Source organism: Ictalurus furcatus, chromosome 26 (genome assembly GCF_023375685.1).
Source record: "Ictalurus furcatus strain D&B chromosome 26, Billie_1.0, whole genome shotgun sequence".
Classification (NCBI taxonomy): domain Eukaryota; kingdom Metazoa; phylum Chordata; class Actinopteri; order Siluriformes; family Ictaluridae; genus Ictalurus; species Ictalurus furcatus.
The window spans coordinates 1,748,855-1,874,228 of NC_071280.1; the positions used below are offsets into that span (position 1 = coordinate 1,748,855).

Consider the following 125,374-nt stretch of genomic DNA (forward strand, 5'->3'; position numbering starts at 1 on the left):
GACGTCAAACAGGAATTAAATCAAAGCAGGAAGCAGAAATACACTCGCCTTCAGCTCTATCACAGCCGGCCATGCTCAAACAATGGGAGATCAAAAAGAGCTTGGCTAATTGGCCTCTCCCTCTCTCTCTCTCTCTCTCTCTCTCTCTCTCTCACCGAAAGGTTCAACTGTGTCTCATTTTCATTACCCCTCTGTCCAAACCATGCCTTCAACCAAAAAAACAGTTCATTCTCATAGACATGTGTGTAAAAAAAGAAGCATATTTAAAAATAAATGAATCATGTTTTTAAAAAAAGAATCACATGTGAATTTGAAAACATTGAATCATGCTCAAAAGAATAAACCATTAGAAATTAAATGAATCATAAAAAAGCATCATGTGAAAATAAATGAATCACTTGAAAATAATTGAATCATGTTTTTAAAACGAATCATGTGAAAAGAAACGAATCATTTGAAAATAAATGAATCATGTGAAAAGAAATGAATCATAAAAAAAGCATCATGTGAAAATAAATGAATCATTTGATAATAATTGAATCATATTTTTTTTTAAAAAGAATCGTGAAAATTAATGAAGAGTTCAAAAAAACATGGAAATAAATGAATCATGTGAAAAAGAAGCTCATGTGAAGATAAATGAATCGATTGAAAATAAATGAATCATTTGAAAATAACTGAATCATGTTTTTAAAAAGAATCATGTGAAAATAAATGAGTCATGTGAAAAAGAATCGCATGTGGAAATACATAAATCACAACAAAGCAGCACTTGAAAATGAACAAATCATTTGAAAATAATTGAATCATATTTAAAAGAATCCTCAAAGCTCAAATAGGTTGTCCCAAAATAATAATATCAGTGAGACTGGTGAAATAACCTTGCATTATTCAGAGTCATTTAATAAATACAGTATGCATATGAAGGATCGTGCTAAACCGTCTCCTGATCAATAACACGCTCTCTGAAAAGACTCCAGAAAGATGTTTAACACGGTTATTCACCACGCAGCGTGTTGTTGGAAAGTGCGAGGAAACGTCAAAATCTTTAGCAGGCAAATGTCTCGGAAATGTCACACGTGGATTCTGTTGATCTTTAGAGTCTGATTTTTCACCATGAGTTTTGTGAGTCCTGTCTACAGAAGAAATACAGAAAGGCAGTGCTAATCTATTAGCAAAGTGTTTCCATCAGGTACTCTTATAGAGCAGCTGGTCACTTCATGTGTAAATAGTTATATAGTAACATCTCATTCACTAGTATGAAACTTGTATAGTATCGTTTTCTTTAAGGAGACGTTTATTTCACGTTTATGAAGGAGTCTCCAGTGTCAGGGTTTTGTAACAGGAAAAGTTTTTTTAACTTCAAGATAGAGAGAAAAAAGAGAGGAATCACATGTAAAGAATTTTTTTTTTTTTTACAAAACAATTAACACGTGCAAATAAACGAATCATGTGAAAATAAATGAATCATAAAAAGAATCAGGTGAAAATAAATGAATCGTTTGAAAATGAATTAATCATGTTTTAAAAAATCACATGAAAATAAATGAATCATTTGTTCCAAGTTGCTGCGAAAGGTGACATATACTAAGGTTGGGGGGTGGGGGTCATTACTTTTTCACACAAGGCCGTTTGGTGTTGGATTGACCTTTTTCCATCGATAAATTATCTGAAACTGTGACAAATGTGCAAAACAAAAAATGGAAGAAATCAGGAAGGGGTAAATACTTTTTCACAGCACTGCAGACAGATGTTCTGTGATAATGTATCAGTGCTGCTCAGGTAGACAACGCCATCTATAGGCCACCGTCTGATCTGGCTACCTCACTGAAACTGATATCAACTACATCTTCATATATAACCTACATTGAGGGAGGAAGGAAAGGATGGGTGGGAGGAAGAAAGAGAAGGAGGTAAAAGGAAACAGGGACATAGAGAGAGAGACAGGAAGGGAGAGAGAGACAGACTGCAAAAGGAGACAGAGAAAGAAAGAGAGAAAAGAGAAAGTGTACCTGTAGGCAGTGTACCTGTAGACAGTGTACCTGTAGACAGTGTACCTGTACTGTACCTGTAGACAGTGTACCTGTACTGTACCTGTAGACAGTGTACCTGTACTGTACCTGTAGACAGTGTACCTGTAGACAGTGTACCTGTAGACAGTGTACCTTTACTGTACCTGTAGACAGTGTACCTGTACTGTACCTGTAGACAGTGTACCTGTAGACAGTGTACCTGTACTGTACCTGTAGACAGTGTACCGTACTGTACCTGTAGACAGTGTACCTGTACTGTACCTGTAGACAGTGTACCTGTAGACATTGTTCCTGTACTGTACCTTTAGACAGTGTACCTGTACTGTAGCTTTAGACAGTGTACCTGTAGACAGTGTACCTGCTGACAGTGTACCTGTACTGTAGCTTTAGACAGTGCACCTGTAGACAGTGTACCTGTACTGTACCTGTAGACAGTGTACCTGTAATGTACCTGTAGACAGTGTACCTGTAGACAGTGTACCTGTACTGTACCTGTAGACAGTGTACCTGTAATGTACCTGTAGACGGTGTACCTGTAGACAGTGTACCTGTAGACGGTGTACCTGTACTGTACCTGTAGACAGTGTACCTGTACTGTACCTGTAGACAGTGTACCTGTAGACAGTGTACCTGTACTGTACCTGTAGACGGTGTACCTGTACTGTACCTGTAGACAGTGTACCTGTAGACAGTGTACCTGTACTGTACCTGTAGACGGTGTACCTGTACTGTACCTGTAGACAGTGTACCTGTAGACAGTGTACCTGTACTGTACCTGTAGACGGTGTACCTGTACTGTACCTGTAGACAGTGTACCTGTAGACAGTGTACCTGTACTGTACCTGTAGACGGTGTACCTGTACTGTACCTGTAGACGGTGTACCTGTACTGTACCTGTAGACAGTGTACCTGTAGACAGTGTACCTGTACTGTACCTGTAGACAGTGTACCTGTACTGTACCTGTAGACGGTGTACCTGTACTGTAGCTGTAGACAGTGTACCTGTACTGTACCTGTAGACAGTGTACCTGTACTGTACCTGTAGACGGTGTACCTGTACTGTACCTGTAGACAGTGTACCTGTAGACAGTGTACCTGTACTGTACCTGTAGACAGTGTACCTGTACTGTACCTGTAGACGGTGTACCTGTACTGTACCTGTAGACAGTGTACCTGTAGACAGTGTACCTGTACTGTACCTGTAGACAGTGTACCTGTACTGTAGCTGTAGACAGTGTACCTGTACTGTACCTGTAGACAGTGTACCTGTACTGTAGCTGTAGACAGTGTACCTGTACTGTACCTGTAGACAGTGTACCTGTACTGTAGCTGTAGACAGTGTACCTGTACTGTAGCTGTAGACAGTGTACCTGTACTGTACCTGTAGACAGTGTACCTGTACTGTACCTGTAGACAGTGTACCTGTACTGTAGCTGTAGACAGTGTACCTGTAGACAGTGTACCTGTACTGTACCTGTAGACAGTGTACCTGTAGACAGTGTACCTGTACTGTACCTGTAGACAGTGTACCTGTACTGTAGCTGTAGACAGTGTACCTGTACTGTACCTGTAGACAGTGTACCTGTACTGTACCTGTAGACAGTGTACCTGTACTGTAGCTGTACACTAGGAAAATAATAAGATTTTTATTCTGTTTCCTGACCTTAAATGGCTTCTCTTCTCAGTCGAAGGTCTCAGTGTCAGTGATCTGTAATGAACTCACTCTGTCTCTCTCTCTCCCTCTCTTTCTCCATTTCTCTCTCTCTCCACCTCTCATTACTCCTCCGTCATTGATTTCACGTTATTGGCCTTCTTCATTAAGGATCTGTGTTTCATCATTTTTCATCGAACACAACGTCGTCCAGACGGAAAAATAAATCAATCCTCATTATTGTAGGGGTGGGGGCTTATAAAGGGGGGGGGGGGGGTAAATTATTATTCTGATTCATACACACACACACACACACACACACACACACACACAGTCACACACACACACACTCATGGTGAACAACAATTACACATTTAGTCAGTTAATTGAGCTCATTGTGTTCGCCTGTTGCACATCTCTGTTCATTCTGATTAGTTTGTTTTAGAGCGATTGCTCAGTAACAAACAATACAACACACACACACACACACACACACACACACACACACACACAGACAGAGAAGTTTTGTGTACATGTGATGTGTGAAGTTGTGTGTGTAACCCTCTCCATGTACGTTTCATTCAGATTTTAATTCGTAATAAAAATAAAATGATATGCAGACATGTTCAAAAGAGTTTTCAGCTTTAAACCAGCAGAAAGAAAGAAAGAAAGAAAATGACAGAAGCAAAAAAGGAAGAAAGAAGATTAAGAAAGGGAACGACTGAAACAAAAGAAAGAAAGAAAGGAAGAAAGAAAGGAAGAAAATGACTGAAACAAAAGAAAGAAAGAAAGAAAGAAAGAAAATGATCGAAACAAAAGAAAGAAAGAAAGAAAGAAAGAAAGAAAATGATTGAAACAAAAGAAAGAAAGAAAGAAAGAAAGAAAATGATCGAAACAAAAGAAAGAAAGAAAGAAAGAAAGAAAATGATCAAAACAAAAGAAAGAAAGAAAGAAAGAGAGAAAGAAAGAAAGAAAGAAAGAAAGAAAGAAAATGACTGAAATAAAAGACAGAAAGAAAGAAAGGAAGGAAGGAAGGAAGAAAATGACTGAAATAAAAGAAAGAAAGAAAGAAAGGAAGGAAGGAAGGAAGAAAATGACTGAAATAAAAGAAAGAAAGAAAGAAAGGAAGGAAGGAAGGAAGAAAATGACTGAAATAAAAGAAAGAAAGAAAGAAAGGAAGGAAGGAAGGAAGAAAATGACTGAAATAAAAGAAAGAAAGAAAGAAAGAAAGGAAGAAAATGATCAAAACAAAAGAAAGAAAGAAAGAAAGAAAATGACTGAAATAAAAGACAGAAAGAAAGAAAGAAAGAAAGGAAGAAAATGACTGAAATAAAAGAAAGAAAGAAAGAAAGAAAGAAAAAAGAAAGAAAATGATCAAAACAAATGAAAGAAAGAATGAAAGAAAGGAAGAAAGAAACACAGAAAGGCAGAAAGAAAGAAACACAGAAAGGAAGAAAATGGCTGAAACAGAAGAAAGGAAGAAAGGAAGAATGAAAGAAAGAAAGGAAGAAAGGAAGGAAGAAAGGAAGAAATGAAGAATGAAAGAAAGAAAGGAAGAAAGGAAGGAAGAAAGAATGAAAGAAAGAATGAAAGAAAGAAAGGAAGAAAGGAAGGAAGAAATGAAGAATGAAAGAAAGAAAGGAAGAAAGGAAGGAAGAAAGGAAGGAAGAAAGAATGAAAGAAAGAAAGGAAGAAAGGAAGGAAGAAAGGAAGAAATGAAATGGCTGAAACAAAAGAAAGTTTGTTTCTTTTCTAATGTGTGAAAATAAAGGATGGTAAAAGATCGTTCTTTAATTCTTTGGAGCTTTTTGTAATATTTATTGTTTTATGAATGAATTTAGATGAACACACACACACACACACACACACACACACACACACACACACACACACTCCTATCCCCCGGTTCGTTTCTTTGGGGGAGTTTTTGGTGTTGAGAAGTCAGCGAGTAGAGGTTTACTAAACTCGAATAACTGACTCTTTAGCGCTGCTGCGCTCGGTTTAACGCGGTCTCCTCTGATTAGCGATTAGCGCGTGACGCTACAGTGTTAGCAGGCGTCAGTGTACGAATCGCTCCGCTAGCAGGCTTTAGCGGAGAGCGCTGGCTCTGCGGGGGAGGACCGGCAGCCATTCATTCGTCTCTGTCACATTAAGGTTCAGGAGAGAAAATAGTTGTTAAGCCTGGTGCTGGCTAATTCTAGGCTAATTAGCTGGGACTGTGACGCGGCTATTGGCTCTCAGTGTGCAGCCGCAACGGCTAGGAGACGTGGGGTTATTCACCGGGGTGGGAGTAGTAGCCTTGTTCTCCTAGCTTGTCCCTCCAGGAATTTGACAAATGCATGTGTGTGTGTGTGTGTGTGTGTGTGTGTGTGTGTGGTCTGCTCCACAGGGACGCCGTGTGATGCATGTCTTTAATAACAGGCCATTAACGCTGTGCTGGTGTAACAGGCAGTCTGTTCTTTTCAGGCAATTTGCTGGAAACGAGAGCCAATGGTTCGTGAATCGGAGGTTTGATTTGTTCTCTCTCTCGCTCTCTCTCTCTCTCTCTCTCTTTTCTTCTTTTCAACCCTTGTACGTCGTCGTTTCCATCCCCCTACCGCAATATCTTCTGAGAAATTTTCTTCACTGCCGGCATCGTTGGCTTTCTCGCTCTCTTCCTCTCCTTCTGACCAGCACAGGGACATTCAATTCTCAGCCCTGAGTTCCTTCCAGATCTGTTTATCGTCAAGAAAAGAAAGGAAGAAAAGAAAAGCCAACCGGACAAAACAGTTTTTGGATTCAACAATCAGAGCTTAAACAAAGTACACGTGGGAGCGCAGCAAGCACCGGATCACGCTCCGGCCTCGTGAAGCCGCCGATTTGTCACGCGAGGCCGCGGAGAGCCTTTTGTGGGGGGGGTTTTTCTCCATTGGCTTTCCACACCGTGGCACGGGTCATCGGCGAGGACGTCGGACGCCTGGGTAAATCAGGTTAATGACGCGAGATGGTGCAGACAGAGAGTGCGTATGGGAAACGTCTCAGGAGTTAACGTGGACGAATGATAAACACGGACACGAGCCTAGGGAGAATGAGGGAAGAAAAAAAAACTACGAGAAAACAGTCCAGGCTGTGTGAAATGGACCGATGTTCAATAAACAGTTCAGCACCAGCGCACAGCGGAGGCCCTCGATCACGCCGCAATGACAACATACCCATATTAGTTAAGCAATAATATATACAATCACCCTGAATTTTCCTAGAACTATATTTATATAAATATATATATCTCAGACAATACGATACGTTTATCATATCGTAGCCGAAGCTGCTACGATATCCTGAACGATACCATACGATTTCCTCAGTCCCTCCAGGAATTTGCGATTCCGCGATCGCAGAAAAGAAGTGAACACAAAATCACGTACACGGCGCGATATTCGGAGGAGCTCGCAACGTTACAAAATGCCCGCGGATCTTCCGCGGGTCGTCACGCCCTCTTCGATTCACGTGCGTCGGACGAGTACAGCCGAACGGTCCCGTTTACCAACCGCGAAAGACCGCGCAAAACAATTTCCTGCGATTTCGCCGAATCGAGTAGTTTTTCCGCAGTGAAATCACACGTCTTTGGCCGCAACAATCCCACACACAAAAACAACTGCGTGAAATCCTGTACGGACTGATTAGTAGCCTCTGAACAATGTATAATATAGCACTTTGTCCAGAAACGACTTACGAATGATGATGACGTAGCGAAGGATTATTTGAAAGGTATCAGAGGCGCGTCCGAATCACCTTCGTAGCCGGATGATGATAACGACAACCGTCGCGTTACACCCATACTTACTGATTGATCTGATGAGATCCGGATGAACAGGAGATGCGCCGTTCGGTGTTTAGAAAAACGGCTAAAAACGGCTGATCTGATCAATTTAACCTGCTATCGGGAAAGAAAATCTCCTCCGCCCCCTAGTGGTGGGATGCTATCGTCGCTTAGCGCTCCACGCGCCGAGCAGCTGGTATTTGTCAGCAGGTACCGGCTTCCTGCCGTCCTCAGCAGATGGCCTGTACTTTCTGGCACTGCAGATGCCGCCAGTTCTGTTTAAAATCCCCCCCCCAAAACTCTCTCTCTCTCACACACACACACACACACACACACACACACACACACACACATGTGAGCTCTCCCTCCAGGCCAAATTAGAGCCCATTAACTAAGTTACTCACAGACTAGCAGAAAAGCAAACGTCGAGCGTCTCCAGCTGATCCGAGACCTGCCAGCGTTCCTCTTTTGTCTGAGCGCTCATGTGAGACAACAGACCACCTGCCTGACGTGGATTGTAACGGCGACGGATCCTGTAGTCTTTCCTTTCTGAGGACGTATAAATAGACAGGATAATGTATGCACCTCCGACTGCGTGCCCTCGATATCAACCGGTGTGTGTGTGTGTGTGTGTGTGTGTGTGTGTGTGTGTAGGTTTCCCAGGAGGTGCTGAAAGAAATTGCAATAAGTATGAAAATATCGCTCTGATTTATTGCCGCTTTAATTAACAGCTGTTGACGGGACTTGGGTCCTGGGAGAGATCCTCCATACCACCTCTTTAATTCGTCCGGGAATGAAGATTAATCGCTTTTTTTTTTTTCTTTTCTGTTTTTAAATCCCCACCGCGGTGTTCAGCCACAGACATGACACGATATAATATTATATTAATATTTCTCATGTCATTACGGCTCTAAAATTCCGAAAGCACACCATCTGAGGTCTGTTTACGGTTTCTTGGCAGCGTCTGGCTCTTAAACGAGCCGTTATTAGCGCAGAATTAGCAAACGCGCACATCTTTATCTAGCATCCGTGCTAACGTGCTAACGCTACGACGGCTCGTTAAGGATCTCGTTAAGATAATTATAAAGTGAGAATCACAGGAAATAAAAGCAGCGGGTTGGAAGGTTTTTCATTCGTGTTTTAAGTGATTTATCTGAAACATGCACTCAGGTTATACATTATAGCGTTCAGGTGAGGCTACGAGCGCGCTAGCGTCTTTATTAGCACGTGACGCTGGGGTTTTTTGTTATACTATACTAGTATTCCAGTTCTGTGACAGCTGTGCGTTCACATCACTCACACCGGATCGTGTTTTGTTCAGTCGTCTCGAGCGTTTCGAAGGTTTAAGGGTCAAGAGTTTCAGAAATCTAGCGCTAGCTGGAACACGGCACAGCTTTTACGTCTATTGTTCTGAGGCAGCGCTTGTGTGGGTTTTAAGGATTATACTTCATGTTCGATTTGCTTGAGTAATATCTAATCGCTGCTCCTCTCTGTTACAGTCGAAGGCTTTGTCCTGTACGTATCGACTGGACTAATGGGCTAATCCTAATCAGCTAACGGGATAATTGGATAATAGTTTTTGTCCTAATTACAGACGGCAAACATGACATTAAAGTAAATAAGCGAGGAAATCTAATGAGTGTCAGACTTCAGTTTGTCTCAGGGGGGTCATATATATATACAGATATATATATATATCCGAGAAGCTGAAACCCCGCCTTCTCCAGAGGCACCAACGATCTCTTCGACTTCCTTCCCAAGCTTCGTTTTTCTACGTGTTGTTGTTTTCACGATAGGATAAAGGGGAACTAACTGCAGGTCGGAACCAAATTTGTGAGCGGGGAATTCGAACCCCAAAAAAGCACACTACTAGTCGGACCACGCTACACGCCATACGATTGGTCTGAGGAACCGTTTGAGCCGGAATCGTTCGGATTTAACGCTCTACGGCGTCGTATCTAATTTGCGTAAAGTTGAGAAAATCTCGTTCTACCTCAACAGCGTTGTTCTAGATGAAATAACACTGTTGTGGCGATTTTTGCCGGCAGCTAAGCCGGCAAACCGAAATGTTTTGGAGCGTTTCGACGTTTTCGGGGGTTTTTTTGGCTCGTCCTTCTTGGCGACCCAATGGCGCTACCAAATGAACTCTCCTCGGTTTCCCGTTCAAGCTGGAACATCAGCAGCGTAGCTATGATGAACCTATCGAACAAATGCACAGCACTTCCCAGACTGCTCAGCACATCCTGGAGGAACGGGTAGATTAGAGACGTCACATTTCTGCAGAATTCTGGTTATAGATGCAAATTCAGTACGACGTAGTGTAAAAACGCGGCGAAACTGAACCGTTTGTATCTTTAGAGCCTGTGAACATGTGCTTTTGGGAGAACATCCTTCTAAACTCTTCCACAGGCTCAAACGGTGACTCTTGTTTTTCGCCGCAGAAGACGGCGCTCTTCGATTTGAGGCGAGGAAAGCAGACAGAAGACACGGGAAGACAAAAGGCCTTCTGTCTCGGACGGAGACGAGCCCTCTGTCCTAACGAACTGCCTTAATTGAGATCCGAGTCAACAAAAAGAGGGGAGGTTGATAATGGAGGGAGCAATTTAATTACCCTCCTCTTACAGGCCCTACTTCCAGACACTCAGGAAACAATTAAGTCCCTCTTAGCGTGCCTAATGGCCCCGAGTCCGGCTTACTCGCCCTTATTCTATTAATAACCCATAAACGATGAGGAATCTTCGGCCACCGATGGCATGACATCAAGAACCATTTAGGAAATGGTGCATCGTTTTGTTTTTTTTTGTGTTGTTGTTGTTCAGTGATGGCCAAACAAAGGCCAGAAGAGGTCGGAGCGACTTCCTTGGATGTCTTCGATCGGTTTGCGACATCAGAAAATATATGAAGAATAAAATATACAACATTAACAGGATCTGGTATTGGCGTGACTCATATGGTTGGGAGTCAGCGCTTTTTTTTTTTAATTAATTATTTCATATTAGAGCCAAAGACTCATTTCAGTGTTTGTTGATTTAATAATAATAATAATAATAATAATAATAATAATAATAATAATTTTACAGCTATGAGACACTAAAGTCGTATACTTAACCCTTCATGCTTAAATTGTTTATAAGTACATGCAGGGTTTTTTTATTAGTTAAACATCACATTATATATATAATATATGAATTTTGGTTTTGTCTAAACAGCACAAAAATAAATAAATAAAAAAAACCTTATACCTGAGGAAAAAAAATTACGATACTAATTGAAGTAAATTTGCAGAAAATAACGTCGCCGTTTCGGTATAAAATGTTTATGTCGAAGGACAAATCTCATTTCCGTTAAAGAAATGTTACGGTTCAGTTACGGTTTTGTTTTGTTTTTCCCGTCAAATATCTCCCTGATATATACAGTGGGGTCCATAAGTATTTGGACGGCGAGACCGTTTTTTTTTTTTTTGTAAATTTGCTCTCCTCTGTACATCACCACCATGGATGTGAAATTAAGAAATTAAGATGGGATTAAAGTGTAGATTTATTCATTTAAGGGGTTTAACATCACATTTATCCGTCTATATTGTCCAACAAAAGATCAAAATAAGTAACGATCGCACAACCCATCTCTAATATCCTGCTTTTCTTTGGCGAGGTCCGGCTTTCCGGGGTCTTCCTGTGGAATATTTACGGGACAAACCTTTTCCTGTTTGAATGAAGCCACGTAATTAAGCCCGGTTCCTGATTTTGTCTGATGTGCAAACAGGATTTTCTGCGTAGGCACCTTTCTAACCTCTGCCCTTATCTCTTTCAGCCATGACAAGTCCTTTTATCTCTACTCATCACTCTCTCTCTCTCAGACACACACACACACACACACACATCTGTATGACTAGGGCTCGACGGTGTGATGATATATGACATGTAAGGACTAAACACACTGTGTGGTGCTGTGTGAACAGAGTCACTGTTAGCATCCTGAAGTGGATTCTTTTCCAACAACAGCACGTGCTGAAGTGTTTTATTCCTCTTATACCACTGGAATTTGCCAAGGATTCCAATTTTTAAAATATTTATTTATTTTTGTTCAACAAGAACAAAATGCTAACTTTATTAGCATTTTGCGACCTTTAAACGCTGGCCACACGACTCAGACTCAAGTCACACGCCTTCTGCGACTTTACCGACTCGTGACTTCGCTTGGACTCGAGCCCGTCGAGTCGGATAGACTTGATCCGGTCTCAAAAGCGCGTTCGCTAGCAGTCATGTTATTATTCCTTTTAGGAATGATTTTGTCTTCGTGGCAGGGTTTTATTTCTGCGCCTACGTTCTTCCCAGGTACCTCCTTGTACCTCGACTTGTGACTTGCAAAAATGACTGGGTCCACCCGCTGTCTTTAAATGGAGGAATTACTGAAAGTTGTGATATTTTGCCAATACCTATAGCTTGAGTTTGCTCGTTAAGAAAGTTTTAATGCAAGATGATTAAATATGCTGAAAAATATTGGAAAAGTTATCTAATGCTTTTACCTTGCTGTTTTTTTTTTTGTGATTCCATGATTGAAGTGCAATTTAAACCTTATAACTCCTAAAAAATAAACTTTAATTTGATCATTTATCAACATTGAATGTGAAAAAAAAATAAATCAAAAATAATAAAAAGTGTTAACAACCCCGGTAACAATCTCTCACGTTTACAAGCCGCCATTTTGCTCTTCTTTTTCAGAGTAATGGCGCCCTCTAGTGTTCGCCCTCTTAAACAAGTCTGAACTGAAATTATTCATTATTAACGCGCCTTTATACTTAATTCTTCGTGTCTATCCCTAATGTAGGACTGAAATAACAATATTAAAGATAAAAGGATACAAAAACAGCAAAATGTGTAATAACGTCTGCTTTCAGTATAGAAATATTTAAAAGAATAACAAAAACACAGCGTGAAATGCTGTAATGGAACGCTAGGGGGCGATGTAGTTTTGTAAACTCGTGTGATTACGTCACAGCGACGCCGGTTATACGGCTATATTAAAAAAAAAAATTATTAGGGTATATATTATTCCTAGTTCAGAATGGTTTGTTTTTGTTTAGCATGTTTTAAAACCACGCGTCCCGTAAAAAGAACAAAATAATAAACGTCCTCTTTACGCTAACCTCTTTAAACGTTATCCTTCTATCAAGCGAGCAGGCTACGTCCTTTTATATTTTTCTTTGACTAATTAGTGCGTCAGAATAGTGGGCTGTTGTAGATTTCTGAACGTTTATAACACTACTTAGTGTAGTACTGGGTTGTTTGGAACACAGCGCATGGAAAGAGAGCGGAAACGCCGCTTTAAAAAACGAAAAAAAAAGAAAAGGAAGCTGGATACCCGTATGTAAGCGAAGGATCTGATTTGTCATTAATGTTACTGTTACTGTGGGGTATGTAGTTCGTAAAAATGGACTACAAGTTGAATTATGAGCTCTGTATAGTTGTATTGTATACAAAATGCCGGATTTTAGTGTATAAGGGACATCCTTAGAAGACAAAGGATCATCCAGGAATAGTTGTGAATTATGTGAATTTGAAAATAGCAGAGAATAAATATAAAAAGGTGCACGTCCTACGAGGGATGTTTACTTCCGGTATGTTTCGTTGGCTGGAGCGGACGGGAACGTGAGACGTTATAAAGCTACAAGTACAAGTGCGGAGAGGGTGTAGGTGAGATGTCTCTCTTTATTGCGCAGTTGTAGTTTCACCTGTTATTGAGGACATTTTGTTTTAAAAGGACTGAATTTCCGCGCGTTACAGAAGGTGAGTTGGTCAGTATCACAGCCCGGACCGCGGTCGTGTCCCAAACCGCACACTGCGAACTTATACTAATGCGTTAAAATAAAACAAGGCTTTTTTATATTCTCGATTCTGATTGGTCAGAAGGTCTCGATATGACAGTAGTTCCGGCTGCGAGGCAAATCACAGCTTTATATCAGTGCGCTGCTTCTAATACCTTATTGTTTCTATAGCAACCACTTACACAAGGACTTATTATTAATATTTGACAGAGACAGAGAAAAATAAAAAAAAAAATAGATCCTGGTGAGGAAAGGTCTGTTTATAGATGCTGTAACGTAAGCGAGAAAAGGAACTAACTTGTTTCGTGGAAGTCTCGTGAAAATTGAAACGGATAAAAAGTATGGTCATGTGTATATATTTTTTTATAATTAATGAAGAATCGTAGTAGCGATTGAGAAATTGCTGTGGTGTACGAGGAATAAAACACTCACCTGTAATAAAATAATCACCTCAATTCGTCGCTTCGTCTCAGGGTTTTGTGGGGAAAATGGTGGAACTCCGGAGTTACTGCGAGCCGGGCGTGTCCGTACAGCGAGCGTGGACCGATGGTGGATTCACGCCCTGCTTCTTCTTCACCCTCGTCCCCGCCGTCCTCAGCACGCTCGCCGTGCTCCTCGGCGCCCTCCACTACGTGTGCTACACTCGCTACGGCACCAACATAGAGCCCCGATTCGTGCCGCGTTCCCGCCTTTACAAGCTGCAGCTGGCTCTCTCGGTTCTGCTCGGCCTCCAGGCGCTGGTCTGGATGATATTCCGGGTGGTATGGGACACGGCGGTGCCCGGGTACGTGGTACTCTGTGGCTGTCTCTATGCCCTGGTGTGGGCGTGGGCGACGGCGCTGCTGAGGGTGGAGAGGAAGAGGGTTCTAGTGATGGACAGGACGAGAGGACACAGTGCCGTGCTGCTGTTGTTCTGGACGGCGGCGTTCGTCGCTGAGAACCTGGCGTTCGTGTCGTGGGAGAGCCCGAGGTGGTGGTGGGGGTTCGAGAAGCCCGAACAGCTGGTGAGTACTGGAGAAACATCGTGACGGAGGCTCTAAACATTTTCAGTCGGGTTCTATCCTCAAGGGTTTGCTAGATGTTTAAGGGTTCTAGCTTCCTAAACGGGTTCCTTAAGCTGCTGAGAAAGATCTGAACAGCTTCACTTGGGCTCGTTCCTCAAGGGTTTGCTGGATGTTTAAGGGTTCTAATTCGGATATTCAGGAGGTCCCTCAAGAGCAACAAACCAGAGAACCATCTGGGTTCCAGAGAGAACGTTCTGTTCTGTTCAACCCTGTTGAAAATCCTCTGACCTTTCTCAGCAGCGGAAGGATTCTAGCTTCTTAAATGGGATCTTTTTTTATGAGAGAAGATTCCAAGTAGAATCTATTTAGGAAGCTAGAACCCTTAATGTTCGAGGAACCCCGCCTTTTTTTTTCTTCTCTCTCTCTTATGAGCGTACACGATTTGTAAATAAATTTGACAGGTACATGTTTCGTTTTTTTTGCACAGAGGGTTGAGTAATACATTGATAATAACACGACGAACGCTCTTCGTAACGGTCGACAGTTGACACGTGAGCCGAATTGTATTCTGACTCATGACTCAGCTGAGCAGCGATGACTCAGCACATCTCCTCTTACTTATTCAGAACTCAGTAACCTTCAAAAACAAGGGGAAACGCCCCTTTATTGGCCCCGCCCAAATGTTTGATGGGAGACACGCCCTCTCAGCAAGGCCACGCCCACTGACTCAGCAGTTTGCAGCTTAGTTGTAGTGACATGGTTAGCGTTCATTGAAAGAGCTAAGTAGGATGACGTCGCAAAATTTCAAATGAAACGTGGATTTATTTGTTTTTTTGCACAATGGAGCGCAACATGTCTGTTTTTGTAAATGTAAATGTTTCCTCTTTTTTTTTTTTTTTTTTTAAACCCAAAAAAACACCTATTTCACGAATATAAATTGGGGTTTGGGGAACGTTTACACTAATTCTTTAAGTGAACTTCCTGACGCATCAAATCATGATACCTGTGTTTCGTTCAAGACCTGTGTTTCAGCCCCTCATGCAGTTTATTATTGTGTGTGTGTGTGTGTGTGTGTGTGTGTGTGCGCGCAGGTGGAATTTGCGTTCTGGCTGTTTCGCTATATCTGCTCTGGGACGCTGTTCTTCATCGGCCTCAAAGCTCCAGGACTGCCGCGAAAACCCTACACACTCCTTATTAACGAGGATGTGGAAGGTGGTGGACAGGTGTGTGTGTGTGTGTGTGTGTGTGTGTGTGTGTGTGTGTGTGTGTGTTACGTTTGATTTATTTTGCTGTCTTTGGGACGAGTAGCACTAACGTAGGACTATTCCTTCTTTTCTCCAGCCGTTGCTAGGCGACGCAGCACAGAACCAGTCAGCATGGCGCGACTTTGGAAGGAAGGTGCGTCTCCTGCTGCCGTACATGTGGCCGAGCGGCAACGTCTTCCTCCAGTTCCTCGTCCTGCTGTGTCTCGGGCTTTTGGGAACCGAACGTGTCGTCAACGTCTTCGTGCCCATGTACTACAGAAACATAGGTGATGGGCACACCTCAGTGGTGTGTGTGTGTGTGTGTGTGTGTGTGTGTGTGTGTGTGTGTGTTATTTATTAAATGTTTGTGCTGTTGTTGTCTGGCAGTGAACGAGCTGACAGTAGGAAGTCCCTGGAAGACCTTGGCCACCACAGTGTGCATCTATGTCCTGCTGAAGTTCCTGCAGGGAGGCGGTGCTGGTACGTGTGTGTGTGTGTGTGTGTGTGTGTTACATGCTCGGCTACGCTCCATACCAGCTTCGTTCTCGGATTAGCTCGGCAAAGCATGCTACCTGTACCCTCTGCGTACACTCACCTTCCCATCCTCCATCAGGTTCTTCAGGGTTCATCAGCAACGCACGTACGTTCCTGTGGATCCGCGTGCAGCAGTACACCAGCCGCGTGGTGCAGGTCCGCCTCTTCGCCCACTTACACTCCCTGTCTCTGCGCTGGCACCTGCAGCGGCGCACCGGAGAGGTCCTGCGCAGCATCGACCGCGGAACCTCCTCCATCGACAGCCTGCTCAGGTCCCAAACGCTGCCTCTATATACGTATAGATCTACATCCTGTATATAAAACCTGTCGGAGATTCACCGCGTTGTGGGGTTTTAACGTATGGAATCTTCCTTCTCTCTACAGCTACATCGTGTTCAGCATCTTCCCGACAATCGCCGACATCATCATCGCCATCATCTACTTCATCTCCAACTTCAACGCCTGGTTCGGCCTCATCGTCTTCGTCTGTATGGCGCTTTACCTCAGTGAGTCTCAGAAGTCTCTCCTTAAGCTTATACTTAATACTTCGGAGAAATCGTAAACCCGGGCGAGGTCGGGGTTATTGTTTTTTTTTCTAGATTGAGATTTTGTTACGTTTCGTCTGACAGCGCTTACCATCATCATAACCGAATGGAGGACGAAGTACAGGCGAGAAATGAACACTCAGGACAACAACACCAAGGCCAAAGCGGTGGACTCCCTGCTGAACTTTGAGACGGTACGGTGTGTGTGTGTGTGTGTGAGTGTGTGCGAGTGTATGTTCCTGCACTTTCGTGACCTGTAGATTACATGATGTGTGGATTAATTACACGACATAACGTCCCACAGGTGAAATACTACAACGCAGAGGATTACGAAGTAGGCCGCTTTGAGGAAGCCATCCTCAAATACCAGGTAACGTCAGTGTTGTGGTGGTGGTGTTTTGTTGTGGTGTTGTGTTGTGTTTAAACTAACCCCCGGTTTCTGTGCTCAGTCGTTGGAGTGGCTGACCAACGCGTCTCTGGCTCTGCTGAACCAGACCCAGAATCTGATCATCGGCTCGGGTCTGCTGGCCGGCTCGCTGCTCTGTGCGTACTTCGTCTCCGAGGGGAAGTTTCAGGTCCGTCACCATGTTTCACGCTTATTTCCGTATGAAGCGCGGGATTCTGACTGCATCCCCACAGCCATGCACCACCGTTTATTTACTCTTCTCTAATCGTAATTACTGTTTCACTTTCTGTTTCTCTATCTGTTTACCTTTACCCGTCTGTCTGTCTGACTCTACCTGTCTTTCTCTCTGTCTAAATATACTTGTCTGTCTGTCTGCCTGCCAGTTTAGCTGTCTCTTTCAGTTTATATAATTATACCTGTCTGTCTGTCTAACTACGCTTTTCTATATGTTTAATTTTACTTATTTATTTATTCATTCATTTTTATTTGTTCAACTTTCTGCCTCTGTTTCTCTATCCGTCTGTCTCTCTGTCTGTTTTAGCTGCACCTGTCTCTCCGTCTGTTTTATATAATTATACTTATGTCTCTCTGTCTCTGTCTATCTGTATTTGTCTGTTTGTCTAAAAAATGTATCTCTTCTTCCTGTTTGTCTCTCTATATCTGTCTCTGTGTGTGTGTGTGTGTGTGTGTGTGTGTGTGAGTGTATTTACCTATCAGTATGTTTGTCTGTCTGTGTATCTGCTTATTTCTCTATGTTGAATAATAACTTATTAATACATTTTGATGTAATTTGTTCTGTGTGTGTGTGTGTGTGTGTGTGTGTGTGTGTGTGTGTGCAGGTTGGAGATTATGTTCTGTTCGGCACATATATCATCCAGCTCTACACACCTCTCAACTGGTTCGGCACGTACTACAGGTACACGCACACACACACACACACACACCATGTAGTGTGTTTATCTTGTTCATCATGAGTGTGAAACGGAGAAAAAGAAAGGTCCCTCGTTCTGTTCAGGGTCATCCAGAAGTCATTCATTGACATGGAGAGCATGTTCCAGCTGTTTGAAGAGGAAGAGGAGGTGAGTTGGAAAACCGCTCCGTCTTTCCCCGGATTTGACGACGTTTTCGGGTTTATTTTTTTAAAAACCGCATTTTGTTATAATTTCTCTTGGCTTCAGGTGAAGGACGCGGTGAACGCCGGACCCCTGCTCTACAAACAGGGAAAGATCGAGTTCGAAAACGTTTCCTTCAGCTACGTAGAAGGGTACGACGTTCTCACGGAAACTTTTCCCTTTCTTTCTTTCTTTCTTTCTTTATTTTCACTTTTTCTGCCATTTTAAAAAAAATATCCGTGTATATTTGAAACGATTGTTCGCGTCCAACAGGAAGGAGATTCTGAAGGACGTGTCGTTTACGGTCCTGCCCGGCCAAACCGTAGCGCTCGTGAGTGAATAAAGATTGTTGCTTCTTATTAACAATCATAACTTGTTCTAATGTAGTATAATCGTTTATGTTACGTTAAGAAAGTTGTTTTCGTTAGACGTCTCGTGTTAATTGCGTGTTCTCTTTTTAAACACACACACACACACACACACACACACACACACACAGGTGGGTCAGTCGGGCTCGGGGAAGAGCACCATCATCCGCCTGCTCTTCCGTTTCTACGACGTTCAGCGCGGGTGCATCCGCGTCGACGGCCAGGACGTTACCAAGGTGAGACGCGAGACCAAGTATTGGAGTATGACGTCAGTGTAATGTAAAGATAGAAGTAATAGAAGTGTGTGTGTGGGGGCAGGTGAAGCAGGCCTCGTTGCGTTCCCACATCGGCGTCGTGCCCCAGGACACCGTCCTCTTCAACGACAACATTCGCGAAAACATCCGTTACGGCCGAATCGCCGCCTCCGACCAGGAAGTCGAGGACGCCGCCGTCGCCGCCGACATCCACGACAAAATTCTCTCCTTCTCTGACGGCAAGTGATTCGTCGTCGCCTTTAAAACACGTTTGTAAATAATTCAGTTCTTCAATCTGATTGGTCAGAAAATGGTTTCATTTCCAGCAACAGTAGCGCAGCTACAAATCCGGGTTTATATTCATTCATTTGTTTGTTCTAATATGTAATCGTTTCTATAGTAACAGGCAGCAACACTATCCAGGACTCTAGAAACCTTATTTCTACTTCCTCATTGTGTGTGTGTGTTGTGCCACGTGTTTTTAACTCTTTAAATTCGTACTCAGGCTACGGCACACAAGTGGGCGAGAGGGGTCTGAAGCTGAGCGGAGGAGAGAAGCAGAGGGTGGCCATCGCTCGCACCATTCTCAAAGCGCCCCAGATCATCCTGCTGGACGAGGTGAGCGAGCGTATATGTTTTTTTTATCCCGCGGCGCTGTGTGATTCTCGATTCCGATTGGTCGGGAGGTTTGCTGGTTTACTTTCGATGACCGGCAGCTCTGAAAGGAGTTCCGGCTTCAGGGCAGATCACACGGCGCACTCACGCCGAGACTGTAAAAAGTACTTTAATGGTTCGCAGTGTGACACGATTCGCGTGTTGATACCGGTGTCGATCTCTTTCAGGCCACTTCTGCTCTGGACACGCAGACGGAGCGCAACATTCAGGCCTCGCTGGCCAAAGTGTGTGCCAACAGAACCACCGTTGTGGTGGCCCACAGGTAAGAGAACCTGTTACCTTAGACAGGTGTGTTCAGGATGCGCCGTTATACCCGTTAACGTCCGTCCCTGTCGTAGGTTGTCGACCATCGTCGGAGCCGATCAGATCCTCGTTGTGCGGGACGGACAGATCGCCGAGAGAGGGAGGTGAGGAGTGAAAACGCTGGCTTAAGTCCCTTTAGAGTTACTGTAATTAGTTTCTCATGAGGTGTAATGGTATGTATATGTATAGAGGATAGAGTCGGCGGGGGAGGGGTGTTTATCCTACAACCGTCACAGTAGCGGAAAGAAGACAGTCTGTGTCTTCTACAAGCGTGTTCAGCTGCTGTGTGTTGTTCCATGCGCAACAGAAAGCTATGAAAGTATGTTTTCTCAGAGAAAAAACTGATCCGTTCTGAGAAAGGTCAAAGGCCAGACGGGTCTGAGCTCTCAAATGTCCGCTCTTTGCAACACCGGTGATCAGAAAAACATCTCGACAGGCATAAAACTGTTCTGCCATACAGCGGAACGACCACATCGCATCACCTGATCAAGCTTTTCCACTTCTGAATCTTTTCCCAGCCACGAGGAGCTTTTAGCTAAAGGAGGGCTCTACGCTGACATGTGGCTGAAACAGCAGCAGGCCTCCGACTCGGACTCCGCCTCCGACTCGGAAACCAAAGACAGATGTCCTGAGAAACTCCAACCGCTGCCGTCCTCCGCAGCACACGGGCATCACTGAGAGCTACACACTATATGCAGAGAGGATTCTGGGAGTTTCATATTTTGCTCTAAATCCAGCTGTTTTTTTTTTTTTTTTTTTTTAGTATTATACCTATGATGAAACACTTCTACGTCGTTTAATGTCACGTTAAACGTATCATCATGTCACCCTCTACGAATTGTTGTGGCGTATGCGCGAACCCCACACTCGAACCTCAAACAAACCCATACACAAATGTTCTATTAGAACAGATCTATTGGGGTCTTTTTTTTTAAAAAAAAAAAAAAAAAAAAAGCGTACGAGACGACGTGCACGTCACGCGGGAATTCGCTGGAACAAGAAAACTTCCGATCTGAAAGAGTTTATGCTTGGCGGTTTCGTTTACTCGATAGTAGCGGCGTTTATATTAAAGTAAGAGACTGTCTTCATAATCTTTAACAGAACTTGAAGCAGGGGGAGACATTGGTCCGCTAGAATCGTTATAAGATGAAATATAAACTAAAATTCACATTTTAAGACGTTTGTGTGTGTGTGTGTGTGTGTGTGTGTGTGTGTGTGTTTTATGTAGACAGTTGCGACACTTCTGTGCGAGAACGAAACCACGTTCACGTCATGCGGTATAAAAATACCGCTTTTGATTACTCACTATAATAGTTCAGCAAAATAAATACTAATAAAAAAAAGCACTGACATTATCCGCTTATCCAGGATGGATCATTTCGTTTATTGTGCGATTAAAGCCAGTAAAGAAGACACTAGCAAGCTAGGCGAGTTTAGCTAGGACTATTTTATTGCTTAAACACTGACATACGAAACATTTTGAAGACGTTTTCGTTTTTTTGTTTTGTTTTGTTTTGTTTTGTTTTTTTTTTCCCCCCCGCAGTTGAATCTTTCTGTCCGTGTTTGATTATTTTCTCTCAGGTTACATATTTAATTTTATGCTAGTTCGTTAGTCCTACATGACTTTGATTTAAATGTGTGTATATTAGGAACGTTTAAATAAATATTCCATATATTTATGATGTGCGACCGACTTTATTGTAGAGGAGGAGGGGAAATGGGAATAAAACGAAAGACGGTACATAAAGTCGATGTGTTTAATCTAATTTAAGTTCTTTTTTTTAGATTAGGTAAAGTCGTCGGATTTTTTTTTTCTTTTCAGCTGCTAATTTTGCAGAAATGCCAAGTTTGAAAAGGACGCTTGCGTTCGGAGACGTACGGGGTTTCGTGTTATTTATATTCAATCGGCTTGTGTTATTAAAGATGATGCTCTGTATTAAGCGCTATTTTATGCTATTATGTAATAAAGAAGTGCGTATACGTCGGTGTTAAAGAGACAAAGACACCACGCACGTGCTGTTAAGACAAATGGGTGTGTGTTTAAATGTCAGTTTCTATTTTTAGCTTCTCAGGTCGTCTATATGCTCTGGATTCATGGACGAAGATGCCAAAGAAATGCTGAGAGCACAAGAGAAAGAGTTAGATAGGGTATGTTTAATGTAAAGCAGGTTGTATCTTTGAATCTGTGACCCATTTACATATTTAGAACTTTTTGTTTTGAATGAAAATGGCCTTTTGTATGAGATGCCTTGTTTTGTACGTGATCGTGAGAGCGGGTTGTGTGCATATTGAATTTAATTTAAAAATGGACCATGTGATTTTTTATTTATTTATTTATTTTTTTTTTGATGCGATTCACGTTTAAAAATGAAACGTTCTTTATTTTTCCAAAAAATAAATGTGGCGTTATGAATAAAAATGACCGTAAATCAGTGTAGTATTTATAAAGAAATGACGCAAAACAGAAATCTAGAAAACATCATTTAATATTCAAGATGGCTGGGAAGCATGGTGTTGGCGGTAGCGTCGCGCTACACATTACCCCCTTGGCCTCTTGTTTGCTTCTCTGAATAAGCCTTTCTCTTTACCCTGCCCAAATAGCACATACTACAGTACATCACATGCATTTGATGAATTTAATAATAATATTCAAACTATTCTGCACATTAGATAAATCTTTACCATTTACCCTGCTGGGGAGGGAAAAAAAACCAATAGAAACCATCAGAGAAATTCTAATGTTTTGCACTACAAATACCATTATAAACCATCAGCTAATCAGTAAAACCATTACTGCTATCCACTAGACATATCATGCCACCAATAGAAGGCAATACATATTAACAATAGAGATTCACAGGAACCATTACAGTTTCAATGAAAACCATTACACTTCCCATTCTAACCATTAAAACCATTACAAATTATATGAGGGTTTCTACTGTTGTTGTTTTTCAGCAATGTGATCGTGATATTTATTTCTCTGAGCTGTTCTGAGTTTATCCATTCCTGAACTTTCCCAGATTTCCCAGCATTTACACCGCATTAATACCTGTGAAACGTTTCGTATCATTTTTTTCAATAAACATTTTAAATAGGTTTATTAAAAGGTGTTAGACTTTTGGGCTACACACAGGACCTTTAGTCTTTAATAGAACCGAACTCAAGTCTAATATCATATCCAGCTGCATGGTGAAGCACGGTGGTGGTAGCGCCATTATAAACACGACCCTCGCCTTTATTTTGAATTTAATAAGAGTGTGCAAACTATTATGCTCACTGGATAAAAATGCACCGATACTAATTTACTGATATTTATTCATCTGGGCCATTTGGATTATTAGTTTTTTTAAACACCTTAATTCCTGAACTTTCCCACTTCTCACAGCAGCTACACGGTGTTAAAAACGTGTGAAACGTTTTGTATATGTACACAGACAGCATTTTTAATAGTTTTATTTCAAAATTGGTCAACGTTTGAGGTTCAGATTAGTAAATAAACACTTGTTTTCAGGACCTTTAGCCTTTAACTCTTTCCGCCATTTTGGATTCCGCTGGAATCATGGGTTCCATCCCAAATAACTACACACTCCCTATACGAGCGCATTAAGTAGCGTGCATATGATGTACACTACCTAGTGCACTACAATAATTCGACGACGTGTTTGAGTGCGGTTGCTGTTGCTGAAAGAAAAAGGTGTCTGCGGGCGACGCCTTTATGCGTGTTTACAGGGTTTCTCTCTGCTTAATGTTGCTGAATTAGATTGCGAAAATGGATTTTGGAGATTTATTCGATGAGCGGATGTTTCCTTTCTCCGACTTCCAGGAGTTTACGGTGTGTGTTTGTTTGTGGTGAACATTGACGCATTTTAGCAACGACCCCTTGTGCTAGTTAGCTAGCGACTTCACATTGTGTTTGTGTTAAAGGAGTCACTGTAGTAAGGAGTTAGATTCTGAAATTAAACCACCATGTGTGACATTAAGTAAATGAAAATGTGCTAATAAATGTATATTTCTAATATTACGGACGTTGTTTATCTCGCTAGCTGGCTAAGAAATGGCGCGAGAGATGCTAACTAGCTAGGCCATGTTGACAAGCGGGAACTTCCGTCAGTAATAGAACTTATTTATGTATAAAAACATTTTATTTAAACTAAACTAACTCGTTTAAAAAAAGAAACCTGTCAGATAAATCTACATTAGTCTTTATTAGCTAACTGCATTATCATAATTTTTCTAAATATATATAGATATATTCAATATCTCTTAAGTGTCGCTCAGGAATATAACACACAAGCCGGGCTGTGTCCCAAATAGCGCCACGTTCGCTGTGCACTACAATCTACAAAGTGCACTACAGAGAGCGTAATTATACGTAATTTGGACACTGACCAAAAGCAGTGCATTGTGGGAATTTCATAAGCGCACGAAATATTTTTTTTTAATAATGAATTTGACGTGATTGCAGCTAGAAACAATAATAAAATAGTGCACTACGTAGTGAACATGGAGCAGTTTGGGACACAAGGGGATCAATTACAGATTCAACGCCATTTTAAACGTCTTTTTTTCCCCTTTACCCGTGAAATGAATATGTAAATGAGGCAAAAGGTTATTAATATGTATATACTCACTAATCTTCCTAACAAAAGAAGTCTAAATTAATTTCAGTAATTCGTTAAAAAAATGTTTTGCATGTTTCTTACATATTTTGGAAAGGGTTTATTTAAAAAAACATTCTTTTATTTGTATAACATGTAAATGTTGTACAAAGATTTTTTTTTTTAAATCAAAACTTAAATTATATATATATGTATATGTGTAAAAAGATGTTGTGTCCTTCAGTAGTAATGTTGGATTTCCATTAATGATGGGACGTTGTTTTTACTCGTGTGTAGTTTGTCCCGGGACACCAGAGACTTTCTGAACGCTTGAGGAAGCGTCTTTACTACGGTCTGGATCAAGATGCGTCTCTAGATACACTGTCCTGTCCTGTTACTGGTGAGTGTGTGTGTGTGTGTGTGGGCACTTCTGACATTATATGATCTGCAGGTCAATACATCACACACACAAGAGTTAGTTGAAGCAATCCAAGACCATGTTATTTTTTCACACCTCCTTCATTAGTACAAATGTATATCTAGGCTATGCCCCCTTCATTAGGACTGACAGACAGAAGCCATGCCTTCGTCACTAATATAAATTTACATATAGGCAACACCACCTTCACTAGGACTGACAGACAAACAAGCCACACCTCATTCTCTAGTATAAATTTATGTATAGTTCACACCTCTTTCGTTAGGTCTGATAGACAGAAGCCACACCTCCTTCACTAGTATAAATTTATATTTAGGCCACACCTCTTTCGTTAGGACTTATAGACAGAAGCCACACCTCCTTCACTCATAAATTTATATTTAGGCCACACCTCTTTCGTTAGGACTGATAGACAGAAGCCACACCTCCTTCACTCGTATAAATTTATATTTAGGCCACACCTCTTTCGTTAGGACTGATAGACAGAAGCCACACCTCCTTCACTAGTATAAATTTATATTTAGGACACACCTCTTTCGTTAGGACTGATAGATACAGAAGCCACACCTTCATTCACTAGTATAAATTTATATATAGGCCACACTAGGCCCATTAGGACTGAGGCACGGAAGCCACCCCTACTTAACTAGGATTGATTTTTATATAGGTCACGCCTCCTTCATTAGGACTGACTGATACATTGGCCACACCTCCTTCACTAGGGCAGGCCAAAGACCATGCCGCTTTCAATAGTATTGATGGGCACGAAGGCCAGGTCTTCCTGAGTGCTTTATAGGCCACGCCTCCTCCATTATGACTTCACTAACCCTAAACCCTGGTTTATGATATAAACAGATTTTCTTATATGAAATGTTTCACGCCATATTTATATAACTTCATGCTTTATCATTTAGGCTATTCTTGGTCCACAAGATTTATTTATTGATTTGTTTACCTATTTATTTATTCACGTGTTTGTGGTTGACGCTAGATATCGCCGTCGAACTGTTCCAGAAGTCCGCCCCGAGCCCTATACGGAAACTCCGCAAAAAATATGCATCACATGTAGCCAGGTGAGTGTGTGTGTGTGTGTGTTCACTTCCCTCCGCATCAACCCTCACTCATAGTGGAATTATGAGCGTGAGGAAATATCGGTGTAGTTTATATACGTGTATATATCACACTAACACACAGGTTATCTAGTACATTTAGATTTTGTTGTATGTATAATTTGTATAAACATTACCCCCACACCCTCTCTCTCTCTCTCTCTCTCTCTCTCTCTCTCTCTCTCTGTCTCTCTCTCTGTCTCTCTCTCTCAGAGAAGCGTGCATCTCCCCCTGCGCTATGATGCTGGCCCTGGTTTACATCAAAAGACTCCGACACAGAAACCCTGAGTACCTGCAGCAGATCTCGTCCTCCGACCTCTTCCTGATATCCATGGTGAGCTCTTCACGTTGATTCTCTTCGCTAGCACGTTGGACAAAAGCTGTCGCTTACGTTACTAGTCTTTCATTGTTTTTTTTGTCCCCTCCTTGCAGATGGTTGCCAGTAAATACCTGTACGACGAAGGTGAAGAGGAGGAAGTTTTCAACGATGAATGGGGCGCCGCTGGGAAGCTGGACGTCCAGACGGTCAACACACTGGAGCTGAATTTCCTCAGTGCCATCGTGCGTGAACTCGTGAACACGTCCTTCTCGTCCTGTAGTACACACCAACGTTTTCTGTTTTATCGAGTGACCGGGAATTCTTAAACATACAGTTCACCATTCTTTACGTTTCAGAACTGGTGCCTGTTCACCGAGCCAAGCGAGCTCTTTAATGCGCTCAGCCAACTCGAAACCTGGTTAGTATTTTCCTGATATGTTACGTCATATACCGTTCTCCTACTTGGGCACTATGTCGTGAAAACATCGCCGTGTTCTTTAACCAAAAGGTTAAACTAGGTTAAACGATCAAATCTAGCCAAGGTGCCATTTTGACTTAACCTCGCGTGTGACTGTCGTGTGATCTCCACGGTGCTAAGATGGAGGAACTCCTTTTCCGTACCAACCGTTTTCATTTCGTGTTTGGCTGGCTTTGGTAAAAACATGTATCTCTATATATATCTTTTTATATTTTGAAATGTTATCGTATACACACAATCTTTGCCTCTGTAGATATTTCTTCCCAGTTGCGTACATGTAGATGGATCTGATGCCGATAAACCTCATCTAGGTGTGAATTTTGGTTTGTGCCTTTTTGGTTTCATTAATCCGTTACGTCTTCCTGACAGCATCGCGGAGCGGCAGGGTGCGAAGCGTGGCTGGTACACGTACACTGACCTGTGCGTGCTGCTGGAGCAGGCCAGCTGGAGGAACGTGCTCATCGCCGCCTACCAGCACTTCGCCAAGGTATGACCGCAACGCTCTGTCGACAGAGACGTATTACATACGGAAATAATTCCTCTTACGGTTGGGTGCTTTCATAGAACGTATGTGTGTGATATATAATGTATGTACTCAATAATCTTAGAATGAAACAGGAGCTTTCTAACTGTGTTTTGAGGCATTTAGTGTAAAATGTTGTTAATGTAAACGAGTACGTCTCTCTCTCCCTCTCTCTCTCTCTCTCCAGGTCACATGTATGCTCGGTCTCCTGTACCTAACGAGCATCGCTGGTCTCCTTGCCACGTCCGCGGCTCTTCACCAGCTCAACCTCCTGAATGCCGAGCCCGTAAATCCCGCCCTCTTCCATCCTCACGGCTCGGCTGCGTCCGTCCATCCTCGCTGCTGCGTCCTCGCCAACACCACCCAAAAACCCGAACACGCCCCGGATCTCCACCAGCGGCACCACCACCGCCATCACCACCACCACGGCCCGACTTCTTCTCCCGCCCTCCATCCGAACTCCGCCCTGTCTCTGTGGAGCTCGCTCCTCTCCGCTCTCATTCGTTCAGACGCCCGGACCTCGGAGCTTCCCGCGTGCGGCGCTCAGAACCTCACCTCGTTCGCCTGGTTCTCCTCTCCCGATCTCCTCGCTCAGACGCCTTTCCTCCCACATGCGCACCCGAGTCCGCTAGCCGCGTTTCACAGACACAGCTGTTGCACAGAAGCTGCAGTGCCTTATGGGAAGGCACAGGTTCTCCTCATACCCACTTAGAGAACGCGAGATTCACGTCTTTCAACGTTTGTTTATAATGTCACTACTTTTTTTTTTTTTTTTCTTCGGTGGGATTTTACATATTTAACACCTTCCATAAATATAAAAGCACTTTCATCCAACGGGGCGAGGGTTGAGTTTGAGCAGAGTGTCGGGGGATGGCACTTTTACAGAAACAAATTACAAACTTATAAAGTTATATAAACAGCTATCAGTAACTTCTGAAGTGGTTCAGGTGTTCACCAAGCACTCGGGTTGCCAGGTACACCCAGAATGAATCCCCTTTAAATTTTTGTATATTTTTAAAATCACATGAAACAAAATGGACTCTACGTTTAGTTCACAATTAAAAGCACAGATATAAAATAAAGTTAATGAATATACATGTATTTTTGCATTGGTACAGATGGTAAAGATTCAGATTTGTTTGAGTTGTTAAGGGAAAGAAAGAAAACAAGCAAGTAAGCTCTTGAAACGGAGTTGAATTTGTCAACCGAGTCAATCATCTTGGGTGTAGTTCCTTCAAATTTGTGCTCAGACTTCCTCCAAATGTTCTTCCTCATGTATGATTTTTCAACCGTTGGTTTTGTTTTGATGACACAGCGAGAGGGTTTTTGTTTGGGTAACGGTTTGGTATTAATGCTCTCGAGGACAGGATCGGAACATCCATGTACCCGTGAAAGAGTGTCTGCTCTGGGTGGAAATTCTTGATTCTCGATCGTCAAGAATTGTTTTTAGTTACCGTCGTTATTTTAAAGTCGTTTTTGGAGTTTAACGACAACGCGGGCGTCTTGAGAGCTGTCGTCGTGTGTTCCTGCAGTGTTTGTGGGGTTTTTTTTTTGTGCACTGAAGCCCCCGCGGGACAAGTCAAGAACACGGACGGGCAAGTATTAAATCAAAAGAGAGTTTCGAATAACAAGTCACGGAGAAACGTATAATCATGATGTTTTCAGTAAGGAGATGTTTATTTAAATATTTTAGGGAAGGAGTCTCCAGCGTTCTCTTTACGGGTTCTCTGTAACAAGCTGAGGTTTAAGACGAAGGAAAAAAGAGGCTGTTGACGGAACGACTGTTTATAGCTACTGTAATGTAAGTAACAAACTTATAACGTAATGTAACTACAAATGGATTAAAAGTAGGCTACGATGTGTCGCTCGTCGATTAAATGAATAATCGTAATTAATAATCTCCGGCAAATCGGAATAAAACAGTACAGGATGCTACTGACGTATTCTCGTGTTGCGTTACGAGAAAACGCACCGTCCGTCAGCCTGAGAAACCAATCTCGTCTCGTTTTATTAGAATCGGTTGTAGTTTATTTTTCCCATCCTTCCTAATAAAACACGTACGCAGACAGAGCAACAAAGGTAGTTTATTTCTAGAGCGCTAACATGGTAGCTGTTACGTTAGACTGAGGAACGCTTTGCGAGTTCTGTTCCAGGAAGGTCGTTAAATCTATTTTCGTAAAAAATTATTATAAAATAAAAATCTAGGCATTTATTTTTGTTTGCTATGATTTTGAACTATTATTCGAGAATGCCTGTTCTTGTTTGTTATACAACCTTGAAGAAGAATAAAGGATTTGATTGGATAAAAGTATTGTGTAACGTTTCTGTACTCTTGTGGGTTTTTATTTTATTTATTCTTTTTTTATACGATTCCACTTTGAGATGTTTTAGAAAGCCGGGAATATGCTTCGAATATGGATTTTCGTACTTTATTTCAGGTTTACAGGAGAAAAAAAAAGTTCTGATGAAAATGAGCTCCGCCCCCTAGCAGGAACAGAGCTGTGTAGCTCCACCTCTTTTCCTTAAAAGGCAAATCGCAAGTGAGTTAATAGAAACTGGAAATTTACTTTAACTGCTCCTTGTTATGTACTTGTAGTTGGATAGAATTCTCAGTTCTCACAGATCGGAGCTGGGAAATTTCCGACATTCATGTCGGAAATCTCTGAGCAGGTTTTGGATTTGAAATTTTCCTGTTAAACTTGTTACATAGACGGTCAAGTTATTGTATCTTGGAGTAGTTAACCTTGTTTAAAGCTGCAGTATGTGTATATATATATTTTTTTGTTATTAAAATAAAAGCATACTGCATTCATTGAAGTAAATACTTTAAAACATTGTTCTTGTGCTGCTGTTGATTGACTCCAGACATATTCATTCTTTCTGCAAAAAAACCCCCAAGATTGAGTTCCCCAATAGTTACATACAGCAGCTTTAATCGTATGTTCTTAAGCATTTTTTTCCATCTCGTGACTGAATTTCGAAAAACATTATATTTGAATATTAATCATTTTAATTATGTATTTTGAGTTATAATAACACCCTGTCCAGGGTGTACCCCACCTTGTGCCCAATGCTCCCTGGGATAGACTCCAGGTTCCCCGTGACCCTGAAGGAATGATAAGCGGTACAGAAGATGGATGGATGGATGGAGTTATACTAATAATAATTATTATTATTTTTTCTCTGTAGAGTCTGTTATGTTATATATCATATATGATTGTAGGACAGCTGTAGGAGTCTCCGTTGTCAGAGGTAAAGCTCTAAAACGTTATGTTTTCTGACTTCTCCAGAAAAGAGAAGTTTATACTCTTTGTTGTAAACGTTATGATCAGTGTTAGTTATTAAAATAAGCGCTCCTTAAATAGAATTAAACTCTGGGTTGAGTTAAAAGGTTCTAGGGAGGTGTTCGGTAATTAGTCTCGTCCTCTCGTGAGGTGTGTGCGTGTTTCGATGCATATCCCAGAGGCCAAGTGCTAAATTTGGACTGACCTCGTACGAGCTCTTTGGCATGCTACAGTTCGCCACAGAATTCTGGTCTGTGTCAAATCGACACTTAGTGTAGCTCTGTACGTAGTTATAGTCTATCTATGGGGTTGGGTTGGGGGGTGACCTGATGAACTAGATTTCTCGAGACGCTTTACATAAAGTACATTTCAAACCCAGTTGCGCATATATACGGTAACGCTTTTACATTCTTCCTCCTGTTTTGCGCACACAAGCCGGGCTAAGCTTTCGCTAGCTACGATGTTTCGTGAAACGGCTCAGAAACGCAGCGCCGTTGCAGTCTCGATTCCGATGGGTCAGAAGCTGTTGATTCATTTCCTGTAGCAGCAGTTCGGTCTGTAGTGCTGCTGTGGATCACTTCCGAATTAACGTCATGGGATGATATGCGGTGGTCGCGTGTGTTTATAATAATCCTGTGTGAATCGAAATAAAGTAACGGTGTGAGAGCGGAGATGAGATTTCGACTACATCTCCACAGATGTAGTCCTCTCCACAGACACGGTGCGGTGCAGTTCAGCCATTTGTTAAAAACGTCGCTAAATATATATATATATATATATATATATATATATATATATATATATATATATATATATATATATATAACGTTTTCCGGCATAGCAACTCTACAGTTTCGGGAGAAAGCAGTGTAATGGCATTTTTGAAGGGCGTGAGTCAGAAAGGTGGCCAGTAAGTGTGTATGAGAGATGATGCCACACATTTTAGACACAGTCCCAGCGTACCGATTTGAAACGCACCCAAAAATAGTCATTACAGCATTCTTAAAGGTTCTCTCGCTCACACACACACTCACACACACACACACACACCGTCAGTCCCCTTCACCACTTTCCTATTATAGACCACCACCACACAGATTTAAGCGCCAGCGGGGACGCGCATGCGCAAAGCTGACACCCGCACACAGGCTCGCGCGGCTCCACACGATGGAGTCTGTAACGCAGGTAAGCTAACGGCTAAAATACCCGTTAATGGACGCGTCGAAAAAATATATATAAATATATGTATATATATATAGAGAGAGAGAACGAATCTAAACATATAATGTCTGATTTTTAAGAACTATATATCTGTGTATAAATCTGTTTATCGTTATTGTCTTGACCGAGTTTAACGGTTACTGATGACGCAGGACGGAAGAGAGCTCGAATCTGATTGGCTGTTGAAATCTCTCTCCTGAATACAGTAGTAACTTCTGTAGTATCTTCTGTGATTAGTCCTGATTATTCAGTAGGCTAAGTACGCATTTTAGGACGTATGCTGTCACTTATTATTATTATTATTATTATTATTATTATTTTTATTTATCTGGACAGGAGGTTTGCCCCGACCCTCATGACATTAATAATTCAGGTAGGTCACCTAAATATGGTTTGAGACCGGATATTTCACAGGGCTGTGCTGGTGTGTCTTATAAATGGAGCAGTTATTAGATGTGGATGGGCTTGTTTGGTTTTTGGGCAGGTTTTTGGGGCTTTTTTGGACATTTGGGTATTTAATATTAATCCGGAGACAGTAGTCTATCCACATCACTGGTCACATTTTAGTCACAAGAGCAGGATATTCTGATATTTGTGTTATGAATGATGCTTTCAAATCAGCATTTATCAGTTAAAAAGAGTCAACAATAACATGTTACAGCAGACACTCCATGACTAGCGTTAAATAAGAGGTGACACTCCGTAAGTAACAGATGCCACTCCGTAAGTAACAGATGCCACTCTGTAACTAACAGATGCCACTCCTTAAGTAACAGATGCCACTCAGCAACTAACAGATGCCACTCCATAAGTAACAGATGCCACTCCGTAAGTAACAGATGCCACTCCGTAAGTAACAGACGCCACCCCGTAACTAACAGATGCCACTCAGTAACTAACAGATGCCATTCCATAAGTAACAGATGCCACTCTGTAAGTAACAGACACCACTCCGTAACTAACAGATGCCACTCAGTAACTACAGATGTCATTCCATAAGTAACAGATGCCATTCCATAAGTAACAGATGCCACTCAGTAACTAACAGATGCCACTCTGTAGGTAACAGATGCCACTAAGTAAGTAACAGACGCCACTCCGTAAGTAACAGACGCCACTCCGTAAGTAACAGACGCCACTCCGTAAGTAACAGATGCCACTCCATAATTAAGAGACGCCACTCAGTAAGTAACAGATGCCATTCCATAAGTAACAGACACCACTACGTAAGAAACAGACGCCACTCCGTAACTAACAGATGCCATTCTATAACTAACAGATGCCATTCTATAACTAACAGATGCCACTCAGAAACTAACAGATGCCACTCAGAAACTAACAGATGCCACTCAGTAAGTACCAGATGCCTTTCTGTAACTAGTAGGTGCCACTCAGTAAGAACCAGATGCCACTCCGTAACTGGCAGATGCCACGCCGTAACTGGCAGGTAGCGTTCCGTAACTAGCAGGTGCCTAGCAGATGCCACTCCGTAACTAGTGAGTGGTATTCTATAACTGGCAGGCTGATCTCCATAACTAGCAGACGCTACTCTGTAACTACGCACTTGTGCATTCTTCAGCTCTATCCAGTCCTAAATCTCTTGTGTTTGTTTACATTTCATCTGGTATGCTTCGCAGATGGCATGGCAGCCATTTTAAGAAGAGATTCTAAGCTCCTATCTGGCAGAACAGACGACTCACCCCCCCCTGCTCAGAAATACAAGCTCTTGGGAAAGCTGATAGATTCACAAGATGTTATGAATTATTTATGGACTTATGAAAGTTGAGAGATCGGTCACGCTGAGTCCACAGCTCGCAGGTTTCTATACGCCAACTCAAACGACGAGGACGTGAGCTGACATTTGTGGTCGGCAAGGAAAAGAGCAAACCGGAATGCTCCAGTAGTTCTAAAGGAAACTGCCCTGTTGTTCTGTAGCAGCAGTTTAAGAGAATGCAAACATGTACTTCTACACACGCACATGCTCTCTCCTGTCTCGCTTTCAGCAACCGACGCAGGAGCTGAGGCCTACCTAGACTTTATGAAGAAGCACTGCTGTTATGACGCCATTCCCACCAGCTGTAAGCTCATTATTTTCGACACAGCTCTGCAGGTACCTTTATTTCCTTCCTAAATAATTTAGATTTCCCCCAGTGCTGATGTGATCACACTTTTCTAATAACATAAAGGCTTATATATATATATATATATATATATAATCATTATTTTATTTATTCGTAGGTAAAGAAAGCCTTCTTTGCGTTAGTGGCAAACAGTTTACGAGCAGCGCCGCTATGGGACAGCAAACTGCAGAGATTTGTGGGTAAGCACACTTTCTCATGCGCTCAAATGCAAACTGTACGCCAATCGAATTTTGCACCGTTTATGACATCACTGCGTGTCATACTCCTTGAGTTCAAAAGTTACAGTTGGAAAGTTCCACGTATTCAGAGTTGGGTTACACAGGCAGCCGATAAAATAGCACTCGATGCAGCACATGCTTTCATAATTGCGGTCGTGATCGTATCGTGCGCTGTTTTATTGTGCTTCTCATCCACGATTTTGATTTGTCGGATTAAAAAAAGAACGGCAGAGACGTTACTTAATATCGCGCCATGTTTGAGTCGATGTTGCACAAGATAAAGGTCAGAATCGTGTATAATTATTGCCGTTTTTGGCAAACTCCGCCCCCCCATTTGCGCAAATCCAACGCCACTGTCTGAATTAAGTTCGTAGTTAGGTCTGAATATTGATGTGCACAATTTCAGTTTTAAATCCTCACTGTGCACGGCGTAGCTCAACTCGGAATACGATATGATATTTACATTTTCAACCTTTTATCACTGTTTCCTTTCTTCCACGGCGCACAGGTATGCTGACCATCACAGACTTCATCAACATTCTCCATCGCTACTATAAATCCCCACTGGTCAGTAGTGACACAAGATGTGTTAAAGGAATATTTCGAGCAGTTCTTATTTATAACACTTACACGATGCTTACCTCAGAGCTAAAGTAGCTATCGAGTAACCATCAGACCCCCAGCAAACTTCCTGTCTGAAATGTCTGATGTTCTTCACCTCATCAGAATAATTCTCTTGTCTTTTTCCACCCCGCCCCCACACCCTTAAAGGTTCAAATTTATGAGCTGGAGGATCACAAGATTCAGACATGGAGAGGTGATTCATTTCAAAGTAAATGAGCTGCATTATGTAGATGATATCCGGTTAACCCTAACCCTAGTTCATTTTCATTTATTTTTATTTTTAATAACAATATATATATATATATATTTAATTCCCCCGCAAAATGTAGTTTGGATGAAGTTTTCTAGCTATAATTTTTTTATTTCTGAACAATTTATTTTATTTTGTTTTATATATAAATATATATATATATAATTGTAATGGTATAATTTTAGATTTTTCAACACGTTTGATATATGCTACTGTTTTTTTTTTTTTTTCCCCGACTTGTCTTTTACTTTTTAGACGTTTACCTGCAGTACTATAGTCAGAGCCTCATCAGCATCACACCTGAAGCCAGGTAAGTACAGATCGCACCCCACGAGACTCCAGCAGCACAGATGGCGTATGATTTGAAAGGTTTACGCCTCTGATTCTTGTTTCTTTCGCAGCCTTTTCGACGCTGTTTATTCCTTACTGAAGCACAAAATCCACCGTCTGCCCGTCATCGACCCCGAATCCGGGAACGTCCTGCACATTTTAACCCACAAGCGAATTCTCAAATTCCTGTATATATTTGTTAGTAAGACCGTTTTCATTTATCATCATTATAAACCTAGCCTTTGTATTTTGAGCTTGCATCCTGCTTACTTCCTGGTCTTCCCCAGTTCATAATTGTTATTTCCTGTGTCTAGCCTTATCCTATAATCCCTTCCTGTGTATACGTTTTCGTTTGGTTGACTGTGCTGTTGGAAAGTGTTGTATGTGTTAACGGCTGATTTAAACTTATTTCCATTTTTTTTTAGCTTCCCAGTGCCTTCCTGGCTTCCCAGTAGCCTTTCCCATTGATTTCTTGGGTTCTAATGTTATCCCAGTGGTTTCCTGGTGTCCCAGTACCTTCCAGTCTTTCCAGTGGCTTTCTAATTCCTAAGCGGCCTACAAATTTCCCCATGCCTTCTTGGTTTGCCACTGGTTTCTTGACTTCCATGTAGTGACTATTTGTTGTCTGGGCTTCCCAGTGCCTTCCTGGATTTCCAGTGACATCCTGTTTTCTCAGTGCCGTTCTAATTTTCCAGTAACCTGCAGACAACCCCCCGCCTACTTGTTTTCCCAGAGGCCATCTGTTGTCCAAGTAGTTCCTTGGCATTGAAGTACCTTACAGTTTTCCAGTGGCTTCCTGTTTTCTGTGTAGCTTCTGGTATTCTGAGTGGTTTGCTAGTTTCCCAGAACCTGCACGTTTTTCACTGGTTTCCAGTTTTTCACAGTTTTTTGGCTTCAGAGTAGCTTCCTAATTTCCCATTGCCCATCTGTTTTCCATGTGGTTTCCTAGTACCTGCTACTATTTCCAATGGATTCCTGTTTTCCCAGTGGTCTTCATGTGCCTTTTAGGTTTTCCTAGGCATTCCCTGTGGTTTCTTGGTTTCCCAGTGATTTCTGATTTCCCACTACCTACTCGTTTCTTGGCTGTTCCAATCTTTTTTCTGGTTTCTTGGTGTTTTTTGCTTTCCAGTGTCCGTTCTGTTCCATCTGTCTCTTCTTTTCGTCAAAGTGGCTTCCTGGGTTCCATAAGACTTTCTGGTTTCCCATTGGCTTCCGGGTTTACCAGTGACCTTCAGTCTTCCCATTGTGTTTTAGCTTTCCCAGTTGTTTCTTGGCATCCCTGTACCTGCTCCCTGTCCCGAGGATTCCTATTTTCCCACTGGCCTTTAGTTTTCCCTGAGCATCTGCTTTTCCCAATGGTTTGTTGGTTTCCCGGTGGCCTTTAGTTTTCCCAGTGGTTTGCTGGTTTCCCAGTGCCATCTGCTTTTCCCAGTGGTTTGCTGGTTTCCCAGTGGCCTTTAGTTTTCCCAGTGGTTTGCTGGTTTCCCAGTGCCATCTGCTTTTCCCAGTGGTTTGCTGGTCTACCAGTGATTTCTGTTTTCCCAGTACCCTTTAGCTTTCCCAGCGATTTCCTGTTTTTCCAGTACCTTCCTGTTTACCCATGGCTCCCTAGTTTCTCAGTGACTTCTTGGCTTCCTAGTGTTTTTCCTGGTTTCTCAGTGGTTTCTTTGTTTCCAATACGCCTTCTCCTGTCCCAGTCACTTCCTGGTTTCACAGTTTTCTATGTATCTTCCACGTGTCCCAGTGATTCCTGAGTATAGACTGTTAACCATGCATGTCACTAGCTTGAGTCCTGCTCTATAAGCATGCATTTTTGGAACAGCCCTAATAAAGACAATTTTGAGCTCACGTCCAACTGCCTCTGGCCGGCATTTTGTTACGTGCAGAGAGCCACGATCCCAACGCCACGGTTTCTGCAGAGGAAAATTGAAGAAGCTGGAGTCGGGACATTCAGAGACATCGCCACCATACAGCAGACGGCCACCGTGTACGACGCGTTGTCCATTTTCGCCGAGAGACGAGTATCTGCTCTGCCTGTGGTGGATGAAAATGGTAACTCAAAGACAACAAGCAAAAATAATATACATATTCTCTTATTATTATTATTATTATCATTATATCAATTTTATATATATAATGTTCTGTTTTCTAGGTAAGGTAGTGGCTCTTTACTCAAGATTTGACGTGATAGTGAGTAAAATCTAAACTTTAATCAGCTCCTTTATTCGAAATCTATTTGAAATATTCTCTGTTTGTCAACCAAAATCACGACAGCAATAGTTTGCGCGCCCCTAGATTTTATCGTGATTAATTTATTACAATTACATTTCGTCATTTTTTTTGGCTAACCGTTGGTTTTGATTGCAGAATCTGGCAGCGCAGAAAACCTACAACAACCTGAGCATGAGCATGAAGGAGGCGTTGAGGAGACGCCGCTGTTTCGTCGAGGAAGTCATCAAGTGTTATCCCGACGAAACCTTGGAGGACGCTGTTGACCGAATCGCTGATGCAGAGGTGGGCGGATGTTTTAAACGTTAAAAATGATTTTGTAGGATAGCGGGATTAGTCCGTATTAACACGTTTAGGTTGAAAGTACTACTATTAAATCCTCCATGTTCTTTCGGTACAATTCTCCCTTCAGACTTTGGGAGGCGGAGCCTAGAGGCCAGCACGCGTTTTCCCCCCGTAACATCGGCGTACGTCGCTATGAGGTATCGCTCAGAAACACTCCGAAAAAGTCTATTTCCTCCCGAATAAAATCGTTACACGTTTTAAATCTCCTGTATGAACTGACCAGATGGAAGCCCCGCCCCCTTGCTTAGATTTATTAGCGTAGATTTATTAAAGATGCCATGGAAGATCTGGAGGTGGAAATGTTTTTTTTTTTTTTTTTTTTAAACCTTAATATTTTGTGAGAAAAAGAGGTGAAGACTTTCATCGAAAGATTAAACAGTAGGTAGGAAAAGAAAGTGTTCGGGATAGTCTTAGCCCCGCCCTGTTAAATGTTCTGCTGTGCATCTTCGTGTTCAGGTTCACAGGCTGGTTCTGGTGGACCGAGAAGACCACACGGTTCGAGGCATCATCTCCCTCTCAGATCTCCTCCAGGCCATGATCTTATCTCCGGCGGGAATCGACGCTCTGCTCGCTTAGCCGTAATGTGACGGGTCCAATCTTCAACAGCTGCTAAACTGAAAATTGTGTCTTTTTTTATTTGTATTTTTTGCTGTAAATAAGTTTTTGTACGATTTGTGTCCACACAGCGGAAATTAAACACGGCTTTGCTGAAATCTGAAATGGACATGCTATTTATTATTATGTGTTTGGCGTCATGTATGGGATGATCTCCTTTCCGCTTTGATTAGTAAAATATTTTACTGTGTAAGAGGCGTGTGTGTGTGTGTGTGTGTGTGTGTGGTGGTTCATGTTACAGAATATTATTGATATGCACACATATTCGTTGATGGGAATGCTAAACTCTGCCATCGTTCCGCTTTTATTATTAATCTTAATAAATATACAGGACCGTTCGGGATCAACTCGCTTCTATACTCTGCACTAAAACAAAACATATTCATTCCTCCAAATACTTTCTCTGTCTGCAGTAAGTTTCAACTTGTCCGGCCGTCCGTCCGTCCGTCCGTCTGTATGTTTGTGTGTCTATCTATCAGTCTATCTGTTATTGGGTCTATATGTCTGTCTGTCTGTGTCTTTCTGTGTGTCTGTCTCAGTCTGTCTATTTATCTATCTGTCTATATGTTGTGGGTATTGTATTATTGTTGTTGTATTGTTGCTGTATTCATGTGTATTGTCGCTGTATTGTTGTGTTGTATTGTCGCTGTATTGTTGTATTGTCGCTGTATTGTTGTATTGTGTTGTTGTATTGTCGCTGTATTGTATTGTGTTGTATTGTCGCTGTATTATATTGTTGTATTGTCATTGTATTGTGTTGTTGTTGTATTGTCGCTGTATTGTATTGTGCTGTTGTTGTATTGTTGCTGTATTGTTGTGTTGTATTGTCGCTGTGTTGTATTGTTGCTGTATTGTTGTATTGTGTTGTATTGTTGCTGTATTGTATTGTGTTGTTGTATTGTTGCTGTGTTGTATTGTGTTGTATTGTCATTGTATTGTGTTGTATTGTTGTATTGTCGCTGTATTGTGTTGTGTTGTCATTGGATTGTGTTGTATTGTTGTATTGTCGCTGTATTGTATTGTGTTGTTGTATTGTCGCTGTATTGTTGTATTGTGTTGTTGTATTGTCGCTGTATTGTATTGTGTTGTTGTATTGTCGCTGTATTGTTGTATTGTGTTGTTGTATTGTCGCTGTATTGTATTGTGTTGTATTGTTGTATAGTGTTGTTGTTTTGTCGCTGTATTGTTATTGTGTTGTTTTGGTGCTGTATTGTGTTGTTGTTTTGTCGCTGTATTGTTATTGTGTTGTTGTTTTGGTGCTGTATTGTTATTGTGTTGTTGTTTTGGTGCTGTATTGTGTTGTTGTTTTGTCGCTGTATTGTTATTGTGTTGTTTTGGTGCTGTATTGTGTTGTTGTTTTGTCGCTGTATTATTATTGTGTTGTTGTTTTGGTGCTGTATTGTTACTGTGTTGTTTTGTCGCTGTATTGTTATTGTGTTGTTTTGGTGCTGTATTGTGTTGTTTTGTCGCTGTATTGTTATTGTGTTGTTGTTTTGTCACTGTATTATGTTGTTTTGTCGCTGTATTGTGTTGTTGTTTTGTCACTGTATTGTTATTGTGTTGTTGTTTTGGTGCTGTATTGTTATTGTGTTGTTGTACTTCATATTCATATTTCAGTCACTGAACGTACACCGCAGTGGCCACAGGGAGATTCTGTATGATGTCCAGCAGATGGCGCTGATGACACGCTGATGACACGCTGATGACATCTACTTTTAGCGCAGTAAACAACACACACGTGACATGGAACCACGTGACTCCGGCCCATCCCCTCTGTATCGGATATTTTAGTGCACTGGATAGGGTGTACGGCTGCGTTATTTAACACCGCTGATAGTGCACTGCGTGTAGTGATTAGGGCGTGGTTTGGGACTCGGGACAGTGTGACGGCTGCACGGACGCTATAGAGCCCCGTGATCTGGCAAAGGCGCAGCGCTTCATAACACCGAGCTGAGAGAAAGACCGGAGAAAAAGAGGAAAATGGCGAGCGGGGAGGAGGCCGCGCGTCCGTCTGTCCCGTCCTCCTCCTCCTCGTCCTCGTGCAGTCCGGTAGGGCTCGAGGCGCTGTTCCCGGCCGCGTGCACGGAACGGAGTGACAGCCCCGAGCTCCTGAGGCTCCGGCGGCGGCTGCAGCACTGGCTCGCGCCTCACGAGCGCGCGGTGCTTTACGCGCAGAGACTGCTGGTGTGGGAGAGGCCCGTGCACAGCGCCGTGGCCGCGCTCGCGCTAAACACCGCCTTCTGGTAAGCGCTCTGAACACGGCGTCGAATACCGGTTTTAACCGTGATTTAAATAAACCGGACAAAACCGGGTTTATTTATGTAGTTTTCCCCCTTTACAAAATGTCCGTCACAAAAACGGTAGGAGTTAGCCGAGATGCTAATGAGTCAGTCAGCTTTAGCTTAGCTCCCTGCAAGCTAAATCCCAAATTACCTCATTTATTTTTTTGGGGATGTAGTGCACTTGTGTGTCAGCTGTGTAGTGTAAAGGTGCGCCATTTTGTGCCCTACGTAGTGCGCCTATGTAGAGAGTGTGGGGGCATTTAGGACACGGCCGTAGGGTATAATTTGTTTAGTGTCTTGGTGCTAAAATGCGACGTTAGTGTTTGTTTACAAAAATAAAAAAAGAATTTTTTATAGCAGATTAATTTGGAAATTTAATAAGAAGTTGTTGAATTGGACTGAAAAATAACGAGTAGTTTTATTTGTGTAGGCGTTTATACCATATGGGACTGTTGTGTTACATTGGAGTCATTATGTTAATATATAATAATAATAATAATAATAATAATAATAATAATAATAATTAAAACACGAATAAAATATTTAGAAACGTCTTTTTTTTATTATTAAAAATGTCACCATGGTAATAGGAATACATGACGGTGCAATTTGGTTGTTGACAAATAAAATTTCAGTTTATATTTTTATTTATTTGGCCCAAAGACGAAAACAAGTGCCTCTTTACGTCCACCAAATTTCACGTGGCTGCGAATAATATCTCTGGATGTATTAAATCCTAAACGTGACGTCCCGGGTGAGACGTTTCGATGGAAACGTATCAGAATCTACGTCGTCTCCCATGGAAACCAAAACGAAACCGGCTATAAATCGCAGAAGGATGAACCGTTAGAAGGCGGCAGACACGGTCGCTTTGGATTAAGATGAAGACATGCCCTCTGTATTCCTCCCAAACAGGTTGTTGTCGTCTACTTCTTTGCGTCCTCTGTTTCTCATCGGCGTGTCCCTGCTCGTCTTCACCCTGCTGGACAGATGGAAGGACAAACTGCCTCCGATCGCTGGTACATTTATTTCTAATTACCGTTGCACGTTTTTAAATGGAGTGGGGGGGGGGAACATTTACGTCCTTATCTTATGTGTGTGTTTGTTTGTTTGTTCCCACACAGCGCTCCACGCAGAGACGCCCGGGATAGAACGGTACGAACGCCGAATTATTAATCATCAAAATCACAGATTAGATTACAAGTCAGTGCACCGCACCCTAAAAGTAACCCGTATCACTGCAGCTGCTGTTCCGTTAAAATCTTTTTTAAAATGAATTTCGTAAAGGACAGGACGTTCGATGATCGTAAACTTGTTCCTAAACATTTATTTCTATTGATTTGTGATTGCGCTGGTTTTAATTTGAATTCCAGCCGTCCTGGACTAATTGACAGTCGTGTGAACTTTTGTTTAACAGTAAACGAGAAGCTGCAGAATGCTTCACCCCGCTCCCACAAGCTATCTGCCCTCTTACACATACCTGAGCTCGGATTGGCTAGCGTCCTGTCAGACTCTGGGAATTCACCCAGCGTCGGGATTCGATCTCGCGATCTCTCTCTCGGCGTTTCAAACTTGAGCGGTTTTAGTTGCAGGAGTGTAACTAACCATCATCTCGATCCGCATCTTCTCTCCACACCCCCCTTTCTTCCTATCCTGTATTCAGATTTAAACCGGAAATGGGTGTGGCTTGTTCCAGTTCGGTAAACACGCAGATTGACTAGTAATGTAATGTAAACCGCCGTGACCCTGACCAGGCTGTTACTAAGGATGAGCGCTGGTCTCGTGAACGTGTATTTCTGTCTTGTGACGCGTTCTCGTTCCCTACCCAGAGAGAGCATGAGCGTCCGGCCGAGGCTGCTGAGCGTGGCCGAGCTGAGCCACCACCTGGCCGAGAGCTACCTGACCTGCAGCCTCTACGTCCAGGAGATGCTTCAGTACAAACGCCAGAATCACGGCAAGGTGACGATCAAAGCGTGAAACCGTGCCCGGCTTCTGAGACAATGTCCGTCTTGGTGTTTGTTTGTTTGTTTGTTTATTTATTTGTTTATTTAAAAAAAAGTTTATTTATTTCAGCAGACATTTGTGCCTGTATATGGATGTTTAAACTGGTACCAAGGGCAAGACTTCCTTAGATGGATAGGGAATGTGTGCCGAAATAAATGCAAATAAAAGCTCTGGAGAGACTAAACTCTTGAGAGAGAGCCAAAACTAAACACACCCACCCACTCGTGTGACTTGCACAGTCATGCCACTTGAAAGAAGACCAACAATAACACATGGTTACTTTATTATCGTTTATTGTGCACTATTGCTTTTTTATCTTTGAGATTTCAGGTGGTTTTTCAGGGTGTGTGTGTGTGTGTGTGTGTGTGTGTGTGACGTCTGTCTTTATTTGTCCTCTCAGTTCTGTGTGATGACGTGCTCAGGATGCCTGCTGCTGGCCGTGGTCGGACACTACATACCCGGAATCATGATCTCCTACATCATTCGTGAGCGGACCTGCTTTATTCTATCGATTTATTTAGTTATTTATTTAAATCGATTTTTTTAAACCTTAAAGCGAGTCGTACGTCCATTTTGAAATCGTTCAACAAATCTAGAATAAAGGGGGTGGCGGGGAGTGACTCGATATCTCTCATGTTATACCATGAATACTACCATTTCAGCCTTTTTATTTATTTATTTATTTATTTATTTATGTATTTATTTACATTTTATCCAAATTTCAAGTTCTTATGTTATTGTCGGATAACGAATATGCGAAATGATGAGCCGATAAAATATATATATATATATAGAAATATATTTAGAAATATTGGTGAATATTCCAGATGTTTTTGTAGTGTTGCCATAGCGATCGAGGACGTTACAGCGAAAGCCGTCGGAATAAATTTCCATAATATTTGCATGTTTGAGGTACAAAAAAAAAAAAACCCAGAACAGATCTACATCTGTACTAGTTTACAGATTTAGTTGCCTAATGTGAGTATTAGAAAACACTTTGTAATTCCGACGCAGGACGTTTTCCAGGTGACGTTTTGCGAGCCAATAGAAAACGAGTGGGCGGGATTTCTGTCTTGGTAAAAAAAAAACAAAATGGACGAGCCACGTTTTAGAAATTCGCGCCACACGGGACTTTTGTCTTGCGGTTTTCTTAGTGTTGTTTAGCTCACATCTGGATTTTTTTTTGCCATATGTGTGTGTGTGTAGTGCTGAGCGTCTTGCTCTGGCCTCTGGTTGTGTACCACGAGCTGATCCAGAAGATGTACACGGGATTGGAGCCGATCCTGATGAAGCTGGACTACAGCATGAAGGGAGACACGCAGCACCGCAAACACGACAAGAGAAGTGAGCGCGCTAACTTCTGCACGAGCTCATTTCTCGTTTATACTCGCTGGCAAGATGGCCGCCTCCTGCACGTCCTTAGAAAGGAAACGCGGAGGCAGTACAGCACCACGTGACTCTGTGTCTACAGCGCACACACACACACACACACACACACACACTAAACGTATATAAGTATATAATATAAATGAATATGCAAATCATTCAGGGTGGATTTTTATTTCCTTCTTTATTTCTTGCTTTAAGAAGGAAAGCTATACAGTATGTCCTTCACACTTATTTAATGTGTGTATGTGTGCGTGTGTGTGTGTGCAGAGGTGAAGAAGGAGCAGGAAGAAGGAGATGAGCCGAGGGCCGAGACGGAGAGTGAGAGCGAGGAGGAGCTCTCCTGCTTTGCCCCCACTGTGAGTCACTTATTACTCGTGTGTATGTTATCTGTCCTTCAGTCGCGTAACGAGGTGTTTAAAAGTCTTCCCCCGGGTTCCTCTGGATGCTGATGGGTCGTTCCGTCTGTCCTCAGGTGGACGTGAAGACCACGGCGTTGGCGATGGCCATCACGGACTCCGAGCTCTCCGACGAGGAAGCGTCCATCCTCGAGAGCGGAGGATTCTCGGTGTCCAGAGCCACAACGCCACAACTCACAGACGTCTCAGAAGGTACCTGTGAGTCAGTTTAAGATCCTGTGTGTGTGTGTGTGTGTGTGTGAGATTCATGAAACGAGCTCTGAAGGCAAGCTGGAAGCGAGTACGAGTACAGTAGTGTTATTTACATGTCATCTGCATAAGACACGCCCGTCCCTGACATAGCGTTCTCTGAAAAATACTCCTTCCTGTATGTGGGCGTGGCCAGGTGAGGCAGAGCTGATGAACGAGATTCGGGGCAAAGAATTGAAGATGCATAGCTACCCTGATTGGGATGGTGTTAATGAAAAATTTCACTCATCATGCTTTGTAGTTTAGGCCACGCCCACTTTAGAACTTTTAAATCCCGGTACAGATGGTTCAGTTGAACGGAATTCTCTGTGCGTAACAGATTTGGACCAGCAGAGCGTGCACAGCGAACCTGAGGAAAGCTTCTCCAAGGATCTCCCAGAGTTCCCTTCGGTGGAGGAGTTCCCGTCTGTCGAGCCCGGAGTCTTTCGCTTTCCCCTGGGCGCCCACGACGAGTCTCAAAGCCCGGCCAGTTTGCTCATCCAGCACCTCGCCTCTCCGCTGCACTTCGTCAACTCGCACTTCAACGGACAAGGACGAGGCCGCGGCGGCGCACCGGGCGAGCCGGAGGCGTCTCCTCGCACCCTGGAGGCCCTCAGCGAAGAGATCGTGAGCACCGCCATCTCCGCCGTGGTGCAGAACACCCTCTCGGCCCTGCTGAGCTCCTCGGAGGCGGCCGAGGCTCCCGGCGTCGCGGAGTTCCTCCCTTCCGAGACGCCACCGTGTCCCACGGAGTCGGCTCTCGAGGAGGCCAGCGAGGGCGCGACGCTCGTTCCGCCAGAGGACGAGGACTTCGAGCTTCTGGACCAAAGCGAACTGGAGCACGTTGACGACGGGTTAGGGTTTGATGGACAGGTGAGTCCGACAGACGGCGCGTCTAGCGACCCGGAACCGCAGGAGTCCTAGCTCGTTCCGTATCCACCGAACTGCCCCGTTTTATTTATAGTGTAGATACGTTCCACACACCGAAGGCTCTCTGTAATCAGTCGCCATTGTGTTTATCGCGCTGCGGTGGATTTCAGGAGAGACGGGAAGAACGCTGGGCGCCTTCACGTCCAATACGTGTAAATATACGGATTGACCGCATCGCGCGTGAGGCTTGGCGCTCCGGTGAAGACGGAAGGGGGGAGGGGGGGGATCAATCTTCACATGTATCACTTGCGATCTTGAAGGAAAAAATCGACCCTGAACAAATTCTATCATTCCGATTTATCCTGTTAGTCCGATTTCTCGCAACTGAAAGTGGGCGGCCATTTTGATTTGGCTTCGCCCCACGAACTCTGGGTTGAGGAGACCGTGTCAGGTATACGAGTAGGACTTTCAAGCAGCTAGAGAGAGAGAGAGAGAGAGAGAGAGAGAGAGAGAGAGAGATGGATGCAGCGGCGATTTAGGCTCCAAACAGATCAGCTTCCAGATGTTCAACATCACGTTGCTAGTCACCTTGTAGATCGCTGTAGAACTAGCCGAATTCGAGTCTAGCGTTCACGCCATAGCCTCCGCTACTTGTACGTCGCGATTAACTGGAAATCGCGACACAAGACGCTCTTGCTTACGCAAGGTGGCTGAATTTACACCTTAAACGAAATGGCTAAACACTTCAGGGTGGAGTTTTCCTTCAAGACCCAACTCCAAGGCCAGAATATCTATCCAATATGATCTCCTGCTTACTGAAACGAATCTTTTCTACATTTCTGCATGCGGTTTTAACCCCTCCCCCGCCAAGACTTCCTTTATACTTCAAAGAAATGCATTTCCTTTTTTTGCCACTCCCTAATAATAATAATAATAATAATAATAATAACGATGATGAAATCTACATAAAGAATTTCACTAAGCAGGATTTCTGAGCTGAACCCCTGTAGATTGTTCTGTTCTTCTGTTTCGGGAGGATCCGCAAACCATCGCACCGTCGGTCAACTTCAGTGACCTCAAACATTCATGAAGAAGGGAGTAACCCTTGTGTGAGCACTTCATCCTGCTGGGGAAAAAAAAGAAAGAAATTCAAGAGATAACGATGTTTTATTAGCGTGTAGATTCACAGATCCTTAACCGAGAGACCTAAGGACTCAAAGATTATACTCATAACTTTAAAACCAATAAAAAGAGAGATGTTTTATCGTTTATAGTTCTGTTTATATTAATATGTGTGTATATATCGTGTACGTCTGTGTCTTCTTGGGGTCGGGGTCTTTTTATTTATCCATATCGCTCAGTCATACTGTACAATGTGATGTATGCCTTGCTCAGTTTGCATTATTATTATTATTATTATTACTATTATTAGTATTATTATTAGTATTGATTTCCACAGGATGTTGTGTTCTATTAAAACCAGTTTGGCATCTTGCACCGCTATCATTTCTACTTCCTGAGTCCGTTGAGCGAGAGGAGAACAGAAGGGTTGCGGATGGAGCGCGTGTTTGTTTTAAACGTGGGCGGAGGCGATTTGAACAGGACGCACTTTGGACTTTTATTCAAATTCATATTGTTTTTTTTTACTTTTATTTTTTTAGTGACTGAAGACACACGGAGTCAGATACTTGGGCGTAACACGATGAAATTTCGAGTTTCACACCCTGTGTGTACGACTCATTCATTTTGGCGTTTTAATCGTCCTAGTATTTTAATATTTCCTGTATATGGCATGTTTTTTAAAAAAAAAAAAAAACACTTCCTGTTTATCTTCTCTACATCAATCATCATAATCGATTCCTCTTAAAGCCCCGCCCCGATAAGACGAACACGTAACGCGAACGTTTTTGTAGAGAGAAATGTTCGCGGTCGCTATGGTAACTGTTTTGCTCACACTTTCACTGCTTGATCTATAAAAGTCGCACGATATATATATATATATGTGCACTGCTATGTAAAAAAAAAAAATTACTATTGTAATAAAACTCAGGAGATGAATATGGAGTTTTCCATTTTTAGAAATGTGCCGAATTAAATCATAATGGATGACGAGTAAATCAAATGAAGTTGAATACATACCATGTTATTTATTATTTCATCACAAAAACCTGCGATTTTAAGGAGTGTGTAAACGTTTTTATAGCCGCCGCAGTTAGCATGTAGACTTGAAGTGTTATACGCTGCACCGTGACCCACAGAAATAAGACCAAGCCATAGAGGATGTTGACGTTTACCTCAGACGTGCTGGTAAATTATTCGGAAAACGCACCGTTTGACTGATCTTACAGTACGTACCTTTAGCATTGAGCGCTAACTGAACTAATGGGTTGTATGCCATAGTAAGCCATAGTATGAACCGCCACAGATGTAAACATGGTGATTATATACGTGTTGATGAATTCCTAAGAAAAGATTCACTTGGAATGAGATGACACGGGGAGTACGGTTAGCACCGAGCGCTAACTGACTTTACGAGCGGCCATTTTGGGCCGTTGACGTGGTGAACACCACCTGCATTTAATACATAATGAACACAATTACGCTAAATAAACTGCCATTTAAAATGAAAGAGATTAATAAACAATAAATGACTTTTAGATACATTTATTTAGATTTAAAAATGACAAACAAATCGTTCCATTTTATTGTGATGAATTTGAATAAGAAGTGAGAGATGATTTCGTCCTTATTCTGTCTGCAGTGGACTTCTCCTACACGTAAAAAAAAGTGCACAGGATACACGCAATTAACTGCTAAATCATTCACTCCTCTTCAGTGATTATTATTATTATTATTATTATTATTATTATTATTATTATTTCTGGCTTGTCCTGTGCTCACCGCTGTTATCTCGTTAACAGCAGCCTCCAGTTTCCCCCGCAGCTCTTCGGTGACGACGATGTCCGCGCACACCGACCACTCGCCCTTCTCGAAGGTCACGGGAACGCAAAAAACGAGACCGACAGGAATACCGAAGTGCCCTAAAGATGATCAGAAAGGGTACATGTGTGATGGGGTGGGAAAGTGTATTTTGATTTTTATACTGTATATTTGAAGTAGAAACCCCCCCCCCCCCCCCCCGCTGCCCCTACTATTACTATTATCCAGTCCCATTATGTAAGGAATAAAAACCCCCATTGTTTTGACCTGACTGGATGGACGTACCTGTACTGACCACACCCAGTGAGAAGATCTCCTGAGGAGAGGAATCGTTGATCCATGCGCTCAGAGCTGTAATGATTCCTCGGGTTGCAGAAATAGCTGCAGGCCTGTTCGTCTTGAGAGAAATGGCACTTCGACGTGAGCTGACCGAGCCTTGGAAGTCATTCTCCAGCCATTTTCTGTCAGGAGAGATTATCGGTATGATGACTAACACGTGGGAAAGGAGCGTGAAGGTCGCATGATCGGGTGCGTCCGCTGAAGCCGCGGCGTAGCACACTCGGAGGAACGCGCTATCCGCCCTCTTCTGCACACGTGACCGCACAGACGCTCGCGATTGGCTAGCCTTGCTGTGATTGACGAGGGAAAGAGAGTGTGCCCCTCCTACCCAGAGATCACGGGCAATCACGCGCCACTTGAGTTTTTGAATTATTTAATGAGTTTGTTCATGATCACCACCTTTCGTGTGTGTGTGTTTTCCTTAGACTACCCTTTACACGGACCAATTAGACTTAGGCTTAGGGTAAGATTAATGTCTTAACCAAGTCCCCAAATATCAAGTAAATCAACCAGCTTCCACACTTTTCCCATGGGCGGAGCTAAGGGGTGGCCCGACAAACGACGTGCAACTGAACAACTTGGTAAATGTCGCTGTGATAGGCTCGTTCGAATAATAACAGCACGCGCACTACAAATATGAAAGCTAAGGATCCGTCAACGAGTGTAATATCGTGCAGGAAGAAGCTTAAAAAGTTTACACCGAAGTGTTCCCTGACCACAAAGAGAGAAGCGCAGGGGTGTGCAAACTTTTGTCAACGATGGTCATTATTCAGCAGCATAACATTACTTTTTTTTTTTTTTCCAGTTCGTTAGTGGCTACCGTTAGCTAATGATATTGAACATGTAGCACTAACGTACTTCATAAGTAGCGTAATGTTATGTTCGCTTAAACGTTTAAACAAACGGATCTTGCCCTAGATTGCCACCCCAGGGTAGTCGTTGGGCCAAACCTGGCCACCCCGTTGTGAAAATTTTGCCCACACCCCTGCAGGTCTGTCCGTCGTTTTACTCCTTACCTATCGTAAACGATCTCCAGGATGTTCTGAGAGAATCCTGCAGGTCCCCAGATGGCACCTTTGTATCTGTAAACCTTCGCTCGTTGTAGGTCGACGTGGTAACGACCACTGATGTTTCCCCAGACGATGACGTCGGTGATATCTGAGATCGGAAAGACGTTTTTAATCATCAAAGTGGCTGGGGGAGGGGCTCAGAAGTTGACCCCGCCTACTTAACCATCCTACCAAATGCACCTGTTAACTACATATATAACGTTTTTAACGAATGGAGCTGGAATTGTTCTCACCGTGGCTTTTCACTGACAGCTGCACTGCAAGCTGAGTCCTCGCTTCTCCTTCCAGCTGCGCCGCGATGGCCACGAAGCGCCGTGGATCCACGGAGGGTGCGCGCTCGATCAGCAGGCCGCACTTCAAGTTGACGTGGACGTCTCCTGCCACCAGCACTCGTAGATCTCTGTGCGCGTTGTCCTCGATTAGACGTCCGTAGCGATCTAATCGTTCCACCACTCGGCTCAGACGCTGCTCCGCGTCCTCGTTCGGTCCCCGCTCGTCCAGGAGAACGATCAGATCGGCCGCCCGGAACGCCACCGTCAGGTCCGAGTGGACGGTGACTTCGTGGAGCTGAGGCAGAGCCATGTCTTCGACCTCCATTTTAAGAGCCAACAGGGAGTCTTCACTGGCGTCTGCGTCCAAAAGGTGGAGGCTGACGGTGGGGACGGCGGCGAATACGCCGGACGTGAAGAGCGATGGGATGAGGTGGTTGCAGATCGGGTTTAGAGCACTGCACAGATACGTGCTGTTAGTAGAGCGCTAACACATCCGTTTGAGGTGATTTTCAGCTCGTGGGAGGAACAAGGTAAAAATAACATGATGTGTTACTACATGCTCTCGGTCACACACGTGGGGACGTCCTGTTAAGAGGAAAATAATTAACGACGGCTTGGCGTGATGAAGCACGGTTACTGAAATTGATCAGTTTCCTATAACGGTACATCCTGAAGTGTTTGATTCCTCTTACGCTGCGATTTTAAATAACAACATATATTTTAGGTTTATTATTATGAGTCATTTATAGGTGACATGACGTGACGCGTCCAGTGTACAAGGCCCTGTGTTACTATAGAAAAGAGAACATGGCCGTAAAAAGCAACACGGCGAATTCTCACCCGCTGATCCAGATGTGGAACGACTGGTGGAGTTGGCGTCGTCTCTCTTCATCCCAAAGGCGTAGTTCCGTTGCCCGAAGATTCTCTGCTGCGATGTTCAGCATCAGCTCCGTGCCCATGTCTGACGTGATACCGTAGTAGCCCTGAGAGAGACGTTGATTCATGCACAGAGAATGGTTCAAAGCTTTTAAATCCCTATCCACTGAAATGTACTTGCACATGCAGTGCAAAAGTTTACACACCCTCACTTTAAAAAAAACAAAACAAAAAAACGATCGAAACCAAGCACACGGATTTCACGTGAGTGATGTGATTACGAGCAACTATCTATCCATCATGTATTATCATGTATGGGTTAATAAAGCCACATGAAAGTAAACGAATAACCGAATCAGGTGAGAAAGAACCAAATGAAAAGAATCATGTTTCAGTAGAAATGAATCATGAGGGAATAAACGAATCGTGTCATAAAAAAAATTATTATTTTGATAATCACATTTGCATAGTGTCAAATTATGTGAAAATAAAACAATCTTGAAAAAAATGAATCACTGAAAGTAAACAAATGTGCAAAATCAAGTGAAAAATAAGTGAATCGTGAAAGTAGATGAATCATTTGGGGAAATGATTCGTGTAAAAAAAATTGTACTGTGAAAATAAATTAATTCTGGGGGAAAAAAAAATAAATGAAGAACTGATTGGTGTGAAAATTTAATCACGTTTGAATAAAATGAATCATGGAAAAAAAGAATCATGTGGAAGGAATCACGTGAAAATAGAATCTTTTACAACAAAAAAAAGAATTCTGTGGAAATGATTCATATGAAAAATAATCATGAGAAAATAAACGGATTGGGGTGGGGTGGGGGGGTGAAATAAGTACATTTTGTAAAAGTGATGTTTGGAAATAAGCGAATGATGAAGAAACGTGAAAATAAATGTCAAATCTGTGTGAAACATACCCTGTGATGTGTATAAATCCATACGTAAATTGGTCTCATTATTGTAATTTTCACTGATGGGAAGTTTTCTGTAAAGGAGGAATATTTCTAAAGTTCTTGTTCCAGCTCTTTATTGATAATACCTGCACATATTCGAGAAAATCACTGAATCCCCCAAGCAGCATGCCCTTTCCTCCACGGTCAGTCAGCTCCCTCCACACCATGGGGCTGCTCGTGTGCTTCCAGCCATTGGATGAGCAAGTGTCTTCAAGCCAGCTCTGACAGGTAGAGTTACACATACACACACACTCTCCTTAAATAAAGACACGGAGTGAAACATGGCTGCAGTGTGAGGTTTGGGGTGTGTCTCTACCTCCCAGGCACTGGGCAGCATACAGATTTTGTGAATGCAGAAATCAGGCAGGATGCTTTGCAGCAAATCTGCTAGAAGCTCGGCTTTGGCGTAATAAGGACAATCCGCCTTTCCTGTCCAGAAGAATACAGAATCAGAGCAAAGGCATTTAACAGACATAAAGATTTTATAACAAAATGGCTTCCAAATCTTCTTTAGTTTCATTCAAATTGATTATCATAATTACAATTTTAGAACTCTCATAAAAAAAAAAAGACATCTAATATATTTGACTTTTTAAAGTGGAGGAAAAAACAACAACAAATCACTACAGTTAACAATTTAAACCAGATATCAGTCCAACCTGCTAGAACAAACTTAGCCATGATTCCTAGTACACAACAGTTGCTAAGCGACCGCTGGTGGTACACAGAAAGCGTTCGGCTGGAAACACTTCACGTCGTAGTGTCACGTTATACTGTTAAAACGCGTCGTTTAAATCAAATAAATGAATAAACAAATTAACAAATACAGCCCTCGTTATTTTATATATTCACAACTATACTATAATTTGCTGTTTTATGTTACAACGATTTGATTTCGTTCTTTTTCAGTCGTCTTGCGTGAGGTCGGAAATGATTTCGGGAAGCACAAGAAAATGGCCACTGGTTGCGTTACAAATCCCTGAGTGCTCACTACGTAGGCGCGCTTTGTATGGTAGGACATGTCGTGATGACGTAGTGCACTCGTTTTGCTTTACAGACGCGTTTGGGATTCAACCGGTGTCTCCATGTGTGAAAGCGATGGAGGGCGGATAACACAGTGAAGGGTAAGCTCGGTGTGCTGAAATAAGCATTTAGGACAGGTTTATTGTGTTGTGATGTGTGTTTTAGGAATTAACCAGTTATATTGTGGTACATGTTGTATGTTAGGAGACTCTGGAGTCTTTTAATTAGCCGTCAGAGCTAACCAGCTAACTAGTTGTATGGCTTGTCATTGGGTAAAGCAGTGTTGTTTGGGTAATGAAGGTGATTAACAGGAATTATATAAATGTGACTTATTATTATTATTTTTTTTAAATGACCAAAATGTTAACAAATATTCATTTTATTTGTTTACTTTTTATTCTCAGGTCCTGTTGTACTGTATTTGGATTGGTTTTCATCTTCAGTATGAATGTGTTCCTCATGAGGTCAGGTGAGATGTTCAGGTTTGCTGCCATCTTGGGGAGATTTGCAAGGCTTAACCGGAACAGGACCGCCGTCCAGATTCACAATTCCACAACGCCATGTTTAGTGCGCACTGGGAGGACGTTACAAGTCGCGGCGTTTCACAGCGTTAGATGTTTCTGCCGACAAGAAACCCGCACGTTGAGTTACGACGAGCGGACGGAGAGTCTAACCTTAAGCCTGCGAGGTCCTGACCCGGCAGCCTCGAAGATGGAACAGAGACCCACGTTCTACCAGGAGCTCCAGGAGTGCGGGTCGCCTTCGGACGTGTTGGATCTGGTGGATCGGTGCGGCGTAGAGCACCGGTGCATCAGCAACAGCTTGACCCGGATGTGGCACACGACCAAGAAGATGTCAGAGGAGCAACGGCGCTGGGAGCTCCGGCTCATGGCAGAGCACCCGGCTTTCGAAAAGCTGTGCCACAGTGCCAGGACAAACGCGCCGCGCATGCATTGCCACAGCCTGGCGTTCACTCTGCTGGGTTTGGTCAAGCTCGGAGTCTCTCAGAGCAGCCTCGTGGTGCAGACTCTACTCCGTGTCATCCAGGTTTGTTCATTTACGCTTCTTGCTCTGGGATTTGATCTCACAACCAGCAGCCAAAGCATTAAACCACCGAGACGTTCTCTCCACGTCCCTCTTAGTTGTGGGTGCACTCTCTTGAACAAGACCCTCGAACCCCCTCAAACGCTCAACCATTGGTAACGTTGGTCGTAAAACGACGATCAAAATCTAATCTGGACTCCGAAGCGAGGACGCCGAGCGGCAAACGGACGGCCGTGTTTCGCGTCCGTCCGATATTCTGGGACGTCGCACGAAACGATTTCCTGTTATCGCTCGCATTTTTGGAGTAACCCGAGTTTGTCTGATTTTGATCTCGTGTGTCTCCAGGAACGCCTGAACGAGTTCGAAAACGAGAAGGCGCTCTCGGTCCTGGCTTCCTGCCTCTCGGAGATGGACAGCAGCAAAAACGCCGATGCGCTCAAACAGGGCTTAAAGTATGACTCGTAATCGTTTCTTAGAATGTTTTAAAGCTGCGGTTTGTCGTTTGTAAAGGTGTAATTCCTGGATCGGTAATAATGAGATCTTTCGAAGGCGTTTTAGAGGGGAAAAAAAATGAAAGGTCATTAATGATATTGGTATGCAGTAAGTAGATTTGGCTGATTATCAACTAGTTTTTTCTGGGTCAGAAATTAGCCCCGCCTCCCAGTTAAAAAAAGAAAAGAAAAGCAATTCGTGTGTGGTTTGTTTTGTTTACAGTACAATTTCTGTTCACGTCTCTCTCTCTCTAAATTTTTTTTTTAATGACCCTCTGCTCCTTCAAGGCTTATACTGGAGGATCGGATTCCTACCATCCAGAGCGTGATGCTTCTACACACCACCATGCGCCTGTTTGGGAAAGACGCCTCGCCGGCCATCAAGCAGAAGCTGGAGGTTTGGTCGATTTGTGAATTTCTACGACATTAAGAGCTTGAAAGATGCCGTGGAAATGATATCGTTGTGTAAATCTGCTGTTCCTGCGCCGTACAGAAGCAGGCCCTCTCTATGGCGGATCGGTTCACGCTGCTCAACGTGCAGTACATGCTGGACACGCTAGCCGTCATCCGCCTGAACTCCAAACCGCTGCTGGACGTCTGCAGGAAGAAGCTAGCGGGTAAAGAGAAGACATGAGAAGTCTTTACGTCATTTGTTGTTGTTGTTGATGCTTTCCTAACCCGGTGATTCGTCCCTCTAGAGAACGTGCACAGCATTTCCTTCACCAGGCTGATGGCGATTCTGAAGTCCTGCAGCGATCTCCGCTACAGGAACCTGCATCTCTTTACATCCATGTCCGAATACCTGGCCAGCACACTCCCCATGTGGAGCAACAAACAGGTCAGATGTTCATCCTGCCGTTAGTTTACAGACACTGATTCGTGTTATTGATCATTCTAATGCTAATAATAATAACGATGATGATGATGATGTCGTCATAGGTGCTGCTGATACTGTTGGAGTTTAAGAGACTTGGGTTTCGGCCCGTCGCTCTGATGGACGCGTTTGCTGAGAGAATCGTCCAGAAACCGGACAGCTTCACGCTCCGGGACCTGCAGGGTGTTCTGAAGTCCTACTCCTTCCTCAACCACCATCTGAAGGAAAATCAGCAGGCGTGAGTCTGAAATATTCACTCAGCATCCACCGAATTACGAAAAATCACCCGAGACGTTTTTCTTCTTTCGTTGTAACTGTAAACGTTACAGTCTGCAGCGATTTTCGGGGTCCAAGCACTTGGGCTTTTCTTTTTTTTTTCTTTCCGCACTGTAGCAGGCAAAATGTGTCAAAATGTGATCTTATTGACTTCGAGTGTTGAATGAGTGCTTTAGAATCTGCTAAACTCGCACAAAATAAAATGGAAAACATCCCAGTGGGCATTAGTAATACAGTAACTCACCTGGACCCCTAAATATAGATTTAAATATAGCTTCTGTTTTTATATATATATATATATATATATATATATATATATATATATATATATATATATATATATATATATATATATATTTTATCCTGATGTCATATGATCATGATATGAAATTCAGATTTCTGGAGAGTGTGACGCACGGCTTGCAGTCCTACCTGCCCAAGATGTCCAGCACAGACCTGCTGAAAGCCATCAGCTGCCTTTGTGTGTTCGGACACTTCCCTCAGGCTCCCCTGGAGAAGCTGCTCCGAAAGGAAGTTCTGGATGAGCTGCTAAAGGAAGGTCAGGACTCGAGCGCAATATGCATGATGAGCTTCCTAGATGAAATAATACTCTCAATCTCTCTCGCGCTCGCTCTCTCTTGCGCGCTCGCTCTCTCACTTTTTTATTTCTAATCTGTAGAAAGTCCATTTTCTGCGCAACAGGAACGACTGCTGCGGACGTTGGATCTGTGTTTGCGCCTGGATGATCCCGCTCTCCCTCCCTCCGTCTCCTCCATCCCGCACCTCCACCACTCCCCTCCGCAGCGTCGGCCCATCGACCCCGTGCTTCTCGTCGCTCTGAAGAACCTGCTCGGGGAGGACACAGTGATGGACTCCGTCGTGGAAGAGGGTCACTACTTCATCGGTAAGATGGAGGAACTATCAAGACGGTGGCCATTTTGTTTTGGGCTAATCTAATAGTCTTTTCTTTTCTTGTTTTTTTTCTTTTCCTCCAGACTTTGTGGTCACACTGCCTCCGAACACAGACGAAGAGCAAAGCTCGAGGTAACCTTCACTTGAGAACTGTGACCTACGCTGGATTGCATAAGTATAGACCCCCCCGTCATATATATAGATCATTTTATACTTAAATGCCTCTCTTTAATTGTTGCTCTCGCAGGATTGCGTTGCTCTGTGCCTCCCCAACCTCGTTCTGCTTTGGTACGACTCATCCCGTCGGCGCCATGGCGCTAACCGTCCGCCACCTCAAGCTCCTGGGTTATGAACCGGTCCTGGTGTGTTTATGTTTTATTTTTATTTTACACAATGGGGGGAAAAAAAAAAAGTCATCATTGGTGATCTTCATTTAAAAAATAAATAAATAAATAAACAAACTTGGAAGAAGAGAAGAAGTTTCTTGCATTCGTATCACGTTTTTCTTTTCTTCAGGTGCCGATCCAGGAGCTCGTCTCTCAGAGCGCCGAGGAGAGGACTGACCTGCTGAAGAAGTTCATTTTTCCCGAACAAGAAAAGTTCAAAAGTGTCCAGGACTGTGAAGTGAAATAATTAAACATGTAGCGTCTTCTTTAACACGCGGGTGGTGTTTTTATTTCGTCTCCCTGGAAAAATTCACTTGGTCTCTGCTCTCAAGTCGTTTGTGTTTTCATTTTTTTGTGTCCACCACGTGAGTAATTTTCACGTCAGCCCAAATTCAATCACACGATGCCACGTGTGTTGACTCGAGTTGCCATGTTGAAATGCATGTTTCACGTGCTTGTTTGTTTTTAACACGTGAAGGAAAGAAAAACCCCGACGCTTACGATAACGTGAAGTAAATGTGTTTCTCCGTAACTCGCTTTGAACTGCCCTTCTAAAGGCTCGGTACAGGAGAGACTCGCTGACGGAAGAGATCGTTCTTCAGACCTTTTTGCGTGTTTTTTCTACATGTTGCAAAGAATGAATCATTTTCCGCCATTCGTTTAAACTCTTGACAGTTAAGAGGAAAGAGAATGTGACATTTTAAAATAGATATTTGTATTAATTCTGATGACATTTCTAACATTTATAAGAACATTCTAAAGAATAATGACCTCAATCAGTTAATCAATTATTATTAACAATTATTTTAGCATTTTAATGGAATGTGCTTTATGTTGTGCTAAGTGAATGAAATAATGTTAAATTAAAATAGTAAAAAAAAAACTTGACTAAAATAAAAATAATAACACAAAATAAATAATAATAAAAATAAAAACGAAAATCCGAAAACACAGCACCACTACATATCTATAAAAAAAAGAACAAGAACGCGCGCTCCGATTGGACAAAGCAAGACACGTGACTGCATCACGTGGTACAAACCGGAACTCGCTAGCAACATGAACGTGAGGTAGCTAAATGTGTAGCGAAAATTCATAACAGAGATAAAATATACCTCGCGATATAATGTCGGAGTCAAGCCCTGAGCTTAATGATTATTTGGAGGGTAGAATTTCCTTCGAGGAGTTCGAGAGACGGAGAGAGGAACGAATAAAAGCGAAGCAAAAGGTAACGCTAACCCGTCTCGGTCAGGTCTCCAAATAGCATGTCGTTCCCTAGATTAAGCGCACTACACGGGGGATTAAACTCCGGTTTACACCGGCTATGAAGTGCACTACGTAGTCAGGAACGTGTCGTTTAAGATTCGGCTCTGTGTCAGAAAATGAATACAGAACTATTTTAAATACCTTAAATTTGAATATATTTGTATTTCCCCCCTGATTTATTCATTGAAAATCAAGTCACTAATAAATATTTATTTTTATTATAAATATTTATGTGTATAATCTATATATTTTTTTATCATGATTGATATTTTATTTCTTTATTCAGTGTATTTATTTCTTTGCAGTTTTATCATATATATTTATATAATATATCGAGATCATTGATATTTAATCGCCAAAAAAGCAGATATGTTTACATTAAGCAATGCAAGTCAAAAAGGTACAACAAAAACAAACAAACAGAAAACAAATGACCTTTTCCTCAATAATTCGAGCTCTCCGAGAGATGATCTTTCCTTTTCCCTTTGTATAAATCTTCATTTCAGTCTTAAGAACATTTTTAAAAAGCTCGCACGGAGTAATTCTAATACGAAAATGTAATAAATAAATAAAACCCCACAAAAAAATCCGTGTCACGGTCATACACCGAGTCTGTAGAGTTGTATCATTCTGTTTCTATGCGGCTTAGTAAAAAAATGATAAACATGAGATCTTTTCGTGTTTCAGGTCCAGGAGGACGGAGGAGACGCCTCCGATGAGAACGACGCCGCCGTTCCGAGCACGTCGAAGCAGACACGCAAACAGCCCGCAGGTACAGAGACCACAGCGAGAACTGACGTGCTGACGTTCAGTACAGACACTCTCACCTTCTTCTTACCTGTGTAATCAAATATCATTCATCAGTGTCTTACTGTACAGATCTTTGGGTTAAATCAGAATGGTTTTAAAAACACGTTCAACACGTCATATAGGTCATTACTCTGTAACATTGTTTAGGAATGACTTAGTTTTATATCCACTGTGTTGTGGTTGTTGTCCCCCCCCCCCCCCAACTGTCCCTGTCGCAGAAGAAGGAGTCAGCCCGTGCGTTCAGAAAGCCTTCGCCTCCATGCTCGGGGAGGACGACGAGGACCTGGACGACGAAGACGAGGACGACGGCGACGCGGAGTGGAAAGACATCGGGGAGCATTACACAGGCACCGGCGCTGGGGGAGGCGGCGGCAGCGAGGTCACCCCAGGGGACGTGTTCGCTCTGGAGATGGAGCTGAACCGGGAAAACAAGAAGATGATGAACGTGCGTCCCGCTTGTAAAAATCCCTCGCGTCATCTTTTATTATTGAGCCGAAGCACTAGGAACGTTTCACGTCTAAACCGTTTGCGAATCGACTCTCGCTGCGTCTCACTGCATCCGAAAGTCTCTTTTCTGCCGCCTTCGTCAAAGCAGAAACGTTGTTTGCTTGTGTACTTTGCTTGTGTATCACTCCGCCCCGCCGCGCCGCCCAGTTTCCCATAACAGGTTTGTTTGTTTGTGTATTCATTTTTTTTTTTTTTTTACTATTTAAGGAAAGGCGATCCCGCAGTAAGCTCCCGCGTGCCCTCCGAGGCCTGATGGGCGAGGCTAACATCCGCTACGCTCGCGGCGAGAAGGATGACGCAGTCCTGATGTGCATGGAGATCATCCGCCAAGGTGAGTCGGGTTCATACCACAGCGAATATACTCAAATCGGCTGCTCAGACCTGATTGGTCGGAAGGTGTCACGCTTTCCGGTTTCTCGATTTACTTGAACGACATCCCGTTTTTTTGCGTGTCGTAGCTCCTCTGGCGTATGAGCCGTTCTCTACTCTGGCGATGATCTACGAGGATCAAGGGGACTCGGAGAAGGCGCTGCAGTTCGGCCTGATCGCCGCGCACCTCAACCCGAGCGACTGCGACGAGTGGCTGAAGCTGGCCGACATGTCGCTGGAGCGGGAGAACGTTAAACAGGCCATCATCTGCTACAGCAAAGGTCAGGACTGAGCTGATTTGTGTGCGGTATTGTCACGTGCTTGTACGCAGTCTTAAGCATCCGTGTGTCCTTGCAGCGCTTAAATACGACCAGAGTAACGTGCGCTACCTGTGGGAGCGCTCAAGCCTCTACGAGCAGGTGGGCGAGCACAAGCAGGCCATGGACGGCTACCGGCGCATCCTCACTCTGCTGCCCCCTACTGACGGCGAGCACTTCATGCAGCTGTCGCGCGACATGGCTAAGTACGTCACGCAGTTACGACTGGGGTACAAACTGGTACCTGGAACGGCTTTTAGAAGTAACGTGTGTTTGTGAGATTAGGAGCTACTACGAGAGCAGCGACTTGCCCTCAGCTATCGGCGTGATGGAAGAGGCTCTGTCCAGGCATCCCGAGCTGGTCACGCACGAGTGTGTCAACATGGCGGCCGAGCTCTTCATAGCTAACCATCAGTACGACAAAGCCTTAGAGGTGAGGACTCGCTTAGACGTGTTGGATTTCCTGGCATCAAGACCTTGACTGATTGATTTGTTTATGTATTTATTTGTTTGATATATAAGCGTTTATCGTGTTTAGGTCTTGATCAAGTTTTGCGGCATCGTACTGGAAAGAGAGGCGGACAGGAAGGAAACGGAGACTCGGGAGGAAGTGAAGGAAGAGGACACGAGTGAGACTACGGAAGCAAAAAGTGAGAGACCTGATGATGATCTGACAAATTCTAAAAGCGGTGAGTTTTCTTTAACTGTGCCTGTTTAGCCCCTGAGATTGGACTTTGTTGTGTTTGAACCTGCTCTTCGCTCTCCGTAGGAGACGTTTTGGAGGTGGTGGTGCCCGATGACGTTCCTATAGATATCAGGGTGAAGCTCATGGTGTGTCTGATCCATCAAAATGTCTTCAAACCTTTGAATGTGAGTTCAGACATTTTGAGAAATATTCAGATCTAATGGGATCCAATGGGATTGGGACTGGTTAGGGTACAGTATGATGGGATTCTCTAGGGGGTTGGGGGGTAGGATTAGATGGGATGTGATATGAAGGGATGGAATGGGATGATATGGCATTTGGAGTGGAACATGACAAATTGGACAGAATGGCATAGTGTTGGTTACCGTTGGATGTGATGGGATATTATTGGATACTCTAGGATGTGATATGAACACATCCAGGGGATGGATTGAGATGGATGGTGTTAGGGTGTGTGATAAGATAGTGTGAAAAGGATTGGATGGGAACGGATTGGAAGTTGTAGGGTGAATTATATGGTTTATAATTGGATGGAATGATATTGGATTGGATACAGGAGGATGGGATGGGATTTGATGGAATATGATTGTTGGGATGGGATTATAATGGATGGGATGGGATATGACACAAGGGGAATGGATAGCATGAGCCAGGGATGGGATTGGAAGGAATACGATGGGATATGATGGATAGGAGACTATAGAATGGGATGGGGAAACGGTTGGACGGGATTGGATGGAATATGATAAACGGAATAGTATGTAAAGGGATGGAACATTGGATATTGGATATGATATGGAGGGAAAGAATTATTCAGAATGGAATCGGATAGGGCAGGATAGGTTTTGTTGATTTCCCAGAAGGACCTTCGGTTGCTCCAGAGTAGCAGTGAATATTGTACAACTTACAGACACTAGCTGATGTCTGCATGCGTATTCTCTACGCTTCTAGCTTAATAAATCAGGTGACTGTATATAGAGGGGTGGAGATTGTTTGTTTGTAGGTCGTGACCCTTCGTGCTTGTGCTCTCTGCAGCCAATGGTGACGTCTATGATGGAGCAGAGTCCGGAGGAGTTGGGTGATCTCTATCTGGACGTGGCTGAGGCCTTCATGGACGTGGGCGAGTACGGCTCGGCCTTGCCGCTCCTCGCTGCGCTCGTCTGCTCCGAGAGATACGACCTCGCCGTAGTGTGGCTCCTACATGCAGGTACGCATGTGTATCTGTTCCTTTGACTGGTTTCTTAACTGTTTCCGTTTGGCCACATCTTGCCTGGTTCCCACTCTTGCCCTTTTGCCTCCTCTTTTCTTTAGCCTTACCATTTTTTTTTTTACTTTTTCAATTTGTTTTGGCCTTTGTTTTGTTTCCTCGTGTTTCTTTTTCATTTGTCCTTCATTTACCTTTCTTCCCCTTCCCCTCCCCTTTTTATTTTTGTTCTTATTGTATCTTCTTTTGTTTAGACTGTTTTGTCTTCCGTTCTCCTTCCCGCCTGTTTTTTGGACTGTGTGTGTTTTGTTTAGATTCGGTTTTACCCGCTTTCCTTCTTTCGCTTTCCTTGTTTTTTGGTTTAGCCTTGTTCTCTTTCGTTCACTCTCCTTTTCTTTTATTTCGCCTCATTCCTTCAGACTCCTCGTCACTTGTTCAGCTTCCTTGTCTCTCATGTCACCTCCTTGTATTTTGTTTAAGCCTCCATGTCTTTGGTTCTTTAGCCTCCTCATCTTATCATTTTGCCTCCATATCTTTGGGTTAAACGTCTTGTATTACGTGTTATTTATTAGTCAATTAGTCGAAATGATCAACGGGGCTTGGTGTAATTTCAGTATACGATAAGTGAATGAGTGTAATGCTTTTTTTTCTTTCATCGTGTCTGTTTTCAGAGTGTCTGAAGGCCCTTGGCCATTTAGAGGTGGCTGCTAAGAGCTACAGTAAGGTGGTGGAGATGGCGCCTCTGCATCTGGAGGCACGTCTGGCTCTCTCCACGCTGCAGCAGCAGCTGGGTAGACCCGACTCTGCCCTCAAAGCGCTGGAGCCCATGTACGACCCCGACACGCTGGCTCAAGACTCCTCAGCCGCCCAGCAGGTCCGTGTCCCGCCGTGAATATGTTTTGGGTTGCACTTAATGTATGTTTATCCTGCGTAACTCTTCAGCGTTTCCTACCTGACGTTCAGGGTGTGTAACGTGTGGTTTCAGGAGCTGAAGCTGTTCCTGCACCGCTCCACACTTCTCAGATCGCAAGGCCGAACCGACGACTACATAGACACCCTGCTGACCATGCTGTCCATGCTGCTTAAGGTTTGCCTCTATGCTTTCGTTCTTCGTGTACTTGACAGAAGCTTGTACGTGCTTCGAAAAGCTCCACCATGCCCAAGATTTTTGGGCTTTTAAGACTCGCGGCTCTTCTCCCGTCCTGTAGGTGGCGATGGTAAGAGCTCGGGTGTGCCTGATCGCTGACACGTCTTCCGGGACCAGGCATTTGCGCCTTATCAGAGTGTCCAAGAACATGCTGGATGAAATCGAGGACCAGGAAGCGGCTTACTTGGACGTGACAGGTTAGCCGTGGTTGTACGTGGCGCCCGACTTCCTTTTGCTTCCGATAGTGATATGTCTTGATTGGAATTTCGTGATGAACGATAATGATTGCGAAAGGAGCTTTTGTCAGTCTCGTGAGGGAGCGTAAAGATTTATTTATTTATTTATTTATTTTGTTTCCACGTAGGAAAAACAAGCGTGCTGTCTCGGGAGGACTGGTGGAATCTGCTGCTGAGTTGCCTCGACGTACTGTGCGAGGAGAAACGCTTCACCGAGGCCGAGCTCCTCGTCGACTCGTCGCTCGAGTTCTACTCGTTCTACGACGATCGCGTCAAACGCAAAGAGCTCGAGTACCTGGGCCTTAGCGCCGCCTTCCTGGATCGCAATTTCCGAAAAGCGTACGACTACGTTAGGTGAGCGCTTCACGTCGGATATACAGACGATCCTGTTTTACACCCGGTACGTGTTCCTTTCAAAAAGTACATTTAAAGCAGCTCTGTGTGTGTGTGTGTGTGTGTGTGTGTGTGTGTGTGCGTGCGCGCTTGTATCAGGTTGATGCTGATGTACACCGTGGAGCGAGCTCAGCTGTGGAACATCTTCAGCCAGGTGACGCTGCACTCGCAGGATGGACGCCATCACCGCTTCTGCCTGCGCCTCATGCTGAAGAACCCGGATAACCACGCGCTCTGCCTGCTCAACGGCCACACGTCGCTCGTCTCCGGGACCTTCAAACACGCGCTCGGTAACGGCTCGCGACGACTAAGAGTCACGTGGCGGCCATTTTATTGTCCGTCTGTGTACTGATGATGAGCGGAACGTTCATCTCTGTTCCTGCAACCGTGTACGTTTTCACGCTCCAGGGCCTCCACGGACGCTTTATACGTGTTTAAATGGACTTTGAGCAATTAAACCGTGATCCTGTGGCAGTTTACATGACCAATTCAACAGATTTTTTTTTTTTCCTTCATAAACCTCATTTAAAATGATGTAAAAACAACAGTCATAACAACCCGGACATGAGGTCTGCTCATCTCAGAAAGCCCAGGCTACTAATTTGTCCACTCCTGCTTACGTATCTGTAGTTATTTAGTGTGGTATACACGGTCTAATTCTCGAATTGTTCCTCTGTCTTGTCCGGCGAGCAGGTCAGTACATGCAGGCCTTCAGGAATCAGCCGTGCCACCCTCTGCACAGCCTGTGTGTGGGCCTCACGTTCTTCCACATGGCCTCGCAGAAGTTTGTCACAAAGAGACACCCGTTGGTGCTACAGGTACGTCTTTGAAACGAACGCGTTTTGGTAAGGCTTGTAGAAATCTCTAGAACTGTGAGGAAGAATAATTCAAAAACGGAAGGCACTGCGCAGCAACACTACAACTGTGGCGCTATGATGCATGGTGGCGGAAGCGTCGTGGTTTAGGACCGCTAGACGGCTCACAATTATTCTAGGAACAAATGGATTAAAATTATATTTCAGTTATATTTTCTGTGTGTGTGTGTGCAGGGTTTCTCCTTCCTGTGGCGTTACGTGGAGTTCAGAGGTCACTGTCAGGAGAGTTTGTATAATTTAGGTCGTGCTCTGCATCAGCTCAGTCTGACCCACTTGGCCATCCACTACTATCAGAAAGCCCTCAGCTTACCACCTCTTAAACTGGAGGTCAGTGCAACAGGAGCAGTGACAGCATCTCGTTGGTTTTACTGTCCTCAGGTCTATAGCGCTGTAAAATGAACTTGATTAAAGTAGCGAAAGGAAAACCATAATCTAACGGAGAAGACCGCGATAAATGTCGTGAACGAGAGATAATGGAATAAATAACGATACGAGCATCTGTCCGGTTGTGTTTCAGGGCATTGAGGACGATCAGGTGGACCTGCGCAGAGAAATCGCCTTCAATCTTTCACTTATTTACCAAGCTAGTGGCAACAAGGAAATGGCCCGCTACTACATACACACGTATTGTGTTATCTGAGTGTGTGTGTGTGTGTGTGTGTGTGTGTGTGTGTTTGTGTGAGAGAGAGAGAGAGAACAAAATGTTTGTATAATACTATTTTTTCCCTTAATAAAGCTGTTTATTATTGTTGATACTACAGTACATTAAGGGGTTTGGAAGTAATGTATGGATTTCACCACATGGAGGTGCTAGATTTCAAAACATTAAATTCCCACAGTTCCTAGAACATTAATGGACTCGGTCGGCGTTTTGTTTTGTTTTTTTTACACCATGAGATGAGTTTTATATATATATATATATATATATATATATATATATATATATATATATATATATATATATATATATATATATATAAAATATTTTAACTCCTTGAGCCAGCCCCCCTTCCCACCCATGTGCACATAGCTCCGCCCCAGGAACTTATAATGGTTCAACTAGAATTAGCATTAGCAAGGGACTAGTCACCGGATGGTCATAAGTGCATTTGGCATCCCTTTTCTTTGTTTAGAAAAAATATATATTTAAACATATTTGCTTGATTTGTTATGTAAAGCCGGACGTTCGGACCATTCGAAGCTTCCTACAGACTACGTTTACGTAACTGTCCAGGAGAAACGTCGTGATTCTGTGTCCAGCTTAATTTCCTTCACCGGTAATTACCTGGCTGTGCTGGGTGTTTGCCGATTTCAGACTGAAATAGAGGTGGAGTGAAGGAGTGTTGTTGAGTGTCTATAAAAAGGCTGACAAGAGGCTTACACCAACACGATCATTCCGGACCATTCCAGGTTTCCAACAGGTTTCCTCAGAAGAAAACTGTTCATTTTAAAACAGCTATTGTGCCTTTTAAAGGGGAAAAAAAAAAACCACCATTTTTGTGACATGTAATATTCGTATGCAAATATATGCATGAATACAGGGCTAAAATAAATAAATGAGATGGAGTTCAAGTCTGGGTGTAATAGGTGTGCTTGGGGGGGGGGGGGACGACCAAGCTTGTTCTTCCCTCGTTCTCCACCAGGGTTGCCAGGTTGAGGTTTTCCAAACACCATCATTAAGCTGTTTAAATCGTTTTAATCAGCTGATTAGCAGCCTCGCTCCAACATATAATTTAATTTACATAATAAATTAGTATATTTTGTGACGTAGTAATTTTTTTTGTCGTTAATAATAATCGTGATTGAAGCAGGAATCATTGAGTCGGATTTGGAACCCGGGTCTGTGTGACGAACACACCTCCAAAACAAAAGGAAGAACGGAAACCGGAGCTGAGGAAACAGTCCTGCGCGCTCTCTCTTTCTCTCTCTCTCTTTCTCTCTCTCTCTAATATCACTCGACGCTTTCTTTTCGCACGCGCACATACGGGTTCTTCAGATGGATTGACGGATATATATATATATATTTTTATTTTTATTATTATTTTGTCGGTGTAGATAAACACAACAGATGCGCATGAGAGTGTCTTAAACAATGGACGTTCCGTTATGTATGTAAATTAAATAATAATTTAAAAAAATAATAATAACCGTCGTTTTGTCGCCTCAGCTGACGCCTTTTAACGTGCGCGAGCGCGGAGGCGGATCCCCCCCACCCCCCCCACCCCCCCCACCCCGCGCGCGCACTGAGGGAGGCCAGAAAGAAGAGGCTCGAGCGCCAGACAAATTTAGAGGGAAAACCAAATTATCCTCAACAAAAAACGAATGTTTGCTTGGTAACTGCTATTTGGAGGACCCTTATTTATTCGTTTACACACACACAACGGTAAGTTAACGTTAAGTGTTTATAAAATGTTGTTTGTGTGTTCGCTGGGTATAAAAAAAAAATAATAAAAAAAAATGTGTTGTTTACCTCAGTGGAGATGCCGTCGTTTACATGACAGTAGGTAATGGTGCGCGCGCGTGGTGAGTTTAACGGCTTAAAAAATAAATAATTAAATAGAAATAATTTATAAATATATTTTAATTTTCAAAACCTCACCTAACAAATGAACCTGTTTAGGTTGAATTGGATTGCTGAGAGGATACAATAAGCTACAGGTTTATATATATATATATATATATATATATATATATATATATATATAATGTATGTGTGTGTGTGTGTGTGTGTGTGTGTGTATATGTATGTATATATATATATATATATATATATATATATATATATATATATATATTAGTTGGATAGTTAAATGTATCTGTAGACTATACATTTGATTGTAATAATACCCGGTGCCATAAAGCCTTAATTTCCCCTCCACAGTCCACCTGATGGTTAATGACAAGCAATCAATATGTCTGTTTATAGCTTCAGCTCTACTGTAATCCACGAACAGCCGAAATGTTCAGACAATGAAAAAGTCAGTTTTGTGTTCGCACCTCAGTGCCATACCACCTCACATTCACACGCCTGGTTCTCATCCTGTTCCTGACTCGAGTGTCGGTTGATTATTTGCTTTGGCTGTTTCGCTACCTTCAGATATAATATCAAAATACTTCCAAGAGTACCAAACAAACCGGTATCGTCTTTGCACTCTCGTACTTTTCCTCGAGATATCCTTTTATAGTCTGTGAAAATTTTTTTTAGCTTGCTCCCAGTCGTTACCTGAACACGTTCGGGATGGTCCACCGTTTTCGGACGATCTTGAGAAGAAGAAAACCGGCCAGAGAACACGTTCTTGTCTCTTTATTTGCGGCGGTATTGACCGACGACGGTTCACATTAGTGAGTAAATTTTCTCGCGAAACGTCCTTGAGAATGATTTACGCAAATAAATTTGATTATTAAATGTGCCTCAGGAAAGAAACCGAGCCCCTCCGTGTTCCTAAATCCCTGGTCCTGATTTAATACCTGTGAAATGGCTGTATTTGTCCTACAGACTCTCAAACTCTTGCTATTTATTGTGGCCTGGTTCTCTTTCAGTCCAATATCCGTCGTCCTAATAGATTCGCTTAAACGTCCGCGGCGTGGATCGATGCTGGCCCCGTGCCCGGTCTCCGTTGGGCAGGTATTCATATTTGAAGAGCTCTCGTTGTGTTCGCTAGTAGGTGGAAAGAAAAAGCTCCGGCGATGTTTTGGGACATGCGGTGGATTTGAAGGAATGTGCACTCATCACCCAGAGAAAGCTATTGCTTACACGTCCAAGGGAAGAAAAAAAATCGGAAAAATGCTTGTTGATTCAACATGCTAAAAAAAAAAAAAAAGATACTAGCTACAGGCCATGGGGTTATAAGGACTTGGAGAAAGTCATAAATAAACTTCCCATCAGGCCTAAAACTGAAACCATGACCCGTCAGTTGAACCCCCCAGTAACTCTTCACCGGCGGAACAGATAAGCTTTGACCTGGGTCAAAGGAAACGGCTTAGTGCTGCAACGTGCTAAAAAAAGAAAAGACACGACAACCAAGTTAAACACAGCCACCAACGGCATATACTTTGTCAGAAAACTCGGCACTACTCGACTGACATTGCGAAGAGCAGCAGCGTATTCGCCGGTCACGTTTTCAAGCCGAATTCAAAGAACAAACCCGTCACAACCTTAAAGATTCTGAAGCTCGTCGCCAGAAAAGTGTCCAAAAACGATCCTCCGTAGACGTCAGACCAGCCACGTAGCATTTCGTCCGATTCTTATTGTTATTAGAGTTTAGTAGGGATGTTCAACGACGTCGCTGCTAGAAGTTGTTCCCGTATTTTTCGTCGTTTGGTCGAGAAAATCCTGGTACAACGGATATTCAACAAATATTCCACTCATCGTAGACGCCGAGGGAAAAATGAGCAAAAATCTCCATGTGTGAAGGGATAGCTCGACAGGTGTTGTTACATCGCGCGTTGTTAGCACTTGGAGGGTGGCCGCTGTGCTTCGGGCAGCCAAACCACATCTCGCTAAAGTGGTCCCCCCCCCCCCCCCAAAATGGACTTTTTAATAGTGGCCATCTGTAGCGTTACAGCATTCTATAAAAGTTTCTGGAAAACGTTTATCCTTGTTTATTTATACCAAATCACACAGCAAGTTGGCGCAGGTTCAACGCCGTACTGCCAAGATTCCCCTCCTAAACTTGAAAGATGGTTTGTTTATAGCTTTGCGAAACGCCGTCTTCTCTGTTCAACATCACTGATTGAAAAAAATTTTTTTTTTCCCCTTTCTCTTTTTATCGCCTGTGTTCTTAGCAACGTCTAGCGTCGATCATGTGTCTCAACGTGGACCCGGGATGCGGCGAACATGGCGTGCCGTCAACACGTAACCCGAAGCGTTTTGGCGGTCGTTTCGGTAAGTTGTCGAAGCTGTTTGTTTTACCTCCCGCTCTGCACCCCACGATGAAGATTTACAATTCCACCAACCGTGACGTTTACGAGAAACTGTCAAAAAAATAAATAAATAAATCTCTTCCTGTTTAAGTCGGCTTGAACGAGCATCTGCTAACGATGGCGCACTCGTGTTTTTTTTTTTTGTTTGTTTTTCTTTTTCTTTTCTCTTCCTTCCCCACCCACTGTTTCACATTCATGCATGTGCTTAAAAAAGAAACTAGGACTTGTATCTCCTGCGCGGAACATCTGCGCGATCCAGATTTAGGCTACAGTTCCACCAACTGTCCGTATTTGTTTATATTTCGGATTCCTCCGACACCGGTCCCGCTCAAGGTTCGACCTCGTGTCAGGTTTACATCGGTGTCGTTATCCCGACGCTGATCCTGTCCTGGTCCGGGTGTTTACTTTGGAACGATGCGAATTGTCCTGTGGATTTATTGGCCTGCGTTCTCACTCCATCTGCACGCCATGTGGTCGTTGAAACATGGCTCCGTTCCCATTCTTTATGCTGCGCCCCTGGAAGAGCGACGCTTTCGTCCCGCCGTGTACGAGCGTACGGACGACGAGCACGGCCTAGAGAGAGCGCGTCTTCCGTAAAACGAGTGTCACGGTGTTTATAGATGATGGTCGGCGTGTCAAACTTCTCCCGAATTTGCCCCGACACACACCACGCTGTGGCTTAATACGCCGTAGACCAACGGTTTAATCAGGCCACCTGAGGACCCGGCGCTCACGGTCACATGGGAGGCGTTGTCAGTACGATTATCACAGTAGTTCGTCCCGGTGTACTTTATCTCCGACACTGGAGACTCCTTCCGTAAATGTTCAGTTCACACTTTTGAGAGCGAGGCTCAAGAACGATAGATTCGGGCGTGTGCGTGTTTTAAAGATGCTTTCTAACGGTTCGCGCAACTTATCAGGCTGGCACTCTAAGTGACCTCGGACTGTACACGTCACCGAAGAACACTAAAGGCAATCCTGAGCGTTGCCTTGCCTCTAGGAGCGTAGTCACAGGAAAAACCTGTGGTCTCAGTGTTTTCCCCCGCTGACAGGATGTGTTGTAATGCGTGCGGAATGCCAGCTCTGTGCGACAACAAGGAGGAGGTCAGGAACGCTCGCTCGCTCGCCGCCACGACGTCCCCACAGCATGCTCATAGCGCGTAGACCGAAATAGACCTCGTAACTACGCGGCTCTACCGGTCCGACCTTATTTTGCTCCGTCGGAAACAGTTAGCAACGGATCGCACGCTGAGGTGATGACGTCGTCCTGTTCCTTTAATTGTCATACGCTCAAACCTCCCGACACTCACGCATTCTCTCTCTCTCTCTCTCTCTCTCTCTCTCTCTCTCTCTCTCTGTGTGTGTGTGTGATTATTCCTTTCTTTCTTTCTTTTTTTTTTCCCTCGACATTTTCGTCACTTAACGCCGGCCGTGTTTCTGAAGCATTTTATTTTTCCTTTCAGTGGGATGTGTAATGCACCAAGGCCACGCCTCCTTTAATTGGACCGATGTAATAGCGATATACTTGGGATGAATTATGTCACAGTCAGCTTTTCTGGGAAGTCGTGATTTTTATTGCAGAAATGACTAGAAGTCGTTTTTGATTCGATGGCTTTTTATCATGGTTAAAACCTCGTGTGATTGGATGCCTGAATGGGAAGATTTGTCTCCAAGTGTATTTAGGCTTCAGATATGGGTCAGTGCCTGGGCTTCTCTGAGCTCGAGATAGTGTGTGTTGTCTGTGTTTTTTTTAAAAATAGTTCAACCCTGGGCTGGGTATAAATAGAAAGTGTGGGTAGATAGAGAACCAGAGCTGGGGCAGTTTGAAGAGTGTGATGCGTTATCCTAAGAGCTTGGGTTTTTTGGTATGTGCCGGGTCACGTATATATATTTATAGCAGGAGTTTGAACACGGTTCCTGCACAGTGCTTTTGTGTATAAACTTTACAGAAGAAGAAAAAAAATGTACGGCTGTGAAAGGGGTTTACAGGTCCGTCTCGAAAAAGCGTGAAAGGGTGCCAATACTTTGTAAAATCACATTAAAATACAAGAAGGTGGGGTCGCTTTTTTTTTTTTTTGGCTAAGCATCAAATATCATTCTACTGGACATGTTATACCCTGTGTGAAGAAAGAAAAATATTTATCATCCACGTGTTAGTATGCCTTTAGCGTGCTAGCATCCTTCCCATCGTGCCGGCGAGGAGTTTTAAGATGTCTCAGCGGAGGCGTTAGTCGGAGCCGAGCCGAGGCTGAGCTCGCTCTCTCGCTCGCCCGTCCATCCGAGTGACCTCGCGAGGAGACGCGCTAACAGGCAGGACAGGACGGAAGATCATTAGCTAATGTAGGTGAGCGACAGCTGCAGGGATTGGAATGGAGCCACAGAGGTAGGATTATTATTATTATTATTATTATTATTATTATTATTATTATTTAAAAATTTAGTTCAAACAGAGGAAGAGAAGAGAAAAAACCCTGCTGTTGACTTTCGCAAAAACAGCATCTTTTCGAGCATTTCCGATCTGCATCACAGGGCGGCGTAACCCACTCGCATGAAAACGCCGTCTACCCGCTTTCGCTACCACGGCTACGTCCACATCGTTCACTATGTGGGGAATTTGTACTCGTTTGTGTCTGTATTAACGTTGCCTTAGCGACCACTTTTTAACCAGGTCATTTAGGATTCTGGGCAACTGAAACCTGGGGCTGGGACTGGGCAGCACGTTTGGGCGTTCACATACCCAGCGGGCTAGCTAAGGAATTTATTTATGATAAATAAATACACCCGTGTCTTGCGTGAAAAGCAGTTAATTATTAAAAAATGACATTTTGGAGTTAATAACCAGCGTGTTACACGAGAACCGGTGGCACGGACACGGTTTAGTCCATAGCTGAGACGACGTCTCTGTGGGCTGATATTGTTTGGAATCAGTTTCCTGTTTCCATGCGGTGCAGAAGCCGGATGAGTCATAAATGTCATAAGCACAGTAATGAGGTGAAGCGAGAGGTCACCGCTGATTAAAAGGAAACGTGTTTTGCGCACGCTAGGGACGACGACGGTACAATGATACGCAAACCTAAAACTGTATACCGATAACGTCATGCCGTACAGGTGTGACTGAGCATTTCCTGCTGCGTCGTTCTGCCAGCACTTTTCATGGGAAAGTCGCTAGAAGGTGCCGGATGCTGTCATGTCATCACCAGTAGGCATGTTCACTGAGGAGTCACGGCACACAGCTGTTTACTAGCTGTTCATGTGTATTTGGTCATGGCACCACAAGCTAGCTATTTACATGGTTTTGTTTTGTTTACAAAATAACAGATTATTATTATTATTTATATCAAGAACATGGACAGAGTGAAGTCGTGAGGAGTCGGGGAACAAAATATATCACGGACTCAGGAGAGAAGTTTAGAAAACGTAGATGTGTGGGTGATCGAACAAGGGTGATCAGTGGTTGGTCAGTGATTAGTTATTGGGAACAGTGGTGATCGGTGATTGGTTATTGGGAACAGTGGTGATCAGTGATTGTTGGGAACAGTGGTGATCAGTGATTGTTGGGAACAGTGGTGATCAGTGATTGGTCATTTTTGAGCAGTGGTGATCAGTGATTGTTGGGAGCAGTGGTGATTAGTTATTGGGAACAGCAGTGATCAGTGATTGTTGGGAGCAGTGGTGATTAGTTATTGGAAACTGGTGAGCAGTGATTGGTCATTGGGAACAGTGGTGATCAGTGATTGTTGGTAACAGTGGTGATCAGTGATTGGTCATTTTTGAACAGTGGTGATCAGTGATTGTTGGGAGCAGTGGTGATTAGTTATTGGGAACAGAAGTGATCAGTGATTGTTGGGAGCAGTGGTGATTAGTTATTGGAAACTGGTGAGCAGTGATTGGTCATTGGGAACAGTGGTGATCAGTGATTGGTCATTTTTGAACAGCGGTGATCAGTGATTGTTGGGAGCAGTGGTGATTTAGTTATTGGGAACAGTGGTGATCAGTGATTGGTCATTTTTGAACAGTGGTGATCAGTGATTGTTGGTAACAGTGGTGATCAGTGATTGGTCATTTTTGAACAGCGGTGATCAGTGATTGTTGGGAGCAGTGGTGATTTAGTTATTGGGAACAGTGGTGATCAGTGATTGGTCATTTTTGAACAGTGGTGATCAGTGATTGTTGGTAACAGTGGTGATCAGTGATTGGTCATTTTTGAACAGCGGTGATCAGTGATTGTTGGGAGCAGTGGTGATTAGTTATTGGGAACAATGGTGATCAGTGATTGTTGGGAGCAGCGGTGATTAGTTATTGGAAACTGGTGATTGGTCATTGGGAACAGTGGTGATCAGTGATTGGTCATTTTTGAACAGTGGTGATCAGTGATTGTTGGGAGCAGTGGTGATTAGTTATTGGGAACAGCAGTGATCAGTGATTGTTGGGAGCAGTGGTGATTAGTTATTGGAAACTGGTGAGCAGTGATTGGTCATTGGGAACAGTGGTGATCAGTGATTGTTGGTAACAGTGGTGATCAGTGATTGGTCATTTTTGAACAGTGGTGATCAGTGATTATTGGGAGCAGTGGTGATTAGTTATTGGGAACAGAAGTGATCAGTGATTGTTGGGAGCAGTGGTGATTAGTTATTGGAAACTGGTGAGCAGTGATTGGTCATTGGGAACAGTGGTGATCAGTGATTGGTCATTTTTGAACAGCGGTGATCAGTGATTGTTGGGAGCAGTGGTGATTTAGTTATTGGGAACAGTGGTGATCAGTGATTGGTCATTTTTGAACAGTGGTGATCAGTGATTGTTGGTAACAGTGGTGATCAGTGATTGGTCATTTTTGAACAGCGGTGATCAGTGATTGTTGGGAGCAGTGGTGATTTAGTTATTGGGAACAGTGGTGATCAGTGATTGGTCATGTTTGAACAGTGGTGATCAGTGATTGTTGGGAACAGTGGTGATAGGCTAAGTGGTGGCTAAGGGGTGATTAGTGCTTTCAAAAAGTCCAACAAGTATTCTAGTATTTTCCCAACTTAAATAAGCAGAGACTAAAGATTTTGGCTTGTGCATTTATCATGCAGTAATGACACACTCTTCCTGTTACACCTAAAACACATTCTGTCCAGTTCTGCACTGTAGATACTTCTATCCTTCTGTCCTAATGCCATTAGAAAGATGGAGCTGATATCAGGTTCTTCTCTGCCAGATTCTCGGAGGTGTGGATGAGAGTGATGCAGGTTCATTGAGTGTGCGTTCCATCACTTCAGCCCTGCTAATGCGAGCGGAGCTCTGGTTTCATCTAAGAGATGACCTCATGCACACTTCTCGGCACTTCCTGTCTGGGGCGCCCATTACCGCTGACGCCGTTTGTCGAGGCGGATCGTAAACAGTGAAAGCCTGCGATCGAATTCACGGTCTTCGCCTGGAGTTTAGGCTTTGCTGAATCGGTTAAGCGGGTGCACCTCTAACTCAAAAGTGCCACTGTAGCTATAGTGTAATTTAAGGGATAGCATAAGCGGTTGCTGGCTAACCGGCTGATTAAGAAAAGGTAACGGATGTTTTTGAGATATTACACATGCAGTTCACATGTGATTAAATATCCTAAAGGGGAAATTTCAAACAGATAGAACTGATCAAGCAATTTTGTCAGTTACCGATTTGACAATAATACCTAAATACGTGCGGAAATGTGTAATATAAGCAAAGGCGGTGTAGCGGTAGGAGCTATTGTATCTGTGTGTAGGGAAGGAGATGAAGTCAGTTGGGTGGTACCACAGGAAGTGACGTGACAGCTTTTCTGTAAATCCGTTGAGTAATCCATAACTGAACGTTCCATTCCACACGATAAGCGAAGGGTCTGTTGCGCTTCACTTATGAGGGGAAAATTGGCTAAATATGCCGCCTGGTCGCTCCACTGATCTGTTTAAGGAGTAGACATAGTTCACAGTTCGAAACCTGAATGGGAGAATCGAGAGTCCAGTCAAGAGCACTTGGAGGAAAGGGGGCGGGGCTTTCAAACGGTGCCAGTTAATACTCGTTATGATCTATTTAACAGTTTTATTTAGGATTAGGAGAAGAAGAGAAGTTCGAGACTTCTTGGTGTACTGACGAGCAGGCAACTAAATATCGATGGGTTTTCTTTTTAAATGCGTTACGACGCACGAGAAAGCATTTTACCGTAATATGGAAATCTAATATCCAGACATGACTGCAGGTTTGTTTTTGTTTTCCTCACCGTGTAGTCGCGTGTTAATCACGCATCCGGAAACGGTAGCGTTTTAACGGGTGCTCGAGTTTCCTGTAAGATCGCAGCCCCACATCGACGTGATTTTTTTTTTTTTTAGAGCGTGCTCTCGGGAGCCGAAAGAAGAATCCGTCCCCTCGTCTCGGGTTCTCGGCGCTCTCGGATAAAGACGCGGTTTATACGCCGTAAAGCTGTTTTATCGGGTCGCCCGTGTCGGGTGTCGCAGGAAGATGCTGCCGTTCCTCCTCTCGACATTTCACAGAGCGCAGAGCTGCTTTCGTCGTTTGCCATCTGTTCAGATGTCTGTGAATACACGCTGTCCTCAACGGCAGTCTTAAGAAGACGCTGGGAAAACGTCATTTCTCCGCCGCTCTTTCTCCAGCGCAGGACGGAGTTTTACTCACCTGTCTGCTTTCTTCGCTCCTCCTCGTGATCACCGCCTCTTGTTAAAATAGGAACGCTCGGTGCTTGTGAATTTACAGCACGCGTCACGCGGACCGAAGAAAAATATCCCGTGTCCGTGGAGCCGAGACGAGGCCTTACTACGATTGGCTGAGACCGACAAGACCATGGTTTAGTGTTTGTAGTTAACCAGTATAAACTAGTACAACATGCTAATCTAAGCCGGTTTTCTGTCACCAGACGCGGCCGTGCCTTCTGCTCTCCCTCACGCCTGCTTTCCTTACACTTGTAATCTTTTCCGCCTTGTCCATCTGTGCGCGTGTATTATTCTGCTTTAGTTATGAAATAAACTCGTCTCGTATCTTTTTGCTTCCCTAACTGTTATGTATTCCGTCAAATAAACCAGGACCAAACGGCCGGAAAAGCTGAGGTGTAAGCAGGATGTTTGGGCGAGTCGTGTTCTGCCGTGCCTCACCGTCCTTCCCAACAGCTCAGGCAGAGGAAGCTAATTTAGGATCCTCCGAGGAAAATCATGCTTATCGACACTTTTTTTTTTTTCTTTTTAGAAAGCAGGGCTGAGAAAGAGAGAGAGAGAGAGAGAGAGGGTGAGGAAGGGTATAATGTGATGGAGGATTCCAGAGGCCAAGTCGGGCAGAAGAGTCTGTACAAGTGATGACGTGAAGGTGTGTTTTGGGATGGATGGACAGATGGAGAAACAGACAGACGTGCAGACAGATCAGAACAGGATGTCTACACCAAGTAGGTCCTAAAATCCTGGAAAAGTCATGCTTCAGGTTGGGTTTGGGGCAGATGGAGGGGTGAACAGTTGGATGGATGGAGGGGTGAAGAAACCAACAGATAGCTCAGAGCATGATTTCAGGTGTAGGCAAAGCAGGGCAGAAGATTCTGTACATGTGCTGCTTCAGGTTTGGGTTTGGGGCGGTTAAGAAATGGACAGAGGGTTGAAAGGGTGGATGGAGAAACAGATAGACGTGCAGATAGATTAGAACAAGATGTCTAGGCCATGCAGGGCCAGAAAATCGTGTGTAAATGATGCTTCAGGTTGGGATTTGGGTAGATGGATGGATGGATGGATGGGTGGATGGATGGATGGGTGGGTGGGTGGAGAAGCAGACATCAGAATAGGAGGTCTAGGCCGAGTAGGTCAGAAAATTCTGTACAAGTGATGCTTCAGGTTGGGTTTGGGGCGTGTGGATGAAGAAATCCACAGATGTGCGTTTAGATCAGACAGAGCAGTCTGCTTCTCCACTGATACGGTAGATAGATTCTAGCTTATCCCTCTACCGCCCTAGTGCTCTCATTCTACCTGTCATTCCCTTAGAAAAGGAAACCGGTTACACTACTCATCAACAACTTCTGCCGCTCAGAATAATTACCGGAAGAGTCTTGGTAGAGCTTAAAAGCCTTTTCTTTTTCCTTTAGTCTTTTGCTAAGATGCATAATGTGATTGCTCACTAAAATTGATTACAGTTCATGGAATATTCTGGACTTTTCCAGTTTGCAGAGGATTGGCGAGTGGCAGATCTTTCACTTTATCATCACCATCGACTTCAGTTGATTTGTTTGCACCCTGACTACATGTATAAAAGTCTTACCCATCATCTTCTCTTTTGTCTTCTAGGTATCTGCTTATATGTGTGACTTTGAGGCCACGACGTGGACCACGAGGACCTTAACTGATCAGGTTGACCAACTTGTCTCGTCACTTCCTTTCTTGACTCGGTGGTTTGTCGCGGAACCTTTAACAGATTGGACAGAAAATGACATCAGGACAGTTCCTGGAGCTTGTCCTATCCGTTGGTTCTGATGTTTCATGAAGCTGCTGAATATGGCTGAACTCTGAGGATCTACATTTGCACTAGCAGCCCTCTGAATGGGGGTTCAGTAAGTCCCCATGTCTCTGTCTGAGTGAATGTTCCCTTTCAAATGCTGTGAGGTCAAAGGAAAAAGCGGAGGCCACTTGGTGTTGTGGACGCCGCCTGTAGAGACAGTAGAGGACTAAGAGGGTTTGTTGGCCCTCGTCGGGTCACATCCCAGTTCTCTCCTCACTTCCCTCAGGCCGTTTAGGCCTTTCTTTCTTCATCCCGTTGTTCACCCAGCTTCCACCATTCGCCCCTCGCTGGCCACAGCTGTCCTCCCTCCCCGTTCCCGCCCCCATCAGCCCATCCCTTCTCCTCACCCTACCCCAAGCCACCCCACCCCTCACCCCTCCATGGCCACCAGCACAGCGCGAGAGCACCTTCTGGTGGTGCGGAGGCGCAGCCCGCACATGCGATACACACTGGGACCGGAAAACCTGCGCAGTAATGGCAGCGGTGGAACATCCAGAGGAGGTGCTGCAACCGAGATGATGGGCCTACAACGGGCCAACAGTGATACGGATCTGGTCACGTCAGACAGCCGCTCCTCCCTTACTGCCTCCACCTATCAGTTCACCTTGGGAAGAGGACAGAACCTCGTCATCTCCTGGGACATCAAGGAGGAGGTGGATGCCACAGACTGGATCGGGCTCTACCACATTGGTGAGACGTGGATAGATTGGGGATTTGTACCAATTCTGGGGCTGGTTTAATATTTTTATAGCCGACGGACACGGGTGTAGAGGATGGGTGCGCTTAGAACCAATTTTAATTGGCGTTATAGGGATGGCGTCTAGGCTAGGTGCGCTTTCACTGCAGTGTTTAAACCAAACGCATCAAATTTGCTCTGATTCCAATTCTTAACATCATTTCGGTTGTATTGTTTGTTTTTTTTTTGGGATGATTTACGTGACCGATATCGTAAATACGCATTCAACGCGCGCTCTTCAGATAGAAACGGTTGCCGTGAGATCCGCCATCTTTGATCGAGCGACAGAATTCGCGCAGGAATTGTACAGAAAGCCTTTGAGCCTGCTCGCTGAATTATTATTATTATTATTATTATTATTATTATTATTTTTTACTCATGCTGTTCAAGTCAGCTAGCATAACGGCGTATTATTAACACCTTGTTTCTTCCGGGTGGCACGTAGAGTATATTTCGAGAGAAATTAGGTGACGGGTGAGAAGGGTTGCACCGTTGCGGTGGAGCGAATTCGCCGGGGGAAGGCGTTTATCTGTCCCTTTTAGCCGGACGTGATACAGTAGAGGACAAGGGATGCCGTGAACAATATAATCCTGTACTTTGACGCTCCACTGAGCCGGAAATGTGAAAGCAGGGTGGGTGTGTGTGTGTGGGGGGGGGGGGAAGAGAGGGGGAGAGAGACAGAGTACGAGCTCTGTATAAAGCCAGTGAGGGAACGTGGGAGGGAAAAACCGCTGAGTCAGCGGCATGATAGCAGCCATGCCTTTTACCCATCACTCTGACTGACATGTTACTCATGATAAAGGTGAAGCGTAATTACTTGGCACCGATCGGAGGTTTAAAGAGCCCATGATTTCTGAGAGGTCTGATTAAAAAGGGTGAAAAGGACGCGTGGACCAGGCTCAGCTCAATAACACAGTGACGTGCGCTATTTCTGGGAATAGCTGGTAGTATTTGTGCGTGGACTAGCATTTAGCCACACGAGGGTTTCAAAGTCATTTACTCATACAGTACAATGTTGTTTTCTCGTACCTTGTTCTAAGTTAACAAATAAGAAAATTCTTTTTTTTAAAGGATAAATACACTATGGGAAGCACACACTCTTTATTAGGGGGCCAAGCACCAAAGGTACATAGGCATCCTGTTGGTATTGTATGTTCCTTCTTTTTCTTCTTCTTCTTATTATAATACTTCTTATGAATACTTCCTACTTTAGGTGTGTGCCACTGAAGCACTCTAGCGCCACCATTAGGGCTTATTTGGTCATATAATATCCCCACGATGTAACGTCGTCGAAACGCGATGCCGAGTTCATGACCTCCAGGTTGAAATACTCAAAACAGGACGTTGGATGCCAACAACCCAAGTCCATGACGCATTTCAGCATGATCAGGATGACTACGAAAAGCATCCTAGGCACCGGTGGTGACTCCTGATTGGCCGTGGTCACGTTCGTCCGTAGCACCGTAGCACTTCCCTGTCGTCTGGTTCTGTCAGCAGGCGAAAGCTGATCCCCTTGCGCTACCGCTACACGCTTCGTGGAGGAATCGATCCAGTATAGGGAAATTCCATCACGGTCTCTCCCGGAGAAAAGTGCCAGACATCGATCACCCGCCGTTCTCTGGAGTGAAATTTACAGTCACACAGCAGCTCCGATTGCTCCTGAGGGAAATAGTCAAGAGTGCAGGGTTGGGTTCCGGATGCAGTTTCATGACTCCGTGGAGTGGAAGATGAACTAAGGATTTCTCTGATTTTCACAAGTTACTAATTTTCCATCCCAAGCTAACCGTGTTTAATGATTAATAAATGATTAATAATGGCTGTGTAAGTAGCTCTATCTAGCATTTATAAAGAGACAGTGTTGAAGAGAAGAGACCATTATTTCTTTCCCCGTTCAGGTCACGGGTGCTGGTGTTAGCTGGAGGAAGACGCTGCTAGCTGTTGGTTACCGCACGCTCACGCTTGCTGTGATTGATTTTTACGCGGTCATATGACAGAGGGTGAATTGTGTCCTGTTGAAGAGTCGGCGCAGTGATTTAGGCTGAACGCGTGGAGCGTTAGATCATGCCGGACAAGGCTAATCTGCACCAGTGAGGGGCTGCTTTCAACCACTTGAGTTTTTGCACGCTGGTTATTTATTTTTATGATGATCAGTCAGTACTTTTGTCTAAGTACCTTTTGGCTGCAATTATAGCTTGACGAAGTTTTGCACCCCTGGTTTTGGGCAGGTTCTCCCATCCAACAGACTTCCAGAAGAACTGGCCATGGCATTCTTGGTCACCTGGCCCTTCTAGACCAGTTACTGAGTTACACCTCTATAAAGAGTCCTGGTGGTCCCAAACTTCCTATGCATGCACCTTATACACATGCAGGTGTTGACCTTTCTAAATCATGTCTAGTCAGTTGAATTTGCCAGACGTTTTCAAGATAATCGGAGAAAACAGGATGCACCAAAGAGGCGCAAACGGACGTGTTCTGGATAATTTCCGAACCCACTATAATGTAATGCCCCGCCGCACGAGCATACACGTCCGGGTTCATACCGCAGGGCAGATGGGAGTCGGCCGGGGGGGCGTGTCGGCGCACAGTGCTATACCCCCCACCCACCCCACCCCATTCCTCCTCATTAGCGCAAATCTCGTTCAGATTTATTTGCAGGAATAAAAGTACAACGCGTTGTTCCTTCGTAAATGAAAAAGAAAGGCTGGCATCGGGGCGGGACGCACTGCCCTACTGTAGCTTAAAAAACGTACATGTTAAGGTGGTGTGTGTGTGTGTGTGTGTGTGTGTGTGTGTGTGTGGTGTTTGTGCTTCCGGCTCGTATTCCCAGACGAGACGTGTCTGGCTAACGTGTGGGACTCAAAGAACCGCGGCGTCAATGGCACACAGAGGGGACAGATCGTCTGGAGACTGGAGCCCGGGCCGTATTTCATGGAGCGTGAGTGGGTTTTATTATTTGCAACACTTTTTACCACAACTTTCAAAATGGCTGTCGTATAATCAGAATAAAACTGCGGTTATATAAAATAAAAATAAAAAAACACTACCTGGAGTGTTTCACTCTCCTCACAATACGCTTTTTTAAAAGACATTTTTATACGTGTGTGTGTGTGTGTGTGTACATAGCGGAGACCAAAATCTGCTTCAAATATTACCACGGAGTGAGTGGAGCCTTAAGAGCGATGACGCCCTGCATCACTGTAAAGAACCCTGGTGTCCTGGTGAGTGTGTGTGTGTGTGTGTTCATCTGTGTGTTTTTTTTTTTTTTTTTTTTTTGGCATGTACCTGATTATCCCTCACGTCCCACTGTGTTGTGTTAGCAAACATCACCTGAAAATCTGCTCTTACCTTCCAGAGCCAGGAAAATACCCGAAAGTGACGAGTACGCTATAAAAGGGTTGGAACCTTCTCATACTTTGGCTCAAATCACTTCTAGGGTTCTAGATAGAACCTTCACCAACATCCTAACGAATTCGTCACTAGGCTGAGAAAAGGCTGCGTTTCTCCAAATCAAGCTTCTTACCAACCATACAGGGCAAAACCAATGTTCATCGTTTATGCAGCATGCTTACTAGGATCATTTGTCTTCAGGAACGCTTGAAATGATTTAGTGCACAACGTCGTAGGCATATAGTGCGGTGTGAGTCGGTCAGTTACACAGAGGGAGTATCAGATTCGCTGGCATGCAGAGAATTCGCCGACTCCTGACATGCTCCTGCCCTGAAATGCTTTGATGTGCACTTAAGAGAGATGTACACAGAACTGGAGCAAAGTTCACACACACACACACACACACGTGCGCGCACTCTTTCTGGATGATGTCGCCACTGAAAAGCAGCAGGAGCGTATAAATAATTCAAGATTCGGTTGACAAACCTGATTGTTATTGAAGAACCTAAATGCTTCTGCGCAGTTCTGAAAGCTGGTTATTGTGATTGCTTGAATATTTGATGCGTTGCGGTTAGTCGACATTAACAAAGACAAAGCACTGAAACTTGAGGCTTTGGCAGACTTTTCCAAGTACACACACACACACACACACACACACACACACACACACACACACATGAGATCAGGGCAGTTGTGCACATATGCAGAAGGTTTGCCACGCCTACTTCACTAAGATACAGGTACAAAGATGATGGAAAGGACACGCCTCCTTCACTAGGACTGACAGATGGACTGGACACGCCTCCTTCACTAGGACTGATATAGAAAAGGACACGCCTCCTTCACTAGGACTGACAGATGGACAGGACACGCTTCCTTCACTAGGACTGATATAGAAAAGGACACGCCTCCTTCACTAGGACTGACAGATGGACTGGACACGCCTCCTTCACTAGGACTGATATAGAAAAGGACACGCCTCCTTCACTAGGACTGACAGATGGACAGGACACGCTTCCTTCACTAGGACTGATATAGAAAAGGACACGCCTCCTTCACTAGGACTGACAGAGTGTCAAAGGAAATTAATTGATAATATTCATAAATAATATTACACAAGGTTTGTTTTTAAAGTGCTTTTTCTTCTTCTCCTCTGTTTACTGGTGATTGGTATCTCTCCCGCTCACACACTACTGTCTTCATGCGCGTTTGCACGAATATCGAGTCAGGAGGCTGTGTTAATGTGCAAGTGCACCGCAGTGGAGTTAAATAATTTAGGAACAGGCACTACATGAACCGTAATCGTCTCCTTCCTCCTCCCCCCCCTCCTCATCTGTATCCACATCTGTCTCTGGGTGCCGTGCGAACAGCTGGCACAAATTCATCTTGCATGAAACTGCGCGCTGATCCCGTGATTGTGTTCGGCTGGCTCGCAGCTATGATTTATTACGCCATGTGTCCAGATGGTCCGAGCTTAGCGTAGTCCCGCTTTCAGTGTGAAGGGTGATTTCTGCTCAGGTCAGCTCTTGATCATGGAGGAAAAAAACAGAAAGAGTGTAGCTGTGTGTTTAGATTTAACTGTGTCTCTCTCTCTCTCTCTCTCTCTCTCTCTCTCTCTCTCTGTGTGCCCCCCCCCGACGTAGGCTGGACCAGGACAAGTGGACGGCCAGTCTGTGACGGAACATTGTCGGAAACTCGTCAGCTTCACGTTATCAGGTGTCCGTAAACACGAGTGAAGAAATTAAAGTATCATTTTGTGTATAAGCTTACACATTTATACTTCTGTATATGTCCCGCACGTCTGCGCTGCCTCCCTGTGGACAAAACGTGTCAGTACAAGTTGAAAGCAAACCCGGTGTGGATTGGCAAATCGTGAAAGCAGATCATTACACCACGGTTGTAATTCCAAAAGGAAATTTTAAAAAGATGCCCGTAATATCCCAGGAATATTTACTGTGGCACCATCGGTCACGTCTGTGTGTCTTTTTTTAGTTTCACATTCGTTGTGACAAATGTCTAAAAAGATGTAAATAGTAATAAGCTAACTAACAACAAAGACAGTTTTACAGAGGGTGCCAATATTTATGAATATATTCTATATATTCAGTCATAATACATCAAATTGGGCTGTTTGTTTCGGCTTAATGCACAGCCTTGATAATGCGTGTGTGTGTGTGTGTGTGTGTGTGTGTGTGTGTGTTTGGAAGATATCAGAGCTCAGGGCCTAAAGAAAGGCATGTTCTTCAATCCGGACCCGTATCTGAAGATGAGCATCCAGCCTGGAAAACGCAGCGGCTTCCCTGCCTTCACACACCACGGCCAAGAGAGACGAGCCTCCATCATCTCCAACACCACCAACCCTGTGTGGCACGGAGAGGTCACACACACACACACACACACAAATACACGATGTCCAGTCTTAATCAAAGTGCAGACTGAACACGAGGCCCCACCCACTTATCACTAATTTACATGTCATTTGCATAAGTCGATGACTATTTGAAAATGAACAGACGCATAAATATAGCGTTCTTCTAAAGACATTTGTAAATATTAGACTTATTACTCAGCAAGCATCGTCGTCATCATCAGTGCATCTTTGTGCAGCAAATCTGAATCCCTACTTACTTCCTATTCACTATTCATGCGCTCTGCTTAGGATATAAGACAATTATATCTTTGTCTGCCCTCGTGCAGAAGTACACCTTCGTCGCGCTCATGACGGATGTTCTGGAGATCGTGGTGAAGGACAAATTTGCAAAGAGTCGGCCAATCATCAAGCGCTTTTTGGGTCAGCTGACGATACCTGTGCAGAGGCTTCTGGAGAGGCATGCAGCAGGGTTCGTCAGATTGCGCCAACGGCAAATATATTATCTTTGATAGGATTTGTAGATTCCAAAGTTTATTTTTTCATATATTAAGATATATTGCAGTTACCCATATATGGTGTGTGTGTGTGTTTGACCCAGGGATCAGCCTGTAAGCTATACTTTGTGTCGCCGTTTGCCTACGGACCACGTGAGCGGTCAACTTCAGTTCAGAGTGGAGATCACATCTACTGGACACGAGGGTGAGTAGGAGTAAACAAGCAGGGCCGAACCAGCGGAGCGATCGAATGGGGCTGAACCGGTGGGGGTGAATTAGTGAGGATAAACGAGTGGAGTGAATGAGCGAGAGTGAACGAACGGGGCTAAACCGATGGGAGTGAATGAAAAGGGCTAAACCAATGGGAGTAAAAGAGTGGGGCTGAAAACAGGAGGAAATGAGTAGGAGTGAACCAGTGGGAGTGAATGGGTGGGGCTGAACCAATAAAATTTACAACAAGAGCTTGAATGTTTTGGAGCGAAAGAGTACGGCTGTATTAGTCGGAGGGAACTAGTGGGGCTAAACCAATGGGAACGAACAAGTGGGGCTGAATGAGAGGGCGTGAACAAGTGGGCGTGAACCAATCGGGATGAACCAACAGGAGTGAATGAGCGGGGCTGAATGAGTGGGAATGAACGAGTGGAGCTAACCCAAGGAAACGAGCAAAAGCAGTAAATGAGTGGAGTGAAATGAGTGAGACTGTATTAGTGACGCTGAATGATTAAGAGAACGCGAGAGAGGTCGTGTGCGACTGGGGTAGACAGTGTGGGAACGACGGGGAACATACGATCGGGATCGAAGGCGAGTGTACTCGAGCGAGTGAGAGGACGGGCAGCGTACAGGTGGGAGGGAATGGGTGTGAACGAGTGAAAGTGAACATGTAGAAGGGAACGGGAGTAAATAACTAGGAGGTGGGGTGAACAGGTGGAAGTGTATGAGTGCGGATAAACGGTTGGCGGTGAACAAGGAGAACTACGTAGGGTAATGCATGTACATCGTAGCTAATATATTTGATATAATTTCATCAGATGTTATGGGCTCGCTCTTGGGTGCCTCATCTGTGAACGGAGACCCAGGCAGCCCTTCTGATGACGAGGACGTGGTCCCTCCATCCTCCCGCATCCCCAGGGCTGCGTCTCCAACCGGCTCTGAGGGATCTCTCCACAACGAGGCCTTTAGGACTGACGAAGGTCCGTCGGAAGTTGAGGAAGAGCGCAGTCATAGGGATGTAGTCGTCAGTTCGGGACACGCCCAAAGGCAGACCTCTCGCAACGATTATCTGGACACCATCGAGGCTCCGGATGGCCCCGGAGATCGGCCCCTGGGAGCGGCGTCGCCCAAACTGCGGTCCAGCTTCCCCACTGACACGCGGCTCAACGCCATGCTGCACATCGACTCAGATGATGATGAGGAAGCACACGTCTGTCAGGGGATGGCCAACGGAGTAGCGTCTGAACAGGAGCAGAGGGAGGGGTCTAAAACAGAAGGGGAGGGGAGTCCCACCAGTAGTGAAGAAGCAGCAGCATCACAGTCGAGTCGCAGCACTGCGAAGAGCCAAAATGGTGGAGCGGAAGTGAGCCAAGAGGGAGCGGCTAGTGCATCAGCCCTGCCCCTGCCCCAGCCCCGGCCTGCATCCCTGAATCCACCAGCTCAAGTGAGAGTCTTGTACTTGATATCTTGTTAAAATGCTAAGTTTTGCATATGTGCCAACTTGTACAAACTCAACTTCCTGTAGGATAAAGATGCAGCCAAAGAGGGCGTGAGCGAGGAGGTCATTGTAGCGAACGAAGCCTCCGTTTCCGAAGCCTCCTCTGGTGTAACTAGCGCAGTGGGCGGAGCTTCCGCAGCTGGCCAATCAGAGCCCGGTGTCTCTCAGGAACAGCCTAACGAAGCCAACGGGCAGGAGGAGGGCGAGGTGTGGAGGAGAAGGCAGAGCTTGCTAGCGTCAGTGGAGGAGTCACAGGCAGAGGGGGCGGAGTCATCAGGACGACGGAGAACTGATTCGGCGGAAACGGACGGCGAGTCGGGTATCAAATTTCCATTAAAAAAAAAAAGAAGCAATTTTTATATAAATAAATATTTTGGTTGGTTAAATATAATATAGTGGATTTGGATGCGTTCCTGTAGGAGCCAGCGCTCAGGTGAACGGTCATCAGACTGCACGCTCTCTTCCAGCCGTACGTCACGACATCAGCCGCTACCAGAGAGTGGACGAACCGCTGCCACCAAGTGAGTGTGCATACGTAGTGACCAGGGAGAGTGTAGCATATCTAATTGTATTTGAGTTCTCCACCTTCACCAGGACGGTGTGTGTGTGTGTGTGTGTGTGTGTGTGTGTGTGCGCGCGCACGCACGCACGCTGCAGACTGGGAGGCCCGCATCGACAGCCACGGGAGAATCTTTTACGTAGATCACGTGAATAGGACCACCACCTGGCAGCGACCCACAGCTCCGGCTGCTCCTCAGGTCCTGCAGAGATCCAATTCCATCCAGCAGATGGAGCAGTTGAACCGACGGTCAGCGCACACACACGTTCACTTGATCTGAAGACATTCACACTAACTCTCAAACACTTTCCACCCTGATAAAATATTCCGATTACATCATCTCGTCATCGTTTCCATTCTCCTCACCGACAACCATTCAGGTATCAGAGTATCCGGAGAACAATGACCAACGAGCGCACAGAGGAGCAGGCGGCTGAGATGCCCTCGGAGGACACAGACCTGATGCAGCACACCATTCCTGGTACACACACACACACACACACACACACTAAGATCGGGCACTCTTGTATACAATCTGAAATGCACATATTTCCATGTCACACACAAGTTGCTGTGGTATAAAAGGAATAAAACACTTCAGGACACGCCCTTTTGTTGTCCAGAGTACCGCAGGGACGTAGCGGTAGGAGCTGCTAACTATTGCTCACGCCTCTCGTTGCTGCTCCAGTCACCCAGCGCCAAATTTCTCACCAGCCCCGACTTCTTCGGCGTGCTCCACTCCAACCCCGTGAGTCCCTCTCTCCACTCCAGAGATTATGGTATGGTGTGTGTGTGTGTGTGTGTGTGTGTGTGTGTAGACAGGGACAGGCTGCTCCAGAAAGTATTTTTTTCAGGAAATAAAGAGTTCCGGTAACTTGGACGTTAAATATAAATATCTGTTGTAGTTTTTTTCTGTCTTAACTTCAAGAGACTCAAAAAAACAGATTTACAAGGGAGGACAGGCGAAACGTCCTGATTCATTTGAAAGTCTTGTACCTATGAAGGCTGCTTACTTACAACATCTCGTTTCTATCTCCTCTCCTCTCCTGTCCTCTCTTAGAGTGCCTACCGCATGTTTACGAGTAACACGTGTCTGAAGCACATGATCAGCAAGGTGCGGCGTGACACGCATCACTTCGAACGCTACCAGCACAACCGCGACCTGGTGACCTTCCTCAACTTGTTCGCCAACAAGCAGCTGGAGCTGCCGCGCGGCTGGGAAATGAAACACGACCACACCGGCAAGGTCGGCCTCGCTGCCCGTCATCTCCTCCGCTTTACGCATTCACCTTTTAGCATTCTCTCAACTCTCAGACTGGGATTCAGTCGCAGTCACAAACCACCAGCGCCGCTAGGTTTATACTCGCGAGCGCCACATTGTGCAAAGATAATTTCACTGACGTAGTAACAACCAAACAAAACACGGTCGTTTGTTTCTCCAGCCGTTTTTCGTGGACCACAACTGCCGCGCCACCACCTTCATAGACCCGCGGTTGCCTCTGCAAAGCGCTCGGCCCAGCGGCCTGCTCGCCCACCGCCAGCACCTGAGCCGCCAGCGCAGCCACAGTGCTGGAGAGGTGTGAACCAAACCATGTTTCTAAGACAAATATATCATAGTGCGTAGTTTTGATGAATTAACTCGCTCTGACGCTTTCTACACGTAAAAAGTGCGATAACCAGTCAGGTGTGACCGAGACTGAGACGAGTGAATGTGTGTTGCAGGTGGGTGATGAGCCACGTCACGCCGGGCCCCCTGTCCTACCCCGGCCGTCTAACACCTTCAGCGCTGCCGGTCGCAATCAGTGCCAGGATCTCGTACCTGTCGGTATGTTTGGTGCTCATGTGTAATTGATGATCGGTTCACTCAGACTAGGGATGCATTTATTAAAAATTGTTTTGGTATCAGTCATCAGTTCTAAACAAGGGCTCTGTACAGTGTAGATTTACAAACGTTTTACGGGGCAGACGTTAGCGGTGGAGACGAAGCACTCTGCGCGCGTTCACGTGACGCCGGAATTACTTGACGACAACCCGGACGTTCTGCGCGGAGCCTTTCGCGTCCTCGGACCCGGGATCAAACGAATCCGCGCGAGACGCGCACGACGACGTTGTTAGACCGACTTGTACGTCTTTCGTTTATTTTCAGATAAATCTTATGTTAAATAATAGTCAGTTACACAAATTATTACACAGAAATATTACGAGATAACTACTTAACTACGTCGTACCGCCGAAGCCGCCGCCAGTTTGAGCACGGCGTCAGGTGGTACAAGTCGGAGCTCTCCGAAAATTCCTAGTTTACAAGTTACAAGTACCTGCGAGCACACGAACGCCTTTTTTTCCCCCCGGAAGTCGGAATCTTGTATTTACAGTAATTACGAGACGGCGTGAACGCGGCTACAGTCTTAAACAAAGTATGCGAAAGTTTGCAGTTCTAGGAGCCCGCCCACAGACTCTAATCCAATCAAGCATAACTGTTCCAAATCAGACACTATCATTTTTCTTGCGTTACCTGTTACATTGGACACTTCCACACTAGAACTGTGTGCTGGTCGTATACAGTACACTGTCACTGTGCCCATTGTCCCGTTTTAGTAGTTACTGTACTGTCTTGTGGTGTTTGCACATGCACTTTAGGCCATTTATTTATTTATTTATTTATTTATTTTCCCATGTCGTCTCATGTGGTTAGCATGTTGTTTTATGTAGCTTCATGGTCCTGGATGAAGGTTGTTTCGTTTCACTGTGTACTGCACCAGCTTTATGTGGTTGAAATGACAATAAATAAGCCACTTTTGTGCCACGTGACTTGACTTCATTATCACAGAGATGAAGAAAAGTCCACACCTCAGGTATTGATGATCATGAACAATGGCCACCAGTTCAAGGAATGCAGCAGGGGAAACAAGAGCCGTCGCAGACAAAAGGTGCTAGTCTCAGTTACCGTGCTTGTTTGACTCAAAATAAAGAGAACTGGAACCCGGCAGAAACTTCCTTCTCGAAACTTTGCTCAAGATGAGCATTCAGCCGTCTGCCGGACGATTCGGCGCATTATCACTGGGAGGAGTTTGTCCGTCGTTCATTGTGAAATGCGTCCAGATCGCCATCATTTTGTGTTGCCTGTTCATTAGCACAACAACTAGGCACGCTAGCCTCAGTAACATAGTACTATTTGATATCGAACGGAGCATTTTATTTTTTGTATTTAAAAAAAAATAAAAAATTTTTTACAAGGACGAGTAGACTGATACCAGTAGCGGTATTGATTCATTCCTTATTCAGACGTAATTGATCATTTGAAGCCTGAATATGTTTTGAAGATGTAAACTTATTGAACATTTCACATTTGCAGCCTACAACGATAAGATTGTGGCCTTTTTAAGGCAGCCGAACATCTTTGAGATCCTGCAGGAGAGACAGCCCGAGTTCAATAGGAATCACTCACTCAGGTACTTAATATACATACAGATAAAGATCATTATACCACAAACAGGATTTTATTATATTACATTATATTATTATATATTACCATATTATTATAATATGACCTAAAGATAAATATGATTTGGATATGAATTTTAAATTCTCTCAGAAATCCTGTCAGATTATATTATTTTAGCTATCTAGCTAGTATAAGCAGTACATCGATTTAAAAAAAAAACCCAAACAAACTTAAGGATATAGATGAAAATACTCTCAAAAAGCTTGTCAGGTTAGCCCATGTTAGCTAGCTAGTGAGTATTCGAAAACCCTCACAGAAATCCTGTCAGATTAGTTAGCTAATTTAACTAGCTAGTAAAGGGTTTATTAAGCAGTAAAATGATAGTTTATAGCTTAAAAATCCTCTCAGAAATTCTGTTAGTTAGCTAGCTAGCGGTCTGTGAGGGTATGACTGTCAGTATAATGTCAATATAATATATAAAAATCCTCACAGAAGTAGTATTACACTGTATGAATATGTCAGATTAGTCAGTTAGTGAACTAGCTAGTATAAGCAGTAAAAAAAAAAAAAGATCGCTCGGAAATCCTGCCAGCTTAGCTCATGTTTAGCCAGTGTTAGCTTGGAAATTCTAAAAATGTATGATTAATGCTTACAATCCCTCACGGAAATCCTGTCAGAGAAGTTGGCTAGTTAACTAGCTAGTATAAGCAGTAAAATGTCTAAATATTTCTGAATATGGCTTAGAAATCCTGTCAGAAACGGTGCGCTAGCATCCTCACAGGAATCCTGTCGGATTAGCTTACGTAAGCGACTTAGCTAGCATAAGCAGTAAACGGATCAAATTGTACGAATATGGCTTAGAAATCCTCTCGGAAATTCTGCCGACTCCGCTTATGCTAGCTAGCGAGCTAGGATAAACAGTAAAATGATAAAAAAAAAAAATGTGTTTCCCTCACGGAAATCCTGTCAGATCCGTTAACTACCTAGTGTAAACAGTAAAAACTATAAACGTTTATGAATATGACTTAGAAATTCTGTCAGTTATCTCATGTTAGTTAGCAGTCTAACTATTCATCGATGTGATTTAAAAAATTTTTTAAATAATAATAATAATCCTGATAGGAATCCTGTCAGATTAGCTCATGTTAGCCGCTTTGCTAGTCCAAGCAGTAAAAAAAATAGAAACGTATAATCAGATGGTATTCTGTAATCCCCTTCGGTGCGATTTCTTTAGAAGGGAATTCTCTCGGGTCACGTTGTGAATGTCGTTATCCTGTTTGCGTTTGCAGGGAGAAGGTGCAGTTTATCCGAAACGAGGGCACGGCCGGCTTGGTGCGTCTCTCCAGCGATGCAGATTTGGTCATTTTGCTGAGGTAAGTTTCCGCGTCCGCCGCACCGGACTCTCCCTCAGCGTCCGGTGAATGACTGTCGCTCTCATATTCGATTCCCCAGCCTGTTTGAAGAGGAAGTGATGTCGTACGTGCCCCCCCATGCCTTATTACACCCCAGCTACTGTCAGTCTCCACGGGGTTCTCCGGTTTCCTCCCCGCAGAACTCGCCTGGTGAGTCTTTCCTGTTCTTTCTTTCATATACGTACATCGAAAAATGCACTAATACCAAAGGAAGGCAAAATTACTAGAACATTGGTTCTCCTTTTTATATATATATATATATATATATATATATAATGTGTGTGTGTGTGTATATATATATATATATATATATATAATATACACACACACACACACAATATAGTGTGTACACACACTGGCCACTTTATTAGGAACAGGGCACTTGGTCATTCATGCAGTTATCAAATCAAGGTTAAATGTTCTTTGGTGGAATCAGTAAATGAGAAAATCGAGTCAAATCACGAAAAGCTTCAGGTCCATGGTGAACTGGTTGATCTCCAACTAAATAATGGCATGCCAATTTTTCATGGACCCTTGGCCAAGCTGTAACTGAAAGCTCTTTTCAACATGTCCTCTGTCTCACGTTCATAATAAGTGACACCACATACGTAATTGTACTATAAAACGTGACCTTTCTCTCAGGCACACAACGAGCCAACGCACGCGCTCCTGCGCCGTACAAGCGAGACTTCGAGGCCAAACTCCGCAATTTCTACCGCAAGCTCGAGACCAAGGGCTACGGCCAGGGGCCGGGGAAAGTCAAGTAAGCACCCGCGACACACGTTAAGATCGGCATAAACGCGCACGTTCTCGCACGTCGGTGCACGCTGACGCTCACGCCGATCTGATTTCGTTTCAGACTGATCATGCGCCGAGACCACTTGCTGGAAGACGCGTTCAACCAGATCATGTGCTACTCCAGGAAGGACTTGCAGCGAAGTAAACTTTACGTCAGCTTTGTCGGAGAGGAGGGGTCAGTGAAAAACGCTTGGCATGCTGGCTGTATTACAGGGAGGAAAACAAAACAAAAACAAAGGGGTGTCACTTTGTTGGTGTCAATACAAGGATAGCATTTTTTCTGCGATTGTTGTCTGAAATATCATCATTATTTATATGTAATACCTGCAACTCCAGAAGCAGGTGATGAGATGTTATATTTTTTTAAATTGAATTTGTGTTGTTCTCTGTCCTAGCTCTCATGATGCATATCGTGTATCGTAGAAAGTGTCACGACATGATATTTTTCTCATATCGCTCACCTGTACCATCTAGTGACCGTTCTGAATAATGAGCCAAATTCGTCGTCGTGTTCACAGGCTGGATTACAGCGGCCCTTCCAGAGAGTTCTTTTTCCTGGTGTCGCGCGAGCTCTTTAACCCCTACTACGGCCTGTTCGAGTACTCGGCCAACGACACCTACACTGTCCAGATCAGCCCCATGTCCGCCTTCGTCGACAATCATCATGAATGGTCTGAGAAACTTTACAGCTGTAGCTGTTTTATTGAGGAGAAACTTATCAGAATGTAGACATTACGTCATTATTGTCATGTTATTGCTTTATGGTTTATTTTACGGCGCCCTCCACTAACCCTCCGTAAACATGGGCAGACGAATGCTGTGAAAAATTGTCTATTGTTTAACCTTTTGATTTTTTGTTTTAAAATAATTCACAGAAATACTCTGCTCTCATGGATATCAAACAATTGCAAACATAACACAGGTTTATCAAATATAGGTGTGCAACAATTCTCGGCACCCTTTTAGTCAGTGCCAAGATAACAGCTCTGAGTCTTCTCCTATAACGCCTGATGAGGTTGGAGAATACATGGCGAGGGATCTGAGAGCGTTCCTCCATACAGAATCTCTCCAGATCCTTCACATTTCGAGGTCCACGCTGGTGGACTCTCCTCTTCAGTTCACCCCACAGGTTTTCTATGGGGTTCAGGTCAGGGGACTGGGATGGTCAGGGCAGGACCTTGATTTTGTGGTCAGTAAACCATTTCTGTGTTGGTTTTGATGATGTTTTGGATCATCGTCCTGCTGGAAGATCCAACCACGGCCCATTTGAAGCTTTCTGTCAGAGGCAGTCAGGTTTTCATTTAATATCTGTTCATATTGATAGAGTCCATGATGCCATGTATCCTAACAAAATGTCCAGGTCCTCTGGCAGAAAAACAGCCCCAAAACATTAAAGATCCCCCTCCATATTTAACCGTGGACATGAGGTACTTTTCCATACGGCTACCTCTCTGTGTGCTCCGAAACCTCCTCTGGTGTTTATTACCAAAAAGCTCTATTTTGGTTTCATCTGACCGTAGAACCCGATCCCATTTGAAGTTCCAGTAGTGTCGGCACACTGAAGACGCTCTAGTTTGTTTTTGGATGAGAGTAGAGGCTTTTTTCTTCAAACCTAGTCCTAGTCTCACAGGTGTACAAATTGTTTACATTTTTTAAATATCGATGGGAATATACTTCAAACATATTCTTCTCATATGAATTCATAGGGGTGACCATAATTGACGCACACACAATTTTAACAAAGACATTTTTTTTTATTTTATTTATAACTCTGTCGTGTTTGAGATCCATGAGAGCAGAGTGGAGGGCACTGTACCTTTTTTCGCAGTGGTGTTTTCTGCAGTGGTAATTTTTTGGCATCATGCAATTACACTACATAACTGATGAAAGGATTGAACGAAACGCTTGAGCTGTATAGAGTGTCCATATTTATACGTCTCGATCTATCCTGTCTCGAGGTTTCGATTCAGTGGCCGCATCCTCGGCCTGGCTCTTATCCATCAGTACCTGCTCGATGCCTTTTTCACGCGACCTTTCTACAAGGGTCTACTGCGCATGTGAGTAGACACGAGCACTACACAAACATTTATTTATGCAAACGAGACTTCTAATGAGCCCCCCCCCCCCATTCCGGTCTGTCTGTCGCTAGTCCATGCGATCTCAGTGATTTAGAGTACCTGGACGAGGAATTTCACCAGAGCTTGCAGTGGATGAAGGACAACGACATCGAGGACATGCTGGACCTCACGTTCACCGTTAACGAGGAAGTGTTCGGACAGGTTCGTTGGCGCGTTGCTCGTGTAAAAGTTTGGGCAGCACAGCACCAAGACAGCATAACATCATTTGAGGAAACCCAGAAGCTCAGTAGCTTTTCAGCTTTTACAAAAAAATTCACTATTTTTAAAAAAAAAAAATTTTATTAACGAGTGACACTGCGTAGGTGTTTCTCATAAATGATACGGTGTGTGTTATTAGCACGTGTTTCACCTTATTGCTCGTTGTATACGTCATGTTTCCAGATCACCGAGCGAGAGCTGAAGCCTGGCGGCGCCAACATCCCTGTTTCAGAGAAGAACAAGAAGGAGTACATCGAGCGCATGGTGAAGTGGCGGATCGAGAGAGGGGTTGTTCAGCAGACCGAGAGCTTGGTGCGAGGCTTCTACGAGGTACCTCCTGTTTGTGTCGATTCGTTTTCTAGAACTCTCGACAGTAGCGCGCTTTACGTCAACGCACTCGTTCTACCACATTAGCGTTTCTATAGCAACATTTCTATAGCAAGGAGTCTCCAATGTCGGAGATAAAAGCTTGTAAGTTTTCAGGACAGAGGAGTTCCCTGCTCAGTTACGTCACTTTGGATAAGCCAGTCGAGCAAATAGAAATGTGTGTGTGTGCAGGTGGTAGACGCTCGGCTCGTGTCCGTGTTCGACGCCCGGGAGCTGGAGCTGGTGATCGCTGGCACGGCAGAGATCGATCTGAGTGACTGGAGGAACAACACTGAATATCGAGGAGGTAACAAGAGCACCTCTATAGTGTATCACCACACACACACACACACACACACACACACACCCACACATATGTATGCTGATTGATGGTTCTGTCCAGGTTACCATGACAACCACATTGTAATCCGCTGGTTCTGGGCAGCGGTGGAGAGATTCAATAATGAACAGAGGCTGAGGTTGCTTCAGGTGAGCGCACACACACACACATACACAAACACACACACACATGGTCCACTTGTTTAAGTGCTGTAGCAGTTTATATTGATCTATTTCTTTGTGTTTGTGTTAGTTTGTAACGGGGACCTCCAGCATTCCCTACGAAGGTTTCGCCTCACTCAGGGGTAGCAACGGCCCTCGCCGCTTCTGCGTGGAGAAGTGGGGCAAGATCTCATCATTACCCAGGTAATTCAGCAGCTTGGTGCGTTTTCGAAGTAATCCGGTTAGGAAAAACGAACCGTGCACTGTTTTTTCTACATCTGGCGTCGTCTCTTTCTCTCATTTCTTCAGCTTTTGAGGGGGAAAAACATATCAGAACGATAAGCCTCAGTACGTGACACATGCCAAAAAACATGACCGAGCACAAGAAAGAGCATTAAATAAATAAATAAATAAATAATAGTGAAATGCCAAAGTAATGAGAAAAGTGAATGAACTGTTACTATAGAAACGATAACGTATACCGTCTGTCTAATATCGTCTTTAACTGTTTTAACAGGGCTCACACGTGCTTTAATCGTCTCGACCTGCCGCCGTACCCCTCGTTCTCCATGCTGTACGAGAAGATGCTGACCGCGGTAGAGGAGACCAGCACTTTCGGTTTGGAGTGAACTTTGACCCCCCCACCCCCGGCGTCTGCGCGATTCTTCAGGAGCTGTCAGCTAAACGCGTTTTGTTTTTTCTTATCCGTTTCCGTGCACCAATCAGCGACGAGCAGAGCGAATCCTCACAGGCAGTTGGGAGCGAGAGCAGAGCGCGCACCTGGGATTAAAATGATCGGGTTGGACGGGAAGACCAGAAAGGTCGTCGGTTCAAATCTCAAGACGGCAGCAGTCGAGAGTCCTTTTTGAATGCTTTTTTTGTCTGGGAAAACGCCGTAAACGCTCGGACGTCGTCTCGGGAATCCGACTTTTCACCCTTTTGTTACCCAAGAGACCCTTCTGCAAAAAAAACTTTTTATAATCAGCCACAACGATGACACATTTCCATATATATATATATATATATATATATCAGCGCTTTCTTATATCAACACACACACGCGCGCTCAATCTCAATGCACCGTTTGAAATGTATACACATGAACATATTTCGATATTGTTAAATATGTTTATACGTGCTCTGTGCTGCCTCCTACGGGGCAGAGTGCGGTAAATCTCGAGACACGAACCTCTCGGGTTTCCTCGAGTATATGTGTTGCACAGAGAAACGGAGTAGGAACATGCGTCCGATCCTGCTCCGTCTGACCGAATCTGAAGGAGGAGTCAAATCAGACTTCGACGAGCGAGTTCCTACGGATTCTTCTCTACACTGCCGTCGTACGCTCGCAGTTCTATCCGAATGTTTTTTTGCGGGGGGGGGTAAAACACAGTCGTCTGTAAAAATCGGCTGGAACGAATTATCATCATCATCATCATCATCATCGGTTCAATCCAGTCCAGGCTTTTCTCATACTATTCTATTGATTTATGCTATTTCAGTTGCACTGAATGTACCAAAGGTTCAGGGATTGGCGTGGGCCGTCCTGAAATTCCTTACACCCCACCCCAGCCCCCCACCCCTCCTTCCTTGACTTCTTTTTCATAGTGCTCTTGTCAGTTTTTGCACTCATCTGAAAGTAAAAAGAAAACGTTGATTACGTTGTGGCTTCCGTGTGTCTTATTTTCCCAAACCGAAACAGGACGAAGGCTTCGAGGATTCGGACCGAGACCACTTTGCCGGACGTCTCACGATGGGACTCGGAAGCACGAGTCGACACTTGACTTAGAAACCACCGACAACCCTATTTTTTTTTCTTTCCTAAATTCTATTTATTACCCACAGTGTGCTCATCCCATAAAAACGTAAACGAGTCTAATTTATATCCGCGTCCACGGGTCTGCCAAGCGTTTAAACACAAACCAGAAGTGCAAAGCTGAAATACCTGAGATTTAACCATTCTATAATGCATACAAATGTCTTAAAGTGTATTTAATTTCTCTCATTTGACCTCTACCTGTCATCTCAGGTTGACCCGGAAGTGTGAGCGCTGCACAGAGCTACAGTGAGTGCCAGGATGACTCTCTCCACCTTATTTCAGCCTCACATACGTGCAGACATCGTTTTCTAAACTGCCTAAATATCTGTTCGTGCAATATTAACTACATCATGACGATATCTATTTAGAAAAATCCTAATATTGACCATGATATGACCTTTTATGACCTAAATAGCTTGGAAAAGTGTTTGTTGTTGTTGTTTGCCCTAGCTGTATGTGTAATTTCAACATGGAGGGCTCGCTAAACGTACGTCCTGTACGTAAATGTGGAGATTTGTCTGCTCGGTGACTTGGTATTATAACTATACAGTAGATAACGCTGTCCTTTATCATATTTTGAGTGACGATGGTAACAGTGTTAACGTTTGCTCGTAGTGAACCCGTTCCAGTTCATCCCGAAGGTGTTCAGTGGGGTCGAGGTCAGGGCTCCGTGCAGGACACTCGAGTTCTTCTACCTTCTTCACAGAGCTCGTCTTCATGGAGCTGGCTGTGTGATCACCTGATTACCTCGACCGCCCCGGTTTGGATTTTCTCTCCCCTCTTGAATGAGAGGAAGCCCATTCTATAAGCGTCACAATGCCATACATGTTTGTATTTTTTTTCGTTTTTTTTTTCCCCTCGACCAATCAAATCTCTTCAAGCTTTCTCCTCTCCATGACGATAAAGGAAAAAGCACCAGATTTCAAATCAAAAGGTGAAAACTTTATTTTTATATTACTGTAAATCAGATTTTATAAAAGGCACAATGTTTTGATTATTAAAGCTGATCTGTAAACAGACATGATTTGATTTTTATTGTTGAAGGTTAAGAATAAATCTTTTGACAGAAGAGTTTTCGCAGATGACGTGTAGAGAGCACGCCACTCGCCGGCTCGGGCAGGACCGTCATTTGCGAGCGGCGTCGTAATTATTAGCGAACCAGTCGCACGTCTCCTTCACGGCTGAGGGAAAAAACACAAGCGAGTCCTGTAAGTTAGGGTTCTGTGTTTGTTTGTGCACACGTGAGTCAGTGTAGTTATATTTCCACGTATGTATGTGTGTGTCTTTGTTTACAGTCCCGTCCGAAAGTACCGGGACAGCAAGGCCGATTCTTTTGTTCCTGCTATATGCTGGAGACGTCTGGACTTGAGATCGAAAGACGAATACGAGACAGTGGAGTTTCAGCTTTCGTTTCCTGATATTTACATTAAGACGTGTTTGACAGATTAGAACGTGGCACCTTTGGGGTGAGACCACATGATTTTTAGGTGATCTCTGAGTCGTAGGCTGCAGTAGAATCGGCTGTCACTGTATGCGCGTATATTTGCATATGATGCATGTTTTGTGAATGTGTGTTTGCCTATATGTGAATGTATTTGCATATACTGTATATTACATATTCTGTGTGTGTGTGTGTGTGTGTGTTTACCTGTATGGAACGGAGTGAAGGTAAAATTAGGAAGGTAGCGTCTCAGTTTAGCGTTACTCGCCGTTTTCTTCAACTGACCGTCGGATTTGCTCGTGTCATACTGAACATGTCAGGTAAAGTAAAAATCTGCGATTCACTGCACTTCTGACACACACAGTTTACAAGCGTTTACATGAAGTAAAGGATACAATCACAGGTCCTGTAAAGTCGAAAGCGTCCACGATCGCATTGGCGACATCTTTAATGGTCATCTCCTCCTCTTCTCCGACTGCAAACAGAACAGTGTGTGTTTACGTCACTCGCTCGTGACCTGGAGGCGAATCACAGTAGGTACGAGTGATGCTAACCTAGACGCTCGCCTGAGTTAATAACATTACTTTAGCACACAACCTTGGACATTCCTATCTACGTTTAGGAAGTGTTTCGGACGAGGCAAGCTGTAGTAATGAGCATCAGGAGGATGGGTTAGAGCCGTGTTTCTTCATGTATTCGGTGAATGTTCATGCCGGGTAACAGGTGCAGACAGTCAGTGGCTAACGGAACTTGGCTAGATCAGTAATGTCAAGGCCAAAAGTTCTTCACTTTTTAGGTTAACATGAAGAAAAGAGAGGTTGGGGTTACAGTAGGTTGTAATGCTTTCCACTATCTCTGTAATGTTGGATAAATTAATTAGGTTGTGCCAAAAAAAAAAATGGAGGTGAGGTGCTAAAGGCGGGAAAATAAATATTTTCACAAGTTACAGTAGATTAGATTTTCCTGGTGAGTCTACAGTGCCATTTTGTCCATTAGGTGAAAATGACGCAATTCAGGATTCTGTAACGTGATTTCTCCGTTAAAACCCAAAGGCTTTATTTTGTCCGTGTTCTGTAGCGAACAACTAACCAACACTCTTTATGCTCTTGTGTTGGAAGGCAGAGGGACTCTTGACTCTAGCCACGTTTCCATCCAAGGGTTTTTTATACTTTTTTTTTTTTTGTTGTTGTGAAAAAAGGTTTAGCGCATTAAAATGTTTACCGATATAGCTGATGGAAACGCAAATTACCGATAAAATTTCACGAGTGTCGACATCACGCGCACCATTTTATCGGTAACTCATACCATCGCTATGCTGACGACACCCAGCTCTATTTGTCCTTCCAGTCTCTGCACGTATCTCTGCTTGCCTGTCGGACATCTCGGTCTGGATGAGGGAGCACCACCTTAAGCTCAACCTGGCAAAATCTGAGCTTCTCGTCATCCCAGCCCGTCCCTCAATCAACCACAACCTCACTGTACAGCTCGGCTCAACCACACTCAAGCCAACCAGGAACCTTGGGGTGATTCTCGATGACGGCTTGACCTTTACAGACCACATCTCAACAACTGCACGGTCCTGTAGGTTCATCCTGTACAACAACAAGAAACTCAGACCCTACGTCACCGAACAGGCCACACAGATACTAGTCCAGGCTTTTGTTATCTCTAAACTGGACTACTGCAACTCACTACTCTCGGGCCTCCCGGCAGCTCCATCAAACCCCTTCAGATGATTTTTTGGACCCCTCCTACCCTCCTACCTCAACTCTCTCCTGAAGGCTTATGTTCCCTCACGCAATCTGCGATCAATCCACGACCGACGCTTAGTAGTGCCTACTCAGCGTGGCTCAAGGTCCCTTTCAAGAACATTCAAAGTAACTGTTCCTCAGTGGTGGAATGAACTTCCGACCTCAATCCGGACCGCAGAATCTCTCACCATCTTCAAAAAAACAGCTAAAGACCCACCACTTCCGTCAACACCTAACCAACCCATTAAAAAAAAATAATAAAAAATTACTCCGGCACTTACACCTCTACTCTGTGCACTTTGCTTCTTCTGGAACTCAATTAAAAGATCTTGTACAGTATCACTACTCGTATTGTTCTCCGCTTGATATATCGCTTTGCTTGTGTTTCCTCATCTGTAAGCCGCTTTGGATAAAGGCGTCCGCTCAATGGCAAAAAGCGGGTGGAAACGTGGCGATTGATGCGTATTTGAAATATTTTGCGTTTTTGAGCAAAACAAGGGTTTTAAACATAGTTAATTAGTCCTTTAATGTTCGATATTAAAACAAAACCTGTATGAACGCACGGTCTTTTGTATTTTATTTTCCAATTTTGAAACCAAAACCGAATGAACGCAACGCCCACGGACCCGATAATCTATCAAATGGACTTCGGTTTCTGTTAAAAGAAAAAAGCGAACGTCAACATTTAAAAAAAAAAAAAAGAAAAAAAACCAACAAAAAAAAAACAACAAAACTTTGCATTAAAAAAAAATCTTTTAAAAACCATTAACCATTTTAGTAAAGTTTAAAAAAAATCAAATTACATCTTGAGCACCTAAAAATGTAAAATATATATATTTTTAAAGTTACTAAAGATTGCAAATTGATTTATTCTACTCTATTCCAGTCTGATAATACATTGTTTTATTTTTACGTTGTTTTTTCCCCACGTTTCTTTTCTTTTTTTTTATTGGTTTATTTATTTACAACCAATGGTATCGCATTTTACAATGAGTTATGAATTATGAACGAACACTGTCCACCAGCGGTGCTTGGCCCCCTCATAACCCACAGGTGGAGTTCCGTCTGACTCTTCACTGGATTTACAAGAACTATTTATTTACTATTTGAGGGGGTAAGCAACAATATAAATTCTGCGCGTACCTGAGAGAATGATGGGCTCGATTTCGTCGTATTCTCTCAGCACCCACAGGCAGAGCCGAGCCAAGTCTACAGAGAAGATGAACTGGCGTAGTCCTTGACCACAACCCCAAACCTCCAGAGCTGTTCCGTCCCCTGAAACACACAATTTCACGTTCGCAGTTTCAGCGTTTACGGGGGGGCGGGGGAGGGGGGGGGGATAAGTACTGAACGCGTCAATGGTTTTTTTTTCTTTTCAGTAAATATATTTGCAATCGGGCTACTCACATAAAATTTTCATTCAGTATTAAATACATTTCGGTTAGCGTGTTCAGTACTTTTTCCCCCCGTGTCATTCCACATTATTACACACAACTTTATTTATGGACTTTAACGTTTAACGAATTCTTTTATATTTCTGGATTTCTCGAGTTCATACTGAGATTAATTATGTATATATAGTGTGTGTGTTTTTTTATATATATATATAATATATATATAATATATAAACTAATTTAATGTCTGGTGAATTTTGCATGTGAATAGCCTCAGGAAATTTTTTTTTTGACTCGTCCAATACATATTTCCCCCACTGTATAGTCAGCCCCTGCTTTAAACAGACAGCTGTGCAAATCCACAAAATAAAAACTTAATTACACACAAAGGTCTACACAAAGACGTATATGTCACCAGGCTTATCTCAGTCTGTGGAGGAAAACCGCCTCGGGCTTGTGGACCTGAGAGCATTCCTCTCTCCTTTCATACCCTTTGAGATTTTTAGTCTCACTCATTCGTGGTGTCGTCTTCACCGGCACGCACTTCGGCTTTCGTCGCTGTTCCGCTTGTATTCGACTTTTAACCCGTTTCACCCTCTATCCATAATCTCTCATTATGACTTTTATTATAGCTAGAATTACCTGCTAATGTCACAACTTTTTGTGAAGCTGTAAATCTCTTCCTGGCTGGTGACCCAATATCCTCCCCACCTGTGAAGACAAAAGAGTCTTCCCATACTGCCATAAAGAACAGCCTCGGAGACCGGGTAATCTACTGGGATTCCCCTTATCGCAGTGGCTGAAGCTCTACACAAAGGCTTGCCTCACAAGCGTTGTTTGTTCAACACGGCGTCCCAAAAGTCTCATCATACGTAGGGCAAAGGAGCGCTTTTTAGCAAAGTGTCTAATAATCAAACTTATTAACAAATTCAAAAAAGATGGACTGACTGAGAAGTCGACGTCCACGGACAGCCACTGACGGCGGTGCTGCCCCTGTGTATGGACACTTTTGGGACACCCTGTAGTTCTGTCTAGTTCCACCCCTGTCCTGTCACTGGTTTGTTATCCGATTGTGTTCGCCTGTTCCGTGTTTGTTTTTAGTTTTTTTTTCCTTTATTAGTTCGTCTGTGTATCTTCGTGAAGTGTCGCCGTGTTTTCCATGAGTGCCTTGTTTCTTTGTTTCGACTCTCACTAGTTCTCCGGGTTGATCCCGTCATTAACTCTCCTTACAGTTCTTTCTGACCTCAGACCCAAAGAAAACGCGCCCTCGACTCGAAATTCCTAATCGGCAACTCGGGGAGGTCGAGTCAACGTTTACGTCTGCGACGTAAATTTAAATCAAACTGTTGGTCACGCAAAAAAACCTTAAATCGAATATAAGATGTTTATCGAGCTTCGAATGCGGATGTTATGAAGATCAGCCGGCGTGGGCTTTCCTAATCTGCTTGGCTTCTGCCACCTATAAATAACTGAGTGACCTGGTAACATGACCGCTCTGGAATGGAACAAGGACGGTATTAAATAACTACAGCAGGGGTATTTGATGTCGTTATCATATGTCTGTTAATCAGCATCAACATTTTTTTTTGTTTGAACAAGCTGTGATGTCTGTTCGGTGCTTCTTACTCTTTGCCTTGTAGGTCTTGTGGACGAGTGCAGGTAAGACGTGACCGTCCTCGATGTTGAAGTTGTCATGTGGACCAAAAATGTTTGTTGGAATGACAGCTGTGTATCGGCGTCCATGCTGCTTAAAACAGGCCCTACACACACACACACACACACACACACACACACACACACACACACACACACAGGACAGCCAAATGTAAACTCCACCCCTATACCAGACAAGGTAGAAACTCCAAATGTTTCCCGTGGATTTACAGGTGTGCACCACAGATTCTCGCAGACGCAGCCTTCACCCCTACAAGGCGATGAAGCTCAAATTCCAATCCCCAGCAAAAGCGGAGCTAATTCACAAAATGAAGGAAATAATTTGACACGCAAACGCGACAGAAAAAGCCATCTTCGTTATTGGATTCTAAAGTGATTTAACATTGAAACCATGGCAACGACAATGCCTTCAAAACCAACTGAAACCAAAGAACAGCGGCAGCCCATGACCACATGCTCTTTCCCTGCAACGCTGAGACTAGGTGCACGTTTATGACGTCGTAAGTGAATTTTACATGTAGTACCAATGTTCAACAGTAGGTGTCGCTTCCCTTTAACTTAATAATCTGATGATGTAAGTTCAGTGTGTGAGAGTGAGTGAGTGAGTGGCCTGCCCGGGGACATGCATAGAGTCTGGCAGACGCACCCTTCCCCCTCTATGTAAACACTGTGAAATGTAGTTGTGTGTGTGTGTGTGATATGGAGAGAGAGAGAGAGAGAGTGTTTTGCACCTTAGATACCAAACGGATTCAAAGCATGTGAAGATCCGTTGCATGCAATGGCATTTATTACTGGGTTCAATATGACCCCAGACGTCACGTGTGTGTGAAGTCTCGCCATAGCGGACATCAGAAACATGAAGTAAAAGATTTTTAAAAACAACAATGTATATGTTTTTGTTTGTTTTTTACTATTTAAAGGGGGTCTGGAGTTATATAGACCCAGCTGGTAATATTATTATATTATTATCCCGTAACCTCTTTAAACCTGAAACAGTATTAAGGCTCTTTTAAAAAAATAATAATAATAATAATAATTTATAATTTTTTTTATAAAGCCAACTAATTTGTTTCCGTGATATTGATTTTCCCCTGCGTGCCATCTTCCATGTAATAAAATGGCGAGTATGGATAAGGTCAATATTGCATCCAAACACAAACTCCGCTCACCAAAATGTCGCCGTGTCAGAAAGCGTAACGCCTTCTGTAAAATGTTCAAATAAACAGTGAGGTTCTTAATCGGGAGACGTGACCTACCTGTTGTGTACGTCGACCATCCTCTTGGCGTAGGCGTAACCCCAGTTCGACTCATGAGGAGGACCGTTATGGATCTACAAACGGGATCAGAAGTGTGACAGTTTACGCCGTTGCCTGAGTGTTGAAATTCACTTTTTTTTTTTTTTTGTATACTTCGTACCTGCTGCTGCAGACATAAAGACTCGTAAAACCTAGGATTCCAAGTGTGCTCAGTCTGAACGTCCTGTAAACACACTCGGTACTGCTTGTGGTGTATGCCTTGGGGTGGGCTTTTAGGGCTTGCTATCTTTTACATGGCTGTAAAAGTCTAATAATGTAGAAAGTAAACTATTTGCATTTACATCTCTAAGGAGATGTACTGTAGGGGTGTGTGTGTGGGTGTGTGTGGGTGTGTGTGCATGTACCATTGTCTCATCAATGGGGTAGGTGGTTTTATCCGGAAAAATGCACGTAGACAAACACGAGACGACTTTCACCACGTCGAACTCGTGAGCCATTTGCAGCACGTTCTCGTTGATGGCCAGGTTCTTCCTCTTAAAAGGCAAAACAATAAAGTAAACCGATTTGTTAAGGTTAATATGGAAATTCTTTGTGTTGTATCCGCATGGGTGTGTTTTGGTTTCTGTTTGAGTTATTACCCAGAAATCTAGGTTCTCTCTCAAGTGCAGGAAGAGCCCGCCCACCTTGGCGGCGAGGTGAATAATGTGCGTGGGTCGATGCTTCTCGAAGATGGCCCTCGTCTCGGCTGCGTTTCTGAAGTCAAGCGTGCAAGAAAGATTATTATTTTTAACTTCCTTCACGTCACATGACTTCACTCACATGACTTCACGTCATCTAAGTAGAACGAGCGAACGAGTGCGTAGAGGGAGTGTAGTTTTCAATCGGTCTATGAAAAAACGAGATGTGAAGCGAAGCGATGGAAGGGAGGTGAGCGTGCCGAGGGCCTGGTTTTGGAACTCACGTCAGGTCCGCCTCTTTTGAGCTGAGGAAGATCCACTCCTCCCCTTCTCTGGCTCCTCCTTCCTGCTTCACCACGCGCTCTATGGCTTTCCCCACGAGGCCACTGCCGCCCGTCACCAGCACCCGCATCGGCTTCGTCTTGCCCTCCATCTGACGAACAGGTTCAGCTCGTTAAACATGCACACAGTTTTCCTTTCACTAATAACATCATCATTGTGACATCGTCGTTATCATCATCGACCCTAGCAAAGACATCTAGGACTTTCTTAAGCGCTTGACGTCTCTGCATTACAAGCTTGCCTCGCTGGACCAAGCTCCAGGATGACTGGATATTTTTGCCATAGTGTTGTTACGGCAGATTGGTGTGCTTATCATCTCCATCACTGTCTTGATCATTATAATATATCCATCCATCCATTTTCCATATTGCTTATCCTACCCAGGGTCACAGAGGAACTTGGAGCCTATCCAGGGGAACTCGGGGACACTCGGGACAGGGTGCTAACTCATCGCGGGCCACTTTATTATACGTCTTGTCTGCAGACCAGTTTGATGCAGTGTGTGGCGTATGGTCTGAGCACTGACAGGCTGACCCCCCACCCCTTCAACCTCTGCAGCAATGCTGGCAGCACTCATACGTCTATTTCCCAAACACAACCTCTGGATATGACGCTGAGCACGTGCACTCAACTTCTTTGGTGGACCATGGCGAGGCCTGTTCTGAGTGGAACCTGTCCTGTTAAACCGCTGTATGGTCTTGGCCACCGTGCTGCAGCTCAGTGTCAGGGTCTCGGCAATCTTCTTATAGCCTAGGCCATCTTTATGTAGAGCAACAATTCTGTTTTTCAGATCCTCAGAGAGTTCTTTGCCATGAGGTGCCATGTTGAACTTCCAGTGACCAGTATGAGGGAGTGTGAGAGCGATGACACCAAATTTAACACACCTGCTCCACATTCACACCTGAGACCTTGTAACACTAACAGGTCACATGACACCGGGGAGGGAAAATGGCTAATTGGGCCCAATTCGGACATTTTCACTTAGGGGTGTACTCACCTTTGTTGCCAGCGGTTTAGACATTAATGTCTGTGTGTTGAGTTATTTTACGATAAGGCACGATTGCTTGCTTTGGGCTGCCTTGGGCTGTTTCACTTTGTTTATTTTGCTCTGCGTCGGTTACTGTCACTAAGATCAGTTTTATCGAATTCAACTGTGGTAACAGTCTTTATCAACTATGCTGATACTGCTATGTGGTAGTAGTGGTTTTGGTCAGCTTTCTGTTATCAGTTTGAGTTTGGGGTCATCTGTGTTTTTGTGACAGTAAGGTTTTTTTGTTTGTTTTGTCTAGTTTTTTTTTATATATATATATACTTTTGTTTACCTGCGTTGAGCATATTGTAATTGATTTAGTTTTTCTTGTGTTTAGTCATACTGTATATGTATAATACATCCGTGTGGTTTTTTTTTATTATTATTTATTTAACTTTTAAACATCCAGCATGTGTATATCTTTTTATATAGAAAGCTATACACACGCTGGATGTGTAAGAGTTAAATAAAAAAAACACACACGGACGGAAGGACGTAAAGATGAGTTCTCTGCGGGAGACGAGAGTCATTTTTATTTTAGTATCTTCCCCAATGACTAAATCATTTTTTTCCCCCACAGTCGCGTTCCAACAGTTTTTCAACAGGCGATCGTGTTATTTGATTGATTGATTGATTGATCTCACTTGTTTTTAGTGCATTAATGTACGCATTAACGTGGGGGGTTCGTTCCACACGACGGTCGAATGTGAACGTGAACATGAATGAGCAGAACGTATGTTTGTGAAAGAATTGAAATGTTCGTCGATATTTTTTTTTTTTTTTTGGAGAAAAAAAAACGGCGTGACTTTGAATAAAATTTACCGACATCAATCCCCTAAAACAGATAAACCATCAACGTTTAGGAGGCAGACGTTTTAAAGACGGTGTTTTATAAGAATCGCGCGTGTTACATGCCTCCTAAACATAACCTTTTAGGAGGTTTCAATGTTTAAAGCGTTGCCTCAAAGAATCGAGCGTTTTGTTTAAACTAGAAAGACGAGTTTTTCGGGACATGTCTTGGAGGCACGGATCCACAGAAGCGATAAATACAGAAGATCTGCCTATACACACCACCCTCCACACGTGTTTCCTCATGCCCCAGTTCTGTAGACCGTGTGAACTTATGAGCTCTGGTGACAGTGCCTGAAGCTTGCGTGTGCACGGGTAGGTGTGGGGTTTTGCTGACTAGAATGCTTACAAATGTGTTTGTTAACGGATTAAGGAGAGAGTCGTGCGTCTCAGTGCTTAGATGATGGTCAGGACGTCGTAGTTAAAACACAGAAGAAACTCTGCAACTATCTGTTACGATGTCTGCTCCGAGAACTCCTAATACCCCTAGAGGAATGTTGTGTATTCACCAACACGAGGACCTGACTTCTGCTCCTAGGGGAAAAAAACAAAAACAAAAAAACCCCAAGATGTTAGTTTGGCAATTTATCCCTGAAGATATTGTAAAGACGTTGTTGTTGTTTAACCCCGAGCAGGGCGTCAACGACTCCGAGGGTCGTCTCTTAAGTCCGAGGGTTCTTTAGGAGGTAGGAAAAACATTTAAAGATGATGTTTTAAAAGAAACGGGTGTTTTGTACATAATGCTGAAAAAGAAAAATGTTAGTAGTCCAGTGTGAAATAAATGGGTGGAGACACGCTGAGTACATTTCTGTTCCACAGTCGATGCGGATCCCCACCATTAATGTAGCGCGACAGATGTACACACCCTCCGTGACTACGTTACTTAAGGTTGAAACATTTTTATTTTGTAGAGAGAGGTGCGCTTGGTATATTTCGTAAAACCTTATTTTGACAGGTGTAGGTCAAAGGTCATCAGTAATAAACTTGAAATCCGGTTCTGGTGCATCCCCGCACACACACACACACACACACACACTCGTATTGTTCTCCGCTGTGTTCTCTCATTTGTAAGTCGTTTTGGATAAAAACGTCTGTGAAAGGAATCATGTAAATGTACTACAACTGAACTTTTGTTTGAAATCAATTAATTAATGCAGAAATTTCAGTTTAAATTACACAAAAATATTAAGTTGGTGTAATTAATGACATTATGACCTCAACACGATTCATCAAAATAATGTTTACAACGTTACATATTTAATCAGATCGATAAATTGGAATTTTTTTTTTATCTGGCAACCACATATTTAATTAAGTGGTGGTAATAGGTCCCTGAATTACCTTTTAGACAAAAGCGTTGTGATTATTTCTGACTACGAGTTTCCTGAGACAACCGCTCTGGGTTCTTACACACACACACACACACACACACACACACACACACACACACTGTGTGATCAATCAGAATAAAAGACATCTGTTTAAACATTTAGGTCATAGATAGTTGATGATTATCAGTAGTAAACTTTAAATCCAGTTCTGGTGCATTCCTATGCGCGCGCGCACACACACACACACACACACACACTTTCTTTTCACATTATTTAAAAGGAATTTAAGTGTTATGTACGTAATTACCATAGTTATGAACACAAGTTGTTAAGGTGACGATCGTGTTTAAAATTCCGTTGCTCCAGTTAGAGTTTCTCCAGTAGAACGCAGCCTTTTAAAGCAGGAGACGTGCCCCATTTTAAGTCGTATAACGATAATAACTAAAACCCGGTGTGATTTACACTACAGGTATCACACCCGGCATCTCTGCAGGTTTTATAGACATAAAAGCACTGAATGAAATGAGCAATATAGACAAAAAAGAAACACTCTGCGTCTACTACTTTTATCTCTCATAGAACTATCCACAGTCCAAAGGCTGCTAATTCTGCTCAAAGAGTAAACTGACTACAATGGAGCTAGAAGGCTATATGTGCGAATGACAAAAGATTTTTTAAAAAAAATCTAAAAAGTATCAGTACATGAAATCAGATTGCACACTGTAGTTGACGTTTACGCCAATAAGCAGAAATGCAATCATGCTTTTCTTTCCTTACAGCACAAATGAAACGTTCTCATTCTTTTCCACTGTAAACTAAAGCGCCGATTTTCAAATTACACTGCTAAATATGACTAGCGTTAGCTAAAAATAGTCCATCAACTGTATCAGCAGGTGTAGTCTAACCTATACACGAGTCCAGGATCGGTCATATCACGAGAGAGAATATTCCCAGATTCACTGCTTTAGTAGAATTTATTTGTGAGTGAAATGAGCCTCACATTCAAATGCCCTCTGTTCAGTATTGGTTCAGTCTACAGGTCCTCTAACACAGTCTTAACTGTCTGAACCTGTCCAGACATGTTAGATGGGTATGGACTTGACGTTAATTTCGTTAAGCTACTGCTTTCTTCTAGAACTCAAGTAAGAGATCTTGTATGGTAGCGCTACTCGTATTGTTCTCCGCTGGACGGATCGCTTTGCGTGTGTTCTCTCATTTGTAAGTCGCTTTGGATAAAAACGTCTGTTAAAGGAATACATGTAAATGTACTACAACTTAAATTTTGCTTGAAATCAATTTTTATATATATATAGAACAGATCACCAGTATGATCCCAAAGAACATTGGACCGGATCCATAGTTTACATCAACTGCTCTCACGTGTTCAACCTGTATTACGAGTACTGAACACCGAGAGGAAGAGAACGTGTAGCTTTACTGTTCAGTGGAACTTTTATTGTTTATTTGGATCTGTCTTGATTCATTCTCATATTCGGGGTTGTTTTTTTTTGTTTTGTTTTTTAAATTCATTTTATTATTATTTTTTTATGAAGTACCTTCAACCTAGGAGAGTCTGGCATCTGACATAACGTATGAACGTAGGAAGGTGGATTTACACCGTGCGCCCCACTGGCACCCTTGTTGAGAAGAAACTCAAACAAGTCATAAATGTTCAAAGGTCAGGCAGTGCAGGAGTACGGCAAATAAAAGCACATCACCTATTTAGATTATAGCTACGATTAAGTTTATATATACGTTTACGTTTATTCATTGAGCGGACGCTTTTATCCAAAGCGGCTTACAGATGAGGAAACGCAAGCAAGGCGATATATCAAGCGGAGAACAATACGAGTAGTGCTACCGTACAAGATCTTCTTACTTGAGTTCTAGAAGAAGCAAAGTGCACAGAGTAGAGTTGTAAGTGCAAGAATAAGTTTTTATTGTAAGCATTCTGGTCACCAAAACCCACAGGAAACAAGTCTCTGTCTCACGCCCACCCACACATGTGCACACGCGTGCACACACGCAAGCTTCAGGCACTGTCACCAGAGCTCATAAGTTTACACGGTCTACAGAACTGGGGCATGAGGAAACACGTGTGGAGGGTGGTGTGTACAGGCAGATCTTCTGTATTTATCGGTTCTGTGGATCCGTGCCTCCAAGACATGTCCCGAAAAACTCGTCTTTCTAGTTTAAACAAAACGCTCGATTCTTTGAGGCAACGCTTTAAACATTGAAACCTCCTAAAAGGTTATGTTTAGGAGGCATGTAACACGCGCGATTCTTATAAAACACCGTCTTTAAAACGTCTGCCTCCTAAACGTTGATGGTTTATCTGTTTTAGGGGATTGATGTCGGTAAATTTTATTCAAAGTCACGCCGTTTTTTTTTCTCCAAAAAAAATCGACGAACGTTTCAATTCTTTCACAAACATACGTTCTGCTCATTCATGTTCACGTTCACATTCGACCGTCGTGTGGAACGAACCCCCCACGTTAATGCGTACATTAATGCACTAAAAACAAGTGAGATCAATCAATCAATCAATCAAATAACACGATCGCCTGTTGAAAAACTGTTGGAACGCGACTGTGGGGGAAAAAAAATGATTTAGTCATTGGGGAAGATACTAAAATAAAAATGACTCTCGTCTCCCGCAGAGAACTCATCTTTACGTCCTTCCGTCCGTGTGTGTTTTTTTTATTTAACTCTTACACATCCAGAGTGTGTATAGCTTTCTATATAAAAAGATATACACATGCTGGATGTTTAAAAGTTAAATAAATAATAATTTTTAAAAAACCACACGGATGGAGATATATAATATAACAAAAATATGCATTATAGCCCTATGAGTAATGCAAGCTGTGTACACAATGAACAGAGCTGCAGTCATCCAGTGAATTATAAGGCGATTGTATGTATAGTGCTTGGCATGTAAGCCCATCCGTATACCGACTGCAGCGATGTATAGTATGGTCCGCAGCAGCATGTACACACGTCAAGAAATCAGTCTTGATGGTTTAGAGTAGCACTACTGCTTTTGCTTAAACAGAAAAGTACTGCAAATTCCCATAGACAGTGTTACTGTAAACGTCATAAAAAACACCGCAAATGCAGCGTATATTACAAATAAGTGCGTATTTTCGAAAATAAATTAAATTCACAAAGTGAAACATCAAATAACGTGTTAATAACGTGTTTTTTAACGTGCAATTGTAGAATCAGGAATAAATAATTAGAAGCAGTTCGTTGAAAGCGATCATCTCCTTCAGATGCTCCTTAGGAGAGTAGGACAACGCAGGATTAACCAACCAACCTAAACCAAATCTATGTAGAGTCAAGGCCGGTCACACGTACTCTTCCACATGACGCTATCTAGACGGTGAGACGTTCGTTCGGCGTAACATGCTGATACGCAAACCAGACAAGACGTATAATAAAGTGGCCCGCGATGAGTTAGCACCCTGTCCCGAGTGTCCCCGAGTTCCCCTGGATAGGCTCCAGGTTCCTCTGTGACCCTGGGTAGGATAAGCAGTATGGAAAATGGATGGATGGATATATTATAATGATCAAGACAGTGATGGAGATGATGAGCACACCAGTCTGCCGTAACAACACTATGGCAAAAATATCCAGTCATCCTGGAGCTTGGTCCAGCGAGGCAAGCTTGTAATGAAGCATGGGCGTAACCACACATTCTTTGGGGGGGGGGGGGGGGGTCGTGTCCCCCCAATGTTGAGGAAATACCAATCTGTCCCCCAATATACAGTACAAAATATTTTCTATATGTCCCCCCTTTAATGAACCCTGCCAACGGATCTCTCTTTTCTTCATCTATTTATTTATTCATGTCTACTCCTTTTTAATATTTCCGTTTGTTAAGGGAAATAGGTGTGTCCCCCCTCCAGTTGTACACTTGGCCGCGCCCATACTCAACGCAAGTTGGTTGATATATTTGAGCAGCTCAGTCTGTAAGAAATGGAGACAGCAGCCAAGTGTAGAAAAGTGCAGCGGAACATACGAGTTTTTTTTTGAGACAGTCAGTAACTAGATTCCTAAATAGTAGGTGACCTTAGCGTAGTGTAGAAGGCATCATACCATGGCTTGGTTTGTTCTTAAGAACATCGATTAACTTTTGATATTTGCACACTCGCGAAGTAGGCTAGGCTAACGCCAGGTCCAGTTTTTCACCGTTAACGTTACATTCACTTGTATATCCTCCCGCCGAGTTCGCTGTGAACCCTCACGCTGTGACAGACTGTTATACATGCGAGTGAAAGCGAGGAAAGTTGCACAGCATGCGTATGTGGTTTGCCTGCACGCATCTTATCTCGCCTCTACTTATTGTGGTGGGTTTCATGGTAGGTTTTGGAGCAGAGAATACATCTGCCCAGAGGACGTCCACAGCACCCTACAATTTCCCCATGCTGTGGGAGCTTCTATCACTCAGAAATCACATGAGTTCAAACGGTAACGGTAATCCTAAAACTATGTTCTAAATATGCGAATTTTCAGTATCAAACTTCGGATGTTGGGGGAGGGGATATGTCCATACCACGGTAATGTCCTTGTAATGCAGAGACGTCAAGCGCTTAAGAAAGTCCTAGATGTCTTTGCTAGGGTCGATGATGATAACGACGATGTCACAATGATGATGTTATTAGTGAAAGGAAAACTGTGTGCATGTTTAACGAGCTGAACCTGTTCGTCAGATGGAGGGCGAGACGAAGCCGATGCGGGTGCTGGTGACGGGCGGCAGTGGCCTCGTGGGGAAAGCCATAGAGCGCGTGGTGAAGCAGGAAGGAGGAGCCAGAGAAGGGGAGGAGTGGATCTTCCTCAGCTCAAAAGAGGCGGACCTGACGCGAGTTCCAAAACCAGGCCCTCGGCACGCTCACCTCCCTTCCATCGCTTCGCTTCACATCTCGTCGTTTCATAGACCGATTGAAAACTACACTCCCTCTACGCACTCGTTCGCTCGTTCTACTTAGATGACGTGATGTTAAAGGACGCTGGCGAGGAAGTTAAAAATAATAATCTTTCTTGCACGCTTGACTTCAGAAACGCAGCCGAGACGAGGGCCATCTTCGAGAAGCATCGACATACACAAGTTATTCGCCTCGCCGCCAAGGTGTGCGGGCTCTTCCTGCACTTGAGAGAGAACCTAGATTTCTGGGTAATAACTCAAACAGACATACTGTAACCAAACACACCCATGCGGATACAACACATAGAGAATTTCTATAGTAACCTTAACAAACCGGTTTACTTTATTGTTTTTGCCTTTTAAGAGGAAGAACCTGGCCATCAACGAGAACGTGCTGCAAACGGCTCACGAGTTCGACGTGGTGAAAGTCGTCTCGTGTTTGTCTACGCGCATTTTCCCGGATATAACCACCGACCCCATTGATGACACGATGGTACACACACACACACACACACACACACACACCTACATGTAATCAATATTAACCATTTGATACACCTTTTCTCACATAAGTATGTACGTATGGAACGCACATGAATGTACTGATCAGACTGATGATGCAACAGATTACATCAAACCTAACATTTTTTTTAATCTATAACCTTCATCTGTCAAGATCAAAAGGTTTATTGATGGTAAGCAACACACAACATTATTTATCTTTACCCTACATCTGTCAAGATAAGGATGATTGGTGATAGCCTTTTGACCTAGGCATTTCAACATCTTATTGATTTATGATGACCTTTGACCTAGACCTGTCAAGATAAGGTTTAACAAAACATATGAAGAAAAAAAAAAAAGTAAAATTATAATGAATTAATTCAAGACTGAAGAAAGGCATTCCTTATTATTTCATATATGTATATAATTAGAGATGCACCGACGTATGAGTTCATGTTCATTAGAGTAACGTGTTTTGTGTTGACGAGACCAGTTACTGTCAAACAACTTCTTGAAATGGAGAGAATAAAGTTTTTATTTTGCGACTCCTTCAAAACTGTGTGAATTAATCATTATTCATTTAAAAGAAGGCATAAAAGGCAGAACTATCGGTATCGGCTGAGAATTTTAGCATATATATATATATATATATACAATATATATTTCTCTTCTCTAGGCCTATTTTTTCCAGTGCTGATGGTCATCTGATTGTGTAAGTGATCAATAAGTTATCTCTCTCTCTTTTTTATTTATTTATTTATTTATTTATTTATTTAGCCTGTGCCAACAGGAGCTACAGGAGGACGGAAGTTCGAGTAAAAGTAATAAAACATTAGCAGAGAAGAAGGGAGGAAAGTCCGAAACCCAGGAAGTTAGCGCCATCGATCAGTTTCGTGAACACATTGTGACATCATTATGACCAAAGGTGTGCGTAAATGAAGTTTTCGACTTCATGCAACATAAAAGTATGACTTTATTGTTTTCTTATTATTATTATTATTATTATTATTATTATTATTATTATTAAATCCTGACATGTGATGTAAACATGTCTATCCAACTCATATATGCTCATCTGAAAGAAAAGAAATGCATCCCAGTAATATCTATTTATGAGTAAGTGAACAATAAAGTTACCTTTTTTTTTATGTAAGTGTTTAGACGGAAAATATCTCCAGGTGTGCCAGGCGCTCCCTCGACTGCCGTTGTCTCAATATTAAATTATTCACAGCCAATCTTTAGTCGATGAAAACACAACAACTGCTCTGAACCAGACAAAATAAAAGAGAAAAATAATAATAAATGAAGTCCTTGAAGCGTCACTCTGAGGGGGTGGGGGGGAAGACAAACCTGTTGAACCTTCTGGAAAACAGCGATACTATCAACCCCTCTCCTCCGAACTTATTTACCTGCGTGATAGAACGTGCGCGCGCAGCTTTTACACTCTCCTCGCCAACCGTTACCACCCAATGAATCGGTTCGTTCGAGTGAACAGGTTCAAACGAATCGAAATAGGCGAGTTGATTCATTTGCTTCAGCGCGAGGTACGTGTAAGATGATTCGTTCGTTTCACTGTGTCTGGTTTAATTGTTGTTGTTGTTGTTTTTTTTACTGAATCGAATAAAAAGTGAATCGCTGACATATCAAAATAAAGAAAAGAAATAAAAAAGAACCAAAGTGGTACCAAATAGGTGTTTAAACCTGCCGTTGAATCTACGATACAATACAATTTAGTATCATCTGTTCTATATATATATATATATATATATATATAATATAAATGTGTGTGTGTATATGTGTGTATATATATATATATATGTATATGTGTGTATGTATGTATATGTATATGTATGTATACAGTATCTGACAAAAGTGAGTACACCCCTCACATTTTTGTAAATATTTGATTATATCTTTTCACGTGACAACACTGAAGAAATGAACCTGCGTGAATTGCCCCCCCCCCCCCCCCCCCCGCAAAACGTCAGCAAAATATTCTCAGTTGTTTGTGCTGGTTTAATATTTTGTTTAATATTTGTTGTATAATATTTTATAAACGGAAGCAGCACAAACGAAACTTTTGTCGGCACAAACGAAGCACAAACAAACGAGCCTATTTTGAATGAACTTGGGGCATGTGTCGGGCTGGTGACGTCACCGCACCATAATTAAATGCCTAATATTTTAAAAACGAAAGCAGCACAAACGAAGCACAAACGATTGAGCCTATTTCGGGTTAATCTGGAGCATGTGGGGGGGGGGGGGGCTGAGTGACCTCAGAATGACCTTTGAATATTCTTTTAATATCTCCTGAACCGAAGCAGCACAAACGAAAATTTTTACGGCACAAACCAGCACAAACGATTGAGAATATTTTGCTGACGTTTTGCGTTGGTGGCGGGGTGGGACGGGACGACGGGACTTCTCACAGGTAAGAAATGACACTTTGCTACAATGTAAAGTAGTGAGTGTACAGCTTGTGTAACAGTGTAAATTTGCCGTCCCCTCAAAATAACTCAACACACAGCCATTAATGTCTAAACCGCTGGCAACAAAAGTGAGTACACCCCTAAGTGAAAATGTCCAAATTGGGCCCAAAGTGTCCATATTTTGTGTGGCCACCATTATTTTCCAGCACTGCCTTAACCCTCTTGGGCATGGAGTCCACCAGAGCTTCACAGGTTGCCACTGGAGTCCTCTTCCACTCCTGCATGATGACATCACGGAGCTGGTGGATGTTAGAGACCTTGTGCTCCTCCACCTTCCGTTTGAGGATGCCCCACAGATGCTCAATAGGATTTAGGTCTGGAGACATGCTTGGCCAGTTCATCACCTTCACCCTCAGCTTCTTTAGCAAGGCAGTGGTGGTCTTGGAGGTGTGTTTGGGGTCGTCATCATGCTGGAATACTGCATACTGATCATGCTCTGCTTCAGTATGTCACAGTACATGTTAGCATTCATGGTTCCCTCAATGAACTGTAGCTCCCCAGTGCCGGCAGCACTCATGCAGCCCCAGACCATGACACTCTCACCACCATGCTTGACTGTAGAAGACACACTTGTCTTTGTACTCCTCACCTGGTTGCCCCACACACGCTTGACACCATCTGAACCAAATAAGTTTATCTTGGTCTCATCAGACCACAGGACATGGTTCCAGTAATCCATGTCCTTAGTCTGCTTGTCTTCAGCAAACTGTTTGCGGGCTTTCTTGTGCATCATCTTTAGAAGAGGCTTCCTTCTGGGACGACAGCCATGCAGACCAATCTGATGCAGTGTGCCGCGTATGGTCTGAGCACTGACAGGCTGACCCCCCACCCCTTCAACCTCTGCAGCAATGCTGGCAGCTGCTGGCTCAAATTTTGCCTATTACCTGAAGACACTTAACATAGAAACAGATACTCACATATTCAATTGGAGAAAGAAAAATAAGACACCAGCCGTGAGTGAGAAGAAGCAAGGGTCCAGGTTTATTCGTTCCGTTCCACCACACGAGATCCCCACGATTTGAGACGTCCCAAAATGCGATCTAAAAAAACAGAGCTGAAGCTCTTCTATTTATAGTTTTCTTAGGGTCATGATGACCCAGACACCAATGTGTTTTAGAAAGAGCTTATCAAAATTACCAGTATGTTTTGAAAAGAGCCTTTTCCGAACACCATTAGGTTTGAAAGAGGTACGAGACACAACATTTCGGAGAGACCTTGGTCTCACAGTCATGCAACATGACTCAACTACCCTTATAAATGGCCTCTCTTGGTTCTCTCTTAAAAATTAAGGCCTTCGTCTGTATTAGTCCTGACTTTTTCTCGTGAGACAAGACTCTTCCCCACCTCCAAGTATATTATGAATAAGTTTCTTTCACATTTTTCTGTATTTCTGGTTTATAATTTCCTTTCATATTTGCTCTACATTTCTGTTTATATATATATATATATATATATATATATATATATATATATATATATATATGGTTACACTGCTTGCAAGTGGTTTACTGTACTCCCTACTTCATAATATCATTATATTATCCTTATAATATCTTAATACTCCTTTTATTATTCTTATAATGTTCTGTTTTCTTTCTGTATGTGTGTTCATGGTGGCATAGGCCTGTGTGTGTGTGTGTGTGTGTGTGTGTGTGTGTGTGTGTGTGTGTGTGTCTTAGTTAACCGTCCACCTACGCTCTGAGGCCTGCTGCAATAATCAAATATATGTATGGTTTGCACCTTGCTTATCTGTGTGTTGTGTCTTAGGTAAACATCTGTTCATACAGTCCACCAGCCCAGTGAATTCTCAATAAGATTACATATTACTCATACTAGGTTCTCCCTCGTGTTTATTTCATGTATATTTTATATACAACACAGCACTCATACGTCTATTTCCCAAACACAACCTCTGGATATGACGCTGAGCACGTGCAGTCAACTTCTTTGGTCGAACATGGCGAGGCCTGTTCTGAGTGGAACCTGTCCTGTTAAACCGCTGTATGGTCTTGGCCACCGTGCTGCAGCTCAGTGTCATTGTCTTGGCAATCTTCTTATAGCCTAGGCCATCTTTATGTAGAGCAACAATTCTGTTTTTCAGATCCTCAGAGAGTTCTTTGCCATGAGGTGCCATGTTGAACTTCCAGTGACCAGTATGAGGGAGTGTGAGAGCGATGACACCAAATTTAACACACCTGCTCCCCATTCACACCTGAGACCTTGTAACACTAACAAGTCACATGACACCGGGGAGGGAAAATGGCTAATTGGGCCCAATTCGGACATTTTCACTTAGGGGTGTACTCACTTTTGTTGGCAGCGGTTTAGACATTAATGGCTGTGTGTTGAGTTATTTTGAGGGGACGGCAAATTTACACTGTTACACAAGCTGTACACTCACTACTTTACATTGTAGCAAAGTGTCATTTCTTCAGTGTTGTCACATGAAAAGATATCATCAAATATTTACAAAAATGTGAGGGGTGTACTCACTTTTGTGAGATACTGTATATATACACACTCCCACCTTCCACTCACCACTCCCAGACACAATGAGTAACCAATAAAAAATAACTCAAGGTCAGGTTTTTTTCTACCACAGCACTGCTGAATGAATTCTGGATTCTGATTGGTCAGAAGAAAGCAGCATAACACTAACAGTGCAGCTGTGACTCGCGTTCATTTATAGGAACTGCACGTGTATGTTAATCTGAAAAGTAACAACTGGGAAGGAAGGTGTTTTATTTTACAGGTGACTTAGTGTCGTTACATCTCTGGGGAAGATTTTCTGAGTGACTGTTTCCTGTTTCCATTTCAGTGTGTTGTGTTCAGACAAGTGTTGAATGAATTTATCCTCCTCACCCAGCGTTAATCATAAACACATCAGTTCAGTCAGTGAACTGTGGAGCTCCTCAACCAGATCTACAACTAAAACATTTCCACACAAGACTGTGAACTTTAACCATTTAACTGCCATTAATATTCACCCACACATCATTTATAACCAGCTGAATAGAAGTGATTTGTGCTCAGAGTGAGGTAAAGGAGGAGCAGATGAAATCCCAGCAGAGAATCCAGGAGAAGCAGAAGGAAGTGCTGGAGCTGAATTCTCTCTCAGATTTGAAGAAGAGACTCGAGGAATTCTGCGAGGAGGAATTCGACAAAATCCCTCCACATGGTAAGAGATGCTGGTCCTGCTGGAGAAACACCATGATGGACGTCTTTACTCGGTCTGGAAATATTCACAAGATACACAGAAAGGACTAATACTTTTAACTAAAGCACTGATTTAAAATGAACACATTCACTGTATCACTTTAAACTGTTTCCATCTTTTACAGAAGCTGATGATTCATTTCTGTCTTCATCTCCGTTTTGTCTCCAAGCTGCAGCAGTTCAGAAGATTTCACCCTCCGAGCCAAAAGGCAGAGAAGATTCTGATATGTACGTCTAACACACACACACACACACACACACACCCCAACATATTTACATTTTTCATAGTTGTTTTTTGGAGATGGACGCAGGACAGAAACGAGCGGCGCGAGCTGTTCTCGTGGGTTTCCCTTCCTCACGGTGACCTGACTCCACGCCTTGGTCTCTCACTGGCTGTAGCTCGCCGCCACAATCGCTGCCAGCGACCACACGTTTCACACCGCACGATGTGGAGTCACATTCAACACTCCAGAGACAGCTCCAGATATTTAGCATGCCTATCGTGTACCTGTCGTCGAGTAGCTCGCACGTGACGATCGACTGCCGATTGGGGAGCGCCGAATACTCACCTCCGGTTAAAGGGGTTTTCTCACAAAATCTTACGGTGTGAACTAGGCTTTACTTAAAGACGGAATAAACACCCCTCCCACCTTCCACTCACCACTCCCACCTTCCACTCACCACTCCCACCTTCCACTCACACCTTCCACTCAACACTCCCACCTTCCACTCACACCTTCCACTCACCACTCCCACCTTCCACTCACCACTCACACCTTCCACTCACACCTTCCACTCAACACTCCCACCTTTCACTCACCACTCCCACCTTCCACTCACCACTCCCACCTTTCATTCACCACTCCCCCCTTCCACTCAACACTCCCACCTTCCACTCACCACTCCCACCTTCCACTCACCACTCCCACTCACCACTCCCACCTTTCACTCACCACTCCCACCTGTCACTCACCACTCCCACCTGTCACTCACCACTCCCACCTTCCACTCACCACTCCCACTTTCCACTCACCACTCCCACTTTCCACTCACCACTCCCACTCCCACTTTCCACTCACCACTCCCACATATCACTCACCACTCCCACATTTCAATCACCACTCCCACCTTCCACTTACCACTCCCACCTTCCACTTACCACTCCCACCTTTCACTCACAACTCCCACCTTCCACTCACCACTCCCAGACACAATCAGTAATGAATAAGAAATAATTCAAGGTCAGGCTTTTTTCTACCACAGCATTGCTGAATGGATTCTGCATTCTGATTGGTCAGAAGAAAGCAGCATAACACTTGTAGCAAGTGGCTCGCTTCGTAGCAACTACGCCACCCCGAGAAAACGGGGAAAATAACCCAAATAAAAAGACACACAAATACGTTCCACTTAAAACAGGCAAGAGGCATGGGTTTCCATACAAATATACATTTTATTTTGAAGTTAAAAAGACCGGCCAAGAATTATTTTTAAAAAAACAGCAACCAACACAGTCAGGCATTGGTTAAAAAAAAAAAAACAGTCACAAGAAGAAATGAACAATCATAGGAGGACTGAGGCTTCCTGTATGAAGGGCAGGCTAGTACGACAACACCAGCTATACAAAAGGGAGAAGAACCTCACCAATCAGAATCATACCCACAACATTCACTGCAAATAAACACAGCAATAATAATGACCCTTGGTTAAGTAAAGCCTAAGGTGCAGCCAAGAACTCGGCTTGAGGCGGAAGCAATCGCAGATATTCAAATAGTTTAATGAACAAACGAACAACAAAACAAAGACAATAAGAGAACTTGGCATAATACTGTGGCAAAACTAGACAAACCACAGACCTGGAACACGGTGATCTAGGACAAACAAAAGACAGAGAAGCAGTGCAAAAAATGGGTGTATAGAAGTGTGCTCATTAACAGAACCGTGATTCAGGTGCAGATGGTCATGTGACATGTAGTACAGTGCAGTGGCTGATGGGAACTGATGTCCAGAGTTACCTCCTTGATATGTGACAAACACTCAGCTCCTACGAGGAGAATACAAAAACACAAGAAAAACTAAATCAATTACAATATGCTCAAAGCAGGTAAACAAAAGTAAATGTAAAAAAAAAACTAGACAAAACAAAACAAAAATCATTTTTTGGTGTCCAAACTGTGTTTTGTCGTGAAAACACTCGCGAGAAGTGACACGGATAGATAGACACGACGGGAAAACCACGCGTGAAAGAGGAGTTGTTTTTTGGAGGTGGACGCAGGACAGAAACGAGCGGCGCGAGCTGTTCTCGTGGGTTTCCCTTCCTCACGGTGACCTGACTCCACGCCTTGGTCTCTCACTGGCTGTAGCTCGCCACCACAATCGCTGCCAGCGACCACACGTTTCACACCGCACGATGTGGAGTCACATTCAACACTCCAGAGACAGCTCCAGATATTTAGCATGCCTATCGTGTACCTGTCGTCGAGTAGCTCGCACGTGACGATCGACTGCCGATTGGGGAGCGCCGAATACTCACCTCCGGTTAAAGGGTTTTTCTCACAAAATCTTACGGTGTGAACTAGGCTTTACTTAAAAACGGAATAAACACCCCTCCCACCTTCCACTCACCACTCCCACCTTCCACTCACCACTCCCACCTTCCACTCACACCTTCCACTCAACACTCCCACCTTCCACTCACACCTTCCACTCACCACTCCCACCTTCCACTCACCACTCACACCTTCCACTCACACCTTCCACTCACCACTCCCACCTTCCACTCACCACTCCCACCTTCCACTCACACCTTCCACTCAACACTCCCACCTTTCACTCACCACTCCCACCTTCCACTCACCACTCCCACCTTCTACTCACCACTCCCACCTTCCACTCACCACTCCCACCTTCCACTCACCACTCCCACCTTCCACTCACACCTTCCACTCACCACTCCCACCTTTCACTCACCACTCCCACCTTACACTCACCACTCCCACCTTCCACTCAACACTCCCACCTTTCACTCAACACTCCCACCTTCCACTCACCACTCTCACATTCCACTCACCACTCCCACCTTTCACTCACACCTTCCACTCAACACTCCCACCTTCCACTCAACACTCCCACCTTCCACTCAACACTCCCACCTTCCACTCAACACTCCCACCTTTCACTCACCACTCCCACTCACCACTCCCACCTTCCACTCACCACTCCCACCTTCCACTCACCACTCCCACATTTCCACTCACCACTCCCACCTTTCACTCACCACTCCCACCTTTCACTCACCACTCCCACTCACCACTCCCACCTTCCACTCACACCTTCCACTCAACACTCCCACCTTTCACTCACCACTCCCACCTTCCACTCACCACTCCCACCTTCTACTCACCACTCCCACCTTCCACTCACCACTCCCACCTTCCACTCACCACTCCCACCTTCCACTCAACACTCCCACCTTTCACTCAACACTCCCACCTTCCACTCACCACTCCCACCTTCCACTCACCACTCCCACATTTCCACTCACCACTCCCACCTTCCACTCACCACTCCCACCTTTCACTCACCACTCCCACCTTTCACTCACCACTCCCACCTTCCACTCCCACCTTCCACTGACCACTCCCACATTTCCACTGACCACTCCCACCTTCCACTCACCACTCCCAAATTTCCACTCACCACTCCCACCTTTCACTCACCACTCCCACCTTCCACTCACCACTCCCAGACACAATCAGTAATGAATAAGAAATAACTCAAGGTCAGGCTTTTTTCTACCACAGCATTGCTGAATGGATTCTGCATTCTGATTGGTCAGAAGAAAGCAGCATAACACTTGTAGCAAGTGGCTCGCTTCGTAGCAACTACGCCACCCCGAGAAAACGGGGAAAATAACCCAAATAAAAAGACACACAAATACGTTCCACTTAAAACAGGCAAGAGGCATGGGTTTCCATACAAATATACATTTTATTTTGAAGTTAAAAAGACCGGCCAAGAATTATTTTTAAAAAAACAGCAACCAACACAGTCAGGCATTGGTTAAAAAAAAAAAACAGTCACAAGAAGAAATGAACAATCATAGGAGGACTGAGGCTTCATGTATGAAGGGCAGGCTAGTACGACAACACCAGCTATACAAAAGGGAGAAGAACCTCACCAATCAGAATCATAC

At 43.7% G+C, this 125,374-nt stretch overlaps 10 protein-coding genes across 25 annotated transcripts; 8 read left to right on the plus strand and 2 right to left on the minus strand.

The window, feature by feature from the left end:
* Positions 1-12,734: 12,734 nt before the first annotated feature.
* Positions 12,735-22,732, plus strand: abcb6a (ATP-binding cassette, sub-family B (MDR/TAP), member 6a). Of its 5 annotated transcripts, none has more exons than XM_053615847.1 (20): positions 12,735-12,846; positions 13,781-14,311; positions 15,403-15,534; positions 15,653-15,842; positions 15,943-16,035; positions 16,169-16,361; positions 16,474-16,595; positions 16,719-16,828; positions 16,939-17,004; positions 17,084-17,209; positions 17,880-17,956; positions 18,056-18,119; positions 18,219-18,304; positions 18,426-18,483; positions 18,652-18,756; positions 18,839-19,013; positions 19,280-19,392; positions 19,617-19,711; positions 19,788-19,856; positions 20,271-22,732. In XM_053615847.1, the coding sequence occupies exons 2-20, from the start codon at positions 13,796-13,798 to the stop codon at positions 20,428-20,430; spliced, it is 2,550 nt and encodes an 849-aa protein (XP_053471822.1). In that variant the 5' UTR covers positions 12,735-12,846; positions 13,781-13,795; the 3' UTR covers positions 20,431-22,732. The 5 variants fall into 5 exon arrangements, with proteins under 5 accessions (XP_053471822.1, XP_053471821.1, XP_053471818.1 ...); XM_053615846.1 differs by having other exon boundaries at positions 12,771-12,850; XM_053615843.1 differs by lacking the exon at positions 12,735-12,846 and adding an exon at positions 12,860-13,646.
* A 654-nt stretch (positions 22,733-23,386) lies between these two features.
* cnppd1 (cyclin Pas1/PHO80 domain containing 1) lies at positions 23,387-29,529 on the plus strand. The gene is made up of 8 exons (XM_053615146.1): positions 23,387-23,587; positions 24,651-24,753; positions 25,784-25,865; positions 26,115-26,235; positions 26,334-26,462; positions 26,577-26,638; positions 27,068-27,185; positions 27,409-29,529. The coding sequence occupies exons 1-8, from the start codon at positions 23,525-23,527 to the stop codon at positions 27,931-27,933; spliced, it is 1,203 nt and encodes a 400-aa protein (XP_053471121.1). The 5' UTR covers positions 23,387-23,524; the 3' UTR covers positions 27,934-29,529.
* A 1,908-nt stretch (positions 29,530-31,437) lies between these two features.
* Positions 31,438-38,872, plus strand: prkag3a (protein kinase, AMP-activated, gamma 3a non-catalytic subunit). Of its 3 annotated transcripts, XM_053615148.1 has the most exons (12): positions 31,438-31,690; positions 32,063-32,099; positions 33,730-33,836; positions 33,965-34,046; positions 34,594-34,652; positions 34,857-34,917; positions 35,215-35,269; positions 35,361-35,487; positions 37,176-37,341; positions 37,442-37,479; positions 37,657-37,803; positions 38,320-38,872. In XM_053615148.1, exons 1-12 carry the CDS (start codon positions 31,673-31,675, stop codon positions 38,437-38,439), a joined length of 1,017 nt encoding a protein of 338 aa, XP_053471123.1. In that variant the 5' UTR covers positions 31,438-31,672; the 3' UTR covers positions 38,440-38,872. The 3 variants fall into 3 exon arrangements, with proteins under 3 accessions (XP_053471123.1, XP_053471122.1, XP_053471124.1); XM_053615147.1 differs by lacking the exon at positions 32,063-32,099; XM_053615149.1 differs by lacking the exon at positions 32,063-32,099 and having other exon boundaries at positions 34,857-34,902.
* A 1,461-nt stretch (positions 38,873-40,333) lies between these two features.
* Positions 40,334-47,162, plus strand: retreg2 (reticulophagy regulator family member 2). 2 transcript variants are annotated; one of them, XM_053615143.1, is made up of 9 exons: positions 40,334-40,721; positions 41,676-41,779; positions 41,885-41,915; positions 42,590-42,719; positions 43,165-43,249; positions 43,971-44,108; positions 44,421-44,509; positions 44,626-44,767; positions 45,138-47,162. In XM_053615143.1, exons 1-9 carry the CDS (start codon positions 40,459-40,461, stop codon positions 45,719-45,721), a joined length of 1,566 nt encoding a protein of 521 aa, XP_053471118.1. In that variant the 5' UTR covers positions 40,334-40,458; the 3' UTR covers positions 45,722-47,162. The 2 variants fall into 2 exon arrangements, with proteins under 2 accessions (XP_053471118.1, XP_053471119.1); XM_053615144.1 differs by having other exon boundaries at positions 44,626-44,761.
* A 1,153-nt stretch (positions 47,163-48,315) lies between these two features.
* On the minus strand, positions 48,316-53,079 carry mdh1b (malate dehydrogenase 1B, NAD (soluble)). The gene is made up of 9 exons (XM_053615145.1): positions 52,786-53,079; positions 52,443-52,555; positions 52,213-52,347; positions 51,129-51,271; positions 50,250-50,743; positions 49,963-50,104; positions 48,893-49,068; positions 48,569-48,708; positions 48,316-48,438 (listed from the first exon to the last, which is right to left on the minus strand). The coding sequence occupies exons 1-9, from the start codon at positions 52,805-52,807 to the stop codon at positions 48,370-48,372; spliced, it is 1,434 nt and encodes a 477-aa protein (XP_053471120.1). The 5' UTR covers positions 52,808-53,079; the 3' UTR covers positions 48,316-48,369.
* Positions 53,080-53,179: 100 nt separating this feature from the next.
* On the plus strand, positions 53,180-57,403 carry fastkd2 (FAST kinase domains 2). Its single transcript, XM_053615141.1, has 12 exons — positions 53,180-53,250; positions 53,554-54,196; positions 54,539-54,645; positions 54,973-55,081; positions 55,178-55,301; positions 55,383-55,522; positions 55,624-55,796; positions 56,230-56,393; positions 56,514-56,738; positions 56,830-56,878; positions 56,994-57,108; positions 57,263-57,403. The coding sequence occupies exons 2-12, from the start codon at positions 53,594-53,596 to the stop codon at positions 57,377-57,379; spliced, it is 1,926 nt and encodes a 641-aa protein (XP_053471116.1). The 5' UTR covers positions 53,180-53,250; positions 53,554-53,593; the 3' UTR covers positions 57,380-57,403.
* A 134-nt stretch (positions 57,404-57,537) lies between these two features.
* On the plus strand, positions 57,538-65,725 carry gtf3c3 (general transcription factor IIIC, polypeptide 3). Its single transcript, XM_053615140.1, has 18 exons — positions 57,538-58,360; positions 59,086-59,170; positions 59,427-59,653; positions 59,923-60,046; positions 60,174-60,365; positions 60,442-60,607; positions 60,687-60,834; positions 60,940-61,090; positions 61,171-61,271; positions 62,143-62,314; positions 62,983-63,185; positions 63,297-63,398; positions 63,520-63,655; positions 63,823-64,048; positions 64,187-64,377; positions 64,781-64,905; positions 65,137-65,289; positions 65,480-65,725. The coding sequence occupies exons 1-18, from the start codon at positions 58,259-58,261 to the stop codon at positions 65,600-65,602; spliced, it is 2,727 nt and encodes a 908-aa protein (XP_053471115.1). The 5' UTR covers positions 57,538-58,258; the 3' UTR covers positions 65,603-65,725.
* Positions 65,726-67,218: 1,493 nt separating this feature from the next.
* hecw2b (HECT, C2 and WW domain containing E3 ubiquitin protein ligase 2b) lies at positions 67,219-98,503 on the plus strand. Of its 5 annotated transcripts, none has more exons than XM_053616024.1 (31): positions 67,219-67,345; positions 77,089-77,281; positions 78,165-79,065; positions 81,939-82,046; positions 82,235-82,329; positions 84,142-84,214; positions 84,706-84,875; positions 85,196-85,338; positions 85,468-85,568; positions 86,392-87,017; positions 87,099-87,390; positions 87,491-87,592; positions 87,729-87,879; positions 88,011-88,111; positions 88,254-88,378; positions 88,691-88,876; positions 89,073-89,207; positions 89,353-89,455; positions 90,983-91,079; positions 92,362-92,445; positions 92,525-92,634; positions 93,127-93,247; positions 93,344-93,457; positions 93,801-93,953; positions 95,241-95,339; positions 95,432-95,561; positions 95,802-95,948; positions 96,177-96,291; positions 96,388-96,473; positions 96,577-96,689; positions 97,003-98,503. In XM_053616024.1, exons 3-31 carry the CDS (start codon positions 78,756-78,758, stop codon positions 97,112-97,114), a joined length of 4,302 nt encoding a protein of 1,433 aa, XP_053471999.1. In that variant the 5' UTR covers positions 67,219-67,345; positions 77,089-77,281; positions 78,165-78,755; the 3' UTR covers positions 97,115-98,503. The 5 variants fall into 5 exon arrangements, with proteins under 5 accessions (XP_053471999.1, XP_053471996.1, XP_053471998.1 ...); XM_053616021.1 differs by lacking the exon at positions 77,089-77,281 and adding an exon at positions 69,748-69,847 and having other exon boundaries at positions 67,228-67,345; XM_053616023.1 differs by lacking the exon at positions 77,089-77,281 and having other exon boundaries at positions 67,228-67,345.
* Positions 98,504-99,216: 713 nt separating this feature from the next.
* On the minus strand, positions 99,217-116,901 carry LOC128602305 (GDP-L-fucose synthase). 4 transcript variants are annotated; one of them, XM_053616026.1, is made up of 11 exons: positions 116,615-116,901; positions 108,938-109,249; positions 106,779-106,927; positions 106,456-106,570; positions 106,222-106,350; positions 105,818-105,891; positions 104,514-104,647; positions 102,637-102,768; positions 100,138-100,217; positions 99,950-100,049; positions 99,217-99,482 (listed from the first exon to the last, which is right to left on the minus strand). In XM_053616026.1, exons 2-11 carry the CDS (start codon positions 108,959-108,961, stop codon positions 99,427-99,429), a joined length of 993 nt encoding a protein of 330 aa, XP_053472001.1. In that variant the 5' UTR covers positions 108,962-109,249; positions 116,615-116,901; the 3' UTR covers positions 99,217-99,426. The 4 variants fall into 4 exon arrangements, with proteins under 4 accessions (XP_053472001.1, XP_053472005.1, XP_053472003.1 ...); XM_053616030.1 differs by having other exon boundaries at positions 109,200-109,249; positions 116,615-116,899; XM_053616028.1 differs by having other exon boundaries at positions 109,065-109,249; positions 116,615-116,899.
* LOC128602306 (GDP-L-fucose synthase-like) lies at positions 113,771-116,606 on the plus strand. 2 transcript variants are annotated; one of them, XM_053616032.1, is made up of 5 exons: positions 113,771-114,910; positions 115,108-115,222; positions 115,338-115,466; positions 116,154-116,189; positions 116,268-116,606. In XM_053616032.1, the coding sequence occupies exons 1-4, from the start codon at positions 114,762-114,764 to the stop codon at positions 116,172-116,174; spliced, it is 414 nt and encodes a 137-aa protein (XP_053472007.1). In that variant the 5' UTR covers positions 113,771-114,761; the 3' UTR covers positions 116,175-116,189; positions 116,268-116,606. The 2 variants fall into 2 exon arrangements, with proteins under 2 accessions (XP_053472007.1, XP_053472006.1); XM_053616031.1 differs by having other exon boundaries at positions 116,154-116,606.
* Positions 116,902-125,374: the final 8,473 nt, after the last annotated feature.

Coding starts and splice junctions, on each gene's coding strand:
- gtf3c3 (XM_053615140.1), top strand. CDS start 58,259: ATGTCGGAGTCAAGCCCTGAGCTTAATGATTATTTGGAGGGTAGAATT. Junction 60,835..60,939: donor AGTACGACAAAGCCTTAGAG/GTGAGGACTCGC, acceptor TATCGTGTTTAG/GTCTTGATCAAGTTTTGCGG. Junction 64,906..65,136: donor GACACCCGTTGGTGCTACAG/GTACGTCTTTGA, acceptor GTGTGTGTGCAG/GGTTTCTCCTTCCTGTGGCG.
- LOC128602306 (XM_053616031.1), top strand. CDS start 114,762: ATGGAGGGCGAGACGAAGCCGATGCGGGTGCTGGTGACGGGCGGCAGT. Junction 114,911..115,107: donor TCAAAAGAGGCGGACCTGAC/GCGAGTTCCAAA, acceptor GCTTGACTTCAG/AAACGCAGCCGAGACGAGGG. Junction 115,467..116,153: donor ACCCCATTGATGACACGATG/GTACACACACAC, acceptor TCTCTTCTCTAG/GCCTATTTTTTCCAGTGCTG.
- prkag3a (XM_053615147.1), top strand. CDS start 31,627: ATGCGCAAAGCTGACACCCGCACACAGGCTCGCGCGGCTCCACACGAT. Junction 34,653..34,856: donor GCTACTATAAATCCCCACTG/GTCAGTAGTGAC, acceptor ACACCCTTAAAG/GTTCAAATTTATGAGCTGGA. Junction 37,480..37,656: donor ACTCAAGATTTGACGTGATA/GTGAGTAAAATC, acceptor TTTTGATTGCAG/AATCTGGCAGCGCAGAAAAC.
- retreg2 (XM_053615143.1), top strand. CDS start 40,459: ATGGCGAGCGGGGAGGAGGCCGCGCGTCCGTCTGTCCCGTCCTCCTCC. Junction 40,722..41,675: donor GCGCTAAACACCGCCTTCTG/GTAAGCGCTCTG, acceptor CCTCCCAAACAG/GTTGTTGTCGTCTACTTCTT. Junction 44,510..44,625: donor TCTCCTGCTTTGCCCCCACT/GTGAGTCACTTA, acceptor GTCTGTCCTCAG/GTGGACGTGAAGACCACGGC.
- abcb6a (XM_053615847.1), top strand. CDS start 13,796: ATGGTGGAACTCCGGAGTTACTGCGAGCCGGGCGTGTCCGTACAGCGA. Junction 15,535..15,652: donor ATGTGGAAGGTGGTGGACAG/GTGTGTGTGTGT, acceptor TCTTTTCTCCAG/CCGTTGCTAGGCGACGCAGC. Junction 17,957..18,055: donor TGGTTCGGCACGTACTACAG/GTACACGCACAC, acceptor CGTTCTGTTCAG/GGTCATCCAGAAGTCATTCA.
- LOC128602305 (XM_053616026.1), bottom strand. CDS start 108,961: ATGAGGAAACACGTGTGGAGGGTG. Junction 105,892..106,221: donor ACCCCATTGATGAGACAATG/GTACATGCACAC, acceptor TCCCGTTTGTAG/ATCCATAACGGTCCTCCTCA. Junction 104,648..105,817: donor ATGGTCGACGTACACAACAG/GTAGGTCACGTC, acceptor GTGTGTGTGTAG/GGCCTGTTTTAAGCAGCATG.
- fastkd2 (XM_053615141.1), top strand. CDS start 53,594: ATGAATGTGTTCCTCATGAGGTCAGGTGAGATGTTCAGGTTTGCTGCC. Junction 54,646..54,972: donor GCGCTCAAACAGGGCTTAAA/GTATGACTCGTA, acceptor TGCTCCTTCAAG/GCTTATACTGGAGGATCGGA. Junction 55,082..55,177: donor CCATCAAGCAGAAGCTGGAG/GTTTGGTCGATT, acceptor TGCGCCGTACAG/AAGCAGGCCCTCTCTATGGC.
- cnppd1 (XM_053615146.1), top strand. CDS start 23,525: ATGGATTTTGGAGATTTATTCGATGAGCGGATGTTTCCTTTCTCCGAC. Junction 23,588..24,650: donor CCGACTTCCAGGAGTTTACG/GTGTGTGTTTGT, acceptor ACTCGTGTGTAG/TTTGTCCCGGGACACCAGAG. Junction 27,186..27,408: donor CCTACCAGCACTTCGCCAAG/GTATGACCGCAA, acceptor CTCTCTCTCCAG/GTCACATGTATGCTCGGTCT.
- hecw2b (XM_053616024.1), top strand. CDS start 78,756: ATGGCCACCAGCACAGCGCGAGAGCACCTTCTGGTGGTGCGGAGGCGC. Junction 87,880..88,010: donor ATGGAGCAGTTGAACCGACG/GTCAGCGCACAC, acceptor ACAACCATTCAG/GTATCAGAGTATCCGGAGAA. Junction 91,080..92,361: donor AATAGGAATCACTCACTCAG/GTACTTAATATA, acceptor TTGCGTTTGCAG/GGAGAAGGTGCAGTTTATCC.
- mdh1b (XM_053615145.1), bottom strand. CDS start 52,807: ATGGCTAAGTTTGTTCTAGCAG. Junction 52,348..52,442: donor TGCTGCCCAGTGCCTGGGAG/GTAGAGACACAC, acceptor TCTACCTGTCAG/AGCTGGCTTGAAGACACTTG. Junction 48,709..48,892: donor ACTGGGTGTGGTCAGTACAG/GTACGTCCATCC, acceptor GATCATCTTTAG/GGCACTTCGGTATTCCTGTC.